Source organism: Canis lupus, chromosome 25 (assembly GCF_048164855.1).
Source record: "Canis lupus baileyi chromosome 25, mCanLup2.hap1, whole genome shotgun sequence".
In the NCBI taxonomy this organism is placed as follows: domain Eukaryota; kingdom Metazoa; phylum Chordata; class Mammalia; order Carnivora; family Canidae; genus Canis; species Canis lupus.
Genome location: NC_132862.1, coordinates 42,183,505 through 42,293,311, shown reverse-complemented (window position 1 = coordinate 42,293,311; position 109,807 = coordinate 42,183,505). Strand labels below are relative to the sequence as shown.

Below are 109,807 nucleotides of genomic sequence, written 5' to 3'. Positions count from 1 at the left end.
AATACCTTTTATTGGCCACCTCGGTCAAAAAAATAACCAAACTATTATAAATATAGTTGAAGTGCCCCCTGCACTTCTCCTTCTCCCCAGATAAAATCCCGTCCTCAATCTGGACTTTCACCATTCCCATACTTCTTTTCCTCTCCATGCATATGAGTATATATGTGCCCTAAGCAACATGTCATTTAGTTTTGCCTGACCCATTTATTGCTCAATATTTTATTAGATTTATCCATGAGATATTCATTACCCTTTCAGTTCTCTTTAACTGTTATAATGTCGTTCCTCTATGAATACATCATGTTTAGGAAACTTAGGTTATTTCTCATTTGTTTTTGTTTTAAGTAGGCTCCATGCCCAACCTGGAGCTTGAACTCATGACCCTGAGATCAAGAGTCGCAGGCTCTACTGACTGAGCCAGCCAGGCACCCCTTAGATTATTTTTCAATTACAAACAATGGTGCTATGAATATTTTTTAGACGTAACTCCTGGGCACACGTGTAAACATTTATCTAGAGTACATTCCTAGGTGTGGAATGGCTGGGGCATCAGATACACAGCTTCTCCCCCTTTAGCATAATGCCAACCCGCCCTCCAGACTATTCATACCAATGTGTCCTCCAGTCAACAGTGTTTGGAAGTTCCTTGCTCTCCACTTCCTCATCAGCACTTGGAATCACACCTTTTACAGCCCTGGCTCAACTGTCATCAGATTTTTCTTTCCAGCCCTTTATCTTCACCATCATCAAAATGCATCAAGTCAAGTACCTGCTCACACAGTGTTGGAGACTTACAGGATGGCCCCAGTTAAGGCCTAGGGACACAGTCTGATTCCCACATCACCAAGGCACATGCACATATTCAGACAGACAAGATGTCTGTTTGTGGCCTGTTTGAGGTATTTTCACAGCCATGACAATTTTTTAAGGAAGAATTGCATTGTGATCCCTGTTTACAGATGAGAGAAGTGGCCCTGTGCAATGAGTTAAACTGTGTCCCCCCTGCAAGTTTGTATGTTAAAGTCCCAACTCCCAGCACCTCAGAATGTAACCTTCCTTATTTGGAGGTAGGGTCTTTAAAGAGATAATCAAGTTAACATGAGGTCATTAGGAGTGGCCCTAATCCAAGATGACTGTGTCCTTACTAAAAGTGAAAATTTGTTCACGGAGATGCACACAGGAAGAGCACTACATAAACAGGAGGGCTGGATGATGCATCACTAAGCCAAGGAACACCAAAGGTTGTCAGTATCCACTAGAAGCTAGGAGAAGGAGGGCCTGGGCCAGAACCTTTCTCAGCACCCTCAGAAAGAACCAACTTCTCTGGCACCTTGATCTTGGAGGACTTCCAGCCTCCAGAACTGTAAGGCAATACATTTCTGTTGTGTAAGCCATCCAGTTAGTGGTATTGTTATGGCAAGTCCCAGTAAGCTAATACACTTAGAAATCTCACCTAACATTCAGTTACTGTATGGCAGAGCCTGGAATTGGACCCTTGTGTTCTGTCTCCAAAGTCCTGTTCAGTGTCCACTAAGCCAAAGAAGACTGATGAAGATGATAAGCACAGAATGAAAACCAAACTGTAGTGTGATTTTATTGATCAGGTTCTGGCCTACTCACATCCTGGTTTCATTTACACTCAGTTTCAGTGGAATTATTCCAGCTCCCTCCCATGCCTTGACATCCATTATCACCACACATTTGCCTGGGATAGAAGTCAAGGAGGATCCACTGACATGTTGTATTGGTTCCTGTTTGCTTCACTAGGACCAACTGTATACACTGATAGATCAGCGAGTGGCCTACATACTACAATGCTGGATGGGCCCAGTATTGAAAGGTATCTCTTCCAACTTTATTTTTGGCAATTCACTCCTTAGGTTTGAAAATTCTTCAACATCTTCAAGAGGCCTTGATTAATTCATTTTTTTGAAAGTAATACTATCAATGAACAAGAATGAGACAGGGATCCCTGGGTGGCGCAGCGGTTTAGCGTCTGCCTTTGGCCCAGGGCGTGATCCTGGAGATCCGGGATCGAATCCCACGTCGGGCTCCCGGTGCAGGGAGTCTGCTTCTCCCTCTGCCTGTGTCTCTGCCTCTCTCTCTCTCACTGTGTGCCTATCATAAATAAATAAAAATTAAAAAAAAAAAAGATTTAAAAAAAAAGAAAAAAAAAAGAAAGAATGAGATGATTCCAGAGCACTTAGCAAAGTCACCTCGGGCCAGGCTGACAACATGGAAGGGCTGTGTCCGAACTCTTAGGTGAGGTTCAGTCTGCAGACTGAACCCCAGGGAAGAATAAACATACCTGTGGTGTAGAATAGAGACTTCAGAATTTGCAGTTTGGGTGGGGTGAGGTTGGGGCAGCATCACCTCATTTTCAGTTGCTCTGACAAGGCCTTTGTTGCTTGGAACTGGGAAGCACTAGTACTCAGGAAATGCCATTCTCTGAAATGTAGCTGTGCAAAAAAAAGTCGTTGGTCCTTGTGTTCTGTGACCCAAACCAATGCTTTCTATTCACTGTCTATCTTACCATCTTGGAGTGGGACTCAGGGGTAAGGAAACTCTCTTTTGCCTTTTTGTGATCTTTATTTTCTTCCTTTGTAAATTTGTTTTTCCCCCAAATTGCAGGGAGAATGGGGATGTTCTGGTAATACAAAACTCTGAGTTCTTCTTTCTCAGAGCTAACCAACTTCCTTTGATAAGATGATGGACCCAATGCAATGTACTCACCCAATGCAATCCATATCAAAATATCAGTATTTTTCACAGAACTAGAACATCTAAAATTTGTATGGAACCACAGAAGACCCGGAATAGCCAAAGCAAACTTGAAAAAGAAAAACAGCTGGAGGTATCATCTTCCAGATTTAAAGTTATATTACAAGCTATTGTAACCAAAACAGTATGGCACTGGCACAAAAACAGACACATAAATCAATGGAACAGAATAGAGAGAGCCCAGAAAGAAACCCATGCTTATACAGTCAATCTATGAAAAAAGAAACAAGAATATACAATGGGGAAAATGTCTCTTCAAAAAATGGTGTTGGGAAAACTGGACAGGAATATACAAAAGAATGAAACTGGACCACTTTATTTCACCATACACAAAAATAAAATGGATTAAACATATTAATGTATATGAAAGCATATACATTGACCTGAAAGCATAAAAATACTAAAAGAAAACAGGCAGTAAACTCATGGACATCAGCCTTAGCAACACTTTTGTGGATCTGACTCTAAAGGTAGTGGCAACAAAAGCAAAAATAAACAATTGTGACTACACCAAAATGAAACGCTTCTGCACAGTGAAGGAAACCAGCAGTAAAACAAAAAGGCAGCTTATTGAGTGGGAGAAGATTATTTTCAAGTGATGTATCTGGTAAGGGACTAATATTGAGAATATATAAAGAACTCATACAACTCAATACCAAAAATCCCTCCCAAATAATCCAATTTGGGTAGAGAACCTGAATAGATATTTTTTCCAAAGAAGACATACAAGGCATTCATGGTCAATAGACACTTGAAAAGATGCTCAACATCATTCATCATCAGGGAAATCAAAATCACAATGAGATATCATCTCACACCAGTCAGAATAGTCATTATCAAAAAAGACGAAAAACAACAGGTGCTGGCAAGGATGTAGAGAAAGGGGATCCCTCTTGCATTGTTGGTAAGAATGCAAACTGGTGCAGCCACTGAAAAACAGTATGGAGGTTCCTCAAAAAACTAAAAATAGAGTTATCATATAATCCAGTACTTCTACTCTTAGGTATTTATCCAAAGAAAATGGAAACACTGGGGTGCCTGGGTTGCTCAGTGTTTGAGGATCTGCCTTTGGCTTGGGTCATGATCCCGGGGTCCCAGGATGGAGCCCCACATCAGGCTCCTTCCTCCCTCTGCCTGTGTCTCTGTCTCTCTGTGCCTCCATGAATAAATCTTTTAAAAAATGAAAACAAAAACACTACTTCAATAATATATATGCACCTCTATGTTTATTGCAGTATTATTTATAATAGTCAAGATACAGAAGTAACCTAAATGTCCATCAATATATATATGGATAAAGAAGATGTGGTATAAAATCTTGCTTCTGGGTAATTACCCACAGAAAATGAAAACTCTAATCCCAAAAGATATATACACCCTTACGTATATTGCAGCATAATTTACAATAGCCAAGATATGGAAGCAACCCAAGTGTCCATCCATAAATGAATAAAAAAGATGATGTAATGTACACAAACACACACAGTGGAATACTACTCAGCCAAAAACAAGAATGAAATCTTGCCATTTTCAGCAACAAGGATGGACCTAGGTATTATGCTCAGTGAAATAAAGAGAGAAAGGCAAATGTCACGTGATTTCATTTATATGCAGAATCTAAAAAAACAAAACAAATGAATAAACAAAAAGTAAAAACAGACCCTTAAGGACAGAATAAATTGATGGTTGCCAGAGGGGAGGGTGGGGATATAGGCAAAACAGAGGGAATTAAGAGGTACAAACTTCTAGCTTTATTTTTTTTAAAGATTTTATTTATTCATGAGAGACACAGAGAGAGGCAGAAACACAGGCAGAGGGAGAAGCAGGCTCCATGCAGGGAGCCCGATATGGGACTCCGGGATCATGCCCTGCGCTGAAGGCAGGCACTAAACTGCTGAGCCATCCAGGGATCCCAACTTCTAGCTTTAAAACAAAAAGTCATGAGGGTGAAAATTACAGCCTAGGGAATATAATCATTAATATTGTAATAGCTTCATAGAGTGATTGATGGTGACTACACTTACCATGATGAGCACTGCGTAATGTATATAATCATCAAATCACCATGCAGTACACTTGGAACTAATATGATATGTTAACTATACTTAAAAAAAATAGGCTTGTCTAACTCTAAAAAAAAAAAAAAAAAAAAAAAAAGATGGAGAAGTGCCAGGGAATGTTCTGAGGCCAGTTTGTATCCTCAGCTGGGTGGTCTGTGTCTTTGCCAATAACTTACCTCACTTCCCTCCCCTGGTCTTTTTTTTTTTTTTTTTTTTTTTTTTAGGTTTATTTATTTTTAGTAACCTCTGCACCCAGTGTGGGGCTGAACTCACGATTGCAAGTCGCATGCTGTTCTGATAAGCCAGCCAGGTACCCCCTCCACCAAGTCATTTTTTAACCTGAAATTTATAGAACTCAACAAACCAATTCATTAACAAGGAATAACTACATTGAATGCTAATGATGAGACAGGTGGAGAAAACTTTCAGGAGCACTACTGAGGAAGATTAAACCAGTCTTCTATTCTTAGGAATAGAAGCAATCTAGCAGATTTTCCTTTCCAAGCCACTTGGGAAATGTCTGTAATTTCTCTCATTTATTTCACCTTGTGGTTCACATAGATGTTGAAGCAAATGGACCCCAAATCAGGAATTTTGTGAGAAAAAAAAAGGGAGCTTGGGATTTGGCTCTCTCGCTGCATCAGTTCTCTGAATTATAGCAAGTTTTCCTTTTGTTCAGTCAAAAACTATTGAGTACCGACTATATGTCAGACACTGAGGTAGGCTCTGGGCACACACAGTGGTGGACCAGATGCAGACCCCGCTCTCATGGAGTCCACATTCTAATGAAGAAGGCAGACAATAAACAGCCACATTTATGTTGTCAAGTAGTGGTAAGTGCTGAAGACAAATAGAGCAGGATGAGAGGAGACAGAGCCATGGGCGTCGGGGTGTGGGTAGATGATGTCGGGCAGAGATGAGAAGGTGAGGGAGAGGCTGTGCTCATTGCTGGAGGAAGAGGGTCACAGACAGAGAACTCGGGATGCTTGCAGGTAAGATAGGCTGGGCTGGGGCAGTGCTTGTCCCTACACACACCCAGGACAGGGTAGATCTGCCCCTCTCCCTCCCCGCTGTCCAGCCTGGCTTCTCCGGTGACCAGTCACTCACACACCAGGAACACTGGCTGGGATAAGGAACATTGTCTCCTGCCATGGAGAGAATCAAGCTATCTCATCTACCCAAGATGGAACCCTTTCTCCTGGCTTTTCCCACCTGGTTAACAAGCCGCCAAACCCTGAGTCCCACAGATGTGAGTCGGGATTCCCTCCACTGAAAGAATACACAGAACACTGCCTGTGAGTTCTAGAACATTCAGAGGGTGATGGGTCTTTGTATTTCTAGGGACAAGGGAGGCTGAGAGGGGCTCCAAGCATAAGGTTTTCACCCTCAAGGGTCTGGGTCTTCCAGAGAACTTTCTGCCTTTAGAGAAAACCAGGCCACATCTTATATTTGCCATCTGGTGTCAGACAATCATTAGTAAGTCTAGATTTGTGCTGGTCAAGACAGCAGTCACCAGCTACATGTATGTGGTTATGGAGCACTTGAGGTGTGGCTAGTCTAAAGAGAGCTTTGCTGTACATGTAAATATACACCAGATGTATTGAACACAATACAAGAAACAATGTGGAATACCTCAATTATTTTTCCATAGTTTACATTATTTTATGTTGATAATATTTTGGATCTATTGTATTCAATAAAATATGTTATAAAAATGAACTTCACCGGGTTCTTTTTTTTTTTTTAATTTTTTTTTTAAATTTATTTATTATAGTCACAGAGAGAGAGAGAGAGGCAGAGACACAGGCAGAGGGAGAAGCAGGCTCCATGCACCGGGAGCCCGACGTGGGATTCGATCCCGGGTCTCCAGGATCGCGCCCTGGGCCAAAGGCAGGCGCCAAACCGCTGCGCCACCCAGGGATCCCTCACCGGGTTCTTTTTACTTTTTAATTTATTACTTTTTTTTTTCAAGATTTTATTTATTTGAGGAGAGGGAGAGAGTGTGAGTGTGGGGTGGGGGAGGGGGAGACGCAGGGGAGAGGAGTCTTGAGTGGACTTTGCACCGAGCTTAGAGCCCCATGCGGGGCTCAGTCTCATGACCCCAAGATCACAACCTGAGCCAAAACCAAGAGTCAGAAGCTCAACCAACGAGCCACCCAGGTGCCCCAACGTCCTACTTTTTTTTAATATGGCAACTAACAAATTTAAAGTCACATATCACATATATGTGTCTATTATATTTCTACTGGATGGTACTGGTTTGAATACATTCAAGGCTCGTTTCCTTGAACCTGATATAATCTATGCCAGCAACGCTCTGCTGTTTCAGGAAGTTCTTTGTATCTAACCCAAATCTCTATAGCCATTATTCAAAATCCCTGCCTTCTTGTCCAAGCCTCAGTGGAGATGGAGATGAACTGGTTCCTTCAGTTCGGGGAGGGAGAGGGGCAGATCTACCCTTCCTTGGGATAAACTTTCCTGTCTTTAAATATCTTTATATGGGATCCCTGGGTGGTGCAGTGGTTTGGCGCCTGTCTTTGGCCCAGGGCGTGATCCTGGAGACCCGGGATCGAATCCCATGTCGGGCTCCCGGTGCAGGGAGCCTGCTTCTCCCTCTGCCTGTGTCTCTGCCTCTCTCTCTCTCTCTGTGACTATCATAAATAAAAAATAAATAGTCTTAGAAAAAAGGTGATCTGTATTTAAAAAAATAAATAAATGCCTTTATACCTCTTTTTTTAAACCTTTTTTCTTCAAGGCTCAGTAGTGCTGATCCTTATCTCTGATGGTAGGGGTGGAGAGGAGAGCTCATTTGGCACAGTGAAATCACCCAGACATTACTCTGCCACATAAGGAAATTCCCAGAATATTCTTCATAGAATGGGTTATTCAGAGCTAGACAAACAGCTCCCTTGAGCCCATGAAAGGTTAAGGGCAGCCAGTTCTATTTCAGGCTTTCTCCTCTGGCCCTGTCAGATCTGCTGAGGATAGGAATAAAGCTGTTTTCCAGAATTCTCTTGTCCGGCAAGGGTCACAGGAAGTCTGTGCCAGTTTTGAAATTGATCACTCTTCCTCCACCCCAAAAACTACCAGGGTATGACCACCTTTTATATTTGACACTTGGGTGATTTTCTCCTATTTTGTGGATGGCAAAACCAAAAAACAGAAAATTCAAGTGTTCATCTCTATTGATGAAAACAGACCGAACATGGTACACTGAACGCAGACAAGCTTGGTCAAGTATTCTGACCCAGTCTTTAACTAATTGGGTGACTCTGAGTGAAGTGCTCAAGCTCTTAGTATTACTTTCTCTCCTGTAAAACTGAAATGACACGTAATTTGTAGAATCTTTCTGAAGTTTAAACGAGAGGCAGAGTAGCAAACTTGTTAAGCACTCTCTATGGCTCAGTTTACTCATCTTTAAAATGGAGATTGTAAAAAAATAAAATAAAATAAAATAAAATGGAGATTGTAATGGGACCTATCTCATAGTATTTTGAGGATTAAATGGGGTGATTCTTGGAAAGTTCTCAAAACATTGCCTAATGAGTGCTGAGTAAATGTTTGCTGTTATTTGGGAACTGTACATGCACATAGACACGCACATGCACCCTCTCAGATGCCCCTCCCCTCTGCTCCCAGAGTACAACTGGATTGGTTATCTATGATACAATTTCTCACACTATTTTAAATTACTTGTCCACCTTCCCATCAGATCCTAGTCTTTCTAAGAGTGGGTCTTTTATCCTCTCTCTTCTTACACAAAGTTGTTGAATGAATGGTTCATCAGGACTCTCAGTACAGGAGGAAACATGCCATTATTATGCCATCTACTCAGGTGGTGAGACACTAGAACAGCCCGTTGAGTGCCCCACTCGAATTTCACCAGTAGCAGAATCCAACTAAGCCTTAGGCACCCACTCCAGACCCCGTTCTACTCATTCCCCTTTCTCTTGCACCCTCAGGACATACTTGCCAATTCCTCTCACCTGCTGGGCTCTGTGCCCAAATCTGGATTCTGCAAACTCCCCCAGAGGAATGACAAAGCTCCCTGGTGCCTCTGTACATTCCAGACTTCGTTGCTTCAGAGACTCCTGTTTTACCTTTCTTCTGGCTTCAGCCCTTCCCCTCCTCTCTCTTGGGTTTATCTGCTTTCTTTCCTGCTTCCGTTTTCCCCTCTCTCCTTGCCGAAGCTTTGGGCCTGCCCTTGGCACCCCTGGCCATGACCTTCATTTCCTAGTGGTAATCTGCTAAAGAAGTCACCGACTGTTTGCGGGGAACTGTGTGTGTTACCTGGTATGAGTGCTCAGTGAACATTTGGGAGAGTGGTGCTGGGATTGGAACAATGGAAACTTTACCTTGGCATAGGAACAATGGCATGATTCGGCAGCATGGTGATGTTCTGTCCTGGGACCTGCAGAGAGTGTGCTGGCTTGAGGTGACCATGAGATGGGCAACTATGTGACTAGCCACAGAAACCACTAATTATAATGATAAATAGAAAGAAGCAATTATTTACATTGTAAATAAGTAAATGTATGTGGTTCAGTGGACAGTACACGTAGGAGAGGGCTTGGAGGGGGAAGAGAAGAAGACGAAGAAGGGCTTGGAGTGAGTCAGCCTTGAGTAGAAACAAAAAGGCCAGAGGGTCCTAAGGAAGGTGGGAAGTGAGTCTGGAGGTGGAGGATGTCTGATTTGTCACCTCAGGGAGCAGCAATGGGGCTTTTTGAGGGTTGGCAATGAGACAGGACAAGTGTGGCACATAGCTACATGAAGACTGAAGACCAAAGAGCATGGTTGAGGGCCAACTGGATGGCTTGGTGGTTGAATGTCTGCCTTCAGCTCAGGGTGTGATCCCAGGGTCCTGAGACTGAGTCCCGTATCGGGCTCCCCAAGGGGAGCCTGCTTCTCCCTCTGCCTATGTCTCTGCCTCTCTCTGTGTGTCTCTCATGAATAAATAAAATCTTAAAAAAAAAAAAAAAAGAGCATGGTTGACAGTGTGGTTGGCCCTGCACTTCCCCAGAGGTTCCCAGACCCACAGCTCCCGGCACTCACTGAGCTCCAACCATTCTTTCTGGCCCCAGTAACTCGGGAACCTGAACTGGCTTCAGCAACCCAGCTCATGACAGCAATACCTGGCTTAGGTGGCAGAGGGGGAGGTGTTGATCAAGAAGTGGCTCTGAGGCTGCGATTAATTAATGTCCAAGAGGCTGGTGGCACTCAGCAGAGCACAAGGTGTTCTGGGTATGTTGGGAAAGGGATGTTCACTCTGCTTCCCTCAAAAGTTGTAGCTCAGAGCAAGTCACTTCCCCATGGGCCTTGGTTTGCCATCTAAACCCTGATAGGGTTCCACTTGTGTCTCCATGGCCTACCTGGTTCTGACCTGTTAGGATCCTAGGTACAGGGGCCTCCTGCTCTTCACCACCATTCGCAACCCAGTGTGGGAAGAATGGGCACATTCCCAGAGCTCTGTCATTCCCTGGAGTACTTGGGAATCCTCCTTCAGCCCTTGACTCTGGTCATCCCCACCCATCCCACACACACATCCTGGGGAGAAGTGTTCAGGAGAAGGACTGCCAAATAGAACTATAGATCTAGAACCAGAAGGAAATTTGGAAAGTCTCTATCACACCCTATTTGTTGCAATTATTTTTAATGAAGATGAAGTTCACATAAAAAAAACAATAGCCATTTTTAAAGTAAGCAATTCAGTGGCATTTTGTTCATTCATGTTGGGCAACCAGCACTTCTATCTAGTGCCAAACTATTTTTACCACCCTAAAAGAAAACCCTGTACCCACTGAGCAGTCAGTTCCCACTTCCTCCTCCCCCAGCACGAATTCACCTCTCTATGGATTCACCTATTCCAGATCATTCATAGAAATAGAATCATACCACATGTGGCCTTTTGTTTCTGGCATTTTTAAGAAAGATTTTATTTATTTGCTCATGAGAGACCCAGAGAGAGAGGCAGAGACACAGGCAGAGGGAGAAGCAGGCTCCCTGCAGAAAGCCCAATCCCAGGACCCCGGAATCATGACCTGAGCTAAAGGCAGATGCTCAACCACTGAGCCACCCAAGTGCCCCTGGGTGTCATTTCTTAAAATATTTATTTATTTGAGAGAGAGAGAGGGAGAGAGAGAGAGAGAGAGAGAAAGCACCAGCAGGATGTGGGGGAGGGAGAACAGAAGAAGAGGGAGAAGCAGACCCCTCATTGAGCAAGCAGGAACACCCCCCCACACACACCAATGTGGGACTCAATCCTGGGACCCTGGGATCATGACCTGAGCCAAAGGCAAGATGCTTAACCCACTGAGCCACCCAGGTGCCCCTCAGCATCATATTTTCAAGGTTCATCTGCATTGTAGCCTGTGTCAGTACTTCAAGCCTCCTTTTGGCTGAATAATTTCCCACCCGTTGTTTTTATCCTATGAATAATTCCTGGTTGATAGCATCATTAACGGAGGGCCTACAATGTGCCAGACACTTTGCATATATTTCTCTTATATCATTTTATTTATACTGCTCATTTGTACCCTAGTGGCTCCCACTGTGCCCATGAGGAAACTGAAGGTAACAATGCCCTTCCCAAAGGTCATATAGCTGGTTAATGGTGAAAGCAAGGGGATCCCTGGGTGGCTCAGTGGTTTAGTGCCTGCCTTTGGCCCAGGGCATGATCCTGGAGTCCCAGGATCGAGTCCCACATCGGGCTCCCTGCATGGAGCCTGCTTCTCCCTCTGCCTCTCTCTCTCATGAATAAATAAATAAAATCTTTAAAAAAAAATGGTGAAAGCAGGGCTAGAACCCTGATGGGGTTTTGATTCCCAGGTACCTTGAGAAAAGTGGGCAAGAGGGCAATGACCAGAAGCCCAGGAGAAGCCCACCAACCTGGAGTATGACAGGGGTAAGAGGAGGTGTTGTGGGCCCCCACTATGCAACTTCTCTCCTTCCAGCCAGCTCCCTGCTACCCCTCCTACTGGGCCTCCCACCCCAGTCTCCACCCCAGCTGGGGGCAGCACCTCTCTGACCAACAGGATTCTCTGGCCTCCACTCTAGGCCCCTTGTCTCTGGCTCTCCATGACCAGAGCTGAGGCACCCAGGGTTAACTGTAGCACAGGCCCAAGGTCCTAACATAATGCTTCAGTCTCTACTTTGCCTTCAGTCTCTACTTTGCTCTACTACTGTCCCTCCACAGAGACCTGGTCTGCCTTCCTCAGACCTGACTTCTTCCATCCTCTAGGGCCAGCCTTGTCCTGACCTCCACTCCCAAGCCCTACATGGGAACTGCAACCCAGCATAGCTGCTTTTGGTCTTTGTCCAGACATCACATGGTCTAGGGAGGTGTGGAATTGAGGTTATTTTGTCCAAGAAGCTTCTTGTACCCTGACCAATCCCAGTTCTGTTCCAGATGGATTATGGGAGTAGAGTTAACTTCCTAGCCACATTTCTTACAGTGTCTTGTCCCCCATCCCAACACACACACACCTTATTCCTCCCCCTCCTCATTCTGTCCCTAGAAACTGCCCCCCCCACCCGGCCTGCTCTCCTCCACTCATTCTTCCCACCTGCTATGAGAGAGTCCTCCAAGGAAGACAGATAAAAATTTAGAGTGTCAGTAGCATCTTCAGGAGCCCTGGAAGACAGAGGTGGCTTGAGGTTGGAGGGAGAGTGGAGAGGCTCTGTTCTGCAGAAGCCAGTCCTTGAGCATCCCCAAAGGCTTCTTGCTGAAGATGCATTGGCCTTGCCCAGCTGGAGGCTCTTTAGGTCTGTCCAGGTCTTCTCTTCATCTTCCTTGTTAAGGTTTTGCCAGGTGGTGCCTCGGAGAGATGACAGAGGGGCAAGGCAACCCGGTTCTCTATCAGGGTTTGGTAATTCCTCACAAGGTCCTGGCTCAGGGGTGCACTAGGCAGCAAGGCCAGTTTTAGCACCTTCTCCTGGTAATGAGGCAGAGGGTTCGGGCAGGGCCAGCCCCTGGCAAAATCATTGGGAAGTGGGTTGGGCATTAGCTGGAGGCCTTGGGGCTCAAACCTTCCACCAGCGGAGATGTGCCGGTACCTGTTGAGGGGAAGAGGTGTGCAGAGAACAGAGAGGTCAAAGGAGAGGTGCGGGCATGGTGGGAGGAGTATGGAGGGAAACAGGATATGCTTTTTTTCAGAGCTTAATTACAGTTCATTTTCACAGTGCTACAAGGGTAAGCCCCCAAATTTGTAACTCTTCATGTTCCTCTCAAGTTTTTGGAAAAGACTTGATATTAAATATCAAACTATACTTAAAAGTTCTGTAGACTCAGTGTGCCTGGCTGGCTTAGTCGGTAGAGCATCTGACTCTTGATCTCAGGGTTGTGAGTTTGAGGTTTGTGTTGCATATAGAGGTTACTTTTTAAAAAAGTCTGTAGGCTTTTTAAAAAATCAGAATTATCTCAAATTATGACAATGACAAAATGCCAACCAATCAAGGTCCCAAACTAATATCATTCAAAATAAGAAAGAAGCATCACTGGGATCCTGGTTGGTTTGTTTTTTAATTTTTAGAGAGAGAGAGAGAGCACAGGGAGGGGAGGGGCAAAGGTGGGGGGAGAGAATCCCAAGCAGACTCTGTGCTCATTGAGGAGCCCAACATGGGGCTTGATCTCACAACCCTGAGATCAGGACTTGAGTGAAAACAAGAGTTGGACGCTTACCCAACCGAGACACCCAGGTGCTCCAAGTAGGGGGATCCTATTATATTTTGAGAGTGGTAAAGACCGACCAACTGTTGTCATTAATGCCAGTGCCATAAGAAGATAAGGCATTTATACCTACCCTGAAAGCATATTTGTCATGTACATCTTGAGACTGAGGTGTAAAGCCATGTTTTACCAGCATTTTTCTATTAATCTAACACAAGCTAGCGAATGATTGTGTTGAAGGGAATCCCTTCTGCCTCTCTTCCGTGTTGGATATTGGTCTATGCCAGATAGCGTGCACCCTGTATTGTGTGTTTGGTGTTCAGATGATGAAATTATGTTATTTAGATGGTCAATCTCCCATTCTTTTTACATATTATCTGTATATCATTATCCAGATTCTTTCCTTTTGTCCCACGTCCTCTACTAATGCAGTGCTGGAGAAAGTAGAGAATGCAGCTCAGGGCTCAGGTGCCCCTTCCCATCACTGGTGAGCATGATGACATCCGAGAACCCTTCCTGCTCTGACCCGCTGCTGTACGACACCTGGTCTGATGGCTCCCTCTTCAACAGGCCTGTAGTGTTAGGTTCAACAGAGAGAGACTGACTTTAAAAAAAGAAAAACAAAAAACAAAAAACGGTTGAATAGTGGTAAGTTTGTGCTTCAACATGTATTGGGGCTCGTCCGGCAGATATCCCTGTTTGCTGTCTTTGGTTTACATCGGACATTCTCAGGCCTGGCTGCACATTAGAAATCACTCCTAGGAGGGAGCTTTTTAAAAATCTCTGCCCCCCCCCCCCCCCCCCCCCGCCCTGCCCTCATGCCAACTGAGTTAGAATCTCAGGGGTGGGACTTAAACCTCAACATTTTTTAAAGAGGCCCAGGTGACTGCAATGTACTATCAGAGTTGAGAACGGCTGGGTTTGTATATAAATGTCCCATTTCTCAGCAACGCCATGGGCATTTTTTTTTTTAAAAGATTTTATTTATTTATTCATGATAGTCACAGAGAGAGAGAGAGGCAGAGACACAGGCAGAGGGAGAAGCAGGCTCCATGCACCGGGAGCCCGATGTGGGATTCGATCCCGGGTCTCCAGGATCGCGCCCTGGGCCAAAGGCAGGCGCCAAACCGCTGCGCCACCCAGGGATCCCCCATGGGCATTTTGAAGCTTAGATCTGTCTGAAGACTTCTCTGGATCTCTCATGCTCAAAATGTGCTCTCTCGCTGATCTAGAGACTTTTTAAAAAAGATTTATTTATTTATTTATTTACCTATTTACCTATTTATTTATTTATTTATTTATTTTTGAGAGACAGGGCAAACATGAGCAGGGGGAGGGGTAGAAGGAGTGGGAGAGAGGGAACCCATGAGCAGATGCCCTGCTGAGTGTGGAGCCCGGCATGGACCTGTACATAGGGCTCGGGCCCGAGGACCCTGAGATGATGATCTGATCTGACACTGAGAATTGGCCACTCAACCGACTGAGCCACCCAGGCACCCCTGAGGTAGTGAACATTTAGCTATATTTTAACCCCTTACAGAACTGCTGAAAAGAAACAGCAGGACTGGATGGGCTCTCCCTCCCGCCATTCTGTCTTATTCCCTCCTGTTGAACTCCTACACATCCTTCAAGGTTCAGCTCAAGTACCATGCCTTCTGTGAACAGCAAAACCTTGTCTGGGACTCCTTCATTCCTGGCTCCCGGGACTAGGCCTCCAGCAACAAACAGAGGGAAACAAGGATCCTTCTCTCACGGGGACGCCATAGTAATGACACACTTTACTGAGCCCCCTGTCTATGCCAGACACCACGCCCTTTCATCTTCCAACAAGCCTGAAAGTACCGGGTACATCTCTAATCCATACTTGGCGAAAGTGAGGCTCAGAGAAAGTCATGTTTGTGATTGAGCTGGGTAGATTGCTACCTAGATCTGTGCAGCTCCTGAACCCATGTGGCTTCCACCCTCACACACACATTCACTGTACGCTGGGCATTGCACTAAGTTCTTTTCGTGCATAATTGTGTTTCTTTTATGCTGTCTTTATAGAACCCTATATCACATCAGAAGGAGCTGTGAACTTGTCTGATACCCCAGTCAGGCAAGAGGGAAAGTGGAGCCTAGTGGTTGAGAATACAGCTCCAGAACTGAGCTGTCTGGGTTCACATCCCAGCTTTGCCACTTACTGGCCATCATGACTTGAGCAAGATAAGTGACTTCCCCTATTCAGAGGACTTTTTTGTAAAATGTGGTTGCTAGTAATAGTTTCTATCTGGGGTAGTGGGAGTTTCCAAACATTATAGCTCAAATGAGTAGAATATCTGGTACTATCATTTCGCTGAATTTTTTTTTTTTTTTTTTTGAGGAGTGATCTAAGTCTTATCACCTTTGTATGCCTAGTGTTAGCACGTACTAGCAATCAACAATCCGTACTGCAAGGATTGCAGAGAGAATAACCTTCTCTCAAAATCATCGACTCCTGGCATTTTTGGAAAAGAGAAAAAATCACTACTTCCCCTCTAGCTCCTCAATGCTTCTGTTAATGCCCTTGGGGTTGGAATTTGAGATAGTCTATCCTTATTCCCCACCCCCTTTCCTGCCTCATCCCTTGTGGTAACTGCATTCAGCACAGAGAGGACTGTGCTGTGTTCCTACGGTGGGCAGGGAGGGAGAACTCCAGGGTTCTCCATTAACCTCATTCCTGTCTCTACTCAGACCGGTCACCCCTCCATCTCCTCCTTTTTACCTTTCTGAGGGCCCCCTACTCTTCCAGCCTTACCTGGTTTTCGCCCAAAGCCTTCCTGGGGGTATGCCCCAGCCCACAGGTGCCCCTTCCCCCTCTGGAGTTCTGTAATAACATCTGCTTTTTGTTCAGTGCTTTCATATATTCATTAAACCATTTTATCTTCACCCATTGAGGGAGACGTGGTCTTGACCGGCTCCATTTCATCAGTGATGGAATTGAATCCGGAACTCTAGCTCTTTCCACCAGTAATTGATAGTCTTACGACACCCACTGTCTGTGTCACACTTTGGACACCTAGCATCTGGCAGTCTTAGCTGCCTTCTCAAGCCTCTAGGAGATATCTGCTTTTCCTAAACCGACTGACCTTTTTCTGTACCCCCAGGGCCTAGCCGGTGTTATGCATCTAGTTGCCTCTTGGTCAATCTAGTTAAATGGTTAAGTGACCTCCTCCAGCTGTCCTTCCTTTGCACCTACACTTTCCCTCCAGCTACATTCAGAACCCATGACTGTGACCAAAGGCAGGAGGATTAGAGTCCCAAGGCAGACGAGAGAAATGGGGATCAGAGAGAGGGAGGGGTCACCTGAACAGGAGCAGGTTGGGTGAGCTCCACCCCCCACCGAGGAAGGAGCTTCTCTTACTTCTTGAAGTTCTTTGGGGGCAGGATGTTGCCCTTGGCATCGAGCGGAGGGGCCCTGGCTTCACTCCTCAGCTTGAGTTTCTCCAGCTCTCTCAGTTCCTGCACGGCCCTGACAGTCACCTGGTTCTTCCTGTTCTCGTCCACGAAGATGGGAGTGCAGCAGATGAAGGTGAGAAAGCTGTTCTGACCCATCCAGGAGGGAGGAGGGATGGGGGGCTCCGCAGGGGGCCTGCCGTGGGCCTCGGGGTCGGTCAGCCAGCGCCACACGTTGCTATCGTAGGGCCTGTCGGGCCTGGTGGGGAAGGCGGCGGGCAGGCGGCCCACGTCCAGCCACGTGTGGAAGCCCCAGGTGTGCTGCGCCGCGTCCTTCTCGGGGCGGAGCAGCCGGCGGCGCACCTCGGCCTTGCGCGCGGTGCAGGGCGGCAGCCTCAGAGCCAGCCGGCGGTAGGCCTGCGGGGTGAAGCCAGGCCACGCCCGGGCCGCACCAGGGAGGAGGAACTCGCGCCGGGCCCGCGTCTGGGACGTCAGGAGGGGCTCGCTGGCCTGGGCCATCTGGGGAGAGACCAGAGGGAGCCTGGGGAGCGCCCTGCCTTCGTCCCGGGAGCAGCTGCGGAGAGGCCAGGCTGCAGGCCCGCTCACACCCCGGCTTCTGGTCGGGACCCTGGTGGCCGGGCCTGGCCACGGCGTCTGCGGGCTGGGCCTGCCGTCAGAAGTCCGGTCTGCTCTGGAGGGTCCCCCTGGGTTTCTCACCTTGTGCTTTCGGATTTCCCACCCTGCTCTCCTCCTCACCGGTCTCCCAGCTCCTCACTTTTCACTTTCGTCCCTCCTCTGCACTCTGGCTGCCTCGGGCTCCTGCCAGGGTGGGGGCTCTGAACAGGGCCCAGGGGGCCCAGGGAAACTGTGAGGGGAAAGGCCCCTTACCGAGCGAGGCGTAGAAGGAAAATCATTCTCCGGAGAATGCAGCCCAGGGGTTCTTCTCTCCCGGACTCGTCCTCTTACTCGTTTCTCTCTCATGGGTGCGTTTCCCTCACTTCTCGTCCAAACACAAGCCAAGTATGGGGAAACATCTAGAAGGCTGGTTTCTTCCCTTTCCTTTGTCCCACCTCCCGTGAAATAAACTGGGCCCGTGCCTATAACTGGGCCCAGGTAGGTATTGGAACTGTGCTAAACACGTCCACAACTCAATTAACCCTCACAATCCTAGGAGCAAGCATTGTTACGGTCTCATCTCAACGATGCAAAAAGCAAGACATGGTGAGAGTCAGGAACTCACCCGAGGTTGCCAGGTCTGTGAGTGGCAGAGCTGGGACTTGAGCCATCTGTCCGTATTACTCATGAGACTATGCTCTTCTTTCCACCTTAGGACCTTATTGACTACAAAAACTCACCTGCCTCTTGGGCCCACTCTGCTGTCATTTCCACGTGACCACCCCAGGAGGTGGGGCTGGGAGATGTAATAACCAGGCATCTCCTTTTCTCTGTTCTGAGCTCTGTGTTCATAGTACCACAGGACTGAGAGACATCTATTGACCCCCTGACCCCAGGGGGGCAGTCCTTAGCCCAGCAGTGTGCAAACAGATAGGCTGTGGAGATAGGGCCCCACCTCCTACCTGCAAGAAAGGTTTTTGGACATGAGGCGGAACACGCCGCCCTCTGGGTTGTCTTGGTGGGCTACTGGCCATTCCACCTGTGGGCCTGATTGTCAGGAGAGGCCGCTTGGTAGGGAAGACTTTCCCTGGCAGCATTGTTTGCTGTTGGGGTTGCTATGGTGATGCTTCCTGGATGGTGACGCAGGAGGAGGCCCTTACCTCTCCCTGGGAGGACTCATCAATCCTTTGGGGCCTGGCTGCCTTTCAGGTGAGACAGGCAGGGGATAGGACTTATGTGTAGATGGTAGCCAGAGGGGTTTTTGGGGAGGGACTTGCCTAGGAGGGCAGGAAGAGAAAAGCAGGGTAGGCTGGCTTCCAGGCCCTGGGTTGGGGTGGACATGATCATGAGGTGCCTATAACTGGGCCCATCTTTCCTTACTCTCCAGAAGGGCAGGGCCCTACCCCTCTGTAGGTCTTTCCCTTATAGGGAGAACCAAAGGGCCAAGTTAACCATTAGGTTCAGTGGTTCTGAAGAGGCTGGCCATGCAGGACCAGCCTGGGAAACCTGCCAGTTTCTGATGTGTGCCTGCATAGGATGTGGGAGGCAGCCCAGGCCAATGCCCTGAGCACTCCCCTTCATGTGCTTTGTGTTGGCTTCAGGCCTTACCAATTCCCTGTCACCACCATCTCCATCTCCCATGTTCTTCCCCAACCCCTCCTTATGCCTCAGGGACCAGACACCAACACACCACAGAGAGCACTTCCACCCTGGATTTTATTGACAGTTATGGTAGTGTTCTCGAGCTGGCTCACATGCATGCGGTCAGCTGGGGCCTCAGGTGGCTCTTAGCAAAGCTGAGGTGTGAGCTAAGGAAGTTAGGCAGGGCAGGGCCCTTTCAGTCTTCTCAAGCCTTGGGCCAAGTTCTTGGCAAATGGCTCGTCTCTCTGGCATGATTAGGGACGTTATCAGAGAAACATCTCAGGGGAGCACATCTGGGCACCTGCATTCTTTGCTTCAGATGCATCCATTCCCCCACCCCCAATTCAACTCTTGACCCTTGACAAAAGACCTTTTTTTGTCAGGATTTCTTCTTGCAGGAAAGCTGACTTGGAAACATGGGAAGGTGGGAAGGGAGGGGGACAATAAGCAGGACCCTAGGAAGCAGATCTGCTTGTCTACAGTAAAGAGCCCTGAAGGCAGGTGCCCTGGGCCTGGAAGAAACCGTACACTGCGCGTCCTCCCTTCTCTAGGAATTGAAAGCAAGGAACAGGAGCAAACAAACCCCTTGTCATCCTACCCACCTTTCTGGCAGTCTCTAGATAATGATCTAAGGAAATAAGCTTACATTTATAATTAGAGGATAATTTGGAGAATATACACTATTTACAAGGGCTGCCCTGCAAGGATCAGGAAAAGTGGGGGACTCCTGGGCACAGGTGTAAGCAGTCCGAGGAGTTCCTAATCTCTTTTCACCCTTGCTTTTGCCATTCCCAACCCTTAGCTCCTAGCAGGGAGAGTGAGGAACCGGATTCTTTTGGGGAGCAGTGGTGGCACAGTGACCGGTCACCAGGACCTTGCTGCTTGCAGAGGGCTCAGTAGTGGCCACGGCATGATGTCCGTCTTGGCATAAGCAGGCAAAGTGGAGCTAGAGGGGCGGACGGTCCCTGCCTGCTGTCCTCGGATGGCCCAGCCACCCGAGATCCTGGAAGCATGGACAGCTCAGGCAGCAAGGGTAAGGTAGGCCTCTACCGTAGCTCAGGAATGAACTGAGCCCAGTTGATGCTGTCCGGGCCCAGAGGGTCCTCCTCCAGGCCAGGAAAGCTGATGTCCAGCAGGATCTTGCTGAGGCTGTCATTCATCGTGTCCAGAACCAGGCCTTCTGTCAGAGAGCGGTTGGCTGAGAGGCTGGCAGCCTCTGGCCCAGGGGAGTCTGGCTTGGGGACTTCCATATCTGAGGGGGAGGAAGTGCTGAAGGGGTCAGAGGTGAGGTCAAAGGGCTCAGAACTGAGGAGCTCTCTGGGCGAGTCAAAGAGGGGAATGCTTTTCAGGGGGGTGGTGCTAAAATCCGTCAGCCCCAGGGCATCAGGCAGGGGGCCGAAGGCAGCCTGGGGGTGGTGTACTGGGCTGAACTCTAGCCCCCCTACTTTGGCTGGGGGTGTGAGCCTCCAGGATTCGGGGGTCGCGGGGAGGACAGATTTGCTTGGAGTGGAAGAGATGGGCAGCGTCTCCTTAATGGGCGTCTTAAAAGGTCCTCCCTCCTCTTGGGAGTAGCCAAGCCGGGAGGCAGGCTCAGAGGACTCTGTGGGCAAAGTAAGCTCGGTGGCTCGCTGGGAAGCCCCGGGGCCCTGGGAGAAGAGCAGCTCGGGCTCCGGCTCATCCAGGCAAGGAGGCAGGAGGTGCTGTTTCCTTCGAGACCGGCTCATCTCCCGCCCCTCCCTCCGTTTAATCACAAGCATTTCTGAGACACACCGGGCTGGGGACTTGAGCCCGCTGTAGGACCTCTTGGGCCTTGGCGTGGGAGAGTGGGAGGAGTCCTCCCAGGAATGAGAGGATTCCTCTTTGATTGACGGGCACGGCGAGGGCCACTCCTCCAAGGGCGGGCTCTCCACTTTGATGGGCCTCCCCAAGTGTAGCGTCTCCTCCCCAGGCTGGGGTTCTTCCTCCTTGATGGACTGAACTGGAAGCAGAGGAGACAGCCCTTCTCCGAGCGGGAGTTTGTCCTCTTGCAGGGGCCCTGTGGCCGGCAGAGGGGCCACCCCCTCCTCAGCTAGTAGCACCTGAAAGGGAAGCAGGGGTGCAGTGAGAGGAAGCTCTCTGGGCCTTAACATTCACCCCACCCACCAGGCGGGACACAAGATCGTGACTAAATCAAGCCATAGGCTGGTACGGATCCTCATTTTCTATCTTTTAAAAGTCTTACAAACTATGAAATACGAGAATATACGATGAAGGTGGTAGTTCAGTTCTGGGGGTAAAAGAGAGAGCATTTACTATGCCGCTGCTATAATTAGTACCCCACAGAGAGACAGAAACCTGGATGCCAACACCTGGGTGGCTCAGTGCAACATTGAGCATCTGCCTTCGGCTCAGGTCGTGATCCCGGGGTCCTGGGATCGAGTCCCACATCAGGCTCCCTGAATGAAGCCTGCCTCTCCATCTGCCCATGTCTCTGTCTCTCATGAATAAATAAATAAAATCTTAAAAAAACAAACGAACAAACAAACGAACAAACAAACAAAAAGCTGGATGCCTCTTCATAGCATACACAACGATTCAAACAGAAAAATTAAAACCATATGAATCCTGAAAGGGGATCTGGGAGACTACATGTACAATCTGAGGGTGGGGGTGACTCTCTTAAGCAAGACTGGAAACCCAGAAGCTGTAAAGGAAAAGAGAGACACAGTTGACTATATAAAAACTTAAAATCTTGCAGTGGCTAGGGGACCCGTGAAGAAAGAAACAAACAATAGAGGTAAAAAACTACCTTCAGCACAAAAGACAGACGTTAATGTTTTAATGACAAAGAACTTTCACGTATTATTATCAAAACCCCATAGAAAGATGGGCCATGCCCCTAAATAACTATCTCGTGGTGAACCATTGCAAGTGACCCAACGTAACAAGAAGGTACTCACGCTTACTGATGAGCAAAGAGAAATCAAATGAAACAAGGTGATATTTATACATAGCAGATGGGCAAATATTTAAAAGACTATGATTACCAATTGCTGGCAAAGATATAGGTCTTGTCACATAATGCTGGGAGAGATGTAAATTATTGTATATTTTTTTGGAAACCACTAATTGGCAAGATATAATAAAATGGAAAACACCTTTCCACTGGGCAACCTCATGTCTGGTTTCCTATCCCACAAAATAAAAACGCTTGTAAGAAAGGTACTTGCAAAGATATTTATTGCAGTATTGTTCATAGGGCAAAAAAATCTAGAAACAAAATGTACCCATAAAAGTGGAAATGGCTGGAAAATTTATGGCACAGCTACATGGTGGAATATCATGTGGCCCTTAAGAGCTGATGCCATGTGATTGGAAGAATTTCCCAGTGGCAGAAAAGTGTAATGTGATCCCATTTTGAACATTCTGGGTGTTGTATGTGCATGTATAAAGTGGCTATGGCTACATGTGTATGTACCATACACAAAGAGCAGGGATAAATCATAAAAACAAACATACTAAATTGTCATCATGGGGATGCGAGTGAAGGTGGGGGGAGGGGAGGCACCAAGAAGAAAAGAGAAAAAAAAAAAAAAGACTGCATTAAAACAAAAACAGGGTATGTGCTAGTCACATGGATACATTTAGGTAAAATTATATATGGTAGTATATATAATTTTATGTACATTTAAAAATATTTTTTATTTATTTATTTTTTTATTTTATTATTTTTAATTTTTTTTAATTTTTATTTATTTATGATAGTCACACACACACAGAGAGAGAGAGAGGCAGAGACACAGGCAGAGGGAGAAGCAGGCTCCATGCATCGGGAGCCCGACGTGGGATTTGATCCCGGATCTCCAGGACCGCGCCCTGGGCCAAAGGCAGGCGCCGAACCGCTGCGCTACCCAGGGATCCCTAAAAATATTTTTTAAATTAAAAAAATACAAAGTAAAACCAAGTCTCTTTAAACTCCAGAGCCTATGCTATTTCTATCTCAATGAAGGAGGCACAAGGGGCCCTTTTCTCTGCTTTGTTCTAAGTTGGCTCTTGCTCATAAATCCTTCTGCACTGAGGTAAGCCCAGACTTGGTAGCCCATCAGTGTATAGGATCTTGACTTACCCTCCTCACATTCTCCTCAAGCTAGACCACTGGTCCTCAACCTGAGGGCCATATTCCCACCCTCTTGCCCCCTAGGGGACATTTGGTAATGCCTGGACACATTTAAATTGTCACACTGGGGGTTGCTCCTGGGATCTAGTGGGGAGAGACAAGAGATGCTGCCAAAGATCCCTCAGTGGGTAGGACCGTACCTGTCCGCCCCCAACAAATAATTATCCAGCCCTAGATGTCAATAGTATGGAGACTGAGAACCCCTGAGCAAGACTAACCCAACCACTCTACCATTACTGGGTATAAACTGGCATCTCCTGCCCCCATGGTACTGGTCATTAGAATGCTGTTAACACACCTGTTTGCTTGCCCAAATGTATGTCCTCCTAAAACCAATTTCCCTTGTAAATTCTTCCTTACCCATCCCAGCCCACCTCTCATAATCCCCCTTGTCTGAATTCTTATAAACTCAAGTATTCATGGGCTTCTGATACCACGTACACTATAATCCACAGTCCTTTTTAGCTCTTACAATGTTCTTGAATTTTCCTTAGTTGTCATAAAGGAAAATGCCTGGTCTACCCAACTAGATTCATAAGCTTCTCAAGGAACACTGAGCAGAGTGCTTGCCAACAATAGGCCCAATGCTTTTAATTGACTGGTGTCTCTCCTCAGAGGAGAGCAGGAGCCACTCACCTTGGGGGCAATACGGACTCGCTTGCTATGGCGGGCAAGCTCTGAGCTCATGAGTGAAGCTGCCAGGGGCAGTGGCATTTTTACCGAGGGCTGCAACACCAGTGACTGGTTCACTGGGAACTGGATGGGTACCAGGTACGAGCTGACCCGTGGCAGTAGTGGCTTCATCTTCCGCCCTAGGAGGACACAGGAGAGATGAAGAGCAGGAGTCCAGGGACACACCCCTTCTCAAGCCCAGGAGCTCTGCTCTCCTTCTCTGGGCTCAGAGCCTCCTTTGAGCTGGGCATAGACTCCCGTGGTCTGGTTCTCTAAAATATGCCCCTAGAGCAAGGACCACCAGCCTGATGCCCACTCTCCCATACTAACGTGCGCCTAGTGGGAGTTCGCTTTTGATGGTCACGTTCCGGCGGAGCTCAGGATTGGGTCGTTTCTGCTGCTGCTTGTGGCAGATAGGGAGAGAAAGAAATCTGGGTTAATAAGGCAGGGGGAGAAGGCAGGAGAACCCACCAGTTGCTTCCGATGCCGTGCACTGAGCTAACCGACAGCCCAGAATGAAAAGGCTGGTCTGGGGTGAATACAGGTGAACACTGTCTCCAAAGCCTGGTTAGCGGGAAAAGGTGGATGGCACAGATAGACGATGGCAGGACAGTCCTACCACCTCATCCATGTGTCCTCGCCGCCCCCAGGGGATGCTAAAGCATGTAGTTCTACGAGCGGCCAAGAAAAGCCAGGTAGAAAAGTGAGGGAAAACTGCCGCCTGCGAGGCCTACACCATGCACCTGCCGTTGCCGTCTTGCACTAAGCCCGCGGTGTGTCCTCCTGTCACACCCTGCTCTGCTCCGTGCACCTTCATCGTGCCCATCACAGGGGAGGAGAAGTGGGCATGAGCTGGGGCATGGGGAGGAAGAGGAGGTGGTGGCCATCAATTTCCTTCCTCCCAGATGCTTAGGGTGCTCTGCATTTAGGGCTGGTAGTCACACGGCACACAGGCTCCCTTCCCTTGTCCACTAGAGCCATGCTGAGCAGTGAAAGGAAAACAAGGCCAAGCCCCGAGCCAGGAGGAAAAGAATCTTACTGATTCCAAGTGCTCAGGCGATTGTGGAGACCCTGGGTCCAGTGGCTGGTGGCGGTCAGGCATTGTGGGAGAGAAATGAGATGAAGTTACCACCAGCGTGGTCAGTCTGACCGGATCGGGAAAAACAGCTATTCTTGTTTGACGCTGAGGGCCACTGGGGACAACTTTCCCTCCCGGGGAACACTTATAGCTAGCAGCAGCCTTATGGGCACTCTGAAATCCCAAAACAATCACTTCTGCAAAGATGTTCTGGTGGCTCAATCTCTGGTCTCCAGGCTAAAGAAGCGATCTTTGAAAACAAGCTTCTCTAGACTTCCTCTGTAAGAATCACCAGAGATGCTTGCTCAAAATACATATTCCTAGGCCCATCCCAGACCCACTAAGTCGGAAGCCACAACAGAGGGGCCTGTATTTTAATAAGCATCACAGGCAATTCTTATCTACAAGGCAGCTAGGGAAACACTGCCCAGGGAAGTCATCTATTTGGATCCGAGCAGTCCTCTCTGTGGCCTAGCCTAGAACAGAAGTATGCCATTTGGTGTGTGTCAATTGTATTTAATTCAGCTAGTTTTACGCAGGTCGTCTCTGGGTCGTCTCTGGCTTCTAACTCTGCCCTGGCCAGGTAAGATCATCACAAGGAAGATTCATTTCCTTTTGAGACAGAGATTACGATGCCCAATTCTGGCCCTATTTAGATGAAACCAGGATACTCACCTTAAACACCTGGTCCAATGTCAAGTAGCGATTGGCACTGGGGTGGATAGTCCAGAAGGAGACCTTGCCATTGGCAGATGTCTCTCGAACAAACATGTCATGAAGAGAAAGGTTGTGGCGGATGGAGTTCTGCCGGAGAGAAAGACAACTACTTCTCAGCTACTTTAGCTTCAGAGTCATCCCCTTTGATCTCTCCCCAGTGGATATCAGCCTTGCCTCCCCCCAGCCATAGCCAGCAGCATCCTCAAGATCTTGCCTACTGATCTTGTCAACTGGCACCTCTCTCCCTGCAAGCTGGGCCATAAAGCCATCAGTCCAGCAGCTGGTGATAAAGAAAAGACCTAGATGGCTGTCAGTAGCTAGGAAAGAGGACCAAGGCTGTGAAGCAATCAGCAGCAAGATAGATGAGTAAGGAAACTAAGCAGCTAGGGAAATTTCATTGAGGTAAGAGTGTGAAGAGTTCTACCGTGGAGGAAGCAAAACCAAAAACTCTTGCTTGGAGCTGCCCATCTGTCAGAAGACCAGCACTGTGGCTCTGACGGTGTAGCATGCGCCACAGTCACTCCAAGGGATCTGTGTTCCCACAAGTACAATGAAGTCCCTGCCTTCTGGAGACAACATATGACATTAGAGGAGGTGAATCTTCAGTCACAAAGCTCATGGACAGCAATTTTTTTTTTCCACGAAGACCTTTTCTTTTCTTTCTTTTTTTTTTTTTTTTAATATTTTATTTATTTATTCATGAAAGACACAGAGAGGCAGAGACACAGGCAGAGGGAGAAGCAGGCTCCCTTTGGGGAGCCCGATGTGGAACTCAATCCCACAACCCCAGAATCATGCCTGGAGCCAAAGACAGACGCTCAACCACTGAGCCACCCAGGCGTCCCTAAGATCTTTTCATAAAGCTACTTAGTCACTCCAGCTGCCATCCAACGTAGCACAAAAGTAGGCTCAGTGCTACCCTGGACAGTCTCTCCAGGATCTCTACCCTTAGGGACCTCAGAGAGGGACCAAGGAAGTGGTTGTAGAGCTCCTGTTGACCATCTTGCCCTGATTTGGCAGGATTGAGATACAACTGTTTTCAGTTCCAGCTTTTTTTGCATTTAACTGTTACTCAGAGCACCAGACAGAAACTGCCGCACATCTATGAGGACAAACTGCCCAGCCAGAGTGACCTTCGCTTTGGTCACTACGGGTTGTTACATACCTTCCAGCCTGGCTTGGCAATGTGCTTAAAATAGGGGAAGTGATCCTCGATCCAAGTATAGATGTCTTTCAAGGTCATGCGCTTCCTCTCGGTGCTGTTGATGGCGAACTGTATCATAGCCATGTAAGAGTATGGCGGCCGCTCAGACGCAGAGTCCTGCCAGGATGCTGATGCTCCCGGGGTCTCCTCAACCTGCGAGTTATGAGAAGCCAAAGGTAAGGAGAAAAAGAAATGACATGGAAGAATTCATAAGACCTCCCTGGAGCCCCCTCAAAGAACATCCCCTAGAGAAACCTTTTAACCTGCAGAACTATGCTAGAAACCAGCTCATCTGAGACAACTATTCCATAGAACAAAATTTTAGGATTAGGAAGGATAGCGATGATCTAGTCCAGTCCCTAGCCAAGGTGGAGCCACTTCTGTCATTATTCATTTTTTAAAAAAGATTTTATTTATTTGACATGGAGAGAGAGAGAGAGAGCGCACAAGCAGGGGAAGCAGCAGAGGGAGAGGGAGAAGCAGGCTCCCCAGTGAGCAGGGAGCCCAATGTGGGACTTGATCACAGGACTCTGGGATCATGACCTGAGCTGAAGGCAGATGCTGAACCAACTGAGCCACCCAGATGCCCTGTCATTGTTCATTTTGTTGAATATATTGTCCAATAATAAGTGAAGGTCCAGTCTTTGCTAGTTGAAATCTCTCAGGAAAGTTTGGGTGTATATTATGATTCTTAAAGCATTGATTTTATACTAAAACCATACTCATTTTTCAGACCCGGGAGTCAAGAGACCAAGGTCTTTGTCCGCTTTCTACTATTGCTGTGATGTGAACAAACCCATCTCTTTTCACTGTTTGTATAAGACAGATATTCCCAAATGTCTGCAAAGCATACATCTGGCTAAGTCTTAGGCAAAGAGCTGATTGGTCACATTTGTAAAACTGAGCTCTGGAGCACCTAGGCGGCTTGGTCAGTTGAGCATCTGACTCCTGGTTTCAGCTCAGGTTATGATCTTAGGGTTGTGGGATTGAGCCCTGGGTTGGGCTCTGTGCTCAGCTCAGAGTCAGCTTGAGATTCACTCTCTGCCCTTTGCCTCCCCTCCCCGCCCCTGGCTCACACATTGTCTCTTTCTCTCTCTCTGCAATAAAATAAATCTTAAAAATAATAGATACAAAAATTTAAAAACCCGAGCTCTAACTTTAAAAAGTGCATAAGTTTGAAGTGAACAGCTTTTTACTTTTGCACACATCCATGTAAATTTTCCCTTTTAAAGTTTACTGAATGAATGATCTAAGGGCGTGTGCAACAATATGGCAACTGTGAAAAACAACCCCAGGCTGCACAGTTGGGTCAAATCAAGTTTGATTACCAGGGAAGTATTTAAAACGCACACCTAACTCACTTTAATTGCTATTAATTTATCTTCTAATAAAACTATTCTCTAAAAATGCTCTATTCCTTTCATACCATTGGGGTGCCTCTTTAAAGCTCAAGTGGCTTTCCAAACTAAGATCTCTTCATCATTTCCTTTTTTTCTTTTTTTTTAATAAATTTTTTTATTTATTTATGATAGTCAGAGAGAGAGAGGCAGAGACATAGGCAGAGGGAGAAGCAGGCTCCATGCACCGGGAGCCCGATGTGGGATTTGATCCCGGGTCTCCAGGATCGTGCCCTGGGCCAAAGGCAGGCGCCAAACTGCTGCGCCACCCAGGAATCCCTCTTCATCATTTCCTGAATACCTACTGAGCACCTGCGAAAGGCAGAGTACTAAACTGCTAATGGAATACAGAATACAGAAGCCAGGTGCATCTGCCCTCAAGGAAATTTCACAGATGGGGCAGAAAAGATTCCAAGACAAATGGCAGCTCCAAAGTTATACAGAATCACACTAAGTGAAGTGCTGACACCAGAACTTAGGGATTGTCCTCCACACACCACCTGATCCATTTCCCTCCTTAGAAATTCCCTGCAGTGGCCTTGACTTCCCTAGTGAGTGACAGAACAGTTCACCTTTACCTGACTTTGCTCCAGGTGACGATTCTCCTTTCCCTCCATCTCTTGTTTGATGTTGCTGGGGCCCAGTCCATCCGAACTCATCTTTCCAAGCCACTGGATGTTAGTCAAGCTGTTGTCGAGAGTGCAGCCTGCTGCCTCACTGCCAGCTAGAGGAGAAACAATCCAAGATGCCACTTAGCTGCCTGAACCAGTGCCCGGTAGGCCCATCAAAATCGGTGGTTAGGGAGCATTTCTCCAAGACCTCTACCCATAGGGACAGGGAACACGTGCTGAATCTACTGTGGCTCTCAGGTACTCTGCCCCATTATGGATTTCAGGAGAGAATCAGAAGTCACACTCAGCCTGAGAGATCAGTCAAGGCAACCCAACTAACAAAAGAATTCGTATTTGGACAAAGTCACTTTTCCTCCTCATGCTTCAGTTTTCTCCTTTATTAAAATGGGGGGAAATTCCTATTTCCTTATATGGTCAACGGGGAAGATAATTAAGAAAAATAAACAAATCCTTTTCTCATATAAGGAACATCAGAGAAATGCCAAATTATTATTTGGGCACTTTTGACAGCGCCCAAAAGATCTGGGTCAACGACTGGGGAGGAAGAAAGACAAGACTTTCCCCTGGTTCAGGCTAGGTGCCTGTCTGTGAAGTATCAACTTGATGGACTGCAGTCCTTGCTACCAGAGAGGAAAAGCTGGACTCCTCACCCCTTTGCCTTGCAGACCACATACCACAGCTCTCCCATCTCTGCCCGGGAAGGGCTTCAGGTGGTCTAGGCAGATTCACATCCCTAGCTGCCGGCTTTGATCCCAGGGTCTCGGTGACCACTTCTGTCCTCTTGGGATCATTGCTGGTTTGGGCTTGAGGCTGGGGTCCTGGAGGGTGAGTGGGGGCTCCCCCACAGCTGATGAGGATGAATTTGTTGGGCCCAGTGCTGCCACTCTCTTTTCCTTTGGCGGTCAATGCTGTGATGATGCTCTGGATATTGGCATTGTTAGGGATGGCCACCACTTGTGTGTTGGGCATGGTGGGGTGGTTAATAATCTTGATCCCAGCCGGAAACTTGCAAGAGTTGGACTCTGCTGCCTCCTTGGAGGCCTGTGCTTGACCAGGTTCCTGTTGGGCAGGGGGCCTCTTAGGTTCCTCTCCTGATGTTTCACCTGGGGCATTTTGAACAGGAAGGGGCAGCCTCCGTCTTTTGAGAATCAGTGGCCGACGGGGGCTGGTTTTCATTATGAATCTGTGCTTTCACTCTCCATTGAGAATCACAGGCACGGACCCTGGAAAGTGCAAGGAACAGCAGGATGTCAGAGATTTGTTAGGCTGAGAAGGAGGTATTGCTAGAGAGAGGTGTTCCTCTTTCCAAGACCAAAAGCAAGAGCCCATGGGTCCAGGTTAATGATCCCTGGGCCTCTGTAAAGACATCAGACAATAAGGAGATGAGTTCTATGACAAAAGAAAGCTTAAACCTAGACATTTCAAAAGGGGAAAGTGGGACTGGGTTGAGTATAGGTCAACAAGGCCAAAGGTCTTCCAGAAGCTTAAGAATGTTGGCTAGAGAAATGAATGGGACAGTTACAAAAGTGTGGAAATTTCTATTATTGCTTATTATTATACAGACTGCTTGCAGTGACTCGAGGGGCAGGAATGCTGAAAGGAGGACATTTGGCAATTTGAGAAGTCCTGACAAAACTCTGATCCCGGGATCCCTGGGTGGCTCAGTGGTTTAGCACCTGCCTTTGGCCCAGGGCATGATCCTAGTCCCAGGATCGAGTCCCACATCAGGCTCCCTGCATGGAGTCTGCTTCTCCCTCTGCCTGTGTCTCTGCCTCTCTCTCTCTCTCATGAATAAATAAATAAAATCTTAAAAAAAAAAATCCTCTCTGATCCCATAATCTATTTCAGGATTGATAAAGCCTGTATATTTTTTTATATCATATTAGTTTATAAATAAAAGGATCAGCACCCATAGTATCAGAGGAGAAAGGTAGATCGTACTATTGCTCCCTTGCCAACACCTCCTCCACAAGACCTCAAAGAAAATGGAAACTGCTCTATTCAGGGCCCATGGTGCTATTCATATCACAGGCTACCACCCTTGCACTGGCAAAAGAAAAAGTACACTTTTCTTTCACAATCTGCAAAATATTTCTATAGTGACATTTTAGTATTTGCATGTGCTTGATTCATATTTTAACTTTCTAAGCATGTTACTCTATTGCTTAATTTCTCTTCCAGAACCAAGAATAAAACCCTATCTGCTAAGAGAATGTCCTGTCATCAATAGGCTAAGTGGTTTTGTCATGCTAAGGAAAATAGTTTTATCTTTTAACAAAATTGGGTTTGATTTTAAAAAATACACGGGATACTCTATCATGTAAAATTGCATACTCCTGGCCAGAGGAATGGGCTGTCTGTGTTAGGTCATCCACTATCTCCCAAAAGATGACTGTCTTGGTCCTATGACATTTGCCATCTGCTTAGAGTTCATAGGCTCTCTCCCCTCTGCCTCCTCCCTTTCTTTTATAACTAGGTTTCCTCTACTTTCAAATATCAGTTTTATTTCTCCCTCATATCTCTTCGGGCCTCCCTCCGTTCCCCACCAATCAGTAAATACTATTATTCCTCCCCTGTCCCCAAAAGAGATCTTCCTGGTCCAAGGCTTCATTTTGCTTTCAACTCTCTCACCAGTCTCTTGCTATCATTGGCAACACTTGATCTAACCTAGGGGACTTCCAGGGTGACTCCTCTGACAGCACTGCCCATCCTGACCAGGGAAAGCTTGCAGGTGCTCAGGAACCAGGGGAAGGGCCCTGGAAAAGGGTGGAGTGGAGGAGGCAGTGCTGCCCAGTGGTGAGGGCGCCTGGGCGCTGGGAGGCTGCGGGCACGTTTGCCTCGTATGTAATGCAGAAGCAGCTCAGTCTTCACGCCAGCCACAGTCTGCCTAGAAAAGCAGGCCGCCCCAGCAGCCCTCCCCAAGTTGTGGGCAGGGTGCAGAGGTCAAGCTTCCAGGGGAGGCCGAGAGGTGGTCTGAGAAAGAAGCGAGGGCAAGGCCGGGAGGCGGGGTGCGAAAAAGGCTTGCACCCTCGCTCAGCCCTGGTCCCGCGAGGCCCCAAACCTCCGCTCGGGTCCCGCGCCGGGCCGCTCGACCCCCCGGCCGCGGCGCCCGAGCCCGGCCTCCCCGCCGCCGCCCGGGCCGCGGCTCGGACTCCATTCCTCCGCCCCCGCTCACCTCCCGACTGCAGCAGTCGCCGCCGCTGGGCCGTGGCTCCGAGGGCGGGTTCCGGGCTCCTCCGAGCCGGGGGCTCGCGCCAGGCCGGCCGGGTCCCCGGCGGTGCGGGAGGGGTGGGGAATCCCGGGGGATCCCGGGAGGGGAGGGGAGGGGTCCCGGGCCGGGGGCCGGGGGTGGGGTCGGGCACCGGAGCTTTCAGTTTGTTCCGCTGTTTGAAATTGGCGCCGGCGGAGCGTTGCGGTCACGTGACGGAGCGTCGCCAATCGGCGGCCGCCCTTGTCTCCGCGTTCCGGGCCCAGGACGCGGCGGCCCGGGGGAGCGGCGGCCGCGACGGCGCCGGGCGGGTAAGGCGGGCCTGCGGCCGGCTCGTGGGGAGGGGCAGCGGGCCGCCGGGGCCGCCCTCGGGGCGCGGCGGGCGGGGGCGGGGGCGGGGCGGGGGGCAGCCCGGGCGGCGGCGGCGGCGGCGGGGGGCGGGGGGCGGGGGGCGGGCGGCGGCGCTGCCCTGCCGGGCGCCTCGGCCTGCGCCCCCTCGCGCGTGGCGGCCGCTTCCCGGAGCCCGCCCCGCCCCGCCCCGCCCCGCCCCCGGCGCCGCGCCCCCCGCCCCTCGCCTCCCGCCCCTTTCCAGCGTCCCGGGCCCGGCTTCCCTGCGGGGGGGGGCGGGGGGCGCTCCTCCCTCACCTCCGCTAACGATCCGCTGGCCGCGGCCGCCCGAACGCCCCTCGGCTCGTCTGAGCTAACTCCCGCTTAAAAGTAAAGGCCACGCCGTGAGGATCCTGGGCGCCCTCGGTCGACCCCCTTTGCCGAGCACCTGCTCTGCGCCAGGCCCTGCGGGGACGCCGGCGGGGCAGGTTCTTTCCTCACTGTGCGCGCAGCGCAGTCTCACGGGAAGAGGAGAGGCCGGTTTTGAAGGCTCCAGCAAGCAAAAGGAGGATTACGGCTGTGAAGGGATAAATGAGAGGTCACTGATAGCAGGATCGACAAGATCTTGCCGTCGGCAGGTCAGGAAAGGCTTTTCTGAACGGAACCTTGCTCCGAGATCTGATGCGCTTGTGCAAGGAAGAGCGTGAACCCCGCCAAGCAAAGGGAAGAAGGTGCGCAAAGGCCGTGTGGCAGGAGGAAGATTGGTGTGGACAAAGGCTGAAGGACGGCCGCGGGCTCAGAGCTGAGAGGCCGGAGTGCAGTGTGCGGTGAGATGAAGCTGGAGCCGAGGATGTAGGACAAAAATCAAAAATGTTAAGCAGAAGTGATTCAAGATCAGATTTGCATTTTTATTTCTATTTTTTAAGATTTTATTTGAGAGAGAAAAAGCACAGGAGAGACGGCATGGAACGGGCGAGGGCAGAGGAAGAGGAAGAGGGAGAAGCAGACTCCCCGCTGATCAGGGAGCCGGGCATGGAGCTCCATCCCAAGACTTAGAGATCATGACCTCAGCCCAAGGCAGATGCTCAACTGTTGGAGCCACCCAGGTGCCCCCAGATAGGCATTTTTAAAAGGCTTCCTCTGCAGGGGGCGCTGGAGTGGATTAGGGTAGACCCATTAGGTTATTGTGATACTTCAGACCAGAATTGTTGGAACTTGAAGGGTGGTGGGGAGAGAATGAGAGCAAGAGAAGGGAGAAAGAGGCATTACTGAGGACATAGGTAAGAGGTAAGATTGTTAGGGCTTGGTGGTGTTGGATGGGGAGAAGGGGGGCCAGGTCAGTGTTTCTGGATGCATAACTAGATGAATGATAATACCATACCCCGAGCAAGGGCCCTGGAAGATAATAATCACCTGTGTGTGTGTGTGTGGGGGGGGGGGGTGCAGGGGAGAAGATCATGAACTGAGTGTTAAGTTTGAGGTGCATCTGAGACATCTAGTTGCTGTCAAGTAGGTAGCGGCTATGTGGGTCTTGAGTGTGAAGATTTGTAAGCTGAGTAGATAAATATTTAAGTCATCCATCTGTAGGTTTGAGCATATGATTGCCTAAGAAAGATGTACAGAGTAAGAGTTCCAAAGTACAGCCAGAGGGAGAGGTTTTAGGGAGCAAATGGAACCGACCAAGAAATAGCATCAAGAAAATGGATGCAGATATACATAGGTTTGTATGTTTGGTACCTGGAAAGTGAGAGTATTCTCTTTGATGTCTACCGCATTCTCTGCAAAGTAGGGAATAAGGTTATTTTTAAAGAGAGAAGGGGAGTTCTAAGGTTTAAGAAAGTGGAAAGATTTTAAGATAATCTGTGGATAATGAGTTGATGAAGGAAACGTAGTAGGATTGCAGCTGTGCAATGTCTGTTGGAGGCTGGCTAATGTCAACAGTTTGAGTGGAGCCACTGCAACTGCTGTCATCTCTCCACTGGCCTCCTGCAGCAGCCTTACCTGGGTGCCCTGCTTCCTTCTCCATGCCTGCTCCCCAACCCACCTGTTTGCACAGAGTGCCTGAAGTTCTCTTTGAAAAGTATAAATGTCGTTCCCCTGTCCAGAGCTTTGCTTCCTGTCACACCAGGAATAATTAGATCCAGGGTCCTTAACCTTGCCTCTGAAGCCCTGTATCACACGAGCTGGTTCTCATCTGCTGTCACTCGTTGAACCATGCTGACCTGTTTCTTGAACAAATCAGGCATATTCTTACCTTGTGATTTTTGCACTTACTATTCTTGAAGCCTGGAATATTCTGCACTCTCACCTTTCTAAAGCCTGTTCTCCTTTCTTCATTTCAGGCCTTTGCTCAAATACCACTTTTTCAGTTGCCTTCCCTGGCCACCCTGTCTAGAAGAGCACTGAGTCGGCTCAACCTTTTATTCTATTTGGTTTTTCTCCACAGTCATTTTCTTTTTTTTTTTTTTATTTTTATTTTTATTTATTTATGATAGTCACAGAAAGAGAGAGAGAGAGGCAGAGACATAGGCAGAGGGAGAAGCAGGCTCCATGCACCGGGAACCTGATGTGGGATTCGATCCCGGGTCTCCAGGATCGCGCCCTGGGCCAAAGGCAGGCGCCAAACCGCTGTGCCACCCAGGGATCCCTCCACAGTCATTTTCCAACTAGGTGTAAGCACCACAAGGGCAGGGATTTCATTTTGTTCCCTAGTATGGATTTCCAGCACCAAGAACAGCACCTCACACTGTGGGCATTCAGTGAAATATTTGTTGAATGCCTGAATGAACGAACAAATGGCTGTATTTATTACCTGTATTGTCCCTAAAAATGTTAGCGCCCAAGGTGGAGATTTTGTCCTTTGTTTTCTTTACCTGTATCTCCACTGCCTAGTGACATCAAACAGAGTATGTTACTTTTTATTGTTGGCTAACTGAATGAATCATGAATGTGTCAGGGAACCAGTGTGCCCGCCTATGGGACTTGCCTGGATGCTCAACTGTACCTCCCATGCCCCTCTCCATTGCCTGCAAACTTCTATCCCACTCTTCCACCGATGAAGCTCTCAGTAAAGTCAATCTGGGGACACCTGGGTGGCTCAGTGGTTGAGCATCTGCCTTTGGCTCAGGGCATGATCCCAGGGTCCTGGAATCGAGTCCCACATCGGCCTCAATGAGGAGCCTGCTTCCCTCTCTGTCTATGTCTGCCTCTCTCTGTGTGTCTCTCATGAATAAATAAATACAGCCTTAAAAAAAAAAAAAGTCAATCTGGTTACTAGAGTCAGTGGACACTTTTTTCAGATTTTTCTTACTCTGTGGTCCTGTTGATCCTCCCTCCTCCTGTATCTAGCTTCCCATTTCCACTGACACAGCCCAGATTCAGGCCTGATCATTCCTCACTTAAGTAACAGAGTAACCTCCTAAAACTGGTCCCCTACCTCCAGAGTACTCCCCTCCTTTCACACTGTTGCCAGGATGATCTAAAAGAAAAACCCGTTATGATGTTTATGAAACAAGTGAAAATTTGAACATGTCTGGATATTTGATAATATTAAGGAACACACACACACACACACACACATATATGTTAATGGGGATGATATAATGGTTGGGAATATCTTTTCTTCATAATAATACAAGGGAAAGGGAAATGGATATAGGGTATGGATGGATCCTGACTGGCTGTGGGTTGATGGTTGTTGGAACTGGGTGATGGGTACATGGGGGCTCATCATATTACTCATTCTACTATGTTCAAAATATAATACATTATAAAATATAATACGTTATATTGCACACCTGCTTTTTCTGACCTGACCCTGACACTGGGTCCAGCCTCTGAGTTCTTGCATTTTTCTTTTCATATGCTGCGTCCAGCTCCTTGGAGTCTGACACCTTGAATTTACAATGCTCCTTCATGTCTCCATGCTTTTATATGCTATTCCTCAGCCTGGAGTGCCTCGCTTTCTGCTTTCTGGCTTCCCTAGCCATTCCTTACTGGGTCAGGTATCACCCTCTCTAGAAAGCCTCCCCTGGGGTGAATGGAAGCATTCTTCTCATTATCGTAATTGTCTCCCTCTGCTAGACTCTCAGCTCTTGAAGACAGAGACAGTCTCACCTAGGTGGCTCTACAGGTGCTTGGCACTTGATAAATAATTGTAGCATCAATGGTTGTTCATCTTTAAATTCCCAACACCCAGAATGGCACTCAACAGGTGCTCGATCAAGGTGCATTGAATGAATGTTGTTGAATGTGAACTACAGTGTTTTTACTTGGTGCTGTAGGAATAGGAAGCTGTACTCCCCAAGGTGTTGAGGTAGGAGTGAGTGGTAGTTGATAGAAGAACTGGTTGGCAGAGTATGAGCAAGAGCTGGGGATGGAATCCTCAGAATTATTGTCTGCCAGCTTTTGTTTTTTTCTCTGCAGGCATGGGTTGGAATCAGAGCCTGAACCCCAACCTGACTACAACCAGCATCATGTGGTTACTAACTGCTCTTCATTCACCTATTGATGCCTCCCAGAAAAAAACGCTGCCAACCTTCCCGGAAAGCCCAGCTGCTATTCCAACAAGAACCACTGGAGGGCCCCAAACACCACTATGGCTCTCCCCAGCGTCCCATCACCCACACTAGACAGGTGTCCAGCAAGCCCATTGACCACAACACCATCACTTCCTGGGTAGGCCATGGGATTCTAACTTTGACTTTTGCTCTGTTAGGCTTCTCAGAATTCTGACCCTTCTGCCCCTGGAACTATGGCCTCTGAAGATTCATGGGGGCAGGGACAAGGAGGCAATGTATTCTTTCTGTCATCAGCCATCTTCCCTGGTGTATCTTCTTTTCTAAGTCCAAGCTGAAACGTAGGCTGGTTGTATTTGGAGTCTTTCCCCCTAGATTCCTCTTAAAAGAGTTCAGTATAAAAGTTTCATTACCCAGTAGCTTGGTGAAGAAGCCAGATAAATGGCAGAATGAGTAAAAAATGAGATTACTCTCCAAGCTTCATGTGACAGGTATATTATTTAGCTAGATACTATATTCACTGTTTAGTAGACTGAGCCTGGAGAAAACCCCACAGAAACAGCAGGTTGTATTTTGATAGTTTCAAAGCCCTGGGAAAAGACTATAGCTACTGTCAGGAAAGTAGTATAGCCAGAGAGCTAGACAAAAACATAAACTTCACTTAGGCATGCTTAATAAATATAACTTGTTCAGGATTGCTTGGAAGAACCATAATACTTGCTTCAGGATTGTAGAAGGAACTGAAGTGTTAGAATCCCGTGGATGAGAAGAGGAATGAACATGTATTGAGAACTCATCACATGCCAGGTCTTATGCTAGTTGCTTTCCATACGTGATCTCACTCTCTATTCTTTCACTCAGCATTCGCTCTACTGGGGGCCTTCCTTGTGCCAGGCACCCTGCTAGGTGCGGGGCATCAAAAGTGAAGAATACTTCTGGTCTCTGTCCTCAAAGTTTAAAGATAGTTAAACTAGTTGCAGCTGTATGGTGTGATAAAGTGAAGAAGGCATTGTCCCTTTTCTTGCACATGAGGAATGGAAAGCCGGAGATATCAACTATAATTTGCCTAAAGCTCATACCCCTTATTAATATCCTATTAGACAGATATTTTATTTTGTTGTGTCCATTGCTATTGGGGGCCCCCATTAAGAATTCTGGTCCTTGGATATAGTTCCCTCCCTCAGGTTCGTACTTGGTAACTGGCTCTCCTCACTTCTTTTTGTTTTTGACCTTTAAGGTATCACCTCAGTTTAATATGACAGCAGAAAGCTGCTTCCCGGTGAACCAGAAATGTCATCACCGAAACCAGGCAAGACCTTCAAGTCGAAAATCTACCACCTCCAAGTTCCCACATCTAACATTTGAGAGTCCACCCTTGTCTTCTGGTTCAGCCACACATGGGACCTCCTTAACCAGTGAATGCCCCGATCAGTCAGAGAAGCGCATTTCCGGAAGGCTCTTAGTTCCAATGCTCAGTCCTCAAAGCTTTAAGGAAGCATCAGCACACATGCTTCAAGACTTATCGTACCCATTCATTCCACCTGATATCCAGACCCCAGAGTCCTCATTTGTGAAGGAGGGTCCTGTTCCCCCAGGTCAGAGGGAAGGGAGCCTTCCAAGCTGCTCCTTCCACACTAGTACTCCCAAGAGCCTAGAGCCTGGGCCTGTTCTAGTTAAAGACACTCCTGAGGAGAAGTATGGGATCAAGGTCACGTGGAGGAGACGACGCCACTTGTTCACTTACCTCAGGGAGAGAGGGAAGCTGAATAAAAACCAGTTCCTTGTGAAAAACTCACTGGATTTCTCGGACACCAGCAGTCTCAAGAAATTTTCATAAAGTTGCTAAAGTACTTTTCTGGCTCACAGGAGAGTACATCAGGAGGATAAAATGGAAATGATACCAATTAATATCAATAGAAAAAAATATCTTAACTAGGACCTTGGAATCGTAAGGGAAATCAGTTCCCAGATTTGCTTTTTAAAATGTCTTTTCCTAAGAAGTTTTTAGTGTCATAAACAGCTTCATATTTTTCTTATAGTAACTGTTCAAAATTTTAAAGTATCTTGTAGTAACTATTTAACATGTATGTAAATAAATGATTGCAGAAAGGTTTTATTTTTTTATTTTTATTTTTATTTTTTTTTTGCAGAAAGGTTTTAGAGAGCCCTGCTTCTGATTACTGATCATGCAGCAATACTGCCTTCTCCACAAAAGGTCTTTCTTCATTGTTGTTGTTGTTGTTTTTTTTAAACCACTGCTCATTAATCCTCTAATCACACATTCAAACTAATTCATTGCACATTTTTGAGTACCAGCTCTGTGTCAAGTTCAGCCGCAGCTTCCTTTATGACATGATGGATGGGGAAAAATAAAAGCGGACTCTGACTCCAGTTGAGCCGCCACCTCTGCAACCTTGCCCGTCTGCTAAAAGGTCAAGCTCCGTTTTAGTGAAGATAGTGGGATCAGGGGTGATAAGGAGACATAGGTCACTTGGGTCTGCTCTGTTATGGTTTATTTCCATTCAGAGAAATCTGTAAATATCAAATTGGGTAGGCTGGGAAAATGATTTCTTATAGTGACAGTTTAAAATGTGATTAAATATGGAAACTTTTCAGAGAAGACTACTTACTGTAACTAATGCAGGACTGCCCAGTCAAAAATTGCCTCCTGTGCCCTTTCACCTATACAGGCAGCATCTCTCTCACCTGCCTCCATTCAGTTTGAAGAACCTACTCTGTGTTTGGCGTAGCCAGAGCTAAACAAGCAGGGATTATTCTGTTTATTTTACAGATGGGAATCTGAAGCCCAGATAATGAACCATGTTTAGGGTCACACAGTGAGTGGAGGCTGACACATGGAGGCGATGCTCTGCTTTCCCAGCTTGTGCCAAGTTCTGTGCCTCTTAGGCAAACACCCAATGTGGAAACAGCTGGCCTTGGAATGCTATAAACACAACATGCGATAACTTTTGCCAGGATGTTTTGTAGGGGTTATAATGATATGTGTAAATTGGTGGTGAGAAAGGAAATGGCGACAAGATTTACTGGAAACGAGAGTACATATTTAGATCCCATGGGATATGGATGTTTGAAGATGGTGCGCAGGCCGCAGAGGTAAATGGGGAAAGTCCTTAGAGTCTGCAGTTGGTCTCGCAACGCGCTAAGAGCGTGGGCTGGAGCGGCGGAGGCTGAGGGAGTTTCGTGCAGTGGCACAGCGAGACCAGATAACTATGAAAGATGCACTTAACGGGGGATGGCTGCTGGAGGGGGTACAGGCGGTTCCCGGAAGGCTCCGGTGTCGGGAGGGGCCGCACCGGGAGGCAGCCGGCAGGGGTCCGTGCGTCCTAACCTCACAGACCTCTTGCAGCGCTCTGGGTGGTCTCGGGGCCGCTCGGGGGCCGCTCGGAGGCCGCTCGGTGGGTGGCCGCTGGGGGGGACGGGCCGCTCCTCCGACGGACCGACTTCCCGGCCGCTGGGAGCCCACGCAGCCGGCGCGAACACATCCCTCCGCCCTCCGTCCCATCCCCGAGACGCTCTCCAGCGACCCAGCCCTACCGAGCGCGTCACCCGCCTTCGCGCGCAGGCGCCCCCGCCCCCTGGAAACGCTCCAGCATCGCCGGGCGGCAGCAGTAGCCAATGAGAGGCGGGTGGCGAGCGCGACGACCAATAGGCGGAGGCAACAGTGCGGGGTGCGGTTGCCAGGGGGCGGGGCCACGCCGCCAGTCCGGCTCGCCCCCCGAGCGGCGGCCTCGGGGCTTCTGGCCTCGGTAGCCACTTCCTGAGCCGCGGGGATGGAGGCGTCGCGCTGCCGGCTCGGACCCCGCGGGGACAGGTCCGAGAGGGGTGGTGGCGGGTGTCGTCTCGGGCGGGGCGGAGGGACGGAGAGAGACCGCGGCGGTCCGCCCTGGGAGCTCTGAGGAGCTGGCGCGGGTTCGGGGAGGGACGGATTCGGGTTCGGCGGCGGGCGGCGAGTTCGGTCCCCCAGCCCGCGGTGGAGGACGCCCTGCCGCCCGCGCGGTAGGAGATGGGAGGAGGCGGCGCCTCTGCGGGCGGACCTGGGGGTCAGGTCCTTGCTTGGGAGAGTCTCGGAGTCTCGGTTCGGAGCTTGCGGTGCGGTCTGCGGGCCTGGCTTACTCGGGACGCGTCAGCGCTGCTCCTCACGGTGCCGCCGGCGGGGAGGCCCTTGCGATGCGGTGCGGCCCACGGTGCGGCCCCCGGGCCGTGGGCGACGCTTCCCCGTCGGCTCCGATGCCACTGCTGTTGGCGGGCGACGCTGACTTCTGGAGCAGAGTCGAGGGCTCACAGTGCAGCCCTGTTCTCCGCTTGTCTGCTCTGTAGGAATCCTCTCTCCGAGTAGGATGGTTCGTCTTGTTTGCTCGGTGCCCTACGCCTTGCGCGTGCTCCTCTGCCTCTGCGCTGCGCCTCTTTCCTGCCTCCGCCAGAGGGAGAGCCTGGGAAATAAAACCATCTGAAATCTCGGTCTGGCCATTTCTTGTTAGCTAGGCTACTTAAAAGTTCAGGGGGAGCGGCCCGACACCATTGGCTTCAGACTCTGGCACTGAGGCTTGAACTCGCCCTCGCCGGCAGGATTCCCCGCTTGTCCCACTGCCGCGGCAAATGTGGGCGTAGCTCGTTGGGGCGCCCGGGTGGCTCAGGGCGTGATCGGGCTCCCCACGGGGGGCCTGCTTCTCCCTCGGCCTGTGTCTCTGCCTCTCTCTGTGTCTCATGAATAAATACATAAAACCTTAAAAAAAAAAAAAAAAGATGTAGCTTGTAAGGATTTAGTCTGATATTTAGATGAGCAGATATTTAAACAATTCTAAACCACTTAAAAACATTCCAAGGAGGCGTAAGGGATAGAGACACCCATTTTCCCCTTTGGTCAGATTTTATTTATGTGATAGCTGCAATCCGAAAGATTTGTTCACTGCACTTTCTTTTTTCTGGTTGAGAGGAAAATAACCCACATTTACCGGTAGGAATATGGAAGTGCTAGGAGGAGGTAAAGTGAAAATTCAGCATCTTTGTGGAATTCAGATGGTATATGTTCAGTGTGGGCATTTGATAAATTAATTGAATTTATGGCAATAAATTTCTTGGGTACCAGATGTTTGATATAGAACTCATGATTTTGGGGAGCGGGGAGAGGCATTGACTTGACTTTAAAACTGAGCTGACCAAAAGGGAATAGTTTAGTTTATTGCACCTGAAATTTAAAGGGATAATTTTAAAGTTTTCCCTTTCTTCCCAAAGAAAAGAGCTCTTTGATTTAAAAATTGACAAAGGAGAGTGTGAGTCACCAAATGTTTCTCCTGCCCCAGGTAATATTAAGTGCAGTTTCTATCACTGTTTAACCCAGTTCTTGCTGAGAAGGGGTGGAGTGTCTCTTCTACTTTGTCCTCAGGTTGTGTGCTTAATGTTTTCGATGAAATACATCAATAGAGTTTTTGGTATTAATACCTTTTAATGTGAAGTATAACATCTGACTTTTAAGTTTCTTGTGATTTTTTTCATTTGAATTCTACTGTGTTTCCTTTGACTGTTTTACCACAAGACAGATTTCTTTTCAATGAAGTGGAAAAATTACTAACAAACTTGAAATATTTTTCCTGTCTGCAATATTTAGTGAAAATTGGAGGTGGAATTTATGTTTTTAAAGGTTTATTTATTTACTTATTCATGAGAGACAGAGACAGGCAGAGACATAGGCAGAGGGAGAAGCAGGTTCCCCACAAGGAGCCCGAGGTGGGACTCAATCCTGGACCCCGGGATCATCCTCTGAGCTGAAGGCAGACACTCAACCGCTGAGCCACCCGGGTGTCCCTGGGGATGGAGTTTAAAAAACAATACTCTCAGGACCTTTGTCGAAGCTAGGCATTTTATATTATAGATTTCCTAGAGCTGACTGTGCTTGGCTAGTGCTAGAACTTGAACTTTGTCTAGCCTTTTTTCCTGATAGAGAATTGAAATTATAATGAGACATTTCTCTGTATGATGTGACCTTGTGACCCAGTTGACTAAGCCCTGGTCTGTGGTTTATCCATATACCATGCTTTCTCTTTAGAAATATGAACAGTTATAGTAACTGGAGGTTATGTACTGACTAGGCTTGTTATCCTCTCTCATGTTCTCTGTCTTTTTTTAAAAGATTTTATTTATTTATTCATGTGAGAGAGAGAGAGAGAGAGAGAGAGGCAGAGACACAGGCAGAGGGAGAAGCAGGCTCCCTGCGGGGAGCCCAGTTTAGAACTCTATCCCAGGACCCCTGGATCACGACCTAAGCCAAAGGTAGACTCAACCACTGAGCCACCCAGATCCCCTCTTCTCTCTTTTTTTTTGAAGATTTATTTATTTGAGGGAGAGAGAAAGTGTGCAAGAGTGAGCAGGGGGAGGGGCAGAGGGTGAGAATCCTGAAGCAGATTCCCTGCTGAGTACAGAGTCCAATGCTGAGTTCTATCCCATGACCTTCCCTGAGAACACGACCTAAGCCGAAACCAAGAGTCATCCACTTAATCTACTGCACTGCCCTCTCTCCTTTTTGAATGTTTCATCAGACAACTAATTGTTGGCAAATAGAGACTTAGACCGGTGCTTAAATATACTCAGAGTAACTAACCCATGACTGCAGTATGTTTGGCAAATACCAAAAACTGATAACATCAAACATCCACTTATTTCTCCAAATGTGAAAGCTACATACAGACCTAAAAAGAGTAATCCCATGCAGTACATTTTCTTTTTTCTGGGATCCTTCTGTTCTAAGCAGACAGACTCAGACATTTTTTGGAATAGTTTTTACATCTGACTTCGCTTATTCTTTCCTGTGGAGACTCTGCCATTTCCCCTGCATTTGGGTCCATGAAAAGAAAATGCTAACGTTTGTTCTTACCAAGGGGAAAAGTGTGCTTGAATTACTTAGAGGCAGAGTTGAAGTTGCCTTGCTTCTCCGCATTTGACGACTTTAGGACTAGAAGGGGCCTTGCTAATTCCCTTCCTTCTCCTGTTTGAGAAGAGTGGAATTATTATGGCTTCTTTCAAACTAGAATTTTCTATAGTCTGCTTTTGCCTTATTTCCTCCAAATCAATTCACTAGAAATAAGCTCTTTTGTCTACTAAATCTATTCAGCCTCATCAGACATCCTTACTGTCAGTAATAATGCAGGCTGCAAAATTTTCCTGGCCTGCTTAAGGCTTAAACCCACTTATGCTTGAGCGAAGACGCCCTATCCACATGCTGATTGATGTGCTGTCTTTATTTACTCACTTTAATACCTGCCATGAGGGTTCAATGATGAGGATTGCTATCCCTGACTCTCTGCTTTAGAACTTCCGTGAAAACATGAATGATGAGTACTGTGTCATGTGAGTCCCCAGAACCCCTGAGAGTTACAGTAATACTTTTATTGTTCATAAGATGGCATTTGCTGTTTTACCACATGGCATTGTGAGAGACACTGGAAACTTACACCGGGTTCCTGAGTTCTGGTCCCAGCTTTTTCATTCTCTGGCAGTGTGATCTTGAGCAGCTCATCTACTTCTTTGGCTTCAATTTTCTCCTTTGAAAAATGAGGGCTTCTTTCGATTCCCTCAGTGATTGTAACGAATTAATAAAATGATAAATATACTTATTTTTAACAGCACATGGCTCAAATTTCAAAAGATACAAAGTGGTATTGAGTGAAAAGTATGTCTCTCCATGTCACCTAGTTCATTCATTGATGAGCATCTTCAGGGCCTTCTTTTTTTTTTTTTTTTTTTTTTTTTATCTTCAGGGCCTTCTAAAGATATTCTGTTAAATAATTTTTTTAAAGATTTTATTTATTTATTCATGAGAAACACACAGAGAGGCAGAGACATAGGCAGAGGGAGAAGCAGGCTCCACGCAGGGAGCCTGATGTGGGACTCGATCCCGAAATTACGGGATCATGCCCTGAGCCAAAGGCAAATGCTCAACCACTGAGCCACCGAGGCGTCCCTGTTAAATAAATAATCCTTAAATATTCCTTTCCTATTCTTAAAATTAGGTGGTTTTGAGTTTTAGTACAAAATATAATACTGTACACTCTGATGTCTACTTTCATCACTGACAAGATATATTTTTAGAATATGAATTATAGTTCCTGTAAGTTTTTTTCCTGTGGTAATTAAAGTATAGAAAGTAGCACTGTGAGAAGAAAACAAGGGTTATTTTTCAGACAGGCTTCTAGAAGGATAGATCTTGCTATTCAGCTTTTCAGGAAGAAACTTTGGTACATCTATAGTTTGCCTTTGATTTTATGTTTTAGAATGCAACCAATTTAATAGAAGATTGATTTGTTTCCCTATTGAAGCAGTGTAATTTTGTTAGGGCAATGCCATATGAGCTAGAGACAAAACAGGAGTTTCTTTGCTGAGTAAAGTTCTTGGGCTGTGTTGTTTTAAAAGGGAAGATGTGAAGATAAAATGATCAGTAATAAGGCTTACATTTGGGTGTCCTTTGCAGCCTTCATAGTGTTTCACTCATTTGATCTATTGAGCTTCATAGCTCAAAAGAAAACAGGGGCTGGTGTTGTTATCTTCATTTTATAGATGGTGAAGCTAAGAATGAGAAAGGATGTGATACACCTAAGATCACATGATGAGTAAATGATACCATCAAAAGTAAAAGTTTAGAAGTAAAATCCAGGCTTTTGGGATCTAGTCTCCTCTCCCTTCTTTCCCCCCCACCATGTATTATCGAAATATCTGTTCTGAGTATTCTGGATGCTATTTTTACAAATAAATGATAACAATGGGTACTGATTATATTCTAATTATTTTTAGTATGAGCAGTTGAAGAAATCAGACATTTAATTTCATCCGATGGAAAGGGAGTGGAAATATTTCTTTGGTATTATTAGGCAAACATCTTTACCCAAGAAATAGAAGGGAAATAAGAAATATTCCTGATGAGAGAAATGTAACCCTGAGGAAAGGAGAATCAGGCGAAAGGTAGAATGATCTTAGATTCTGAGTAACATCCCTTTTTAAAACTAGAAAGAAGAAATGAATTTACTTCAAATTATACATTTAAAATGTCCTTTCTGTTTGGTTCACTCAAAAGAATGTTTTTGCCTTTGTTCTGTGGAACATGCAAGATGAAGAAGAGTTCACTCTAAAGTAATTTTCCGGGATCCCTGGGTGGCGCAGCGGTTTAGCGCCTGCCTTTGGCCCAGGGCGCGATCCTGGAGACCCGGGATCGAATCCCACATCGGGCTCCTGGTGCATGGAGCCTGCTTCTCCCTCTGCCTGTGTCTCTGCCTCTCTCTCTCTCTCTCTCTCTCTGTATGACTATCATAAATAAATAAAAATAAAAATAAATAAATAAAGTAATTTTCCTTGCTGCATTATTTGGGGCCAAATGAATGATTAAGTCAGTTACCGACTTTTCCTTCTCATTGCCTCTCTCCCACAAACAATTCTCCCTTCTTTCTGAAGGAAAGAAATAGGTCCACGAAATAGGCCTCTTAGGAAATGGATTTTCATTCTCTAGCTTCAATTAAGTTAGTTCCAGATTGTGGCAGTCATTCAAGTAAAAGACAGCCGAGCCTAGAATACTAACATTTGTCCTCAGATGAGGAAGGATAGGTTTCAAAGGAGTCTTTTCTGGCAGTTCTAATTCGATCTTCCTGTGCCTTTTCCCAGAAGCCATGTTTTGTTCCAGCCAGAGGCGTTCTTGGTGTCTCAGTATATGCGAAAACACTGCCTTCCAAAATTGACATTTAGGATTGGGACAAGGTGAATTGATTTGTTTATTGACTTAGAGATGTTTACTTTAAGAATAGCCACTGCACCCCCCTCACATGACACCGGAATCAGTTTAGACAATGAAATCTGATGACTCCTTTTCACCAAATACAAACTAATCAACTCCTCCCATGGATTTCTTCAGAATCCACTCACGGGCTTGGAAATTCTCCCTAAAAACACTAAATGAACTGGCATTTTGACTGAAAAATTCTTGGCAGACTTATGGAAATACCATAGTAGTGAAAGCCAGACTGCTGGCCATTGATTGGAGGGTATGTGGTCAGTCAGTGGTGCAGGTTAACATGCCAAGTTGTTCCACTTTTTGGCTATTTTGAATAATGCTGCTATGAACATTAGTGTCCAAGTGTTTGTGTGCTCATATATTTTAATTTCTTTTGCATATGTGCCTAAGTGGAGTTGTTGGGTCATATGGTAACTCTGTGTTTCACAACTTGATGAACTAGTGGATTTGGTTTCCAAAATAGCTGCAACATTTTACATTCCTCCTAGTGATGTGTTAAGGTTCCAGTTTCTCTACATTCTCACCATGACTTATTATGGTCTTTCCTTTTGGTTATAGCCATCCTAGTGGATGTGAAATAGCATCTCATTGTGCCTTTGATTTGCATTTCCTTAATGGTGAATAATTGAGCTTTTTTTTAATGTGTTTATTGATTATTCCTATATTTTTAGAGAAATATCTTCGTTTGCCCATTTTTAAGTTGGGTTTTCTTTTTATTACTTAGTTGTAAGAGTTCTTTATAGGTATTCTAGATATAATTCCCTATCAGATAAATGATTTATAAATATTACCTCAGTGGATTGCCTTTTCATTTCTTGACGGTGTCATTTGAAGTGCAAATGTATTTTATTTTGATATAGTCCAATTTGTTAATTTTTCTTTCTATCCCTTTTGTTTTTGGTGTTGTACCTAAGCAGTCATTGCCTAGCCCAAGTTTATAAAGATTTAGTTGGATGTGTTCTTCTAAGGTTTTTAAAGCTTTAGCTCTTATATTTAGGCCTTTGATTCATTTTGTGTATGCTGTGAGGTAGGGATCCAAATGCATCCGTTTGTATCTAGTTACCCTAGAACCATTTGTTGAAAAAAATTTGAACCAATTTTTTTTTTTAAGATTTTATTTATTTATTCGTGAGAGACACACAGAGAGAGGCAGAGACACAAGCAGAGGGAGAAGCAAGCTCTCTGCAGGGAGCCTGACACGGGACTTGATCCCAAGACTCCAGGATCACGCCCTGGGCCAAAGGCAGGTGCTAAACCAATGAGCCACCTAGGGATGCCTGATGCGGAGTTTAATTTTAGTGGAGGCGAGATGCCTGGGTGGCTCTGCAGTTTGGCACCTGCCTTCCGCTCGGGGTGTGATGATCCTGGGGTCTCGGGATCGAGTCCTGCATCGGGCTCTGCTTCTCCCTCTGCCTGTGTCTCTGCCTCTCTCTCTCTCTCTCTCTCTCTCTGTGTGTGTGTGTCTATCATGAATAAGAGGAGTGAATAAATAAAATATTAAATAATAATAATAATTTTAGTGGAGGCTGCAAAATTTCCCTCCAAAAAGGTTATAAACTTTTCCTTCAACAGATTATGAATGCTCATTTGAAAGGGGAGTGGTTAACCATTTATTCTTGTTGCTCAGTCCCTTTTTTATGTACAGAATGAGTACATAGTAGGCACTTAGTAAATATTTACAGGTGGTAAAGACTAGGGTGAAATTGAGGGGCTACCTGCAATTTGGATTAGAGTCACCTTAAACCTTAAACTGGTCAGTGAGACAAAGAATAGAAAGCCAACTAATGCAAAACTGATCAACTAAAAGAAAATTTACATATGAAAGTAGGAACAAAGGTAGCCAAGATTATGTAGCTAATATTCTTATATTCTTTATAGACGAAATAAAGGACATTATTTGTCGAATCCAAGATGTTTACTGGCAATTATGACAGGGAATCACCACAGAAACTATTCCAGAAGTATATAATAAAATAAATTTTGATTGACAGGCATAAGAGTTCTAGTTAGCAAAACATAATTGAATGTATGATGGGAAAATGTACCATCTTGGAGGTGCTAAGATCATCGTTTGTCTCTCAAATGTGGTTTGATAAGAGGATTATCAGTACAGTAAGTTCAAATTTAAGAATGTATTTAAAAATCACTGCTTCCAGCTTTTCCAATACAGAATAATGATCTCAGACTGACTAATCTTGGCCAACAGAATTAAAGGTCTGCTCTGTGATATACATGATACTATAGTATAGTTTGAAACATTGTCCCATTTAAGCTTATAACTGACAGAAAAAATAAATGAGAAAACAGCAGAGGTCTCTGTCATCTCTGGTTGTATGTACACCAGTAGAGTAGGTACTATTTTGTGAAAGGTATATCCACAGTTTTAAACTAAAAGTTTTTTCTTTAAAAAATGATTTTAGGTTTACAGTAACTTCTGGTCAATTTATTTCTCATAGGCAGTTATCTTTTATCAGCTTCTTCGTTATTTTCCATATCCATCCAACTATAAAATAGTATCTAATTTCTACCTACTTCGAAAAGCCCAAAAGTGAGGGGTGATGAATTAGAATATTTCTTGAAGACATAAGTAAAAGGACTTTTTTTTCAACTAACTTTAAAATTCATTTTTTATCAAACATTTATTTCACATTGTCCAAGTTCTAAGCATCACATGCCATGAGCAATGCTAAGTAGTGTTAGAATATACTGATGTTCATAAAGTTTCTTTTGTAATTTTATTTTTCTTTTCAGTGTTAGAAGTTTGTCTCAAGAGTCATAACACAAATGACTATGCATATCTCTTAGCTTAGCAGAGGCACTGCTTTGGTGATTGCTCTGTTGTAGTGAAAGCAAGAGAATCCCCAGAGAAGTGTAGAGTGCATCTCCTGACACCACAGCTATAGCATAAACACTCTAGAAAAGACACTGCGTGGATAAACTTAGCTTCATTATCCGCAAGCTTGTACTTGAACCAGAAGTATGCCATACTCCCTTAACACATGCCTCCTAAAAGTATTGTTTTCCAAAAACTGAGCAAGTTGCTCCTGTGGGTGTTCTGGATGTTCATATTACTAACTGGAATAATGGCATCAATTTTGATTTCTATTTGAAAAATAATCAACAGAAATTTTCTGGGTCATGAGTTCAAGACCCACGTTAGGCATAGAGTGAGCTTAAAAAAAAATAGGGTCTCTTGGCTAGCTCAGTTGGTAGAGCTTGTGACTCTTGATCTAGGGTTGTGAGTTAGAGCCCCACATTGAGTGTAGATATTACTTAAAAATAAAAGGGATGCCAGAGTGGCTCAGTTGGTTGGGCATCTATCTGTCTTTGGCTCAGGTCATGATCTCAGGGTCCTGAGATCAAGCCCCATATCTGGCTCCCTGGCTCCCTGCTCAGTGAGGAATCTGCTTCTTCTCCCTCTGCCCCTCCACTCTGCTTAGGCATGCTATCACTCTCTCTCTAAAGTAAATAAACAAAATCTTTTAAAAAATTCTAAAAAATAAAAATAATCAACAAAATTGACAGTCTTTTTTTTTTTTTCATTTAAAAATGCTGCCATTTAAGAGCCTTCAAAGTACTTGCTTTGGCAGCACGTGTACTTAGAGCCTTCAAGCATATTTTGAATGAACACATGTAGCAATTAGTGGAGATCAGATCAATGTGCTTATAACTGAGACATTAGGCTGGTTAATACATAGCAGCAGCACATTGCTAGCTCCTATATTGATTTCTACCATTTATAGTTTCTTTTTTTTTTTTAAAGATTTTATTTATTTATTCATGATAGTCACACACAGAGAGAGAGAGGCAGAGACATAGGCAGAGGGAGAAGCAGGCTCCATGCAGGGAGCCCGACGTGGGACTCGATCCCGGTTCTCCAGGATCGTGCCCCGGGCCAAAGGCAGGCGCCAAACCGCTGCGCCACCCAGGGATCCCCCATTTATAGTTTCAAATCATTTCATTTTTAGTTACATTTAATAGGCTTTAAAAAGTTGACTTTTTTTTTTTAAGAGTTTATTTATTCATTCATGAGAGACACACAGAGAGAGGCAGAGACATAGGCAGAGGGAGAAAGCAGGGTCCACGCAGGGAGCCTGATGCTGGACTCAATCCCAGGACCCCACGATCATGACCTGAGACAAAGGCAGACGCTCAACCGCTGAGCCACCCAGGCATCCCAAGAAGTTGATGACTTTTAATATATATATTTTAAATGTCTTTACATGGTACTGTTATGAAAGAACTCCGCTTATTCCTTCCTGGATAGGGGAAAACCCAGTCCTTCTATGTGTTTCTTTCCTGCTATGTGTTTCTTCCCTGTGTGTCTAGTTAACTACTCACACAGAACACTTTACTTGTGACATCTCTGGTCCTCATATGTGTGGGGGTTTTGTCCCTACAACAAACAATTCTCTGACACCAGCTGGGAGTCCCACAATTCAACTCAATTTGATACTATCTACCTAAGATAGTTTTGGATCCCACAGGTTAAGGGCCTTGGTCCTTCAAGTCTGCTACTAACCTGCTACCCCCATCTTTCAGATGTTATTCAGAAGTCTGGTTATCAACTGTGCTTTTGTCCAACTGGCTGTAGACAGTAGGTTCCAAAGATCTTCTTGGGTTCATTTCATTTGCTAGGGTGGCTCACAGAACACTTAACATTTCCCAGCTTATTAAAGGATATGATAAAGGATGAAGAGATATATAGGGCAAGGCCTGGGATGACTCCAGCCACAGAAACCTATGTCTTCATGGAGTTGGGGTATGTCACCCTCCTGGGGTAGATGTGTGTCAACCTGGAAGCCCTCTAAACTGTCTACTTGTGGAATTTAATGGAGGCTTCATCAGATAGACATTCTCAATCATGAATCCCATCTTCAGCCCTCTCTTTACAAGAGAATAAGGAGCAGGGCTGAAAATTCCAAGCATCTTATCATGGTTTGATCTTTCAGGTGACCAGCCCTTCGTAGGTATGCAGGTGCAGGTACGAAATTCAAAAAGGATTGAAAGAGTACATAATGAAAAGTAAGAATACTTCCCATTCCCCTACCTTTTTAGTTTTCCTCCCTGAAGGCAACACTGATTCCAGCTTACTGTGTATCCTTCCAGAGATGCACTCTGCATTGCAGTTGAAAGATATGTATATTTTTTCTTTCATAAATGGTGATAAATACTCCCCAATTTTCTGCACCTTGCCTTTTTCAATTAGTAAAACATCTTGGAAATTCTTCCACATCAGTATCTCTATATTTCTATATTTTATTCATATCAGTACTTTCTTTTTAAAAACAGTTGTGCGGTATTCCATTGTATGGATATGGTATACTTTAATCAGTTTCTATTGATGAACATTAGAGTGTGCTGTATTGCTATTACAGACAGTATTACAAAGTCATGTAAAGCTTATATGGGGTGACTGGGTGGCTCAAGTTGCTTAAGAGACTGACTCTTGATTTCAGGGTCATGATTTCATGATCTTAGGGTCATGAGATTGAGCCCTGCATGTCAGGTTCTGCTGCAGCCTGCATTGGACTCCATGCTGGGCATGAAGCCTGCTTAAGATTCTTTTCCCCTCTCTCTGTCAAAAAAAAAAAAAAACTTAATTTTTTTGGTAAAGATTTTATTTATTTATCTGAGAGCATGTGAGGAAAGACAAGCAGGGGCAGGGTGGGTGGTGCAGAGGGAGAGGGAGAAGCAGACTCTCCGCTGAGCAGGGAGCCCTATATAGGGCTCAATTCCAGGGATCATGACCTGAGCTGAAGGCAGACATTTAACCAACTGAGCCACCCAGGCCCCCTCCCCCAAAAATATTTATAATCATACTGGACAGTTGGCTAAGGTTGGGAAATAAGTTAATAAGGAGTATAAATTTGCCTAAAAATGGATTTCTCTGAGTGTAAGTTGTATTCGTTAGTGATCAGGAATTTTATATTTCATACCAATGTATTTTTAATATTTCAGAAAGAAATGTTAGAGAAAATATGTGATCATTATACACAATTGAACCCTTTATTTTTTTGAGAGTAAAGAAATAATGGAATCCTGGGAGCTGCTGGAAGGTTAGAGTGGAAAGAGGGAAAGAGTGGGACTTACTTATGTCTGTTTTTTTTATTTTTCTTTTACTTCATTGACACTATTTCTGTTAGTTCCTTGTGAATGTCACTGCCTCCTCTTTGATAAATTATACTACCAGAGGCCATACATTTTATTTGTAGCTGCTTGAATTTATTGAGTGCCCATTATTATTTTATAAGTAGTAGACCATTTGATTTTGACATAAAGATTTTCTGTAACATTTATCAATGTTAGTGTCATTAATTAAGCATAAGTTATTTTGAGCAGTAACTATATCTTTAACTCTTGCCTAACACACAGGTAAGGTAGAGATTCAGAAAAGAATACAGATTTAATGTGTGCTTTCTTTGACCTGACACTATTCTAATCATCTTCTATTTATTAATTTTTTCAAATCTTATATAGTCATATGAGATAAAAACTACTATTATCCTTATGCTGTGCATGAGGTGGGCAGAGGTTAAATAACTTGTCTGAGATAGAAAGTAAAGGATCCATACTATTATTATTTTTAAAAATATTTTATTTATTTATTTACTCATGAGAGACACACAGAGAGAGAGGCAGAGGGAGAAGCAGGCTCCACGCAGGGAGCCTGACACGGGACTCCATCCGGGGTCTCCAGGATCACGCCCTGGGTTGAAGGCAGCGCTAAACCACTGAGCCACCAGGGCCGCCCAGATCCATGCTATTAAAGAGCTAGGGAATCTCGATCCAGAGCCTATCCTTGAACTTATTCCTCAGTCAAGTTGATTGACATTACTTTCATTCTTAGATGTTTTATTATGAGATCATTATTATTATTATCCCTTTTGTTAGGGAAGAAAAATGTAGAAAAATAAGATTGTTCGCCCAGACTATATTTATGGAAAGACTAAAGTAAGTATTCTTGATATAAGAGTATTGATAGGCAAAGATGCTAGGAGGAAGAGAATAGATTTTATCTCCTGGACTTTGAATGGCATGGCTGTTGAGCAATCACTGGTTTGACTATGGTTGAGATAGCAATTTTTGTATGTTTAAGTAAATTTTTCTTGTCCTTCCCATTTATTTTATGTGTCAACTTAGTGGCTTTTTTTTTTTAATCTTTATAGGACAAAACAATTCACAAGGAAGGGTGTGTTATTTAAAAATAAAACAGAATTGAGGTAGGAAACAAGAATGATTATTCGCTCTGCTCTGAAGAGAGGAATTACATTAGGTGTCCATGTCAGCACCAGAAGAAACTTTCCAGGAGTCATGAGCATCATGGCCTGCTTCACTTAACTAAATTTCACTGGTTTTTAAATTCAAATTGAGGGTTCTTGTAAATATACTGCAGTCTTGAAATGCCTTTTCTCTCTGAGATATTTTGTCATTTGACATCCCATAGAAAGGGGTGAAATTCAGAATGATGTTGATCATTGAAAGAATTCATCAGGAAAAAACAAACCGAAGTCTCAAGAAACAAAGATGAGGTACTGTATTTGGGGGGAAAGGAATCTTTTCCTTGGTGTTAGTAAAGGTCTGATATTTATTAAAGTATATCTCTGCTGAACAACTCCAGGGATGTGGGTAAAGTAGGGACTTAGGAGTGGATACTTGTAGGGAGGAGATGCTTCTGTGTTCCCTTTTCATTGATTTTTCTGGTCTCTGATTCATCTGTGTCTTTTTAGCAGTTTATCAATTCACACCCATATTCCCATTTATAAATATTTATCATATGCATATAAAATGATGAAAATAGATTATATGTAGTTTATCAATCTCATAGGTACACATGCTAAAATTCCTTGGCAGTGGGAAACGAGGAAGTGAAGGATGTCACAATATGACAAAATATTATGACTCAGTGATTGGGAATAAATGTATTAAAATTTCAGGTGCATTCATTTGGAAGGCATATGGGAAATTTAGGCTTTTCAAAGGAGTTCTAGAGGAAATTTTCTAGGGAAAATCTTTAGAGGGAGTTGTATTGTGAAAGGGTCTTTAAAAATATAGAATACAGGGGTGCTTGGGTGGCCCTGTCGGTTAAGCGTCTGCCTTCGGCTCAGGTCATCATTTCAGGGCCTGGGATCAAGTCCTGAGTTAGGCTCCCTGCTCAGCGGGGAGTCTGCTTCTCCCTCTGCCTTTGCAGTTCCCTCTGTTCTCTTTCTCTCAAAGAAATTTTTAAAATCTTAAAAAAAAAAAAAACCCTGCCAAGCTATCTTCCATAGTTGCTGTGCCATTTTTGCATTCCGTCTAGCAATAAATGAAATTTCTTATTGTTCATGTCTTTGTCAGCATTTGGAGTTGTCAGTGTTTTGCATTTTAGCCCTTCTAATAGGTATGCAGTGGTAATTATTATTGTTTGTTTTTTTAATTTGCCATTCTCTAAGGGCATATTATATGGAGTGTCTTTTCATATGCTTACTTGCCATCTATATATCTTCTTTAGTGTCGGAGTCTGTTTAGATCATTTAACTATTTTTTAATTGGCTTGTTTTCTTATTGTTGAGTTTTAAGAGGTCTCTGTATATTTTGGATATGACTTCTTTATCAGATATGTGTTATGTAGGGACGCCTGGGAGGCTCAGCGGTTAAGGGTCTACCTTTGGCTCAGGGCTTGATCCCTGGGTTCTGGGATTGAGTCCCACATCAGGCTTCCTTCATGGAGCCTGCTTCTCCCTCTGCCTGTGTCTCTGCCTTTCTCTCTCTGTGTCTCTCATGAATAAATAAATAAAATCTTTTTTAAAAAAAGATATGTGTTTTGTAAATATTTTCTTTCAGTTGACATTGTTTTTTTACCTCCTCTGGCCTCTACTTTTCTAGTAATTTCCTAGTTGGCAGAGCTGCACAATGCTGTTGGTCAATGAGAGTCAATATCACCAAGTGGTGACACTTATATAGGTTTCCTAGCAAGCTTCTCACATATCATAGGATATAGGAAATTGTAAACTTCCTTTCTCTACATTATCCCCCCAGATGTTAATTATTACATGGGTAACAGAGGAACAAGGAAAAAGGAAAGGCTATCCCAAGATTGAAAATGCCTGTCTAGTCTCCCAGGGGGAGGGAATGTCACTCAAAATGTATTCTGGGTAGATTTTACCCATGACCCATGTTAATGTGTTTCTGAGGGCATTGCAAGCATCCAGCTATATTTGCTACTTTCATCGGAATTTCACTAAGACTACTTAGGAAACTAGTCTCAGCAAACTCAGTAGACATCTTACCTTTTTATCACTAAGGTACTATGGTCCTTTTTACATCATGCTCAATTATTATTGGAGTTCAAGTGTGAATTCATTGTACAGACCCATGGCCTGCCTTAAGAACAATGAACAAAGGGGATGCTTTAGCAGGTAGCAGTTAACATTCACACAGTGCTTTGCAATTTCCAAAGCACTTTTCCTTATGTCTCCATATACTTTCATGTATAATTATCTAATACTTAACAAACAACTCTGTGAGGTAGATACCGCTGTCCACATTTTATGATTGAGGCGACAGATGTTTAGGTAGATGAATTGACTTGTTGAAGATTTAACGAGGAATTGCCAGAATCAGAATTTGAACCCAGGTTTTTTGACTGAGGTTTTACTAGTATATTCTACAAAACCATTGATTTTTATTCTCTTTAAATATAAGATGTGGAAAGGATCAGGATTATTTTGAATAATTTGGGCTGTATGGTCATTGTGGTGTTAGTGGAGCATTGTTTGAATGAACAAACACAGTATTATTTTAAAAATGAGAAAATAGTGATACTTTAAAGAGCAGTTGCTGGTTATACCTGACTTTTTCTTTTTTTACAGTAGTCTTTGGCTTTTATTTATTAATTTTTAACAGGTTTAAACTTTTTAAAGGGCATTATTTATTTATTCATGAGAGACACAGAGAAAGAGGCAGAGACACAGGCAGAGGGAGATGCAGGTGCCCTATAGGGAGCCTGATTCAGGACTCGATCCCAGGACCCTGGGATCACAACCTGAACCAAAGGCAGATAGATGCTCAACCACTGAGCCCCTAGGCGTCCTGCAGGTTTAAAATTTTTATGTAATAAAATGTATCACTTGTTTCCCTGATACTTTCTGGGCTCTATGTCTTGCTGTGACTTTTTCTTTTCTTTTTAAAAATTTATTTATTGGTTTGAAAGAGAGCACGAGAGCAAGAGTTTGTGTGCACAGGGGGAGGGGGGCAGAGGGAGGAGAGACAATCTTTTTTTAAGCAGGACTCCTCACTCAGTGAGGAGCTGATCCAGGGCTTGATCTCACAACTCTGAGATCAGGACCCTGTGGTCATGACCTGAGCTGAAACTAAGAGTCAGAGGCTTAACTGACTATGCCACCCAGTTGCCCCTGCTGTGACTTTTCTATAGTTCATGTTATAAAAATATTAACCTATATTTTCTCAAATTTTATGTGTAGTTTTTTTTTTAATTTTTTTTAAATTTTATTTATGATAGTCACACACAGATAGAGAGAGAGGCAGAGACAGAGGCAGAGGGAGAAGCAGGATCCATGCACCGGGAGCCCGACATGGGACTCGATCCCGGGTCTCCAGGATCGTGCCCTGGGCCAAAGGCAGGCACTAAACCGCTGCGCCACCCAGGGATCCCCTTTATTGTGTTAAAATATACATGAATTTTTAAAAACATTTTATTTATTAATGAGAGACACACACAGAGACGGAGACATAGACAGAGGGAGAAGCAGGTTCCTTGCAAGGAGCCTGGTGTGGGACTCCATCCTGGTACCAGGATTACACCCTGAGCCAAAGGCAGATGCTCAACCACTGAGCCACCCAGGCATCCCAAAATATATGTGAAATTTACCATTAACCCTTCCTTCCTTCCTTCCTTCCTTCCTTCCTTCCTTCCTTCCTTCCTTCCTTCCTTCCTTCCTTCCTTTCTTCCTTCCTTCCTTCCTTCCTTATCATTAACCATTTTGAAGTATACGGTTCAGTGGTATTAAGTATATTCACATTGTTGTGCAGCCAGCAATCACCACTATCTATCCCCAGAACTCTGCTCACCTTGTAAAACTGAAACTCTACCTGTTAAACAGTAACTTCTCATTATCACCCCCCACCTCAGCCCCCGGCCCCTGGCAACCACCATTCTATGATTTAGACTATTTTAAATACCTGATATAAATGGGGTCATGCAGTATTCGTCTTTTTCTAACTGGCTTATTTCACTTACTATAATGTCTTCAAGGCTCATTCATATTGTAGCACGTGTCAAAATTTCTTTCCTTTATTAAGGCTGAGTAATATTCCATTCTTTGTATATGCCACATTTTGCTTATATGTTGAAATTTGATGGCCATACGGGTTGCTTCTGCATTTTAGCTATTGCAAATAATGCTGCTATGAACATGAGTGTACAAATATCTTTTCAAGACATTGCTTTTAAGTTCTTTGGGGTAAATACCCAGCAGTGGAATTACTGAATCATATGGTAGTTAAATTTTTAATTTTTTGAGGAACGTCCATGCAGTTTTCTACATTGGCTGCACCAGTTTACAATTCTACCAGCAGTGCACAATTCTAGTTTTTCCAAACCCTTGACAACATTTGTTTTCTAGTTTTTTGATAGTAGTTCTCCTAATGTGTGGGTAGTGGTATCTCCTTATAGATTTGATTTGAATTTCCCTAATGGCATGATCCTGGGGTCCCAGGATCTAGTCCCACATCAGGCTTCCTGCATGGAGCTTGCTTCTCCTTCTGCCTGTGTCTCTGCCTCTCTCTCTCGGTGTCTCTCATTAATAAATAAATAAATAAAATGTTTAAAATATATATATGTATAAAAAGAATTTCCCTAATGATCTGTGCTGTTGGAGATCTTTTATGTGCTTATTCACCATTTATATATCTTTGGAGAACTGTCTTGCCCATATTTGAATTGGGCTGTTTTGTTGTCGCCATTGTTGTATTTTAGGAGTTCTATCTATATTTTTTGGATATAAATGCCTTATCAGACATATAATTTGCAAATATTATCTCCTGTTCTGTAAGATGCCTTTTTATTCTGTGGCTAGTCCCTTTTGATGTACAAATTTTAAAATTTTCATGAAGTCTATTTGTTTATTTTTTTTGTTACCTGTGTCTTTGGTGTCATATTCCAAGAAATCATTGCCAAGTCCAGTGTTGTGAAGATTTTTGTCCTGCTCTGAGTTTTGTTTTAGGTCTTACATTTAGGTTCTTGATCTTCTTTAGTTAATATCTGTATGTGGTGTTAGGTAAGGGTCCAAATTCATTTTTTTTGCATGTGGATATTGTTTTCTCAGCACCATTTGTTGAAAGACTATCCTTTCTACATTGAATGGTCTTGACACCTTGTCAAAAATTATTTGATCATATATTTGAGGGTTTATTTCTGGGCTCTCTGTTCTATTTCTTTGGTCCATACATCTGTCTGTTTTGGGGGTTCTTTGTGTGGTATTTTTTCTCCAGCATATGTCTTTATAGCAATACCATACTGATTAGCTTTGGGTAGTAAGTTTTGAAATCAGGAAATGTGAGTCCTCCAGTTCTTTTTCAGGATTGTTTTGGTTATATGGGGCCTGTGAGATTCCTTAAGAATTTGTGATGGGTTTTCCTATTTTTGGAAAAAAACGTCATTGGGATTTTGACAGGGATTTACACTGAATCTGTAGTGATTGCTTTGGGTAATATTGACATTTGAACAATATTAAGTCTTCTAATCCATGAACATGGGGTATGTTTCCATTTATTTCTGTCTTCTTTAATTTCTTTCAGCAGTGCATTGTACAAGTCTTTTACCTCCTTGGTTAAGTTAATTGCTAAGTATTTTATTTTTTTGATGCTATTGTAAATGGAATTATTTTAGTAAATTCCTCTTCAGGTTGTTTATTGTATATAGAAATGTAGTTGTTTTGTGTCTTTGTGTCCTGCTAGTTTGCTGAATTCATTTATTAAATCTAACAGGGTTTGTTTTTGTGTGTATATGAAGTCTTTAGAATATTCTATGTCGGGATGCCTGGGTGGCTCAGGGGCTGAGTGTCTGCCTTCAGCTCAAGGAGTGATCCTGGGGTCCCAGGATCAGGTCTCACATCGGGATCCCTGGATGGAGCCTGCTTTTCCCTCTGCCTCTTTCTCTGTGTGTATCTCATGAATAAATAAATAAAATCTTTTAAAAAATATTCTATGTGTAAGATCATATCATCTGCAAACAGAAACAATTGTACTTCTTTCTTTATAGTTTGGATACCTTTTATTTCTTTTTCTTGCCTAGTTGCTCTGGCTAGAACTTTCAGTACTCTGTTGAACAGAAGTATTGAAAAGAGGCATCCTTGCCTTATTCCTGATCTTAGAGGAAATGCTTTCAATCTTTCACCATTGTGTAATATGTTTACTGTAGGCTTTTCATATATAGCTTTTATTATGTGGTGGGAGTTTCCTTCTATTTCTATTCTATTCTTTTATCTTGAAAGGATCTTGAATTATGTCACAGGCTTTTATACATCAATTGTTTTTGTGTTTTTTTAACTATATTTTGTTGATGTGTGCTTGTTTTTGAGAACCAGGGTGACAAAGGGAAAGAACAGGGACTTTTTGGTGTCTGACATATTTGCATAAAAATTTGGCTTTTTTTTTTTTTTTTGGCTTTGTTTTTTTAATTTATGTGACTTTAAGCTTGGCTTAGTAAGTTGCTCAGTCTCCTGAAGCCACCCTTTTTCACTTATAAAGTAAATAAAATAGTAGCAACCTTACATGGTTCAGATGAACAGTGAATGAGATTTATGTGTATAAAGGCCTAAGCACTCTCCCTAGCAAATAGTAGAACCTTTTTCTTTCCTTTTGCCTGAATGACATGTATTTATTACTATTGTATTTCTGTCGTTAGGCTTTTGCCTGCTGTGGCTCTGGGGACAGGGCGGAGGGTGGGTGCTGTGGGGACCATTTGGATGCACACAGACATGAATGGATAACAAAATGGTATTGGAACAGTGGGAATCAGCAATTTTGCACAGGAAGCTTTGGGAGATGTTGTAATGTTGTTTACTGTAGTCTGTCTAAAGTTGGGACAAAGTTGAACAAACAAGGTAAGTTTGGTGCTTTGGAAAGTATGAAAAGTGCTAGTGAGCTCTATTCTCTCCTATCAGGAGCAGTAACTGAAATTAATGAAGCTCTTGTGGAAAATCCAGGACTTGCCAACAAATCTTGTTATGAAAATGGTTGGCTGATCAAGATAATGCTTGGTAATTCTTCAGAACTGGATGAACTAATGAGTGAAGAAGCATATGAGAAATCCATAAAATCTACTGAGGAGTGAAAATAGAACCCCTAAATAAACTAGTATGAAATAAAAAAAATAAATTAGCAACAACATAAATATCCAACAATAGGGGACTAGATCAGTATAGATAAAATATTATACAGCCAATAAAAATTGTGCTTATAGAAATTGTTTTTCCTATTTCTGCAAAAATGAAGGAAAAAGTTTATGATATATGACTTGGAAAAAATAATGCATTATTATTATGTAGTATATTTTTATTTACCTTAAAATTTTTCTATAATAGAAGTAAATTTTCTCATAATAAAAATATACTTTAAAAATCTGAGTGAGTATCATTATACTTTAGATATTGTGAGCTTTGAGTATGTGGGCATAGAGGGTAGTCAAGTTGAACTTCTTTTGTATCTTTGCTTGTATGACTTTCTGGATTTGAATCCAGACATTTCCAGTTGTAGATCAGTTATGTGTATCAGGTGGAGTAATTATTCATTATATGGTAAAAGATTCTTTTCCCTTAGTAATTAAAAACATGTAAGTTAAACAATTTTAAGCTCCTTTTTTTTTTTTTTTAAAGATTTTTAAATTTTATTTTAGAGAGGAGAGAGTGAGCATAAACAGGAGGGGCAGAGGGAGGAGAGAGAATCTCAAGCAGACTCCATGCCCAGCATGGAGTCCAACTCAGGGCTTGATCTCACATGAATCAGAACCTGAGCCAAAACCAAGATTCGGGTGCTTAACCAACTACACTACACAGGCGCCCCTTAAATTACTTTACTATATCATTAATCTAACAGAGATAATATCCCAAATTGGCCAGAGCATAGAGAAATATGGTATTAACTTATTGGTAGCAACATAAATTTATATAAAGTTCTATTTTGGAGAAAAACAATTTGGAAGAATTATAGGTAAGGATTTATAATAGCATAATTTATAATTTTTGACTTGAAAATTTCACTTTGAAGAATAAAGATACTCATTGCTGTTCCATAGTAACATAAAAGAAGATAAGTTCTACATTTAACAAGGGAACAAGTCCATCTTGCCAGTGGGGTAGGGCACTTTAACCATTAAGATATGATATGTATATGAATTTTGTCCATTAAAGGAGACACAGACATAAATAAAATAGTTGGGAAAAAAAGGCCAAAATGAGTTTTTGGAGTGTTCACAGCAAATCTGTGCTTGTGTTGAATTGGTAGTACATTTAAAAAGTTGATTTTACTGTATGATAATTTAAAAAATTAATATAAACTCATTTTGAGAAAAAGGAAAAATATATGGAGGTACTGACAAGAATTAGAAATTGATTGTGTTGTGAGAGTTTGTAATATATTGGGTTTTTTTTTCTGTAAAGCCTTTTTTAGTACTTTAAAAGATCAGCTGTGCATGTGTATGTGTACATATGTGTGCTAAATCACATTGAATAATAAAGTTCTTACTCCTTCACTGTCAACAGTTTTTGAATGTCACTGCTTTAATGGATAGGAAAAGATATAAATGTACCATCAGGATATTCAGGATAAGTATAATTTAGAAATGTTCAAAGTGCTGTTAAAGTAGAACAGAGGAAATTATTATGGAGAAATTGAGGACTTTTTCTTAGAAAAAGTGAGAATTGAACTTAGGGTTGTGTGTATGTGGCATTTGTTATTTTTGGCGTTCAGTGAGCTTTTGAATCTGTGAATTTATGTCTTTTATCAAACTTGAGAAAAGTCCAATGACTATTTCAAATACATGAACATTAAACTTTCTGATATTGTCTCTTAGGTCCCTGAATCTCTCTTTTCGTGTTTTAAAAAAACAGCTTTCTGCCCTGTTTTTCAGATTGGTTATTTTCTACTGATGATATATCATGTTTTTCCTGTTTCTTTGGATATGGAATAATTTTTTATTGTGTTCTGAACATTATGAGTGATACATTGTAAAGACTCTGGATTCTGTTGTTTTCCTATGAAGACAATTGACTTTTTCGGTTGGATTTTTTAAAGGTAGATCACTTATTTGATCTCTCTCTTTTTTTAAAGGTTTATTTATTTATTCATAAGAGACACAGATAGAGAGGCAGAGACATAGGCAGAGGGAGAAACAGGCTCACTGCAGAGAGCCCAATGTGGGACTTGATCCCAGAACTCCAGAATCATGCCCTGAGCCAGAGGCAGACGTCTACTCAACTGCTGAGTCACCCAGGCGTCCCACTTATTTGATTTCTTTAACTGCAACTGAGCTGGAAGGCAGCAGGTGAAATCTCAGGTTGATTCCTAGTCTTACCAGAATTGCTTGGAGCCTGCCTAGTTCATGCTTGATTCAGGGTCAACCAGATATTTGGGCTGAGTCTAGTGTGGCTGCTAGAGATAAAGATTTGGGGTTATCAGTCATGGCAATAGGTACATGACATAGGATGGGCCTGTAGATCAACATGTATTAACTACAATAATGGTCAATGGAAGAAGACTGAAAGTAAAGCTGTGAAGGCTTAAACTAATTCCTTGTTCATTCCTGTATCCTTAGTGTCTACCTTGGTGCCTGGTATGTGGGACAAGCTTAACATTTGCTGACTGTATTTAATGAAGGGAGCAGCTAGGTAAGAGTAGAACCAAGGAGTTATCAGGAAAACAAGGGAGGAGAGAGTTTCAGTAAGGAGGTGGTGGCTAGTTTTGTCAAGTACTTCAGGCAACTCAAGCAGGAATGAAGAGAGTGAAAACAAGCTATTATTTTTGGCAATTAGAGGAAGAGTTTCAGGAGAATAAGGGAATAGAGCCAGACTGCAATGAGTTGAGAAGTGAGTTAGAGTTGAAATAGTGACAGCGAGTGTTATTTTGAAGTTATTTAATGATGGTGGGAAGTGGCGATTGGTTCTTTGCTTTATAGATAGATAAGGCCTAGGAAAGTATCTTTTTAAAGAATGATTTTGAGCTGAGGAAAGAAGCTACTAGAGATGGAGAGGCTGAAAATACAGTAGCAGTATTCAATGTAATTCTAAGGGAATGGGGGCCAGAATCAATTCACCAGTATCAGAGTTCACATCTTCATCTGTTAGGAGGAGAGAAGGAGCGTATGTATTTTTATGAGTACAGTTGTAGAGGAGGATGAGAATTTGCTTCTCAAACTGTTATCTCACCTGAGGAAAAAAGAGCTTTGTGGCCCTTGGGCCCTCTAGGGAGAAGACTGAAACCTAATTCACATGATGTTTTATTCTTCAACTTACATGCTTTTTAAAACATCTTTTTATTTATTTAAGTACTCTCTACAAACCAATACGGGGCTTGAACTCATGACCCTGAGATCAAGAGTCACATGCTCTTCTGACTGAGCCAGCCAGGCACCTCTCCAAATTACATGCTTATTTACTGTGAATATTTTTGAGGCAAGCCTGCTCTTAGATCTTTATTTCCAAATATTTATAAAAGGCCTGAAGTATGTGCACGGAACACATTGGAGATATGTTTAACATTTAATATGTTGGAGATTTTCTGTCATTATAGTTTGTAAAGGCTAAATATATATAGCTTGCATTGGTTTAACATTATATTGACACTCATATCTTGTGAAATGATCACCACAGTAATCATATATCATTACAAAATTTGTTTTTTTCTTTCAATGAAAGCTTTAAAGATCTCTTAGCAACTTTCAAATATCTAATACTTTATTATTAGCTATACATTATATCTCCATGACTTACTTATTTTATGACTTATTTACTTTATAACCTTTTGACTCCCTTCACCCATTTTGCCTAGCCTCCACCTGTCTCTGGCAACCACCCATCTGTTCTCTGTATCTATGAGCTTGGTTTTTGCTTTTGTTTTAGATTCTACAGATAAATGAGATAATACAGTATTTGCCTTTTCTCTGATTTATTTCACTTAGCATAATGCCTTCAAGATTCATCTATGGTGTCCCAAATTGGAAGATTCCATTCTTTTCATGGCTAAATAATATTCCACATTTCATCTTTATCTGTTCATCCATTGATGGACACTTAGGTTGCTTCCGTGTTTGGATATTATAAATGATACTGCAGTGAACATGGGGGTGCATATATCTTTTCAAGTTAGGGTTTTCATTTTCTTCAGATAAACACCCCAAAATGGAATTGCTGGATCATATGGAAGCTCTATTTTTAATTTTTTTGAGGAACCTCCATACTGTTTTCCACAGTGGCTGCACCAATTTACAATCTCACCAACAGTGAACAATGGTTCTCTTTTCTTTTTTTTTTTTAAGGGTTCTCTTTTCTCCACATCCTCATTACCACTTGTTTCTTGTCTTTTTGATACTAGCCATTCTGACAGGTGTGAGGCAGTGTCTCACTGTGGTGTTGATTAGCATTTTGCTGATGATCAGTAATATTGAGCACTTTTTAATGTACCTGTTAGCCATCTGTCTCACTTTGGAAGAAATGTCTATTCAGATCTTTTGCCTATTTTCAAATTCGGTTGTCGGGATTTTTTGCTATTGAATTGTATGAGTTCTTTATATATTTTGGATTTTAACCCCTTATCAGATACATAACTTGCAAATACTTCCTCCCATTCAATAGGTTACCTTTTTATCTGTTTATTGTTTATTTTGCTGTGCAGAAACTTTTTAGTTTGATGTAGTCTCACTATCATTTTTAAGATTTTATATTTATTTATTCATGAGAGACACAGAGAGAGAGGCAGAGACACAGGCAGAGGGAGAAGCAGGCTCCATGCAGGGAACCTGATGTGGGACTCGATCCTGGGTCACCAGGATCACACCCTGGACTGAAGGCAGTGCTAAGCCGCTGAGCCACCCGGGCTGCCCACTGTGAGTTTTTTTAATGAAGTCCACAATCTGTTGATTTTATTGATTTTTAGTTTGTATATCTAAGTAAAAGGCATAATCAAATCTACAGTTTTTTCTCCCAGAAATGGGAGTCAAATCTTTAAGTATGAATAACTGACGATTTAAGAATTAAAAAATTATATAGCTTTATGTAGTTACTTGTCTTCAGTTACTAAACCTTTTTTTCCTGCATCTTTCCTGAAATATCTTTTTAGTAATTCCTTATCACACATAGTACATTTGTTTCTGATTGAGTTGAGTCAGATTTTCATAAATTGTTTTTATTTTAACTTCATACAGGCAGCTAATGACTAAAGACTTACAATTATAAATTCCCCTAACTAAAATGAATGAAATCACCTTCTAAGTTGTACCCTTTATCAATACCCTTTGGCATTTATTGCATTTATTTAAATAAAGTAGGGTCAGCCTTTCCTTCTCTTATCTTCACTAACTCCTGAGACTGAAAAATATCATTTGTGTTGTTATGAAGTAATATTATCATAAGCTAAGGAAGTGCTCACTCAAGTTACTATTAGAAAAGCCATGGGCTGCTCACAGCCTTCAGATTTGCAAGTCTTAGCCTGCTGTGCTCCTGGCAAGGAGGGTGTTTATTCCTTCCAGTGCCACAGAAGGAGCCTGTTTAGCCTCCTGCATCACTGGCCAAATTGCAGTTAAGTGCTGATTACAGCATCCTTATTATCTGGCACCGTGTAGGAGGCTGCAAGAAGCACTCCCCTGACTATATAGCAGCCATGGATTATGTGTTAGAAAAATTTATTCCTGTGTCTCTCATGAATAAATAAATAAAATCTTAAAAAAAAACCAGAAAAGTAAGTTGATAACCTAAGTATTGCTTATTAACATTATTTTTTAGTATCTTTATTTTTTTAATTCTTTTTTTTTTAAGACTTTATTTGTTTGAGAGAGAGTGTGTGAGCTGGAGAGAGCGAGCACGAGCAGGGACAGGGACAAGCAGAGGAAGAAGCAGACTCCCTATTGAGTAGGGATCCTGATGTGGGGCTCGATCCCAGGACTCTGGGATCATGACCTGGGCTGAAAGCAGATGCTTAACCAACTGAGCCACCAAGGTGCCTGTTATCTCACTTTAAACAATCTTTTAAATTAGACTTACAAAAAGGTTATAAAAATGTAAGAGAGTTCCTTGACTAAAAGTTTCTCCTAATGTTAATATCTTACATAATCATAGTAAGTTACAAAAACCGGGACATTAATACTGATTCAGTACCATTAACTAATCCACAGGTCTTTTTGGAGTTTTGCCACTTTTCCCACTAATGTCTCGTAATAGTTTGGGATCCAAATCCAGGATCCCATAGTCTACTTAGTTGTCACGTCTCATTAGTCTTCTCCAACCTGCATAGTGTATCAGTCTTTCTTTGCCTTTCCTGATCTTGAGGCTTTTTTAAAAATCAAAGTATAGGTGATACACAGTGTTACATTAGTTTCAGGTGTACAGCATAGTGATTCAACAACTCTGTGGTGTGGTCACAGCAAGTGTAGCTACCATCTGTCACCATACAAGGCTATTAGAGCATCATTGGCTACATTTCCTAGGCTGTACCTTTCATCTCCTAACTGGAAGCCTGTACCTCCCATCCCCTTCATCCCTTCTGATCTTCACACTTTTGAAGAATACTGGCATTTATTTTATAGCATGTTTCTCAGTTTGGGTTCCTGTGGTGTTTCCTCCTGATTAAATTAAGAAGCATTTTTTGGCAGGAATACCACCAACATGATGCTGTGCCTTTCTCAGCACATCATATCAGGAGGAGTACGATGATGCTGTGTTTTCTTACTGGTGGTGTTAATCTTAATTGCTTAGTTACGGTGCTGTCTTCCAGGTTTCTCCCCTCTAAAGTTACTATTTTTCCCTTTGCAATCAGTAATTATCTTGTGGGCAGATACTTTGAGACTATGTAAATACCTGTTTGTCAGCATACTTTCACCCACTAATTTTAGCATCCATTGATGATTCTTGCCTGTGACAATTATTTTTTTAATTATTATTTTTTTGCCTGTGACAATTATTATTGTGGTGTTTGCCTTTGGTGACTATTTCCATCATTCCTTTTATCTTTTTTTAAAAAAAGATTTTATTTATTTATTCATGAGAGACAGAGAGAGAGAGAGAAAGAAAGAGAGGCAGAGACATAGGCAGAGGGAGAAGCAGGCTCATGCAGGGAGCCTGATGGGGGATTCGATCCCAGGACTCCAGGATCATGCCATGGGCCAAAGGCCAGTGCTAAGCCACTGAGCCACCCAGGCATCCCTCCTTTTATCTTTTTTAATTGAATTTCTTTTTTTGTAAGGAAGAACCATACCTTCTTCATCATTTAATTAATTATTCATTCATTCATTCATTCATCTATATCATTATGGACTTATGGATACTCAGAGAAGTGTGGCTCCCCATCCATACCACCCTGTTCCCTCATCATTTCTACCTTATTCACACTCCTACATGATCGTAATACTATTTTCACATGTGGAACACTTCACATTAATATACTAATACCCTTATGTGCTAATGTGCTACTTATAGTCAGATATCCTTAGTGCACCCATAATAGTCCTTACTGTGTGTACGTTTTGATCCATAATACAAGGATTATGTGTTATATTTTCTTGCCAGAAATCTCTTAAATCTCCTCACTTTAACCTAGAGCTATTTTTTTCAACTCTCTTGGTAAGGATGTTTTTGAAGAATCCTGAGAGTCATCTCGCAGAATTTCCCTCCATTTGGTTTGTTTCCTCTTGAATAGATATAGGAAACATTATTGGCAGGAGTGTTGCATACATTATATTGTATGCAATATATTCTTCTCGGTACATCACATCAGGGAATACCAGATGTCAGTCTGTCCCATCAGAGTTGCTATATCCCTTCATTTGGTTAAGGCGATGTCTGCCAGATTTCCTCATTGCAATGTTACCTTTTCCTCTTTGTAATTAATATAATCTGTGGGGAGATACTTGAGATTGTGTTGAATATCCTGCTTCACTCAATGGTTATAGGATCCATCAATGTTTCTTTCAAGAGTCAATTATTAATATGGTGGTTATAAAGTCATGATATTCTACTTCCATTATTCATCCTATATTTATTAGTTGGCATTATTCTGTAAAGAAGATCTTTGTTGTGCTATATTTATTGAGAATTAGTATAGACTCATGAATTTTAAAAATAATAACAGCTTTATTGAAATATAATTCATATACCATACAATACATCCATTTAAAGTATACACACTTCACTGGTTATTAGTATATTCACAGAAGTGTGCATCCATCACCACAGTTAATTTTAGGACATTTTCATCACTTCAGAAAGCTATCCCATGCCCTTTAGCTATCATCTCCCAGCTTTTATCCCCCCAAGGCCCTAAGCAATCACTAATCTACTTTCTGCCTTTGTAAATTTGCCTATTCTGGACATTTTATGAAAACGGAATTATATAATATGTGGTCTTTTGTTGATTGGCTTCTTTCATGTAGCGTAATGTTTGCCAGGTTCTCCCATGTTTCAATATCTACTCCTTTTTATGGCTGAATAATATCCCACATTATAGATAAACCAGATTTTGTTTACCTGTTCATTAGTTGATGGGCACTTGACGTGTTTCTACTTTAGGGCTCTTGTGAATAATGCTGCTATAACAATTTGTATGCAAACAACAATATAAGTGTACTTAACACGACTGAACTGTCCACTTAAAAATGGTTAAGATGTTACATTTTATAGTACATGTTTTTACCACAATAAAAAAAAGAAAAGAGTTTATGTAATGTCCATGTGATGTGACTATTACATAGTCATTTAGTATTATATTTCAAAAACCTATATAATAACATAAAAGATGCTTATGTTATAATCTTAAAATGATACAAAAATCATAAATATTTCAAATATATACAAATTTATAGAAATATTTGTAAAGATGTTTGTTTCCTTGTTAGCAGGGATTATATCTCAAGATGGTAGGATTATGAAAAGACTTTCATTTTCCTTATGAATTTTTTCAAAAGTTACAAAATGAGTATGCATTATTTTTTATAGTCAACGAAGGAAAACACTAGAAAGAAAAAAACCATACATAAAAGATTTAGCACCAGCAATCTTCTTGCAACACATATGTTACCTCAAAAATCCTTTCGGGGCACCTGGGTGGCTCAAGGGTTGAGCATCTGCCTTTGGTTCAGGGCGTGATCCCAGAGTCCCGGGATCGAGTCCCACATCAGGCTCCCCGCAGGTAGCCTGCTTCTCCGAACTCTGCCTGTGTCTCTGCCTCGCTCTGTGTGCCTCTCATGAATAAATAAATCTTTTTAAAAATCCTTTCAATTAAAGAAATAATAGAGTGAATAGGTGAAGAGCATTAACAGATACAAACTTCCAGTTATAAAATAAGCCATGAGGATAAAAGTATAGCATAGAGAATATGGTCAATAATGTTGTAATAATGTACTGTGGTGATAGATATGATTACAGTTATTGTGGTGATCATTGCATTATATATAATATATATAATGCACATATATATAATGGGAAGTAGTTCAAGAGAATGATGTTCTATGGGCATAATTATATCCCATACTCAAATGCTGGATCTGTGTTTTACTAAGATGTATGTTTAGAATTTTCCATTTGGCAGCCCGGGTGGCTCAGCGGTTTAGCACAGCTTTCAGCCCAGGGCAAGATCCTGGAGACCCGGGATTGAGTCCCACGTCAGGCTCCCTGCATGGAGCCTGCTTCTCCCTCTGCCTGTGTCTCTGCCTCTCTCTCTCTCTCTCTCTCTCTCTCTGTCTCTCATGAATAAATAAATAAAATCTTTATACAAAAAAAAAGAATTTTCCCTATTTGTATCAAGTAATAGGAAATTTTCCATGAGAAAAATGAGATACAGTAATTCCATCTCTTTTACTCTGTAGGAATTCTTTCTGTTTTGTGTTGATTTACTAACCAGGCTTGGTTAGACTTGCTAGTAAACAACTTGATTTGAAAGGAAGGGAAGAATATTAAAAGAAAAAAATGCAAGTTTAGTAAGATCATATTCGAGGTTAGACTAGAAATTCAGTTCAATGTAAGTGTATAAAATGTTATTTCTGCTAAATTATAATTTAGAACTAGAGCTCAAAGGAAGTGTAGCTTTTGATGTATAAGAGGTATCTAAATGTTACAATTATAGCATCTTTTTAGTACCTCTTTTGTTCAGGCTGAAACAAAACCTGTTTATTTGAATTGTCTGTTCAGCTTGCCCAGGCTTGATGAAAGGAATTAGTGGTGTCAAGATGGTTATTGAAGATACACCTGGTTTCCTCACTATTAGAGGCCTTAAGAGAAATGTTTGAGGACTTCATTTGTATGTCAAAATTTACCGTGATTGAGGAGGTTTTAGCATTTTGTGTGTGTGTGTGTATGTGTGTGTGTAAGAGTGGGCTGGGGGGGGTAGGATAGGATGATTTCTTTAACATGTCAGGGGATTTTGCAATTCTGGTTTAGTGTTGAGAGCAAAATGAGGTAGAGGAAAAGCAGGACTCATAGCAGTAGCTGTTAGTAGTAGTATGTAAGTGCGTTTTTATACCATGTTACCTGTTCCTGTATATTCGCAGTTTTTTCCTATATATATTTAAAATAATAATTTTTTGTCTTAGTGGGTTTTTAAAAAAGATTTATTTATTTACTTTAGAGAGACAGAGTGGGGGAAGGGGCCCAGGGGAGAGAAGGAGAGAGCATCTTCAAGCAGACTCCCAGCTGAGTGCAGAGCCTGATGCAGGCTCACAGGATCTCACAAACCCTTGAGATCATGACCTGAGCTGAAATCAAGAGTGCTATTCTAGCACTGTATTCATAAAGCTAAGATTTAAAAATATGTGAATGAGGGTTAAAAACACTAAGGAAAACAGGAATGTATCTATGAAATATGTTAGGAGCGCATGAAGTCAAGGCCTGAGTATATCTTATCTAACATTTTTGTTTATCTGTTTTTCTTTCCCTTTTTCTCTTCTTTAAGTAGGCTCCACGCCCAGAGCAGAGAGCCCAATGCAGGGCAGGGCTCAAGCTCAGGACCTTGAGCTGAGATGAGTCAGATGCTTAACCAACTGAGCCACCCAGGGACCCCATTTGTCCCTCTTTTGAATTGGGAAAAAAGAGATGATTTATCTTGAATACTTAGGGTTTTTTTTAAAGCATATAGTTGATAAGGAAGTTAATAGAGGGGAACTGTCAGAGAACCAGAATGTCATCTTATCTAAGGGGTTATTAAATCTGTTTACAGATTAGTAGGCAGGAGGAATCTTGGAGATAGTATGCAAATTCCAAGTTGCTATGCATTGTTAAAAAGTGTAACACCTGGGTGCCTGGGTGGCTCAGTCAGTTACAGGTCTGCCTGCCTTCTGCTCAGGGGCACAATCTCTGGGTCCTGGGATCCAGCCCTATGTCGGGCTTCATGTTCAGCAGGGTGTCTGGTTCTCTCTTTCTCTTCCTCTGCCCCTCCCCCATTGCTCATTTTCTCTCTCTCACTCAAAATCTTTAAAATTCTTTTTAAAATAAAAAATAGGGGCAGCCCCGGTGGCGCAGTGGTTTAGCGCCGCCTGCAGCCCAGGGTGTGATCCTGGAGACCCGGGATCGAGTCCCACGTCAGGCTCCCTGCATGGTGCCTGCTTCTCCCTCTGCCTGTGTCTCTCCCCTCTCTCTCTAGCTGTGTCTCTATGAATAAATAAATTAAATCTTTAAAAAAATAAATTAATTAAAAAATAAAATGCATAACACCTTCTAAAATATATGAAGGTAGTGGTGAACCATTAAGCCATGGATAAGATGCTTTAGTATTTACATCAATACAGGAAAAGCCATGCTTCCTTTTGTAGCCATAGAATTTGTCTTCTTAAATAGGACCTTGTATTTGTAGTTTCCTGACAATAAGCTCCAGTAAAAATTTATAATACAAATAATAATTACTATTATTATAAATAATAATAACCATTTCTGCCTTGTTTCATACTCTACTCTTTCCAAGAATGCTGAGTTGCAAAACAAAATCTTAAATTAGAAAAATTTCAAAAATAGAAAAGGCTTCAGAGAGAATTTTTGAAAAGTTCAAAAGGATTTGGAGACAGTAATTAGATTCCATTTTTGTCATTGTTGTTTTCTTCTCTCCAACAAATCTGTCTCCTAGTGGTGTTAAGTCTTATCTGTTCATCCATACTTATAGTCTCCTTGCATGACTGGCATCATGTTTTATTAATGACAAACTTGAAAGTTAAATGACTTGCCTAGATTTTAAGGAAATCAGTGGGCTATAGTAAGATGCTATACACAGTTGTTGTGGGGAAGATTTTTACCCTGCCCATTTTACCCTTCCAGGTTCTTTTGGCTGGTCTAATAATTAAATCGACACAAGACAGATTAACAGGAGAAAAATTAATTTTGGGGGCTCCTGGGTGGTTTAGTGGTTATGTGCCTGCCTTTGGCTCAGGTCGTGATCCCGGAGTCCTGGGATCGAGTTCCACATCAGGCTTCCTGCGAGGAGCCTGCTTCTCCCTCTGCCTGTGTCTCTGCCTCTCTTTCAGTCTGTCTCTCATGAATAAATAAATAAATCTTTTTTTTAAAATGTGTCTCTTTAAAAAAATTAATTTTGTACATGTAGAGGTCTCATAGATATGGGACCCAAGAAATGACCAAAGCAGGTAGTTTATATACCTTTTAGAAAAAGAAACAATAAATTTGTGAAGAACTGACAAGACAAAGTTAGTCTTGGGTACTAATTAGTGAAAAAATTAAACAGAGTTTGTATACATCGACTTAGTCTAGGTCTTGAATTCTCTGTCTCTGGTAATTAGCATGTTTTTTTACTTCTTGGTACAGGGAGGGCACCTTTCACATGGAAAATTTATTTCCTGCTTTCAGGGGGACAGAAGAGGGTCAGAATGTGCTTGCATTGGCTGTTTCTCAAGTAAGCTTTACTTCAGAATCATCAGTGTACCACTTCCATATATCTGGGGACAGTCGGCCCTGAGCCCCGTTATAGTCTCATCTCTCTTTCCTAGAACTAGCTCCAAAAAAGAAGAAAAACATTTGATTTTTAGTGGAGTTTAGGCTCTGAAAAGAGACCTGGATTAGGGTCTGTTTCTGCTGTTTAACCTTATGCATGGCCTTCTGAGTCTCTTTCCCCATCTTCAAAGTGGGAAAAATAATAGTACCTAATCCATAGCATTGTTTTGAGGAATAAATAGAATATGCATGTGCCTGGCCCATAATAACTACTTTTACATATGGTTTTTAAAAATTCCTGCATGCATGGGAGTCTGTGCTCTACATCTTTATTTTTTTTTTTAAGATTTATTTATTTATTTGAGAGAGCACAGGTAGGAGCAGAGGGAGAGGGAGAGAGAATCTTGAGCAGGCTTCATGCCCATTGCAGAGCCCCACGTGGGGCTCTATTCCACAACCCTGAGATCATGACCTGAGCCAAAATCAGGAGTTGAATGCTTAACTGACTAAGCCACCCAGGCAACACAGTACATCTTTTTTTTTTTTTTTTTAAGATTTTATTTATTTATTCAAGAGAGACACAGAGAGGGGAGGAGGGAGGGAGGGAGGGAAAGAGAGAGAGAGAGGCAGAGACATAGGCAGAGGGAGAAGCAGGCTCCATGCAGGGAGCCTGACGTGGGACTCGATCCTGGGTCTCCAGGATCAGGCCCTGGGATGAAAGCAGTGCTAAACCACTGAGCCACCTAGGCTGCCTCCTTTTTTCTTTTTCTTTTTCCTTTTTTTTCTTTTCTTTTCTTTCTTTTTCTTTTTTTACTCTTTGGGTATTTCAGTCTCCTGAGGTCCTCTGTGGACTAAGTGTGACATTAAGGATGGCAAGTCCTCCTGTGGTCAGTGTGGGTAACATCTAGAAACTGATGCTTTCCCTAAGGCAGCATCAACTGGTTCCTAACAGTCCAAAGGAGTAGATACATGGAAGAGATGAAATTGACATAATTTTAATAGAATTTTTTCTTTACATGCTTTTTCCCCCATTTTTTTTTAAACAGTGCCTTTGAAGATGAGACCATGAAACTTCGACAGCTGAAACTAGATAATCAGGTGAGTAAATCAGGAGTCTCTCTCCTGTTTTGAAATAAGTGGACAGTTATACTGACCATGATGGAGATAGTCTTGACTCTGAAGTATTGGTGGGGTCATGGAAAGATGACAGGAAAGGAAAGGCTCTGATGTTACTAAGTAGTGTCTGGAGGTAGTATTTGCTAAACCAAGGCCCTGGGCAAGACCAAAGTGTTTTCGGGATCACAGCCATAAAACTGGCCTTGGATTTATAATCACTGAAAATTCCTTGGCACTTTTCCTAAGAATTGGAAGAATGTTAACACTGTAGTAATTTAGTCCTGCTACCTTACATACCTCTCTGCACTGTAATTTCATTTAAGTACAAGATGTGTTTCTTATTCTAAAATGCAGATCTGAACATGCTTGCAGGGCTGCTTAAAAACCTCAGCTGCTTACGATACAATTTTCTTTACAATACTGGTCCAAATTTTCAGTTACATATGAATTCTTTTTTTTCAGTGATTAGATTTATGTTTGTTTCCTCCACTAGGCTAAGCTCCATGAGAACAGGAGCTTAGTCTGTTTATGATGACCATTATATCAGAAGTTCCTATCACAGGGCCAGGCTAATCTTTCACTAGACATTTAAATGAAGGAAGTAATAAATAAACAGTTGTACATCATTATTTGCTATGATCATCATTGTTAGCTTAGAACCTATTACCAACATCTATTGCTTTCATATTAGCATTTTCATATGAATGCCTTCTTAGGACATTCTGTAGTTGTAGTCTCCCTACATAGAATCATGACCAAAGTATCTAGACCCTGTAGGTGATTAAACGTATCTCTAAAGTTTTATTTTATTTAATGTTAATGTTGGAATTAATAATGGGACTTCTAGTGTAAAAAGCTACTTTAAATGTAGAATCCTTAAAAAGTGGGAGAGGTCTCTGTGCTGTGTGCAGGGCCACACTCTGTAGCACAGTCCTGGCAGGTTGGAATGCCATGCCCCCCGCCCCCCGCCCCAGGGTCCCAGAACTCTTCTGGCGCTCATGCTTATGTATGGCCACTCTCACCTGGCACCTTTTAAGTATAAGGAGCTAACAAGGGGACTGTCATCATGTTTCACTACCACTCCAGTCACCAGCTGGTGGCGTCCAGCCTTCTCACCTGCTCCTCCTGGAAGGGGAGCATTGCCTGATTGTCTTTAGGGATTCCCTATATGCAAGTCTGTGCCACATAGGAGACCTCTGGCTTCTGGATGGTGGTGATGGCCTCCATAGTCCTGTTCAGGCCCCTGGCCCTCTTCACGTGCTGCTTCCTGAAGTGCACAGACAGGAGTAGTCCCAGCACTTGGACAGGGCAGCCCAGCTGTGGATCCAGCTGCCTCTCTCAGTTGGCTTCAAAGTCTAAGTAACAACACAGTGGCCACTGGCCAGTACAGAACCGCCCAGCAGGGCATATGACAAGCACAGCTTCTCCAGCCCTCCCCTACTCCCCTGCCAGGGCCCCAGAGTGCTGGCCAATACAGACAAGGACCTCTGGGCCCGCCCCTCTGGACCCCAGTTGCCCCAGGCTCTCCTTGTGCCCAGGTGACTCATGCGACAGAGCTTGCCTGTCCTCTGGCCCCCAAGGGAATGCCTGCACAGCTGGGGATACAGAGCCCACTTTTCACTCAGGGAGGGCCTGGTGGCCCCACCAGCTCAATACCTGTGTTGGTGAAATCCACCTACTGGCTTAGGGTTCTTCGGCTCCAAAGACCCTGGTGTGGGTGACCTGTTCCTGGAGGTAGCCTGGCTGTAGCAGTTTTTATGGATAGATTCCTTGAAACCACTGCTGAGGTTAATATAGCAGCTGTAGCCTACCTCCAAACCTCTTTCTTTAAAGAGACTGAGGGAGGGGTCCCTAGGTGGCTCAGTGGGTTGAGCATCCAGCTTTTGATTTCAGCTCTATCATGATCTCAGGGTTGTGAGATCCAGTGGGTTTGGAGCTAGTGCTCAGCACTGCTTGAGAATCTCTCTCCTTCTACCCTTCTCCTTCTGCCCTTCCTTCCCCCTGCTGCACTCTCTCTCTCTAAATAAATAAAATAAAATCTTTACAAAGAGACTGAAGGCCATTTTAAACATATCTAGTTTTTCATAGCTTCGTAGGAAGATAGCAACAAATTTCTAAGGAATTACAGGTGGCTGTCTCAGCATTCTCCTTCATGGGATGGGCTGCCTCTAAGCAGATAACCACCTAGCATTTTGTGCACATCATCTGTAAAGTTGTCAGGGGAAGGGTGTGAAATAAAAAATCCTTTCTAACACTGGAAAACAATAAAATAAAAAGGTGGCCCAGATATTTTCTAATTTTTATTCTTTTTTTTTTTTTAAGATTTTAATTTTTCATGAGAGACACACAGAGAGAGGCAGAGACATAGGCTGAGGGAGAAGTAGGCTCCTCACAGGGAGCTGGATGCGGAATTGAATCCCCAGACCTGGGATCACGCCCTGAGCCAAAGGCAGATGTTTAGCTGCTGAGCCACCCAGGTGTCCCTCTAATTTTTATTCTTTTCAGTAAGAATGCTTCATGTGATATGTGTATGGTATACAGGTTGGGATTTTGTCAGCCTTTTTTTTTATGGCACAACTTTTAAAAAATTATGTTTTTATATGCACAATAAAAGCATATGGGAAGGATTCCAATAATACTGAAAAGATATTTCATGAAGTCTCTCCCTCTCTGCTTAGCTTAGTTCTTTACTGAAGACTGTCATTGACTTTTTATTCTTGTGTGTGTGTGTGTGTGTGTGTGTGTGTGTGTGATAGGGCAGAGGAAGAGGGAGAGAATCTTAAGCAGGCTCCACGCAGAGTACAAGAGCCCAGCATGGGGCTTGTTCCCGTGACCCTGAGATCATGACCTGAGGCAAAACCAAGAGTCAGATGTTTATCTGACTGAGCCCCCAGGAGCCCCCAGAGACTGTCACTGACTTCTAACATATCTTTGCAGAGATAGTCAATGAATACAAAGATAAACATTTTATAGGAATTCTTTCAAAAAAACCTTCAGACCTGATGTATAAATATTGGTGTTAAATAGCCTATGAGAATACTGTAAGGGCCTAAGGTGCTGCCTTGGGCAAAAGAAGGTTGGTTGCTCAGCAGGATGTAAGGGAATTTCCACAAATGCAAGCTGAGCTTTCAAATGGCCTGTAACAAAGGCAGCACTAACAGAATGAATAACATATTGGGCTGAGAATCTAAAGACTGGTTTTTGGTTCCGATTTTTACTCTGCCAATACTTAGCTGTATGATTTTTTTTTTTAAGATTTTATTTATTTATTCATGAGAGACAGAGAGGCAGAGACATAGGCAGAGGGAAAAGCAGGGTCCCTGTGGGGAGCCTGATGCAAGGACTCGATCCCAGGATCCCGGGATCACAACCTGAGCCAAAGGTAGCACTCAACCGTTGGGCCACTCAGGTGCCCCAGTTAGCTGTGTGATTTTAGGTAAGATTCTTAAACTCTGTGCATGAGGTCAGACTGGATAACATAATAGAATGTGAGGATCTGAGAGTATGGAAGTTAGAGTTGAGATGGGGGTACACTGAAGAAGTCTAGGGTTGCTGCTCAATCTGGGCCTCAGAGACTGGTAGGATCTTAGTGGAAGGCTCCTAGTCCAGGGCATACCAACCTACCTGAGGAGGACTGTGCACTCCCAGATATGACAGTGGCTGTGATTGTCAGGGGAGGTGGGAAGGGCTAGGGAACCTGAGTCTGCCCACCTCTGCCCCAAGTATACAGTAGATTAATCTTTTAGGGGTCCTATTTTGGGAATGTCCCAGTGGTTGAGAGTCATTGGTCATGAACTTTGTAGGATGAGAAATAGTTTGCTAAGAGCAGCCAAAATTTGTTAGTTTCATGAGGACTGGTTTGTACTAACCAATATCATAAGTGAGGAATCTAAGCCAGGGGATTAATTTGCTAATTTCTGATGAACTATATACCAGAATCAGCTGATCATGACAATCCTATCAGATAAGTCTGTGGGAAGTTTACAATGAAAAAGTGGCCTGGTGAGCTTGAAATCAGAGCAAGTGGAGTTTGTAAAATGATATTTATGGTAACTATCACTATGTGATTGTATAATTAATTCACCTCTACTAAAGGGATACACCTGTGGATGGAATGAGCTAGGTGAGTATCTGACCAAGCTGCTCCCTGCCTTGGATGGTACTAGACACACAAGGTGACTCCTGCTCCAAGTTTTGTCTTACCTTATTTCCACATAGACCATTTCCCTTCTCTTAACTTACTCTTTTATCGTCCAGGTTTCTGTAATACTAAGTAAGTTAGTTTCTTTCATATTGTCTTTATTCCCCTGACAGTATAATCTTAGGATTTAATGTTTAAAAATCCTTGGGTAGGGGCAGCCTGGGTGGCTCAGCAGTTTAGCGCCGCCTTCAGCCCAGGGCGTGATCCTGGAGCCTCAGGATCGAGTCCCACGTCGGGCTCCCTGCATGGAGCCTGCTTCTCCCTCTGCCTGTGTCTCCGCCTCTCTCTCTCTCTCTCTCTCTCTGTCTCAAATAAATAAAACCTTTAAAAAAAAAAGAAAAAAAATCCTAGATTTACAGATTACTTACACGTGGCTATTTTTTGTCCTGTACAGGTTTTTGAACAACTTTATTGAGATCGAATTCACAATACTGTAAACGTACACCGGGTTAAAGTGCACAAATGGCTTTTAGACCTCATATCGAATGGAATCATAACATGTGATGGTTTGTGTCTGGCTTCTCTGACTTAAGAAGAAGTTCATACATGCTGTCACCTCTGTCGATGCTTCAGGGCTTTTTATTGTTAAGTAACATTCTGAGTTGTGGCTACACCATGTTTCGTTATCCATTCATCAATTGATGGACATTTGGGTTGTTTTCACTCTTTGGCTATTACCAGTAATACTGCTCTGAACATTTGTGTGTAAGTTTCTTTTTTTTTTTTTAATTTTTATTTATTTATGATAGAGAGAGAGAGAGAGAGAGAGAGGCAGAGACATAGGCAGAGGGAGAAGCAGGCTCCATGCACCGGGAGCCCGATGTGGGATTCGATCCCGGGTCTCCAGGATCGCGCCCTGGGCCAAAGGCAGGCGCCAAACCGCTGCGCCACCCAGGGATCCCTGTGTGTAAGTTTCTATGCAGACATGTTTTCATTGCTCTTGGCTGTTATATCTCCATATAGGAATTCCAAGGCATACCTACTCTACCTTGGGTAATAGGGATGGAGTTGCTGGTGCTGGGTCATATGGTAACTCTGTTTCACATGTTAGGGAGCTGCCAGACTGTTTTCCAATGCCATCAAACCATTGTACATATACCCACTAGCCATATAAACTGGAGCCGCTGGTGCCTTATTTCTCCACATCCTTTCCAACACTTATTATTGTCTGTCTTTGATTATAGACATTTTAGTGGGTATGAAGTGGTATCTCACTGTAGTCTTGATTTGCATTTCCCTAATGACTAATGATGTGGAGCATTAAAATGTACTAAGTGGCTCTTTGGATGTCCTCTTGGAGGCATGGAGAAATAGAGAAAACTCATTTTTAAGTTGGGTCTTTTTGTTGTTAAATTGTAAGAGTTTTTTATTCTGTGTAGATCCAAGTTCTTTATCAGAAATATTATTTGTGAATATTTTCTTCAATACTGTGGGTTGTCTTTTTACTTTCTTGATGGTATCATTTTCAGCATAGTTTTATTTTTTCTTTTGTCCCTTGTATTTTTGGTGTCACACCTAAGAAACCATTGCTACCCAAGGTTATAAAGACTTGCTCCTGTGTTTTGTTTTCTTATAAGAGTCTTATACTTCCTGTACTTGTTTTGAGTTATTTTTTTTAAAGATTTTATTTATTCATAGAGACACAGAGAGAGGCAGAGACACAGGCAGAGGGAGAAGCAGGCTCCATGCAGGGAGCCCAAAGTGGGACTCGGCCCTGGGTCTCCAGGATCAGGCCCTGGGCTGAAGGCAGCACTAAACTGCTGAGCCACCCGGGCTGCCCTGTTTTGAGTTATTTTTATATATGCTGTGAGATGAGGTTCCAACTTCATTCTTTTGCATGTGGACAACCAGTTGTCCCAGCACCATTTATTGAAAAACTACTTTTTCTCAATGGGTATACTTTGCTTTTATTTTTACTAGTTTCACTAGGGTACTCATTTTTTCATGGTATGTGGAAACCTTAGCTGGCTCCAGATTGTAAAGATTTCTAGACAAATCCAGTGATGTTCTTAGACACAGATGCACATTAGATGGAGAACATTTATGCCACCTGCTGGGCAATGGTCTTTTTGGGTCAGGTTGTCCATCCATTGGTACCTCTAAGAGAGGTGGTCATTGGTGTACTGAACTAATATTTTAAGAACTGTGATTTAAAGATTTTAGTCTTGTCTTCTTATGATCTCACTTTGTGTGCCAGGAAGACTAGTTATTTTTAGCCACTGTTAGACGCAGGCAACCATTCTGATCTTGCTGGTTGTCCAGTCTATTCCAGGAGTGTCAGACTATAACTAGCCCACCAGCTCTACAGAGTTTTTGTGGAAAATTGGCTGTCAGTGATGTCAGAATCTCATTAATTTGAGGCTTTCCTGACCTTTATTATTTTATAAAATGAAGCTCTTTGTTGGAATGCCATCTAATCTCCTTTATTTCCTCACTTATTTTGGAATTACCATTCAGTATTTTGCTCCCGGGGATTGATAATAGAATGTACCACCACATTCTGGAGAAAATGGAGTCTTTGAGTTACTGTTTGATTTCCAAAGGAATTGGGAAATTTAAAGGTCTATGCAACTCTTAACATCCTGAAAGCAACATATTTTAATTGCATTGAGGGCATCAGACAGTCACGTGTGGCTCTCTTCCTGACTGCCTGTCCTTTAATGTGGTTTATGGGGATGCCTGGGTGGCTCAGTGGTTGAGAGTCTGCCTTTGGCTCAGGGTGTGATCTCAGAATCCGGGATTAAGTCCCACATTGGGCTCCCTGCAAGGAGCCTGCTTCTTCTCCCTCTGCCTGTGTCTCTGCTTCTCTCTCTGTGTGTCTCTCATGAATAAATAAATCTTTTTTAAAAATGTGGTTTATGAAGCCTCATTGACCGCTTCTTAGGGAATGTAAAACATAAATGAAATATGAATTGTCATTGTTGCATTGAAGCTCAATTAACGCCTCATCCAAACCATATGAGGATGACTAGAATGCTAAACCAGGTGACACTTTTTGTCAACACGGCAATTTGCCCACATGTAGGTATTTTATGATTTTTTCTTTTTATTTACAAACTTGGACAAGAGTGGGATATATTTAGTGCTGTAATGTAGTACCAATAGTCCTGGGGTTCACAGTTCAAATCTACAGTTGTTTGTTTCCTTTTTTCCTTCAAGTTGTTGATCTAAATAAGAGAAAGGCTTCACCAGATACATTCATAGGATCACTATGACTGAGAATCTAGTTTGCCCTTTATAGGTCTAAAAACCTGGTTTTGTCAGTGAACCTAAATGTAACCAGGTCTTTTTTAAAAAAATATTTTATTTATTTATTTATGAGAGACACACACAGAGAGAGAGACAGGCACAGACACAGGCAGGGGGAGAAGCAGGCCCCTTGCAGGGAGCCCGACGTGGGACTCAATCCCAGGTCTCCAGGATCAGGCCCCGGGCTGAAGGCAGTGCTAAACCGCTGAGCCACCTGGGCTTGCCCTGTAACCAGATCCTTTGTGGCACAAACCCACACTAGTGAAATTGACAACAGTCAGTTACAAAACTGGATACCAATTTATTAATTTGCAATGAGAGCTCCAGCTTTACAGTATATTTTTTATTAATTAAAAATATAAATTTTTTATTAATTTGTTAATTAAATACAGTATATTTATTATTAATTTACAATGAGAGCTCCAGCTTTACAGTATATTTTCCAGTATATATTCATCTCTGCTGGTCATGATTCCCTATTCTCAGGAATATGGTATCTAAGAAGTCAGTTGACTATTAGAAGGCTGATGGGTAAGCAGGGAATCTGAGGAAATGAAATTAGTAGTCCCAAGGGCCATTTCATCAAGACCATGAAGATGCCTTATATAGTTTCTTGTCCACAAAGAAAGGAAGCTCTCCCAGTAAATAGATAATAGATTTAGCGTTTCTCTGTTTTTGGACAGGTTGGATAAACTCTGCCAAATTCTTGTTCTTTGGCTCCCCCTTTCTGGACCACAAACAGAATACCTCTTTTCTTTTCTCTTTTCTTTTTTTTCTTTTCTTTCTTTTCTTTTCTTTTTTCTTTTCTTTTTTTTCTTTCTTTTCTTTCTTTTTCTTTCTTTCTTTCTTTCTTTCTTTCTTTCTTCCTTCCTTCCTTCCTTCCTTCCTTCCTTCCTTCCTTCCTTCCTTCTTTCTTTCTTTCTTTCTTTCTTTCTTTCTTTCTTTCTTTCTTTCTTTCTCTTTCTTCCTTTCTTTCTTTCTTTCCTTCCTTCCTTCTTTCCTTCCTTCCTTCCTTCCTTCCTTCCTTTTTTTTTAGAGAGAGAGAGAGAAAGAGGGAAGGGGGAGAGAGTGTGAGTGAGGGAAGGGCAGAGGGAGAGGGAGAAAGAGAATCTTAAGCTGGCTCCGCATGGAGCCTGACGTGGGGCTCCATCTCACAACTCTGAGATCATGACTTAAGCTGAAATCAAGAATCGGGTGCTTAACCAACTGTGTCAGCCTGGCACCCCAGTTGTCCCCTTTTCCATAGAACATTTTTTCTTTACAGATGTTAACAAAATGGATTAGCCATGGCCTGTGGTTGTGCTTCCTTGGTTATTGCTGGGTATGAGACTATATGAGGCTAGATAACTGGCCACATAGAGCAGATTTGGCAGTTTCTTATACCTCTGTGTTTCATATTTCCCATCTCTTCAGCATATCCCCTATGTGAGACTTCTCAGTTGCTGGAAGAACCATATCAGCAAGTTCTGCAGGGAGAAGTTCATTATGGCCGCTACATATTTAGTGTTCCTATTACATTAAGATCTGTCTATTCATATTAATTCATGAGTTTCAAAAATCTCAGAAATGTCAATTATTCTTCCTAGCTTCCTCTGACCTTTATTCTTTCTTGACAGGTTAGTCCATTTGGGCACATTACCTTATCTCCCTAGTCTTTTTTCTTATTCACAAGGTTGGGTAAAGAATAGTTCTGTTTCTTCTGTGTCCTCTGAATTTATTCACAAGCTTTCATCAGCCCAGTTGAGGAAAAACATACTTCCTTTCTTATGGATAGTCTCACCCCTTGAGTAACTCTTCTTTCTAGTAGCACTTTTTAAAAGCAGTTGAATGAAAAAAAGTAAATAGATTTTTGCCTAAGAAACAATAAAATAAGTTATAATATCTTTGCTTTAAAATCATGGCTTGAGATCCCTGGGTGGCTCAGTGGTTTGGTGCCTGCCTTCGGCCCAGGGCGTGATCCTGGAGATCCAATGAGTCCCACATTGGGCTCCCTGCATGGAGCCTGCTTCTTCCTCTGCCTGTGTCTCTGCCTCTCTCTCTGTGTCTCTCATGAATAAATAAATAAAATCTTAAAAAAAAAAAAAGAAATATTTAAAAATAAATAAATAAAATCATGGCTTAATTTTTTAGGTTGGGGCTTGGCACTTTTCCTATTCTGAAATATTCCAGATCCATAATAATTTCCAGGTATTATAAGCTCTTAATTGCCAAAGCTTAAAAATAATATATATACTAGTACTTTCCTTTTCATGTTGTTGGACTTTTTTCTCATAGTCCTCATGCTTTTTCCCCTGACTTTCCTTGTTACATATTCTCTGTGTCACTTTTAGCCACAGAGTAATTGCCTTCTATTTGGAATGTAATTTATTTCCCTTTTTATCCTTGGCCCAGATTTGTTTGATTTCTCATTATGTAAAAATGAGCAAGAAAGCAAAACTTACTACTCTGTAGCCGATTAAAATGGAAAATAATTTGAGGTTTAGAGGATAATAAGTTTTATTTTTCTATCCATTATAAAAGTAAGAAAATTTAGGAAAAATATAGAAAACTAGAAAAAGGGGGAAAAATCCATATCCTACCACCCAAAGTAATCACCATTACTGTATTTCTTCATCTTTTCTCTTATGCATACGTTTTTATATAAACTTGTGACCATCCTCGAATAATAATATGATACTGTAAATATTTTAAATAACTTGGATCATGGACTCAGCTTGGCTAGAAATGCATTTGTATCATTTTAAATAGATTTTTTAAGGTTTTTGGTAAATATTTATTAAACAAAATGAGTGAATCCTTGTCCTTCTCTTGCCTCAATTTTCCCATGTCTCAAGCATGATAAATTAGTTTATAAGAGGTTTGTGAGGATTAGTGAAAAAATGTAAATGTGTGAAGCAGCTAGGTCTTGTCATAACTCTCCTGTGATGTCATAACATCACATTTTTTTCCCTAGAGAGCCCTGCTGGAGAAGAAGCAGAGAAAAAAGCGCCTTGAGCCGCTCATGGTACAACCAAATCCAGAAGCCAGGCTACGTCGATCAAAGCCAAGAGGTAGCGAGGAGCAAACTCCTTTGGTGGAACCTCATACCCCACAGAACGAGGTCATCCTACATGGTGTGTGTTTAGGCAGCATCCCTGCCCACTAGGGTACAGTTTTCAAAAACCTAGCAGAAGGCAGGAAGATTCTCAGATGGACCAGAGGGACAATATTAGCATCATTACTAGGTACCTTCATAAATCTTCTGGGTCTTTGAGTTAAAATAAAAGCAACGGTTTGATCAGTGGAAGGTACCTTGCAGTATGTGTCCATCCTAAAACTGTTGTTTTCATTGCCAAATGAATTAGTCCAGAAGGGCCTATTTGAGGAACATACAGTCTTGATTGTTGCATCATGACAGAGTAAGCCATGATGCCAAGAGTAGTAGAGAGCACCCATTCTTCCAATAGATAGGACTCATTGGACCACATGAAGTGGTGAGCTGTTGACTTGGACAGGATCTGAACTTTGAGGGGCCTACTTTGTTTTCATGATCTCATTCTTTGGTTTCTAAAGTATAACATCAAGTACATTTTATTTGGTAACAGTCAGAACATGTTAATAAAATGAACACCAGTCCTGAGTTCCTCTATTGACAAATGTCCATGTGGATATTAAGGAAGAAGTGAAATGCTTTTTGGTTCTTAATTCTAATCATATACACCAGAACCACCCAGCCAAATAACAGATAATACTTTCCTCTTTTTTCCTTTCTTTTGGACCCTAGGCATTGATGGTCCAGCTGCCTTCTTGAAGCCAGATGCTCAAGATTTGGAAACCAAACTTCATGTTGTCTCAGTAGACTCTTCTGCTGTGGAAGAGGATACCGAAGGAAGTGTTGATGGAGAAGGCACTTTGGATACTGTGTCCAAGCCAGATCTCCAGGAGATTCTCCAAAAACATGGTGAGGATTGGTAATGATTGTAAGGCAGTTAATCATCTTAGCCATGTATAATCTTTTCTTTTCCTTTCTTTCATTGTCAGTTAACAATCTAGATGATTCAAAATTGCTTGAAATGTGGCTTATGGCTTTACAGAGGTGAGACAGATTAGGCATCTTTGACATCTGAGAATTGACCATTGTCAACTATGGTAGTATTTACTCTGTTGCCTGAGAAAAATAAGATAATTACATATAAATTATCAGCAACATTAGTTACTATATGTGGCTATTTCTTTTTGACATTTTTAGTTCCCACTCCCTTCTTTTGACAAAGTTGCCAGTCAACACCCCTACTTGGCCTCCATTTCACAGTTTATATTGATCTAGTGATAAGGGGAAAGATAAGTAGTGGCTGAACAGAAACACACATTATATCAAAATATACTTAAGCTAATACTTTTTTCACTAGAGCTTACTTTCTGCCAGTTGGAGTTATCATTTCCACAGATATTCCTATGTATTTTAGGGATCTCTTGTAGTTTTCTTTCCTTCTTAGAAAAATAATTTTGGGACACCTGGGTGGCTCAGTGGTTGAGCGTCTGCCTTTGGCTCAGGGTGTGATCCCTGGGTGCGGGGATCAATTCTCGCATCAGGCTTCCCGCAGGGAGCCTGCTTCTCCCTCTGTCTATGTCTCTGCCTCTCTCTCTGTGTCTCTCATGAATAAATAAGTAAAATATTTTTTAAAAAGAAAAATAATTTTATAGTGGGAAGGAATTAAGTGTTCCCTTTTCAGATGAGAAGACTGAAATCCAGTCATGAATAAGTATTTATTGGGTGCCTGCTTTGTAATAGGCTGGCATTGTAGGTCCTGGGATGTGTGAATCGGGAGATTCTACCACAGAATGCAGAACAGATATACTTTCAAACAAATTCACTAGGTACTGAGGCTGTACTATATATTGGGGAGTTATAGGCACTTAGGCTACAGTGGGTTCCAGCCCTCCTGAAGTGTTTACTCTAATGGAAGAATCACATACTTAAATAGACGAGAGTGTCAAGAGAGGTACCTAATCTAGAGCTGAAGGTTTGGAAAGCTTTCCAGAGAAAGTGATATCCAAGCTAGAGCCTGATACAGGAGGAGGAGCTCACCAGTTCAGAATGGCTGGAGCACACAGTGTGAGGGGATGAGGTAAAAAGATGGATTAGAGAGGGGAGCCTGGAGGGATAAGTAGGCTCTGATTATATAGTCAAATATAGGCCATACTGGAAATTTGGACTTTACTTGAAGAGTAACAGGAACCTATGATTAAGATCTACAATGTAGCAGTTTGGTAGATTATGTCCCTTAAGTGGGTCCGATTTGTTTTTTCTACAAGTTTGGGAGAAATCTTTGATTTCCATCTTAAGACATATATTCACATAAGCTGAGTTCTTTGTATAAAAATGGCATTTGCAAACAGTACTAAGTGAAAATATCCACATGATTGTGAAGTTTTATGCCTTTTTGCTACAAAAGCACAGAAGGTTAACATTTTTTTCTGTTAACATAGAAAGCAAAAGAAAAAAAAAACAAAGAATTTTTTAAATAATAGCTTTATTATAGTTTAAAGTGGACAGTGGGTGTAGGAGGTGAAGATGGCAACAGAGTAGGAGGACCCTGGATTCACCTCGCCCTACGAGTACAACTACATAACTAGCAAATCATCCTGAATACCCTGTTGACCTGAAGACTGGCAGAACATACTCCACAACTAAAGGTAGAGAAGAGGCCGCATTGAAGAAGGCAGGAAGCATGGAGACGTGGTTTGGGAGAAAAGTGGATCAGGGCTGCTGTGGTAGGGAGGGAGGTGCAGTCATGGAGAAGGGCAAGAGACAGACTCACGCAGGGGAGTGCACATATAGTACTAGAGTCCCTATAGCAATTGGCTTGGAAAGTGAGAGGGGCTGGATTTCATGAGTTCTTGCGAGCATCGGGGCTTAAAGCTTGGTGTTCTGAAGGTCAGTGGGCTTTGCTCAAGGAGAGCTTGGAGGGCACCACGCAGTTCCTAGAGAAAAGGCAGGCAAACGACCTTTGCACATACAGTGTAGAAACGATCTGAAGAGTGCCCAGGGCACACAGTGGGAAGGTTAGTTGCTCATCTTGGAGCATTTCCCAGAGAGAGAGCATTCATGGAGACACCCCTCCAGGAACAAAGAAACTGGCAGGTGCCATTTCCCTCCCCTGCTCCTTAGCATAGGCACATAGCCACCTGTGAGAACCAGTGCAACACTGACACTCACTACCTAACTTGCTTACACCAAGCCCCACTCCACCCTTGGATCTGCTCACCCTTCCTAGTTATGCATGCCTCAGTCCCTGAAGTGGGTAGTCCCCTCTCCAAATCCCTCCCCCAGGCCAAACCCCTGCCCATGTTTTGTCTCCTGACCTGGAAGCGTGAGGCCCCAGTTCCATTGGCAGTGGTAACAGGTCTCATTTCACAAACAGACCAGAGCAGACCTAATTAAAACATGCCACATTCAGGCCAGGGACTAAACACTGCCAATAACAGGCAAAGAGAACCTCTGCAGATGACTCTCCTGAAGGATAAAGCAGACAGGACACAATTGCAGAGCACATGCAGCACATATTGGAGACATTCCTGGAAACACCAGGCCTTGAGAAACGGGACACTATACTGCAGGGCACTGTAACATATCTTCTTGATAAAGCCATTACCTTCAAGAACAGAAGACACAGCTGACTTTTCTAACACAGAGAAACAGGCACTGAGAGACAAAGTGAGAAGACAGAGGAATTTGTCCCAAATGAAAGAACAGGACAAGGCCATAGCCAGAGATCTAAGTGAAACAGGTATAAGTAACATGCCTGATGGAGGATTTAAAACAATGATCATGAGGATATTCACGGGTTGAGAAAAGAGTGGAGGACATCAGTGAGACCATTAATACAGAGATAAGGAATAACAGCAGAGAAAAAGGGCTCAATAGACAAAATGAGAAACATGCTTGATGGAATGAACAGCAGGCTAGAAGAAGCAGAGGAACAAATTAACGACGTCAGAGACAGAGTAATGGAAAATAATCAAGCTGAACAAAAGAGAGAAAAAGAATTTTGGAACACTAGAATAGACTTTGGCAACTCAGTGACTCCATCAAACACAATAACATTTGTATTATAGGAGTCACAAAAAGAGAGAAAAGGGGCAAGAGAATTTATTTGAGGAAATAATTGCTGAAAAGTTCCCTAATCTGAGAAAAGAAACAAATATCTGTATCGAGGAGGCACAGAACAGATCCACACCCAAGACATATTGTAATTAAAATGTCAAAATATAGTGTTTAAGAAGAAATATTAAAAGCAGCAAGGCAGGGGCACCTGGGTTGTGCTGTCAGTTGAGTGGCCAGCTCTTGATTTTGGCTCAGGTCATGATCTTGGAGTCATGAGATCAAGCCCCATGTCAAGCTCTACACTCAGTGCAGAGAGTCCTCTAGAGACTCTCTCTCCCTCTGCCCCTCCCCCTATACACTCACATAAATAAATAAACAAACAAATAAACAAACAAAGCAGCAAGTCAAAAGAAGACAATACAAAGGAAACCCCATAAGAATGTTTAGCAGATTTTTCAGCAGAAACTTTCTAAGCCTGAAAGGAGTGGCATTCAAAATGCTGAATGGGAAAAACCTGTAGCCAAGAATACTCTGTTTAGCAAGACTGTCTTTCAGAATAGAAGGAGAGATAAAGCGTTTCCAGACAAACAAAAACTAAAGGAGTTGTGACCATGAAACCAGACTTGCAAGAAACATTAAAGGAGGGTCTGGAATGGAAAGAAAAGACCAAAAATGACAGTGTGAAGATAGGAAACACAAAAGCAGTAAAAATGAATATTTCTGTAAAAAATAAAGGAACTCACAAAATAAAAGGATATAAAATATGATACCGTATACCTAAATGTAGGGAGGAGAGGAATAAAGAATGGTTTCAAACTTAAATGACCATAAACTTAATACAGATCACTATATGCAGATGTTATATGCAAACCTAATGGGAACCACAAGTCAAAAACCACTAATAAATATGCAAAGAATAAAGAGAAAGAAATCTGAATATATCACTAAAGAAAACCAACAAACCATGAAACAAAGACAAGAATCAGAGAAAAATCTTCAGAAACAACCACTAAACAAGTAATAAAATAGCATAAATACATATCTATCAATAATTAGTCTGAATGTAAATGGACAAAATTTACAATTTTACAAAATTTACAATCCAAACCAAAGACCTAGGGTGATGGAATGGATAAAGAAACAACATGAGGGGATCCCTGGGTGGCTCAGCGGTTTGGCGCCTGCCTTTGGCCCAGGGCGCGATCCTGGGGACCCGGGATCGAATCCCACGTCAGGCTCCCGGTGCATGGAGCCTGCTTCTCCCTCTGCCTGTGTCTCTGCCTCTCTCTCTCTCTGTGACTATCATAAATAAATTAAAAAATTAAAAAAAAAAAAAACAACAACATGAGACCCACCCATATGCTTACAACAGACTCATTTTAGACCAGAAGACACCTACAGATTGAAAGTGAGGGAATGGAGAAAATTTATCATGCAAGTGGATGTCAAAAAAAAGCCAGAGTAGCAACACTTGTATCAGACAAATTAGACTTTAAAACAAAGACTGTAACAAGAGACAAAGAAGGACACTATATAATCATAAAGGAGACAATCCAACAAGAAGATATAATGACTGTAAATATTAATGCACCCAACATGTTAGCACCCAAATACACAAAACAGTTAAAACAGGGGCACCTGGGTGGCTCAGTGGTTGAGCGTCTGCCTTCGACTCAGGTAGTGATCTGGAGTCCGGGTATCAAGTCCCACAATCAGGCTCCCCACAGGGAGCCTGCTTCTCCCTCTGCCTATGTCTCTGCCTCTCTGTGCCTTTCATGATTAAATAAATAAAATCTTTAAAAAAAAACAGTTAATAACAAACATAAAAGAACTAATTGAAAATAATACAATAATAATAGGGGACTTTAACACTCCTTACATCAATGGAGAGATCATCCAAACACAAAATCAAGAAGGAAAGTGGCTTTGAATGACAAAGTGGACCAGATGGATTTCACAGGTATATTCAGAACATCCCATCCTAAAACAGCAGAATGCACATTCTTTTCAAATGCACATGGAACATTTTCCAGAATGCATCACATATTACACCACGAAACAAGCCTTAACAAATTCAAAAGGATCGAAGTCCTACCATGCATCTTTTCTGACTATAGCACTATGAAACTACAAGTCAACTACAAGAAAAAGAAAATCTCTGGAAAGACCACAAATACCTGAAAGTTAAATAACATGGTACTAAACAATGGAGTGGTCAACCAGGAAATGAAAGAAGAAATTAAAAAGTACATGGAAAGAAATGAAAATGAAAACACAAGTGGTTCAAAAGCCTTTGGGATGCAGCAAAAACAAATCTAAGTGGGAAGTTTCTGGCAATGCAGGCCTACTTTAAGAAGCAAGAAAAACCTCAAATATGCTACCTAACCTTATACCTAAAGGAGCTAGAAAAACAACAACAACAAAAATCCCTAAAACCAGCAGAAGGAAGGAAATAATAGATTAAAGGAGAAAAAAAAACAAAACAAAACATAGAACAGATCTATGAAACTAGGAGCTGATACTTTGAAAAAAATCAATAAAGTTGATAAACCTTTAGCCAGACTTATCAAGAAAAAAAAGTGGTTCAAATAAAATTACAAATGAGAGAGGAGAAATAGCCAACAGCACAGAAATACAGTTATAAGAGGATATTATGAAAAATTATATGCCAACCAAATTGGACAACCTGGAAGAAATGGATAAATTCCCAGGAAATATAACCTACTAAAATGGAAACAGGAAGAAATAGAAAATTTGAGCAGACCAATTACCAGAAAATAAGTATCCCCAAAAATCAGTTATCAGAATCAGTAATCAAAAACTCCCAACAAACAAAAGTCCAGGACCAGATAGCTTCACAGGTGACTTCTACCAAACATTTAAAGAATTAATACCTATTTTTCTCAAACTATCCCAAAAAATAGAAGAGGAAGGAAAACTTCCAGTTTCATTCTGTGAGACACCATTACCCTGATACCAAAACCAGATAAAGATACCACAAAAAAAGAGAACTATAGGCCAATATCTCTGATGATGAACACAGATGCAAAGATCCCCAACAAAATACTTGCAAATTGAATCATCCAACAATACATTAAAAAAAATAATTCACCGTGCTCAAGTGGGTTGCAAGGGCAGTTCAATATTTGCAAATCAATCCACATAATACATCACATCAATAAGAAAGGGTAAACAGTGTAGAGGTTCCTCAAAAAGTTAAAACAAGAACTACCCTATGATATAGCAATCACACTACTATTTACCCAAAGAATATAGAAATACTAGTTCAAAGGGGATTCATGCACCCCTATGTTTAAAACAGCATTATTTATGATAGCCAAGATATGGAAGCAGCCCAAGTGTCCATTGATTGATGAATAGATAAATAAGATAGCCCGAGTTCCACATCGGGCTCCCTGCATGGAGCCTGCTTCTCTCTCTGCCTTTGTCTCTGCCTCTCTCTGTGTGTCTCTCATGAATAAGTAAATAAAATCTTTTTTAAAAATGTGAGGATAAAATGAGAAAATAGTTTTTAATGAGATAGGGTTTTTCCCCCCGCGGGGAGCCTGATGTGGGACTTGATCCTGCCAGGATCATGACCTGAGCCAAAGGCAGATGTTCAAGCACTGAGCCACCCAGGTGCCCAATCAAATAGTTTTTAATTTTTTTTTTAATAAAAAGTACTTCATAAATCCAAGGTAATAGCATTTCAAACATTCCCAACTCTAATTAGTTAGACTAGAGATGAACAAAATGCTGGAAAACAAAAAAGTAACTGATGTAGAGAACAATAGATCATTGAATTTTTTTAAATTGTGGTAAAATATACATAACATAAAACTTGTCATTTTTTAAGTGTACAGTTCAGTGACATTAAGTACATTCACATTGTTATGCAAGTATTGCCACGATCCATTTCCAGAACTGTATATTAAAAAGGAATGGAAAAAAAAAAGAAAAATAAATAAAAAGGAATGGAATTCTGACACAGGCTACCATGTGTTATCTGTTCATCAGTTGATAGATACATGGCTTGTTTCCACCTTTTGGATATTGTGAATAATGTTGCTGTGAACATTGGTATATAAGTATCTGTTTGAGTCTGTGCTTTCAATTCTCTTGTTACATACCCAGAAATAGAATTACCACATGTGGTAATTCTATCTTTAAATATTTTGGGAACCACCATACTGTTTTCCACAGTGATTGCCCTATTTTACATTGCACAAGAGTTCCAATTTCTCTGCATCTTTGCCAGTACTTATTTTCTATTTTTTTTATTTGCATTTGCATTTCCCTAATGAATAGTGCTGTTGAGCATCTTTTCGTGTGCTTATTGGCCATTTATATGTCTTCTTTGAAGAAATGTCTATTCATGTCCTTTACCCACTTCTGAATTGGGTTGTTTGTTTTGTTGTTGTTGAATGTGTGTTGCCGAAGTGCTTTTTCTATTCTGGATATTAATTCTTTATGGAAAGGGAAAACAAGGGATAGATCTGAGTGAGAATATGAAGAAAGAATTGTCAAAATTTGGATGAAGTAGCTATGTTTTAAGTCAGAATAGCTGGAATGTGTTAAGCAAGAAAATTAAAATTATATTTGGATCGATGATTTATTTTTTAAACCAATGTTGGCAGTTTTTGACAGTTCTTCCTTTCTGCCAGGTATCTCAGGTAGTTTGAACTTTGATGAAGAGGAGACCGATGGGGAGGAAGAAGGAAAAAAACTATGTCATTCACCATATTCAGTGGCAGAGAGACCCAATTCTGCTTCTAGCCAGAAATCAACCACAGTATGTAGTTCTGAAACTTCTTCCTTTGGAACTAATTTAACTATTTCCCAAATGTATGTCTAGTATTTAAACATGATTACTGAATGAAGGTTCCTTCAAAAGATTTAAGGTCAAATTTAGTCTTGAGGTTCATGACCTCCCTAATTTCCTGCATCTCAAGCCAGCTATTAGTGGAGTTATATCCCACTTTTGTACTTAGCTCCTTCATTATTTCCGATATTCATATACTTATTTAACTTCTCAGAGTTTCCCCTTGTTTTGTCAGGAGACTAGAGACTAGGAGTAAATCACTAAATTATTTTGTCCATTAATTGTTTCTTGAGGAGAGTACGTTATCTGATCCAACCTCCTATTGCTCATGTATGACTGTTCTTTCAGGATACAGGAGCTTCTGGTTCTGCATCCCAACAAACTGATAACCAGCTGGGAGAAGTGGAGAATTTAGAGGACTTTGCATATAGTCCTGCCCCTCGGGGTATTACAGTAAAGTGTCGGATAACCAGGGATAAAAAAGGAATGGACAGGGGTCTCTTCCCCACTTACTATATGCACTTGGAAAAGGATGAAAATCGGAAGGTATGAGAATTGGTTCTTTTTTTTTTTTTAAGAGATTTTATTTATTTACTCATGAGAGACACAGAGAGAGAGGCAGAGACACACACAGGCAGAGGGAGAAGCAGGCTCCATGTAGGGAGCCCGATGTGGGACTCGATCCCAGAACTCCAGGATCACACCCTGAGCAGACACTCAACTGCTGAGCCACCCAGATGTCCTGAGAATTGATTCTTAAGACAGATCTTGAGATAGAAGGGAAGAATATTGTGGGAATAGATTGTTGAAAGGTCTTAGGATAGGAGAATAACACTGGCATTGGAGCAAGTTGGCTGGAAGCAGACTGTATTCATTAATTCCCAGTTGCTGTGTTCTATCTTCAAAGAGCTCATAGTCTCAGGTAAAATCTACTCTACTCCAAAGAAAAAGAATATAAGAAAATGGAAAATAATAATTTAATGTAATCATTTGCACCTCTATCCTATTTTTTGGTGGAGGGAGGGTGTTACTGTGGGCTCTCTGGTTTTTATTTTAATTACGGTAGAACATGACGCTGGAAGAAAGAGCAAGTTTTAGTGAATAGAAGGAATTGGAAATATAGAAGGATATGCAAGTTAAATGTCTTATTCCTCACTCTAGAAATTCTAATTTACTTTCAACCAAATTTGAGGCAATTTAATACTTGGTAATGAACAATGTATTTTGTTTTGCTACCAGGTCTAAGCTGATGATTTTAAGAGCATAGAAATGAGATGATGATTGATATCGTTATTATAACCTCTAATTTATTAAGTGTTTATGATGCACTGGGCATGTGCTTAGTGCTTTGTGTCTATATAATCTTCTACAATCCTAATCACAACCTTGTAAGATAGGATTTCTTATCTCTGCTTTAGAGATGAGTAGCTGGGGCTTGAGGAGTGACATACCTGCCCCAAATCATGCTAAGTGGCAGAACCCGAGTCAAACCCCTATCTGTTTGATTCCACAGTCCCTTTCTTAATTATTGCCATTCTCCTGCTTCCCTGTTGTCCAAGTCCAGTAGGGTATGGGAAGGATACACAAGTGTGACAGTGTTCATGTCACTGGAGCCACAGGGGTTTAAAACACCAACATCCAAAAAGGAATAGGAAGAAAGCAGCTGTGGTAAAGAATGGGAAGAGTGGGTAGTCAGCATCCTGTGTCTCCTGAAGTTGGAAAGACCCTTCCTCACTAATTCGGATGAAGCTTTTTTGAAAAAGCCACTGGAGGGATCCCTGGGTGGCGCAGCGGTTTGGCGCCTGCCTTTGGCCCAGGGCGCGATCCTGGAGACCCGGGATCGAATCCCACATCAGGCTCCCGGTGCATGGAGCCTGCTTCTCCCTGTGCCTATGTCTCTGCCTCTCTCTCTCTCTCTCTGTGACTATCATAAATAAATAAAAATTTAAAAAAAAAAAAAAAAGAAAAAAAAAAGCCACTGGAGGTTTTAGGGATAAGATTGCACATAGTTGCAGTAGTCCCCTCCCATCCACCCGGTCCAATTTTTTGCCTTCTGCAGTTTCAGTCACCTACAGTCACTGCTGTCTGGAAGCAGATGGTCCTCCTTCTGACATAGGTTGGGCAGGTCAATAGTAGCCAAATGCCCCCTCTCTTCATCTTATCACATAGGCATTTTACCATCTCACAGCAGCATGAGAAGAAGGGGAGTATGGTACAGTGAGATATTTTGAGAGAGAAAGACTGCATTCATACAACTTTCATTATAGTATATTGTTAGAATTGTCCTATTAGTGTTGTTGCTAATCTCTTGCTATGCCTTATTTATAATTTAAACTTTGCCCCAGGTATGTGCAGAAAAAAACATAGTTTGTATAGTGTTCAGTACTATCTGTGGTTTTAGGCATCCCCAAGGGTCTTGGGACACAGCCTCTGGTGGGTAAGGGGGTCTAGTATATATGGAGAATCCAGCTAAGTGAATTTTGAAAAGCTGTATAGTAGGGAAACCCTGATAGTGAATTCTGAGAAGCATTATAAGGATTAAAAAAAGAATTGAAGTTCCAAAGATTGGTCTTCTCCAAGAAAACACCTAGTGGCAGATGACACTGGTGCCAGAGGAAGCACTGGGATGGGAGGCCACATGGCTTCAGCCGTCAAGGCCAAGGAGCTCATGACAGCAAGACTAAGAATGAGGAGTGGGTGCCTCTCTCCAATTTGGGTTGTCTTGTCAAGGACATAAAGTTCAGGTCCCCAGAGGAGATCTATCTTTTCCATCTGCCCATCAGGGAATCTGTGATCTTTGAGGTATTCCTGGGATCGTTCTTCCAGGATGAGGTTTTGAAGATCATACCTGTGCAAAAGCAGACCCATGCTGGCAGGCAGACTGGGTTCAAGGCATTTGTTGCCATTGGGAATTACAACAGACACATGCGTCTGGGTGTTAATGCTCCAACGAGGTAGCCACTGACTTCTGCAAGACCATCATTCTGGCCAAGATCTCTAGTCCCAGTGCAGCAAGGTCTCTGGGAGAACAAGACTGGAAAGCTCCACATCATCACTTGTGAGGTGACTGGACACTGCAGCTCTGTGCTGGTGCACCACATCCCCACCCCCAGGGGCACTGGTATCATGTGGGCTGCTACACGTGGGCCAGGGGCTGCAGAGCCACCCTGGGCAACTTCGCCAAGGCCACTTTTGATGCCATCTACAAGACCTACAGCTGTCTCATCTCAACTCTGGGAAGAGACTCTTTTCACCAAGGCCCCCTATCAGGCATTCACTGACCATCTTGTAATGACCCACACCAGATGCTGTTGCCATCATGAAGTTTATATACAAGAAAAATTAAGGTGAATTAAGCCTGTTAAAAAACAAAAGATCAAAAGATTGACTGCTTGGTACATGATAGGCACTTGCTAAACATTTGCCAAGTAAATAGGTAGGACGGACTGTGGTGGTTCTCTTGACATTTTTGACTGGCATTTTTTCTTTTTTCCAGATATTTCTTCTTGCGGGTAGAAAGCGGAAAAAGAGCAAAACTTCTAACTACCTTATTTCCACTGATCCAACAGATTTATCTCGTGAAGGGGAAAGTTATATTGGCAAGCTCAGGTGAGAGCAGCCTTGTATCACTGACCTATTCTTTCTGATACTTTTATTCCTGTAGTTTCAGAGCAATCTGTATTTTTTTTTACTCTGAGCATGTATGATGTTGTAATCTTTAAAAAAAAAAAAGTTCACGGAGCATCTACGTCCCTTCCTTATGTTAATGAGAGATCTTTGAAACAGTGGCGATGAATATTTGGAAAATGGCAGAAGGGCTTCCATTCTGTTCCATACCTGTCCTAGATTTATATTTGTGTAGGAGAAAAAATATAGATCATTAATGGCAACTTTGTCCTCTCGATTCTAGATCCAACCTCATGGGGACCAAGTTTACAGTTTATGACCATGGTGTCAGCCCAACCAAGGCCCAAGGCCTGGTAGAAAAGGCCTATGTCCGGCAGGAGTTGGCAGCCATCTGTTACGTATGTGCCATTCTCGTAAAGCACTCTTTTTCTGAGTCTTTTCCCTAATCTCCTGGGTGTCCTGCTGGCACTTGAAACTTACCCAACACTGAGCTCATGATCTTCCTTCCGAAGCTTGTTTCTATTTCTATAATCCTCCTCTTCTGTTGCTGGTTGCATTTTTCTCTGTATATTCAAGTTTTAATTATTTATGAATTGCCAAGTTTGGTTATTTTTTATTTTTTTCTTTAAAAATTTTTCTTATATTCAAATTCAATTAATTAACATATAGTGTATCATTAGTTTCAGTGGTAGAGTTCTATTATTCATCAGTTGCATACAACACCCATTTCACCACCACGTCCTCCTTTATGCCCATCACCCAGCTACCCCATCCCCCCAACCCCTTCGCCTCCAGCAATCCTTAGTTTACTTCCTAGAGTTCAGAGTCTCTTACGGTTTGTCTCCTTCTCTGATTTCGCATTTCTTCTCTTACCTGCTCTTTCGTTTTCCTAAAACACAGCTTCAGTAGATCCTGTAGTTTTTCTGTTTCAAATCTTCTAACGACTACCCATTGCATCCAGAATAAAGCCCTAATGTGTTAGCCTTTCCTCCCAGACTCCTCTAGTGGTCCTGGCCCCCTCCTGTTCCCCTGTTCTAGCCATGACAGCCCCCTGTCATTCCTTTGCTGCACCATGTGATCTTTCTTCATCCAAGAGCCTTCCTTTCCCTTTCCTTGTCCTTTATCTAATCAATTGATGCCATTGGAGAAGTCTTTCCTGACCATTGATAGAGTCTACCTTATGTACACATCCCCATGGCACCCTGTGCTTCTTCTTGTAACTAACACATTATACTTATTACTGCTTGTTCAACATGAACCTTCTCTACCAATTTGCAAACTCTTATTCTCTGTTACATCCTCACTAGCAGAGGGACCAGTGCAGGTAGGCACTCAAAGCGTTGTTGAGTAAAAGAAAGCAAGAATCAAATAACCTGACTTAGCTGTTGCTTTGATTCCAAAGTCTTAACTTTTGCTTAATTTAGAATTAATCTCATCATTTCCCATGAGGTTTTATCTATGTGATTGAGAAGCATTTGACTTAGTATTTTGTAACATAGTATATTTTTTTCTCCCACCTTCAGAATCCATTACATATTTCAATTGCGTATAACTTTCATATGTATGTACATATGTATGTGTATGTATGTATAGGTGTACAAACACAAACGTATATACCTACCTATTTGCTGTGTTATTTTATTCATATATAGTCTTCCTGGCCTGACAGGTGTTTAAGGTTTTTTTTTAAGGTTTGTTTCCTTTTTTTTTTTTTTTTTTTTTTCAGATTTTATTTATTCATGAGAGATAGAGACAGAAGCAGAGCCAAAGGCAGACACTGAAGTACTGAGCCACCCAGGCATCCCATGTTTCTTTTTTTTAAGATTTTATTTATTAATGAGAGACACAGAGAGAGAGAGAGAGCGTGGCAGAGACACAGGCAGAAGGAGAAGCAGGCTCCGGGCAGGGAGCCTGACATGGGACTTGATCCTAGGTCTCCAGGATCAGGCCCTGGGCTGAATGTGGCACTAAACTACTGGGCCACCCGGGCTGGCCATTTTTTTTTTCTTTTTAATTAAGGTATAATTGACATATTAGTTTCAGATGTACAATGTAATGACTTTTTTTTTTTTTTTTTTAGTTTTTAAAAACTACTTATTTTTAAAGATCTTATTTATTTGAGAGAGTGAGAGCGAGCGAGCATGAGAGGGGACGAGGGGCAGAGGGAGAAGCAGACTTTCTCTGAGCAGGGAGCCCAATGTGGACTCAATCCCAGGATCTCGAGACCGTGACCTGAGCCATAAGCAGATGCTTAACCAAGTGAGCCACCTAGGCGCCCCAAGATTTATTTATTTATTTGAGAGAGAGTGCATGTGCACACGTGAGTGGTGGGAGCAGTAGAGGGAGAGAATTCCCCAAGTAGACTCTGCCCTTACTGCAGAGCCCAATGTGAGGCTGGATCTCAGGACCCATGATGTGACCTGAGCCGAAACCAAGAGTTAGACACTTAATCGACTGAGCCACCCAGGTGCCCCAATGTAATGATTTTATATATGTATATATTGCAAGATTTTATATATGTATATATTGCAAGATTTATATATATGTATATATTGCAATGATTTTATATATGTATATATTGCAAGATATGTATATATTGCATCACAGTAAGTCTAGTTAACATCCATCACCACACATGGTTATAATTTTTTTCTTGTGATGAGAACTTCCATGATCTACTCTTAGCAACTTTCAAATATTTACAATATTATTGTTTCCTGTGTATAGTTGACATACATAGTTTCAAGTATACTACTTAGGGATTTATACATTATGCTATGTTCACCAGAAGTGTAGCTACCATCTGTCCCAATACTGGTGACTATATTTCTTATGCTGACATGGGCATTTGAATTTTTTTGCCTCCTGCTATAAGCCCTATGTAATTTGAGCTATAATTCTCACTGTATATCATATAGTGCCATGTCCTCATTGAGAAATAAATATTTATTGATGATGACAGCATTGGACAGTTTGCTCACAATTGTCTCAAATTTCACTTAACGCTAAAGAATAAGAATAAAGTTTCAAGCCTAGAATAGAATCTGTTCTAAATTCAAGTGTTCACATTAGGTTTAAAAGGAGGTACAGTATTACTTTTCTTTTTCTTTCTTTCTTTCTTTTTTTTTTTTTATGGGAGAAGGAGCCAATGAAATGGCTAGTCTTTATTGGAAAGAAGAAACTTCACAGCACATTTTGAGTAAATTAGTGCAAAGGCTCAGTGGGCCAATTGGTGGGGCACCAGCTTGTAATGGGTTCCACAGCTAGGGCATTGCTGGGCCTCGCCTTTGTGCAGCCAAAACCAGATGACGGTACTATTGTCCTCTTCACAGATGCAGCCCACTATTCGCTTGTTGGTGATAGATGGGACTAAATTAGGGTCTTCTTTGGTGCCTGCAGCTGCCTTTGGGGCTAGAATATTGTATGGGTCCAGCCCCTTCCTTTCAGCCATCATGACCTCCCTCTCCAGCCCTGTCGCCTGCTCGTCATCAGTAGGAACACCACCTCCAGACGCCATTGAGCGCACCACGACAACTCCATTGGGACCACGAGCCCTGAGGGCCTGCGCAGCCAGCGCTCCAACTCCGCGAAGTAACCTTGAAGCCATCACGCCCGCTACAAGCAGCCTATTACTTTTCTTTTTTTAATTTTCTGTCTCTCTTCATTTACCTACAGTAAAGTAATAAAATAATTTCTGGTCTTTTTGACATCATCACTGGACATTTTGCATGCCCAAGAAAGTCTTGTGTTAAGAATGTGGGCTTCTTTTTCCTTTCTGTTTCCCAAGTCCCTGCCTTATTGTCCTATCTTCCAGGAAACAAATGTACTTGGATTTAAAGGTCCTAGGAAAATGTCTGTGATCATTCCAGGGATGAATATGAATCACGAACGGATCCCATTTCAGCCACGAAATGTAAGTACAGAAATATTTAATCAGCAAAGGCATCTGAAAGACAAGAATACAATACAGGCAAGATCAATACCAAAAAGTATTGATTCTTGCAGAACCTCAAATATAGCTCATACCCTTCTCTAGGAGAGTGATCACTCCAGAACATCAGGATAAGTGCAATTGCACAGTAATTGCTAAATTGACATGAAACCACTTAATCTGCAAAGAGAAATGCTAGATAATCTATCAGAAATTTAAAATCTGCCTTAACTTTTAGCATTCTTTGTTTCTGTTGTACCCTTTCTGAAACGGAGACAATACTCCCCAACTCTACCTTCTACATCACAATGCTGAGAGTGAATGATTTCCTGTGGTTCTCAGTACAACGATTTTTCCTTCAAACAGGACCACGAGAGCTTGCTTTCCAAATGGCAAAACAAAACCATGGAGAACTTGATTGAACTGCACAACAAGGCCCCGGTCTGGAATGATGACACACAGTCCTATGTCCTGAACTTCCATGGCCGGGTCACTCAGGCATCTGTGAAGAACTTTCAGATAGTCCATGACAATGACCGTAAGCATGCAGGAAGGGCTGGGTGGGAATAGGAGGAAAGATGTTCTTACATGGTGGGGAAACAAGTCTTTCCTATCATTGACAGGAAGTTCTGTTCACGGCAGAATTATTTAAGAAAGAAATTATTTCTTTGGAAAGGCTAAAGTGCAGTTTTATTTATGTATTTTACTTTTAAAGACTTATTTATCTATTTGGGGCAGAGAGGGGAAGAGAGAGAGGGAGGAAGAGAATCCTAAGCAGGCTCCACGCTGGGTGTGGAGCCTGATAAAGGGCTCGATCTCATGACCCTGAGATTATGACCCCAAGCTGAAACCAAGAGTTGGACGCTTAACTGACTGAGCCACCCAGGCATCCCTAAAGTGGCAGCTTTATTTTTTTTTATTTTTATTTTAAGATTTTATTTATTCATTCATGAGAGACACAGAGAGATAGAGAGAGAGGCAGAGACACAGGCAGAGGGAGAAGCAGGCATCATACAGAAGAGCCTGACGTGGGACTCAATCCAGCGTCTCCAGGATCACGCCCTGGGCTGCAGGCGGCGCCAAACCGCTGCGCCACCGGGGCTGCCCAAAGTGGCAGTTTTAAAGTAAAACTTCTGAACCACTGTTTGGCAAACAGACACAATGGCCCTCACTCAGTAAAGGTTCCTCGGCATGTCTAGCCCTTGGAGCTTGTGCTGCTCCCTCCTCTGACCATTTCATGCTAGTCAGGAGTAGCCTCCTGCTTTCTGAGAGGAAGAGAAATAGGAACTTGGCTCACAGTTAGCAGTCTTGTCAATGTCTCTTTCCATCCTTCTCAAGGTTTCCCATTTTAAAGAAACTGGTGGTTGACTGATGTATTTGGAGTCTTCTGTGTATCCTAAGTAGGCTTTTTCCCAGTACGGCTCCATTATCTTCTAATGTCCTAATTTCTTTCTGTTTCTAGCTGACTACATAGTCATGCAGTTTGGACGTGTGGCAGACGATGTGTTCACCCTGGACTACAACTACCCGCTGTGTGCACTTCAGGCCTTTGCCATTGGCCTTTCTAGCTTTGACAGCAAGCTAGCCTGTGAATGAGGGAAACAGCCGGCGCCGAACTTTCTCACTCAGAGCTTTCAGAAGCCAATAATTGCCTCCTTTGCTTTTGCCCCAGGACATGAAGAGCGATAGGCTGCCCCTTTGGGAGTCATCCCTGAATGTATGTATATGTGTCTATACACATGTGCGTGTTTACACATATGCCTATGTGTAAACACACACATATGTACACACACACTCAACTTCTCTGGGTTTTACAGACCCGGACAATGATCACAGCTTAACATGGGTGAGAGGCTGTTCACAGCACAGGGGTTCTTGTCCAGAGCACATTGGTAACTCCTGAGGCTGTTGCCCCACAGATTCGGACCTTGAGAGCCAGATTTTCTATGCTTGGAGACGTGCAGCTAGAATCAGGTCTAATGATTAAATACTTGGGTCTTTTTTTTTTTTTTTTTTTTTTTTTGAAGACCTTTCCAGAGTGGGACAGTTCCCTAAATTGCCTTTAGTCTTCAGGTCTGCACATTTTTTCCATAAATGGCCAGAGAGTCCTTCACAGCTGCTAAGCTTTGTTGTATTACAAGCACAGCCATGGCCAGTTCATAAACCAGTGAGTGTGGCTGTGTCCCACTAGAATGTTATTTACAAAAAACAGGCAGCAGGCCAGATTTGGCCTGGGGACTGGGTTGCTGGCCCCTGCTCCAGATATATTTCTTTACGCTATGGGCCTCTCAGCATCTTCCAGAATGGGCCTGTGGTCATGATGTCATATGAGTGGGAAATGGACAACTCTAGGAAGCAACAGTCCCACGGACTGGATCTAAAAAGGTACTCAGCTCCATCCACATAGCTTTTACCTTATTTTTTAAAATTTATTTTTATTATTTTTTTTAAAGTATGCTTTACGGGCAGCCCGGGTGGCTCAGCGGTTTAGCGCCGCCTTCAGCCCAGGGCCTGATCCTGGAGTCCCAGGATCGAGTCCCACGTCAGGCTCCCTGCATGGAGCCTACTTCTCCCTCTGCCTGTGTCTCTGCCTCTCTCTTTCTCATGAATAAATAAATAAATAAATCTTAAAAAAAAAAAAAAAAGTATGCTTTACATCCAACATGGAACTTAAACTCACGACCCTGAGATCAAAAGTCATGTGCTCTACTGACCAAGCTGGCCAGGTACCCCTTAAAATTTTTTAATTAAAAATAAATAAATAAATAAAATAAAAATTTTAAATTTTATTTTACTCTTTTTCAAGTAAGTTTCATGTCCATGTGTGGCTTTTTAAATTTTTTATTTTTATTTTCCTTTTTTTTTTTTTTGAAAAGTAAACTTTGTGTTTACTTTGTTTTGGTGATGATGGCTTCTAGAGCATCATTTACCTTCAGAACTGGGAAAAACCCCAACTCAGTGATCATTTTGAGTCCACACAGGTAGCCTAATTCTGTGTCCTGCTGGAAGTACCCAAGGTGGGGAGACAGTGTCAGCCACTTCACCAGCCTACGAGAAGAATTTAATGCTCACTTGGAAACAAATCTAGTATCGTCTGGTCCTGATCAAAGAAAATGTGGTATTTGTGAGAGCTATCTTGCTTTCCTCGTGGGGCTTAAAGGCATGGATGTCAGAGTGCCCCTCTTCCCTCTCTTCCCTTGGAGCCGGTTGGCTGGCTGCAATCGCAGTCAAAACTGCTGTGACCAAATTTGTGATCAGTGCTGTGAGAACTGTATTGTCTTAATTTCAGTTGAGGCTGAAAGCATAAACTCTAGAAGTGACTTAGTCTAATGAAGCCTGAGAGTAATATGACAGTGGCCTTCATTTCCAATCCAGGAGTGCCTCCTACAGCCATCTTACTACGGAGCCATTAGCATAGAAGGACACACATACCCTGTAGACCATGTGAGAGGTAAGAGGACATTATGTATCAACACTTGTCATTGTCATTATCCAGAGAGGCGGCAGGGAGGCTTTGGTGAAGATCCACTAGCTGACTGAGCTCCACAGACCTTGTTAGGCAGAACTTTGGGCCTTTCTTCTTAACATAAATATTATCAGCTCCCTAAAGCCTGGCTTATTGGTACAGATCATGCTCCTGTCACTTTTCCTCACAGATCATAAGAGTTTTGCCAAGTCTTTCAGATAATTAGCACCTCCTAACAAGTCATAGGACTCTGCTTGCTACCGTTCCGCAGTCTCAGAATGCCTCTGAATCTTGAGAATCCAGGAACTTTGTGAGTTCTGCATTCAGCATCGGTCACCTCCGAAGCCTGTATGCACCAAACTCTTTGTCAGTATGGGGCAAGGAATCAGAGGTGCTTGTTCCATTATATTTCCCTCCTGTAGACTTCCTTTTTGGCTCTGCTTCCTGTTGGTCCTTGCTCCACATCAAATAGCCATGCAAAGGAAAGAGATGTGGGAGATGAAAAGACTCTTTGCTCATCCCCTGCTGGCAAATCCTAACTGCTTTGTTTTGACATGATTGGTTTCCATCTCAGGCATGCTTCCCATCAAGTGCCTCATTCATAGAAGTGCCCTAAAGCCCTTCAGACCTCTGGCACCACCGTCCTGATTTACTGTGTGACCCACCCTGGTCGAAAACAGAAAGCTGTTCACTGCTCTCCAGCTGCAGTAGATGACAGTGTCTGGGGACAGGGAGCCTGATGGGGCGACTGGATCTAATCCTGCTTCCTCCTGCTCTGTCTGGCTCTGAGACACCTATACCCCAGCTTCATGTACTCTCTGCTTGAGTATACAGGTGATTGGTTTTATATAAATCATATTTATACCTTTTGTATGCTACATAAATAAAAGATAATTTATATAAAAATCTAAGTGTCACTGGTCTTTGTGAAGTCCCATCCCTTACGGAGTTCTGCAGTCATGTTCTGGAATAATACTTTTCATCACGTGAATCAGTTCATCCCAGGATGGCAGGAGTCTGCAGACTCAGAAGGCTGTCTTCTGGAGACTGGACTCCTCATATTCATGACACCAAGAATTTTCTAGATAGAAGACAGAGCTAAGAACTGAGCGGAGAGGGGACCACAGAAGAGTGGGGTTTATATTGTTCTAGATATCTGCCCCCGTCAACCTCCTGGATCTTCTTTGTTGATATCACTTACTGATTTGGCAGCAAAACCAATTAAATATCTAAAACTGAAATAGACCCTCTCTTGCCTCTGAGGGTTTACATTTTAGACCTACCTTATAGAGACAAGATGAAAAAAATTACATGTTCACAAATCTTTACTAGGCCTTCCTGCTCTTATCAGTGTTCTAGTGAAAATGAGTCACATGGAAGGAAGCAGGAAGAGCCTAAAAATCAGGATGAGAGCTAGAGTCAGAGTTTAATTCTTATGGCTTGGTTTTTCTTCTTCACGTGGTTCTTCTTGGCTAAGGTATGTGGTTGGATGAATGGATTATTTATGACACCATTTTGCATACTTTTCACTGACCAGGGTAATATTGCTTCACTGGTCATCAACATGAATGATATGGGCAAGTGGTTTTTAAAAATCTAAAACAGGACTACAGAAGGTTCTTTTTGATCAGAAGTTTAGTAAATCACACAACCAGCATCGATTCCCTTCCTTTAGAAGTTCTATTGAGACCAAATTCCAGGGTTTTGACCCCTTTTCTGCCAGTGATTTGCCATGTGCCTCTTTCCTCTTCTATACATTGATAGGGCTTCAATTATATGATCTTCAATTCTTGCATATGGTTTTCCCCACTCGTGCTGACAACAATGTGGAATTCCTCTACTTGCATTTTGTGGGGTTTTTCATTTTTTTTTTTTTAAGAAAGATTTTGAGAAAGAGGGAGAGAAAGAGGTTGAGAGCACACAGAGGGAGAGAAAGTAGCAGTTTTCCCGCTGAGCAGGGAGTCCGACATAGGACCGCAGGGTCCTGGGATCATCTCCTGAGCTGAAGGCCGATGCAAAACCGACTGAGCCGCCCAGGCGCTCCTCTATTCGTATTTTCTTTTAAAGTTTTATTTATTCATGAGAGACAGAAAGAGAGAGAGACATGGGCAGAGGGAGAAACAGCCTCCCTGCAGGGAGCCCGATGTGGGACTAGATTCCAGGACCCCCGGATCATGACCTGAGCCCAAGACAGACGCTCAACCTCTGAGCCACGCAGGCGCCCTCTACTTGCACTTAATTTAACTCTCTGGTTACCTTCTGGACAACTTCATGCCTTTCATAGCTGAAGATACTGCTGGGAGGAGTGCCAGGGATCCCAAGAAAAGACCATTGATGCTTAAGCTAAGGAACTGGGGAGGGCAGATTCTGAATGTCTTTGGTGGGAGATTCTAGAATGGCAGGAGTGCATGATGTGGGAGAAATAGGATCTGGTGCTGAGGAAGTGCAGGACCTCAGAGCTGCTTTTCCCCAACCACTGGAGACATCTTGCTCCACTGAGAAAACCCTGGGATGTGGCTAGCTGCCCTTCTCCTCAGCCTCCAGCTCCCCCTCCAGCTGGAATGGCTCCTGCTGGTGCACTCATGCCCTATGTCTTATAGCTGTGTCTCTTATAGTCCAGAGCCCTTCCTTCCCCATGCGAACCCCACCTAGAGGCTTGCCAAGGACTGGCCAAATCCTGTCCCACCTCTCAGACACATTTCTTGACCATTTGCATATTGGATTGTTTTGTCTTCTCTCCCTGCTTTGATCGCCTAGTTATCATAATCAATCTATATTCCTTAAAGGTCTTCACACACTCCTTTCCACAAAAAAAGCCAGGGACACCGCAATAAATGAAGGATTTGCCATTGGTGCTCAGAATTTAGGTGGCTTGATGAAACCATGGGTTCCTGGCACCACCTACCGACCAAGGATGCACACTGCAAGTGTATTAAAATGAACAGGACAGAGTCTGTAATCCAGTGGAGGAAGTCACCAAGGACTCAGTGACTCCAACACCTGGACCACGTTATTACATTTTACAACGCACCCCTGTGCTTCGGCATGACTCTTCTGACGGTCTGAGAACGGTTATATTCTGGAGTTTAAAAGCCAGTAGAGGCATGTCAGGTAAAACGTCCACAATCTGGCACACACTAAACATTCGGTATAGGATACAGCAAATATCAATATCACCATTATTAACACCCTTTTAAAATGGAGCAACACATTCCAGATGACTTTTTTGGCCATACAGTTATACAAAATGTCTTATATGCACTCATAATGGAATTCTAGATGGTTTTCCAGCGGCTGTTAATGAGAGGAAAGAAGAGTGGCAACATTACCTGGGAAACTAAACATCCAGGTTCTAGTGTCAGCCCTGACCCTACCCCATGTTCCTTTCTTTGTACCCATCTCTTTCTATGTGAAGGAACAGCCTAAGCAAACAAAACAGAAAAACAACAAGTGAACAAAATAAAAACAAAAACAAAAAACTCCTGATATTAGTGAAAATTTTGGAAATACTTCAAAGATGAAATGGGCCTCCATGATCTCTTCTGGCTCTATCTGGTCTTCTGGTCAGTTGGGGCCCAGGCTCCTTTCACGAGATACTAGGGCTATGGCCCCACAGACTGGAGGGCAAAGAAAGACAGTAAGCCCTGGAAAGGGCAAAGCTGGTGGGGGCCAAGATGGGAGTGGGGGGTTTTCCATCTATTACCACCTTTTATTACACATTTTGGTTTAATATAGTAGTTCTCAAGCCTCAAAGAGTTTTAACATCTAGTTAACTACTATCTACCCAGATTCTTTCCCTTATCATGATGTTCAAAGATTCAAAGAGTAATCCAGTAGTTCTTTTCTGTAGTCTGGGGGTGGGAAGGCTAGGGAGGAAGAATGATCTGAGAGGTGAGTGGCAGGCAGAGGAGGGCTAGGAATTAGATTGAGGTTTTAAAAATGGGGCGGTATGCAATTTTTAGGGTACAAATGCACGTCAGGAAAGACTACATCCATGTGAGATAGAAATATGACCTTAAGAAATTTTGCCTTGTTTTGTCTTCAATTTCATGCTGTTCTCTATCAGATAGAGATACGAATTTTATTTTATTTTTAAAGATTTATTTATTTATTTATTTATTTATTTATTTATTTATTTGAGACACGGGGGGGGGGGGGCGGGGAGAGAGGCAGAGACCCAGGCAGAGGAAGAAGCAGGCTCTATGCAGGGAGCCCAATGAGGGACTCGATCCTGGGACTCCAGGATCATGCCCTGAGCCAAAGGCAGATGCTCAACCACTGAGCCACCCAGGCATCCTGAGATACG

At 42.8% G+C, this 109,807-nt stretch overlaps 4 protein-coding genes and 1 pseudogene across 33 annotated transcripts; 2 read left to right on the top strand and 3 right to left on the bottom strand.

The window, feature by feature from the left end:
* Positions 1-1,569: 1,569 nt before the first annotated feature.
* On the bottom strand, positions 1,570-18,656 carry TEX52 (testis expressed 52). Of its 7 annotated transcripts, none has more exons than XM_072799442.1 (6): positions 18,498-18,635; positions 17,809-17,917; positions 16,889-17,439; positions 12,404-12,893; positions 2,309-2,459; positions 1,570-2,118 (listed from the first exon to the last, which is right to left on the bottom strand). In XM_072799442.1, the coding sequence occupies exons 1-4, from the start codon at positions 18,518-18,520 to the stop codon at positions 12,599-12,601; spliced, it is 978 nt and encodes a 325-aa protein (XP_072655543.1). In that variant the 5' UTR covers positions 18,521-18,635; the 3' UTR covers positions 1,570-2,118; positions 2,309-2,459; positions 12,404-12,598. The 7 variants fall into 7 exon arrangements, with proteins under 7 accessions (XP_072655543.1, XP_072655541.1, XP_072655544.1 ...); XM_072799440.1 differs by having other exon boundaries at positions 18,276-18,632; XM_072799443.1 differs by having other exon boundaries at positions 18,161-18,631.
* Positions 18,626-39,197, top strand: RHNO1 (RAD9-HUS1-RAD1 interacting nuclear orphan 1). 6 transcript variants are annotated; one of them, XM_072799448.1, is made up of 4 exons: positions 32,850-33,394; positions 33,494-33,673; positions 36,993-37,244; positions 38,322-39,197. In XM_072799448.1, the coding sequence occupies exons 3-4, from the start codon at positions 37,077-37,079 to the stop codon at positions 38,919-38,921; spliced, it is 768 nt and encodes a 255-aa protein (XP_072655549.1). In that variant the 5' UTR covers positions 32,850-33,394; positions 33,494-33,673; positions 36,993-37,076; the 3' UTR covers positions 38,922-39,197. The 6 variants fall into 6 exon arrangements, with proteins under 6 accessions (XP_072655553.1, XP_072655550.1, XP_072655549.1 ...); XM_072799452.1 differs by lacking the exons at positions 32,850-33,394; positions 33,494-33,673 and adding an exon at positions 18,626-18,744; XM_072799449.1 differs by lacking the exons at positions 32,850-33,394; positions 33,494-33,673 and adding an exon at positions 32,398-32,551.
* Positions 19,234-32,361, bottom strand: FOXM1 (forkhead box M1). 9 transcript variants are annotated; one of them, XM_072799415.1, is made up of 9 exons: positions 32,208-32,361; positions 29,683-30,255; positions 28,979-29,124; positions 26,965-27,156; positions 25,758-25,886; positions 25,044-25,088; positions 24,335-24,407; positions 23,969-24,144; positions 19,234-21,254 (listed from the first exon to the last, which is right to left on the bottom strand). In XM_072799415.1, exons 2-9 carry the CDS (start codon positions 30,206-30,208, stop codon positions 20,223-20,225), a joined length of 2,319 nt encoding a protein of 772 aa, XP_072655516.1. In that variant the 5' UTR covers positions 30,209-30,255; positions 32,208-32,361; the 3' UTR covers positions 19,234-20,222. The 9 variants fall into 9 exon arrangements, with proteins under 9 accessions (XP_072655516.1, XP_072655517.1, XP_072655522.1 ...); XM_072799416.1 differs by having other exon boundaries at positions 24,335-24,404; XM_072799421.1 differs by having other exon boundaries at positions 30,136-30,255.
* Positions 39,198-40,765: 1,568 nt separating the features above from the next.
* TULP3 (TUB like protein 3) lies at positions 40,766-106,407 on the top strand. 11 transcript variants are annotated; one of them, XR_012017853.1, is made up of 12 exons: positions 40,766-40,916; positions 75,049-75,100; positions 85,522-85,681; positions 86,332-86,508; positions 94,320-94,447; positions 94,826-95,023; positions 97,974-98,086; positions 98,388-98,502; positions 101,919-102,017; positions 102,402-102,573; positions 103,498-105,486; positions 106,076-106,407. XR_012017853.1 is itself a non-coding variant. In XM_072799430.1 (12 exons), the coding sequence occupies exons 3-12, from the start codon at positions 75,068-75,070 to the stop codon at positions 103,629-103,631; spliced, it is 1,266 nt and encodes a 421-aa protein (XP_072655531.1). In that variant the 5' UTR covers positions 40,805-40,916; positions 63,004-63,167; positions 75,049-75,067; the 3' UTR covers positions 103,632-106,407. The 11 variants fall into 11 exon arrangements, 10 of the variants coding, with proteins under 10 accessions (XP_072655529.1, XP_072655526.1, XP_072655535.1 ...); XM_072799430.1 differs by adding an exon at positions 63,004-63,167 and having other exon boundaries at positions 40,805-40,916; positions 85,522-85,618; positions 103,498-106,407; XM_072799427.1 differs by adding an exon at positions 63,004-63,167 and having other exon boundaries at positions 40,808-40,916; positions 103,498-106,407.
* On the bottom strand, positions 101,201-101,749 carry LOC140617670 (cytochrome c oxidase subunit 5B, mitochondrial pseudogene; annotated as a pseudogene).
* Positions 106,408-109,807: the final 3,400 nt, after the last annotated feature.

Excerpts from the sequence above, each read along its gene's own strand:
- FOXM1 (XM_072799415.1), bottom strand. The coding sequence starts at position 30,208 with ATGAAAACCAGCCCCCGTCGGCCACTGATTCTCAAAAGACGGAGGCTG. Across the intron at positions 27,157-28,978 it reads GTCACCTGGAGCAAAGTCAG|GTTGAGGAGACCCCGGGAGC; the intron begins GTAAAGGTGAAC and ends CATAACTCGCAG. Across the intron at positions 25,887-26,964 it reads TTGCCAAGCCAGGCTGGAAG|AACTCCATCCGCCACAACCT; the intron begins GTATGTAACAAC and ends TCTCTCCGGCAG.
- TEX52 (XM_072799440.1), bottom strand. The coding sequence starts at position 18,355 with ATGCCTGGTTATTACATCTCCCAGCCCCACCTCCTGGGGTGGTCACGT. Across the intron at positions 17,440-17,808 it reads TTCCTTCTACGCCTCGCTCG|ATGGCCCAGGCCAGCGAGCC; the intron begins GTAAGGGGCCTT and ends GTCTCTCCCCAG. Across the intron at positions 12,894-16,888 it reads CCCCCAAAGAACTTCAAGAA|GTACCGGCACATCTCCGCTG; the intron begins GTAAGAGAAGCT and ends TCCCCTCAACAG.
- TULP3 (XM_072799425.1), top strand. The coding sequence starts at position 40,876 with ATGGAGGCGTCGCGCTGCCGGCTCGGACCCCGCGGGGACAG. Across the intron at positions 98,503-101,918 it reads AGTTGGCAGCCATCTGTTAC|GAAACAAATGTACTTGGATT; the intron begins GTATGTGCCATT and ends CCTATCTTCCAG. Across the intron at positions 102,018-102,401 it reads TCCCATTTCAGCCACGAAAT|GACCACGAGAGCTTGCTTTC; the intron begins GTAAGTACAGAA and ends TCCTTCAAACAG.
- RHNO1 (XM_072799452.1), top strand. The coding sequence starts at position 37,077 with ATGCCTCCCAGAAAAAAACGCTGCCAACCTTCCCGGAAAGCCCAGCTG. Across the intron at positions 37,245-38,321 it reads ACAACACCATCACTTCCTGG|GTATCACCTCAGTTTAATAT; the intron begins GTAGGCCATGGG and ends TTGACCTTTAAG.